General features: G+C 32.7%; 25 protein-coding genes and 1 long non-coding RNA gene across 47 annotated transcripts in view; 15 read left to right on the forward strand and 11 right to left on the reverse strand.

Annotated features, from left to right (window-relative positions):
• Positions 1-549, reverse strand: part of LOC122712806 (glucose dehydrogenase [FAD, quinone]-like) — a 2,970-nt gene extending 2,421 nt beyond the window's left edge. The window contains exon 1 of the mRNA XM_043932717.1: positions 120-549. Coding sequence (XP_043788652.1) covers positions 120-264 — 145 coding nt within the window. The 5' untranslated portion in view covers positions 265-549. The remainder of the gene's footprint in view (positions 1-119) is intronic.
• Positions 1-4,911, forward strand: part of LOC122712807 (protein farnesyltransferase subunit beta) — an 8,472-nt gene extending 3,561 nt beyond the window's left edge. Inside the window, exons 2-8 of one of the 4 annotated variants that reach the window (XM_043932718.1) lie at positions 1,810-1,888; positions 3,226-3,342; positions 3,441-3,560; positions 3,644-3,882; positions 4,009-4,309; positions 4,378-4,619; positions 4,682-4,911. In XM_043932718.1, coding sequence (XP_043788653.1) covers positions 1,810-1,888; positions 3,226-3,342; positions 3,441-3,560; positions 3,644-3,882; positions 4,009-4,309; positions 4,378-4,619; positions 4,682-4,871 — 1,288 coding nt within the window. In that variant the 3' untranslated portion in view covers positions 4,872-4,911. Of the gene's footprint in view, positions 1-1,809; positions 1,889-1,961; positions 1,987-2,020; positions 2,040-2,878; positions 2,975-3,225; positions 3,343-3,440; positions 3,561-3,643; positions 3,883-4,008; positions 4,310-4,377; positions 4,620-4,681 lie in introns of those variants that run through there. The other 3 variants (XM_043932722.1, XM_043932721.1, XM_043932720.1) reach the window with 3 other exon arrangements.
• LOC122712809 lies at positions 4,321-5,189 on the reverse strand. 2 transcript variants are annotated; one of them, XR_006346419.1, is made up of 3 exons: positions 5,131-5,189; positions 4,703-4,767; positions 4,321-4,612 (listed from the first exon to the last, which is right to left on the reverse strand). It is a non-coding gene; the product is annotated as an uncharacterized LOC122712809 (long non-coding RNA). The 2 variants fall into 2 exon arrangements; XR_006346420.1 differs by having other exon boundaries at positions 4,703-4,867; positions 5,131-5,187.
• A 104-nt stretch (positions 5,190-5,293) lies between these two features.
• Positions 5,294-6,014, forward strand: LOC122712808 (mitochondrial import inner membrane translocase subunit Tim16). The gene has a single exon (XM_043932723.1). It carries the CDS (start codon positions 5,509-5,511, stop codon positions 5,905-5,907), a length of 399 nt encoding a protein of 132 aa, XP_043788658.1. The 5' UTR covers positions 5,294-5,508; the 3' UTR covers positions 5,908-6,014.
• A 186-nt stretch (positions 6,015-6,200) lies between these two features.
• On the reverse strand, positions 6,201-9,458 carry LOC122712805 (exonuclease 3'-5' domain-containing protein 2). The gene is made up of 7 exons (XM_043932716.1): positions 8,791-9,458; positions 8,232-8,373; positions 7,853-8,152; positions 7,643-7,767; positions 7,145-7,554; positions 6,683-7,059; positions 6,201-6,576 (listed from the first exon to the last, which is right to left on the reverse strand). Exons 1-7 carry the CDS (start codon positions 9,024-9,026, stop codon positions 6,376-6,378), a joined length of 1,791 nt encoding a protein of 596 aa, XP_043788651.1. The 5' UTR covers positions 9,027-9,458; the 3' UTR covers positions 6,201-6,375.
• A 498-nt stretch (positions 9,459-9,956) lies between these two features.
• LOC122712895 (phosphatidylinositol 4-kinase type 2-alpha) lies at positions 9,957-12,854 on the forward strand. Its single transcript, XM_043932896.1, has 6 exons — positions 9,957-10,699; positions 10,791-10,909; positions 11,010-11,502; positions 11,580-11,845; positions 11,934-12,073; positions 12,172-12,854. The coding sequence occupies exons 1-6, from the start codon at positions 10,411-10,413 to the stop codon at positions 12,263-12,265; spliced, it is 1,401 nt and encodes a 466-aa protein (XP_043788831.1). The 5' UTR covers positions 9,957-10,410; the 3' UTR covers positions 12,266-12,854.
• A 64-nt stretch (positions 12,855-12,918) lies between these two features.
• On the forward strand, positions 12,919-16,707 carry LOC122712896 (stabilizer of axonemal microtubules 2-like). The gene is made up of 5 exons (XM_043932897.1): positions 12,919-13,765; positions 13,858-14,178; positions 14,293-14,542; positions 14,677-14,948; positions 15,055-16,707. Exons 1-5 carry the CDS (start codon positions 13,620-13,622, stop codon positions 15,299-15,301), a joined length of 1,236 nt encoding a protein of 411 aa, XP_043788832.1. The 5' UTR covers positions 12,919-13,619; the 3' UTR covers positions 15,302-16,707.
• Positions 16,708-17,234: 527 nt separating this feature from the next.
• LOC122712845 (signal transducer and activator of transcription 5B) lies at positions 17,235-23,476 on the reverse strand. The gene is made up of 10 exons (XM_043932793.1): positions 23,296-23,476; positions 22,557-22,710; positions 22,320-22,476; positions 21,895-22,241; positions 21,685-21,828; positions 21,132-21,600; positions 20,390-21,062; positions 20,135-20,290; positions 19,815-20,049; positions 17,235-17,794 (listed from the first exon to the last, which is right to left on the reverse strand). The coding sequence occupies exons 2-10, from the start codon at positions 22,682-22,684 to the stop codon at positions 17,629-17,631; spliced, it is 2,475 nt and encodes an 824-aa protein (XP_043788728.1). The 5' UTR covers positions 22,685-22,710; positions 23,296-23,476; the 3' UTR covers positions 17,235-17,628.
• A 311-nt stretch (positions 23,477-23,787) lies between these two features.
• On the reverse strand, positions 23,788-25,899 carry LOC122712846 (major facilitator superfamily domain-containing protein 10). Of its 3 annotated transcripts, XM_043932796.1 has the most exons (8): positions 25,884-25,899; positions 25,517-25,642; positions 25,165-25,427; positions 24,775-25,066; positions 24,484-24,704; positions 24,325-24,415; positions 24,113-24,250; positions 23,788-24,047 (listed from the first exon to the last, which is right to left on the reverse strand). In XM_043932796.1, exons 3-8 carry the CDS (start codon positions 25,411-25,413, stop codon positions 23,953-23,955), a joined length of 1,086 nt encoding a protein of 361 aa, XP_043788731.1. In that variant the 5' UTR covers positions 25,414-25,427; positions 25,517-25,642; positions 25,884-25,899; the 3' UTR covers positions 23,788-23,952. The 3 variants fall into 3 exon arrangements, with proteins under 3 accessions (XP_043788731.1, XP_043788730.1, XP_043788729.1); XM_043932795.1 differs by lacking the exon at positions 25,884-25,899 and having other exon boundaries at positions 25,604-25,751; XM_043932794.1 differs by lacking the exon at positions 25,884-25,899 and having other exon boundaries at positions 25,517-25,751.
• A 7,792-nt stretch (positions 25,900-33,691) lies between these two features.
• On the forward strand, positions 33,692-36,669 carry LOC122712969 (protein PTCD3 homolog, mitochondrial). Its single transcript, XM_043933054.1, has 10 exons — positions 33,692-33,839; positions 33,986-34,091; positions 34,183-34,389; positions 34,538-34,785; positions 34,850-34,958; positions 35,037-35,370; positions 35,438-35,649; positions 35,719-36,051; positions 36,136-36,354; positions 36,444-36,669. Exons 1-10 carry the CDS (start codon positions 33,811-33,813, stop codon positions 36,603-36,605), a joined length of 1,959 nt encoding a protein of 652 aa, XP_043788989.1. The 5' UTR covers positions 33,692-33,810; the 3' UTR covers positions 36,606-36,669.
• A 394-nt stretch (positions 36,670-37,063) lies between these two features.
• Positions 37,064-39,382, forward strand: LOC122712963. The gene is made up of 4 exons (XM_043933043.1): positions 37,064-37,584; positions 37,708-38,041; positions 38,730-38,935; positions 39,044-39,382. Exons 1-4 carry the CDS (start codon positions 37,064-37,066, stop codon positions 39,264-39,266), a joined length of 1,284 nt encoding a protein of 427 aa, XP_043788978.1. The 3' UTR covers positions 39,267-39,382.
• Positions 38,372-43,730, reverse strand: LOC122712961 (SWI/SNF complex subunit SMARCC2). 3 transcript variants are annotated; one of them, XM_043933038.1, is made up of 8 exons: positions 43,632-43,730; positions 43,255-43,476; positions 42,803-42,922; positions 42,618-42,731; positions 40,616-42,560; positions 40,212-40,510; positions 39,651-40,109; positions 38,372-38,933 (listed from the first exon to the last, which is right to left on the reverse strand). In XM_043933038.1, the coding sequence occupies exons 2-7, from the start codon at positions 43,369-43,371 to the stop codon at positions 39,654-39,656; spliced, it is 3,051 nt and encodes a 1,016-aa protein (XP_043788973.1). In that variant the 5' UTR covers positions 43,372-43,476; positions 43,632-43,730; the 3' UTR covers positions 38,372-38,933; positions 39,651-39,653. The 3 variants fall into 3 exon arrangements, with proteins under 3 accessions (XP_043788973.1, XP_043788974.1, XP_043788975.1); XM_043933039.1 differs by lacking the exon at positions 43,632-43,730 and having other exon boundaries at positions 43,255-43,372; positions 43,449-43,603; XM_043933040.1 differs by lacking the exons at positions 42,803-42,922; positions 43,255-43,476; positions 43,632-43,730 and having other exon boundaries at positions 40,616-42,556; positions 42,618-42,717.
• Positions 43,688-44,244, forward strand: LOC122712968. Its single transcript, XM_043933053.1, has one exon. It carries the CDS (start codon positions 43,790-43,792, stop codon positions 44,192-44,194), a length of 405 nt encoding a protein of 134 aa, XP_043788988.1. The 5' UTR covers positions 43,688-43,789; the 3' UTR covers positions 44,195-44,244.
• A 62-nt stretch (positions 44,245-44,306) lies between these two features.
• LOC122712965 (methyltransferase-like protein 25) lies at positions 44,307-46,286 on the forward strand. 4 transcript variants are annotated; one of them, XM_043933045.1, is made up of 5 exons: positions 44,307-44,933; positions 45,022-45,373; positions 45,470-45,567; positions 45,629-45,959; positions 46,070-46,286. In XM_043933045.1, exons 1-4 carry the CDS (start codon positions 44,343-44,345, stop codon positions 45,860-45,862), a joined length of 1,275 nt encoding a protein of 424 aa, XP_043788980.1. In that variant the 5' UTR covers positions 44,307-44,342; the 3' UTR covers positions 45,863-45,959; positions 46,070-46,286. The 4 variants fall into 4 exon arrangements, with proteins under 4 accessions (XP_043788980.1, XP_043788981.1, XP_043788982.1 ...); XM_043933046.1 differs by having other exon boundaries at positions 46,073-46,286; XM_043933047.1 differs by lacking the exon at positions 45,629-45,959.
• Positions 45,860-47,230, reverse strand: LOC122712967 (cell division cycle-associated protein 7-like). 2 transcript variants are annotated; one of them, XM_043933052.1, is made up of 4 exons: positions 47,073-47,230; positions 46,861-46,969; positions 46,292-46,740; positions 45,860-46,208 (listed from the first exon to the last, which is right to left on the reverse strand). In XM_043933052.1, exons 1-4 carry the CDS (start codon positions 47,130-47,132, stop codon positions 46,050-46,052), a joined length of 777 nt encoding a protein of 258 aa, XP_043788987.1. In that variant the 5' UTR covers positions 47,133-47,230; the 3' UTR covers positions 45,860-46,049. The 2 variants fall into 2 exon arrangements, with proteins under 2 accessions (XP_043788987.1, XP_043788985.1); XM_043933050.1 differs by having other exon boundaries at positions 46,292-46,969.
• A 1,934-nt stretch (positions 47,231-49,164) lies between these two features.
• On the forward strand, positions 49,165-50,845 carry LOC122712966 (ornithine aminotransferase, mitochondrial-like). The gene is made up of 4 exons (XM_043933049.1): positions 49,165-49,230; positions 49,354-49,649; positions 49,810-50,137; positions 50,207-50,845. Exons 1-4 carry the CDS (start codon positions 49,165-49,167, stop codon positions 50,798-50,800), a joined length of 1,284 nt encoding a protein of 427 aa, XP_043788984.1. The 3' UTR covers positions 50,801-50,845.
• Positions 50,846-51,882: 1,037 nt separating this feature from the next.
• LOC122712964 (ornithine aminotransferase, mitochondrial-like) lies at positions 51,883-53,691 on the forward strand. Its single transcript, XM_043933044.1, has 5 exons — positions 51,883-52,327; positions 52,407-52,711; positions 52,805-53,005; positions 53,099-53,324; positions 53,421-53,691. Exons 1-5 carry the CDS (start codon positions 51,952-51,954, stop codon positions 53,585-53,587), a joined length of 1,275 nt encoding a protein of 424 aa, XP_043788979.1. The 5' UTR covers positions 51,883-51,951; the 3' UTR covers positions 53,588-53,691.
• On the reverse strand, positions 53,536-55,883 carry LOC122712962 (zinc finger protein 91-like). The gene is made up of 4 exons (XM_043933041.1): positions 55,705-55,883; positions 55,502-55,627; positions 53,731-55,418; positions 53,536-53,651 (listed from the first exon to the last, which is right to left on the reverse strand). The coding sequence occupies exons 1-3, from the start codon at positions 55,855-55,857 to the stop codon at positions 53,754-53,756; spliced, it is 1,944 nt and encodes a 647-aa protein (XP_043788976.1). The 5' UTR covers positions 55,858-55,883; the 3' UTR covers positions 53,536-53,651; positions 53,731-53,753.
• A 3,895-nt stretch (positions 55,884-59,778) lies between these two features.
• Positions 59,779-96,727, forward strand: LOC122713065 (DE-cadherin). 3 transcript variants are annotated; one of them, XM_043933203.1, is made up of 15 exons: positions 59,779-60,280; positions 87,615-87,688; positions 87,830-87,971; positions 88,074-88,312; positions 89,128-89,316; positions 89,396-89,676; positions 89,747-90,017; positions 90,203-90,782; positions 90,862-91,043; positions 91,109-92,456; positions 92,538-92,761; positions 92,843-93,058; positions 93,320-93,659; positions 93,801-93,953; positions 94,073-96,727. In XM_043933203.1, the coding sequence occupies exons 1-15, from the start codon at positions 60,187-60,189 to the stop codon at positions 94,213-94,215; spliced, it is 4,476 nt and encodes a 1,491-aa protein (XP_043789138.1). In that variant the 5' UTR covers positions 59,779-60,186; the 3' UTR covers positions 94,216-96,727. The 3 variants fall into 3 exon arrangements, with proteins under 3 accessions (XP_043789138.1, XP_043789140.1, XP_043789139.1); XM_043933205.1 differs by lacking the exon at positions 59,779-60,280 and adding an exon at positions 69,211-69,342; XM_043933204.1 differs by lacking the exon at positions 59,779-60,280 and adding an exon at positions 71,111-71,254.
• A 142-nt stretch (positions 96,728-96,869) lies between these two features.
• Positions 96,870-97,765, forward strand: LOC122713067 (hypertrehalosaemic prohormone-like). Its single transcript, XM_043933206.1, is given in 4 exon segments — positions 96,870-96,963; positions 96,965-97,044; positions 97,154-97,370; positions 97,464-97,765. Coding segments are annotated over 4 exon segments (402 nt in total). The 5' UTR covers positions 96,870-96,903; the 3' UTR covers positions 97,509-97,765.
• A 686-nt stretch (positions 97,766-98,451) lies between these two features.
• Positions 98,452-101,142, forward strand: LOC122712818 (stAR-related lipid transfer protein 7, mitochondrial-like). Of its 3 annotated transcripts, XM_043932741.1 has the most exons (7): positions 98,452-99,122; positions 99,227-99,381; positions 99,458-99,741; positions 99,834-99,961; positions 100,226-100,365; positions 100,449-100,754; positions 100,851-101,142. In XM_043932741.1, exons 1-7 carry the CDS (start codon positions 98,728-98,730, stop codon positions 100,859-100,861), a joined length of 1,419 nt encoding a protein of 472 aa, XP_043788676.1. In that variant the 5' UTR covers positions 98,452-98,727; the 3' UTR covers positions 100,862-101,142. The 3 variants fall into 3 exon arrangements, with proteins under 3 accessions (XP_043788676.1, XP_043788674.1, XP_043788675.1); XM_043932739.1 differs by having other exon boundaries at positions 100,449-101,142; XM_043932740.1 differs by having other exon boundaries at positions 99,473-99,741; positions 100,449-101,142.
• Positions 101,143-101,277: 135 nt separating this feature from the next.
• Positions 101,278-103,311, reverse strand: LOC122712819 (DNA-directed primase/polymerase protein-like). The gene is made up of 3 exons (XM_043932742.1): positions 102,884-103,311; positions 102,026-102,816; positions 101,278-101,946 (listed from the first exon to the last, which is right to left on the reverse strand). The coding sequence occupies exons 1-3, from the start codon at positions 103,208-103,210 to the stop codon at positions 101,739-101,741; spliced, it is 1,326 nt and encodes a 441-aa protein (XP_043788677.1). The 5' UTR covers positions 103,211-103,311; the 3' UTR covers positions 101,278-101,738.
• Positions 103,312-104,218: 907 nt separating this feature from the next.
• Positions 104,219-121,690, forward strand: LOC122712947 (atrial natriuretic peptide receptor 1-like). 5 transcript variants are annotated; one of them, XM_043933004.1, is made up of 25 exons: positions 104,219-104,310; positions 104,386-105,177; positions 105,291-105,461; positions 105,534-105,708; positions 105,848-106,056; positions 110,021-110,416; positions 110,835-110,949; positions 111,221-111,555; positions 111,729-111,820; positions 111,921-112,059; positions 113,459-113,540; positions 113,865-114,000; positions 114,540-114,617; positions 114,792-114,869; positions 115,009-115,113; positions 115,590-115,836; positions 116,149-116,307; positions 119,290-119,366; positions 119,435-119,526; positions 119,600-119,749; positions 119,837-120,029; positions 120,116-120,290; positions 120,401-120,499; positions 120,572-120,663; positions 120,741-121,690. In XM_043933004.1, exons 2-25 carry the CDS (start codon positions 104,961-104,963, stop codon positions 121,482-121,484), a joined length of 4,356 nt encoding a protein of 1,451 aa, XP_043788939.1. In that variant the 5' UTR covers positions 104,219-104,310; positions 104,386-104,960; the 3' UTR covers positions 121,485-121,690. The 5 variants fall into 5 exon arrangements, with proteins under 5 accessions (XP_043788939.1, XP_043788940.1, XP_043788938.1 ...); XM_043933005.1 differs by lacking the exon at positions 104,219-104,310 and having other exon boundaries at positions 104,359-104,558; positions 104,670-105,177; XM_043933003.1 differs by lacking the exon at positions 104,219-104,310 and having other exon boundaries at positions 104,359-105,177.
• A 1,366-nt stretch (positions 121,691-123,056) lies between these two features.
• Positions 123,057-125,137, reverse strand: LOC122712948 (proclotting enzyme-like). Its single transcript, XM_043933009.1, has 6 exons — positions 124,959-125,137; positions 124,446-124,596; positions 124,281-124,375; positions 123,946-124,207; positions 123,445-123,850; positions 123,057-123,340 (listed from the first exon to the last, which is right to left on the reverse strand). The coding sequence occupies exons 1-6, from the start codon at positions 125,056-125,058 to the stop codon at positions 123,179-123,181; spliced, it is 1,176 nt and encodes a 391-aa protein (XP_043788944.1). The 5' UTR covers positions 125,059-125,137; the 3' UTR covers positions 123,057-123,178.
• Positions 125,138-126,829: 1,692 nt separating this feature from the next.
• On the reverse strand, positions 126,830-128,065 carry LOC122712923. 2 transcript variants are annotated; one of them, XM_043932952.1, is made up of 3 exons: positions 127,760-128,065; positions 127,439-127,608; positions 126,830-127,215 (listed from the first exon to the last, which is right to left on the reverse strand). In XM_043932952.1, the coding sequence occupies exons 1-3, from the start codon at positions 127,819-127,821 to the stop codon at positions 126,947-126,949; spliced, it is 501 nt and encodes a 166-aa protein (XP_043788887.1). In that variant the 5' UTR covers positions 127,822-128,065; the 3' UTR covers positions 126,830-126,946. The 2 variants fall into 2 exon arrangements, with proteins under 2 accessions (XP_043788887.1, XP_043788889.1); XM_043932954.1 differs by having other exon boundaries at positions 127,439-127,605; positions 127,760-128,063.
• Positions 128,066-129,994: 1,929 nt separating this feature from the next.
• Positions 129,995-133,066, forward strand: part of LOC122713009 (semaphorin-5A) — a 20,104-nt gene continuing 17,032 nt past the window's right edge. The window contains exon 1 of the mRNA XM_043933126.1: positions 129,995-130,320. The gene's annotated coding sequence lies outside the window, so the exon portion shown is untranslated. The remainder of the gene's footprint in view (positions 130,321-133,066) is intronic.

Consider the following 133,066-nt stretch of genomic DNA (forward strand, 5'->3'; position numbering starts at 1 on the left):
ATAGAAGAATATTTTTATCTTTTATAATATTTCAAACAAATTTATTTTTATATATGTATATAATTATATTCTTAAAATATATTAACATATAATTTATTAACATATATATATGAACGTACCAACGATAAAATCATATAATTGGAAATCATTAATATCATTAAAAAGCCACTGCTTACAAATGTCAAAAAGATATATAAAATTAAGATAATTAGAAAATATAAATACAATTAAGGTGATGATTGTAAAGTGTAGAAACATGAACATTGTAATAGTCTAATAAAAATTAAGGTTAAGAATAGAACAAAAATTTTTTTCGATACGATAACTTTTCGATGTATAATTTCGAAAAAATGAAATAAATGAACCATTACAAAAAAAGCATAAAAACATAAAAAATTACGAAAATATACATAAACATATTATTGATTAATATTTATTTCGTTGTTATTGGAATGTAATGTAATCAAACATCGATAAGAATTACAAGTATAAATGAAATATTATGTATATATTATTATTATACAAAGATATTTAGAATATCAATTAAATATATTTCATCATTTTTCTATCGAAATTACAATCTGTCTATATATTTTTATATTTTATATATAAACTATAATTTATATATAAATTTTCTATATTACAAATAAATTACTTTTTACAAGGATGCATATATTTTCAGATATTTTTATTAAAAATATTAATAATTCGAATATATATTTATAATAATAAGGAAATATAATACATACATTTTTATAATTATATACATTTGCATGTATCTGTAAATAATTTTGGAATAATATTTTTCATGGAATTTTTTTTGTAAGTCTTTTGTTTTCCTTTCCCATTTTAAGCCATTGTTCTTGCAACTTATTATTTTGTTCTTTGGTACGATAATATCTAAAAAAAAATAAAAATTATTATCTAAAATTAAAGAAAAATTGCTTTCTTTCCAAGTTTGCTTCTTTCTACTTACTGACGATATTCTGTACGTGCAATTGTCATTAATAATGTCATTACATTACATGTACCCTCAATATCATATACTGGAACTAAATGGGAAACTTCCAACACATTTCCTGATTCTTCCATCTTCAAAGTTCCATATACTTTAAAAACATCATGTTTTTGCTTAAAAAAGAATTTTTTTATAATATAAAATAATGAGATAATATATTATTATTATGCTATAAAAATAAGAACAAATAAAAGACAAATAATGCTAAAAAATAAAAGTGATTTACCCATATTGCGTAATAAGCATTATTCGAATCTTTAATATATATATCATTAACATTTAAGTTCTTGAAATTAATAGAAAATTGAGATTTATTTCCAGGTGTTAAAGATTGAAGCATAGCATATGCTTCAGTTTTTGGAATAAGTTTTCCTAAAGTTTGTATTGTTTTAACTCCATTTTTTTCATGATCTTCTAAAGAAAGATATTTGAAAATATTTTCCACTAGTATAGGAACATATGGAATATTATTATGAAACAAATTATTTCGTGTGGCTAAAGAAATTTTCCAATCTTTACATTGATATGATTCACTCATCTTGAATTATGTGTTATTCTTTAAAAGTAATACTACACTAAAAATGCTAACTTTTACATTTACATAAATTTCACCATCAATTATTTCTAAAATTAATTTTTGCATTCAAATATTAGAAAATATAAAAAAATTTTTGCAATTACTGATATCCTAAAATAAAGTTTGAATTTAATGTAATTATGTGAAAAAATATAAAAATATATTTAATATAAAACTTTTAACTTAATTCAATTTATTTATTTTTGTGTTACAGAAATTTGAAAGTTATTCAAGACAGGATATTCCATATCAGGATATACCATATTTTGCGAGATTATCATCCAAGATATATTGTAATTATATAGCCTAAAAACAAATATAAGGAAAGCAAATAATGAGAAGGACAAAGATAAAATAAAAATAGTAGAATCAATAGTATTTCTAGAATATTGTAAATATATAATGTTATAAACATACAAACAAAATAGGCAAGGATGGCAACAAGTAAATAGTAGAAAAAAAACTAAAATAAGTAAAAATTGATTTTTAATGTTTTCTTAATGCTTATCTTTTGAATATCAAAGATATCTTTTCAAAAATAAACAAAACAAAATAAAGTAAGAATTAGAAATCAATGTCATCTCGTAAATTTATTTTGAAGAAATATTTATTCAAAAGAGATGGCGTGGACAGTTAATTCTTCCTTTGTTTCTATTCTTTTTTTGCAATTTGTTTCTTTATATTATATGTATATTTATATATATATATATTTTGTTTTATTTATAATACTTTTTAAATAGCACTGATTTCACAATTTTTATTATAACTCTTTTTCTTATTATTTATTTCTTTTATCTATATTTATTCTGCAAAATTTATGCATTCAAAAAACAGTTTTGATATTTAATTAAAACTATATAAATTGAGAAACTATTAATTTAGAAAATTATTAAATATAATTAAATATCTTCTAATAGTTTTTAGATATAAATGATTTAATATTTATAAATTTATAAAAAAAAAATACAATACATTAATGTATCAAAATATACAAAGTTCTACTTAAGAAAAATAATTTGTCTATCATATGATCTATTTATAAAAATATAAATAATATCAGAATATTCCCTTAAAATCATTTTGAACTTTTATCTGAAACTTAAATATATGTAATATATATAATATATAATATATAAATATTAACATAAATTAAGATAATAATGCCACATAAGACAATTTGTATATAAAATAGGTATGATATATAGAAATGTACAACAAATTGCAGAGGGCGTAAGAAACACTGTTTTTTTTCGAGGTCGGTATTTCAGAACATGGAACATAAAATCTCATAAAATAACATGTCTATTCTGTACCTCATCTGTGCCTATTTGTGGTATTAGTTAATGTCAAAGAAATTTTAACCTTCTTCTCATCTTCAAGTAATTATTATATATTCAACATGAAAGTGATATAGTTATTATAATAATTTGAAAAAATTTTATTTAAAACTTAAAATTTCATTCAAGAAGCGAAATTTTATTATTTAAATGATGATAAAAGACGTCTTTTTTATTATTTTCTCTTTTAAAATTTTTTAGTGCAATTCCCATTTTTTTATATTTATTCTTAAATTTTAATACAACATTTATTTCTTTTAATTGTTAATGCAATATATCCACGTGTTTAATAGATTATGTGGAATTCAATGATTAATGAACGTGATGAACCACACATTAGAACTTATGCAGAAATATTAAAACAAAAACAGGATGATGAAGGATATCAAACTACAAGTTCAATACGACAGGTATATTTTTATGTATATTATATTTAGTAACTTAATTATTTATTAAATATGTCTTTTTTTATTTATTATTAATATTTTTTTAAATGTTTTGATTATAGGATCGTGTTGAAAATGATATATTGAAATTATATAAATTAAACAATGAACCTCTTTTAGCAAGACAGAAACATATTCAATTTTTAAAAAAATCTTTATTTCAACTTAGTGAAGCTTATCAGGTAAAAATAAATTTTTAATTATGTTTATTAATAATTTATTGTATTTAAAATATTATTATAATATAGTATATACTGTTTTTTAGTGTTTAGATTCTAGTAGACCATGGTTGTGTTATTGGAGTCTACATTCTCTTCAAATTTTAGGAGAACGTTTAGAATATGATGAATATTCTAAAATTATTAGTTTTTTAGCCAAATGTCAATCACCAGAAGGAGGTTTTGGAGGAGGTCCAGGACAGCATCCTCATTTAGCCTCTACATATGCAGCAATAAATGCATTATGCACTATTGGTACACCTCAAGCTTATCAAGTAATTAATAGGTATATATATTAATAGGTATATATATATATATGCTATGAAAAAAATAAATATAATTTTTAAAATTGTATTTCAAAAGATTTCCTTTTAAGAATATTATTTATATAATCTTATATATTTGATTTTAGAAAAGGACTTAAACAGTTTTTATCATCCTTACATGGAGAAGATGGTTCTTTTAGTTTGCATAAAGATGGAGAAACGGATATAAGAGGAATATATTGTGCTCTTTCTGTAGCAAAACTAACAAATGTATATACTCCTGAAATATTTAAAGAAAGTGAAAGTTGGATAGCTAAATGTCAAACATGGGAAGGTGGTTTTGGTGGTTCTCCTGGCATGGAAGCTCATGGAGGATATGGATTTTGTGGATTAGCAGCACTAGTGCTTCTTGGGAAACCTCATTTCTGTTGTTTGAAATCATTTTTGGTATTCAATTATTATTATAATAAATATTATATTAAAGAGTTCCACTATTTATATATATTTATTTTCAGAGATGGATAGTAAATAAACAAATGCGCTTAGAAGGTGGATTCCAAGGACGCACAGAGAAGTTAGTAGATGGTTGTTATTCATTCTGGCAAGGTGGAGCTTTTCCATTAATTCATACAATTTTAACTATGGAAAACAAAGTGTTCAATTCCGCATATTGGTTGTTTAATCAAGAGGCCTTACAAGAATATTTATTAATTTGCTGTCAACATCCTTATGGTAGTCTTGTGGACAAGCCTGGAAAGTATGAGACCTTAATATTAATGTCATCATAAAAGCTTTTATAAATTGTTATAATTATTTCAGAAGTCAAGATGTATATCATACATGTTATGCACTTAGTGGATTGTCAATTGCACAAAATTCTCCATGGCCATTGATTATTGGATCATCTAACATAAATTTAGTAAAAATAATTCATCCTTTGTATAATTTAGAAGATTCTTGTGCAGTTAATGCATTAAAATATTTTAATACACTGCCTATACCTGACTGAACATATATTTAATGTTTAAAATATATAAATAAAATAAAAATGCTTTTATTTCATAGAAAGAAGTTTAAAGACAGATTCTACTTTACTTCACATTAAAATTGACCAAAATCTAAATATAAAATTATTAAATGATAATTAATAATTTTTAATAATAATTATGAATTATTGAATTAATATTTGTTTAATTATAATATTAATTAATATTTAATAAGTATTATTTTTTATGAATATTGTTTTAATTCTAACCTAATATACTTACTAGAAATCTTCTATAAAAATAGATAATATCATATGAAATTTTTGATAAATAAGATATAATAAAAATTTTTATGACACAATTATAAATATGATTCTTTGAATCAAAAACTTAATTTATATATAAATAATGATTAATGTATGTACGTATAGTAAATATATATATGAGCGATGTGTTCTGAAATGGTGCAATACAAGTGCAAAACGTGTAAGAAATAAGTTATTAAGGAAACTATTGTAAAATTTGAAAACAATAGTATATATATTTGAATATCATAAAAACAAATTTTGTCTGATATAAATATTTTGTAAAAGATAAATTATAAAGAAAAAATTGTATCTAAAATTATTTTGACAATTATTTTCAATAAGAAAAGAGGTTATGGCAAAACACTTAGTACAAATAATAATAATGGGAACGCAAGTCGTGTTTAGAGCATTCGCACGAGCATTGCGAGAAGAAATTGCGGCAAGTCAAGCAGCTGCACGTAAAACAGGCGGTGGGACACGAGGTGCTCAACATGCTGCAACAAATTATAAAACTGGTATTTCTTTAGAAGAAGCATTACAGATTTTAAATGTTGAACGAGTGGACCAAATAGAAGCCATTGAACGTAACTATAAACATCTCATGGAAGTTAATGACAGATCAAAAGGTGGTTCATTTTATATTCAATCAAAAATTGTACGTGCTAAAGAACGCATTGATGAAGAAATAAAAAATGTGAAAGTTCCTCCTCCGAATAGAAACTCCGAACAAAACGCGTCAAGACGACTTTAACTTATTTTTATGTAGTCTAAATTTAATTGATATAACTTTGAAGTCTGTATATATGCTTGTAATGATATTTTAATTGCAAATAAAATATAAAAATATAAAATAATAAATAATAATCGGGTATTTTCACAAAATCTAACTTATAATAATTAAAATTTATATTCTATAATTAGTTAAAATATATTGAAAAAGATGGAAGCATTATTTACAGTTTCTTTTTTATAAATTACAAATTTTTTTTTTTATAAGTTAATGTATTTGTATAAATTTCAATCAATTGGGTAGAAAATGAAAAACATTATTTCTTATGTATATCTGTATATATCTGTACATATCTAAATATATAAATAATATGTATATGCACATGTATATAAATATATGCACATAAAAGATATACAGATTTATGTAGCAGTCTTTTAATACAAGTACTCGCTCATATACGAGTCCTCTTATATACACAATATATAAAATTCAGTATGCCAAACCAGCTACCTTTGCATCTTTTGGCTCAATTCTGTTCTGAGATTGACGAATAGTTAATCTTTCTTGATTATGACGAACAGACCATAAATTTGGTAGATATTTTGGCTTCATTGTCAAAAGAAAGTGTTCTCTCCACATACGCTCCAATTCTACTAATCCCCCTTCCCTTTTTTGGAAATATTGAACTACCTGCAAAATAAATTTAATATACTACATTATTATACAATATACATAATATACATTAATATACTAAAAAAACTTTACAAATATTTGATTCATTATTTATTCATAATACCTTTAAGCCATGAGGTTGGCATTTAAATTGATCATAATTAGGCAATGAAATTATAACATTTTTTAATTCTTTATTTAATGCATCAAGTAAACTTGGTGTAACTTGTTGTCCATTTGTACATTCCGAAATATAGTGTTCTAAATCTTTGCGTCGTGCATCAGGTAAAGTTGTTCTCTCTTTCAGTGCTTTAACAGCAGAATGTAATTTTCTATAATTATTTACATGTTTATTACGTATATGTGTTAATGGACCAGCTAAAGGAGCATCGCACATATCTGCTAACTTTCTTCTGAGCTGCAGATCATGACAATTACTTATTTCATGACAGGATGGACATAATAATAATATATCATGAGATTGATGAGCTTTCATCACCACTAAAAAATTGTATTGATTTGTAAATTTGTTAATATTCTATTCTATTATAAATAAATCAAATTAAATTTTAAACATACAACTCACATGGAAAATATTTACGATATTCTCGAGGTACAACATTTTTTCTAATGAATTTATTTGAAGTTCCACAAACTACACATTGATTAATTTTAACTTGTGTATAATATTGTCCAACTTCTCCCAAAGCACGTCCAGAAGGTTCAAATTTCAATCTTACAGTAAATGGTTCGTTTTCAATTATTTCTCCTAATCCTTTTGTAACATACCATTCTGCTTTCTTACGATCACATGTACATAATATTTCTCCATCAGGTGCTTGTAAATAACAATTATGATATAATGGTTTGTTTCTTGTAGGTATATTATTTTTACGTACAATGTTTTTTGTCTTTAAATCTTTAGTAATCTTATCAAAATAATTATTTTCAATATTTTTTTGATTAACTGTTACATGTGCTTGTTGAGTTCTGAATCTAAAATATAAGATATAAGTTTGAAACAAACTTTTCTATTAATATATTAATAATATTAATAATAATAATAATCAAAAATAAATATTACCTTGTATCAATTACATCATTAGGTAAACAATAAAATTGCATATTTAAATTTCTATTACATATATTTTTTATATAATTTAATAAGTTTTCCCACAAAGAGTATTTTTCTTTTATTTTTTGCATGATCTATAAAATATAAAATAATTTAGCATGGATATTATATATATATTTCTCATAATAAAATTTTTTCAAATTATAGATTATATTTTACTTGGTCATAAATAAGAACAGATGCAAGTGCATCACAAGCAGCATATGCTACTTGTTCGTCAGTAAGAGTGCCAGCATTCCAGTTGCTACACCTTACTTTTATTAATTTATCCATTTCCAAACCTAAATATTGCAAACTCATTGCAGCTAAACTTTTTGGACTTGGTAAATTTACACGTTCTGCTAATGTCCTTAAATCAAGTGTATTGCAAACTTTACAACCATAATCTGCTATAATTTTTTGACCATCTTCATATGAAGCAACTCCTACCTTAAGAATACGTTTATTAGCTAGCAGCTCCTAAGAGAATTTGTTGTATTATTAATTTAATATAACAATTAATTTATATATTAATTTAAATTTATCAAATATTACATACTTCTAATTTTTGAGGAATATATCCTATTTTCCCAATACGGAAAAGACCACACACTCCATTAAATGTAGCAAGTTGAAGTAAAGAAACAGGCCCTTCATTTACCCATTCACAATCAAAACCCAATACATCATTAGATAAGTTGCTTTAACAAAAAAATATTTAATGATAAAAAAATTAAAATAAAATTGCTAATAATATATTTTTATATTTTTCATATATTGTTATTTATAGTTTTAGAAAATTTTAATCATATATATATTAGAATTATTAATTTAAAATTCATTCAGTATAAAAAATAAATATATAAAATTAATATATATTTATTAATAATTTCTTAAATAAATGAAACTTATTTAAATAATAAATAGTAACTGAAAAAAAAATATATATATATGTATATATTTCAATATAACTAATATAATTTCCTAAAAGTTCATAATTAGATATACAACAAAAAAAATGTAAACACATAACAGTACTATAGACTTAGTACATATTGGATGGGGATATTGATAAGAAAATAATTGTATAACTTATAATTTATAATTATAAAACTTACCAGTGAATACGCTGAATGGCATAATCACATTTCTCTGGAGTATCAGCCAAAATAATTTTATCTAATGTAATTTTAAGATCTTTCTTTTTCTGATCATGTTGTTTATAGCTCTTATTCTTTATACGTTGACAAAGGTGTTTAACACTTTGAAAAACATTCTTGTGATATTTAGAGGCCAAAAGTACAAGGCCCACAGTTACACATACAAGAAACATTTTGCTTTTTACAGGATGCATTAATTGCAATGATAAATTCTTATTTTTAACACAATTAGAATTAAAACTTTTTATATACAATTTATTTTCTGTTTTTTACTACTTAAATATATACATGTACACATATATATATACATGTATGTATGTATATATGTGTATATATACATATATTTTTTTCTCATTTAAAATATAGATATTTACATTGATAATTAATAATTAAATACATTAAATAAATAAATTAATTAAACTTAACGTTATGTTGAATTATTAGAGTTAGAAATCGATCATGACAACCGATATTTGAAAAGCAATAGAGATAAAAAGTTCCAAGAAATGAATGATCGAATTACTAAATTATTCAAAATATTTAAAGAATCACACAAAAGGTACATCACGATCGTAATTAAAAAAAATAAGTTAACCAAATGCGATTTGAAGAGAATCCGTAGCTACTGAAGCAACGACGCGAACACCAAGTATGTGATCAAATATTACATATGACTATGATTATTGAAACGTTATCTTCCTTGTTTGTATTTCAATAGGATGTTCTTTATGCTGATTGGTTGGTATATAATTTTTCACATAATTTTGTAATAAATATTTTAATTGCATGAACATTATTTTTTAATATTATTTATTATATACGTTACAAATAGAATTATATTTTTTTAGAAATTATATTATATTTCTGAAAATTTACAATATTTTGTTTTTTTAAATATTTTCAAATTTTCAAAATATAATTTTATTATATACATATATAAATAAAATGTTATTATATGAAAAATATAATAGTTATTAAAAATTACATGTTTATTTTATAATTATTTATTATGTTTGATGTTTATTATGATTTGAAGTAAAACTATATAAGATACAATTATATCCCTCTATTCATACACATTTTGTGGACAAATTTATAAGAGTATTAATGGCGCATAAAATAATTATATGTATTATATAGTTAAATATGCATTTTTTACATAAATGGAAAACTATAATTATGTGTACATATCTATAAGCACAGGAAATAGTATAAAAAAAATTAAGTATGGCGTTAATCCTATCAGCTGATATCGTCTGCTGGAATGATGAACCATAGTTATTAATTAGTTATACAGTGTTCTTTTAAGCATCGTAAACATACACTCTCAATCCATGGCTATTCTCATAAATTAATAAATTTACAATAATTCAAAGTTATTTTAATGACGCAATGATTGCTTTAGACTTTAGATTTTTAATGGTGAAAATATTTGCTAAATACGAATTTGATCGTTTGCATCATTGACAGGTGGAATAAGAATATGGGAAAATAGACAAAATTATTTGTGCAAACAAATTTTTAAGCGATTGAATATTAAAGGAATCTGCCAAATATTGTTATGCAGATTCGATTGTAATGAGTGACTCCGAACAACGGCAATTACACGTGCCTTATCGAGAATATCATAGTCAGAATAATACTAATACTTCTGTCTTAGTAGAAACTGACGCACTGGTAGATCTTTCAATCACATCTAATAATTGTTTATCAGTAAACGATTGTTCAGAATTAATACCAGACGTTGAATTTGTTCCCAATCTGAGCAACGAACAAACTATAGCCATTGATTCCCCTGGAATTGACCGGGAGAGCCAGCCTCTCCTTGGTCGGCTGGAACTTGATGTCACCTTCAATCGCTTTCCTGGTTTGTAATTTATTTAAATATATATTATAAAAAAATATTATATAATTTTTTTTTATGTTTAATTACATCAATTGTGCATTATATTTTTTAGATGATCCACAATTTTCTGAATTAGTATGGCAGGCAGAATTGGCAATAGATAATGGAATCTTTCCAGAAAGAATATATCAGGGTTCTAGTGGCAGTTATTTTGTAAAAAATCCTACAGGGGTAAGGTATAATATTTTACATTTAAAAATTAAAATTTTATGTAATAAAGTAGATTGTTTAAACTAATTATGTATTAATAACAGTTTATTTTATTTTATAGAGAATAATAGGTGTTTTTAAACCAAAAGATGAAGAACCATATGGAAGATTAAATCCAAAATGGACAAAATGGATGCACAAGCTTTGTTGTCCTTGTTGCTTTGGGAGAAGTTGTTTAATTCCAAATCAAGGATATCTCAGCGAGGCGGGTGCAAGTTTAGTTGACCGTAAATTAGGTTTGGGCATAGTACCAAACACTAGAGTAGTTAAACTTGTCAGTAAAACATTTAACTACCCACGCTTAGACCGTCAAAAAGCCCGTATGAAGCAAGCAATTATGGACCAGTTTCCAACAGTGGGATCTCACTTCAATCGTATTGGTTTGCCGCCGAAAGTTGGTTCTTTTCAAGTTTTTGTAGATGGTTACAAGGATGCTGATTATTGGTTAAGGCGATGGGAAAACGAACCTCTATCACCTCGACTTAGTAGAGAATTTCAACTTCAATTTGAACGCTTAGTTATTTTGGACTATATAATTAGGAATACTGATAGAAGTAATTAATATTCATAAGATAATTTTAACTTTTACATAGAGAGTTATACGGAATCGTTAAATACAATCTTTTTAAAGGCAATGAAAATTGGTTAATTAAATACGATAACAGTAAGGGAAAAAATGGAATGGAACAAAGTGAAGTAAAAATAGCCGCTATAGACAATGGTTTGGCTTTTCCTTTTAAACATCCTGATTCTTGGCGTGCATATCCTTATCATTGGGCATGGTTAAGTCAAGCAAAACAACCATTTAGCGATATAACACGAGAGCTTGTGTTACCACAACTCTCGGATCAAAATTTTGTACAAGATCTTTGTGACGATTTGTATCAATTATTTAAAGTAAGTTGTATAAATTAAGATTACTTTATGTTGATAGACAATTGATTAGAATTTGACTAATTTGAATAAGAAATATTTATTTTTATAGCAAGATAAAGGTTTCGATCGACATCATTTTGATAAACAAATGAGCGTAATGCGTGGACAGATTTTGAATTTACAACAAGCTTTAAAGGATGCTAAAAGTCCCGTACAATTGGTTCAAATGCCTGCTGTGATCGTTGAAAAGTATTTATATATATTAATTATTTATAAATTATCAAAAAATTGTGAAGGCATACACATTCTCCGATTTAAAATGTAATTTTATCAATACTATTTTATAGGGCTAAGGGAAATGGAGCACCAAGACTATTCTCGTTCTCCGACACATTTACACAGCGCTTCCAGAACAAAAGTCCTTTCTTCTCTTGGTGTTAGGAAGATCCTTCTTCTTAAATGCTTGAAAAACAGCATTAGCTCTCTGTGTTAACTGAAAAGAACTCTTCGGTGCCTCACAGATATACATCTTATTATTTGTTCTGTATTTCTTAATTTTATTACGCATTACTACCTCTTTTTTCAATGCTAATTTCTAATCTACAGTCTACGTTAGATTTATGTTTAATTTATCTTATGTCTATAGCATTTTCTTTTAATTCGACTATATTAATTCAAACCATAGTATGATTATATTGTATACAGTAAATATATATAATTGTTAAAACATATTTTTCGATATGCTTCGTATATGGAAATGTGAAAAAAAAGATAAACGAATATAGGCAGTATTTTACAACCACGCATATAAATGACATCCCCTTAAAATGAAACGTGGACAATTAAACATAATCGCATTGTATGTTTCTTATGTCTTCCATGTATCATTGTTTTGAGAATACATCGATTTACATGCATTTTCGTTAGATGCTATCAAAAAGAAACATCTATCCAATCTTGAAAATTAACTGTGATCTAAAATAGTGAAAAGATATTCTTATTATTTAAAATAAAACATTCTACATATTCATATTATATTTTTAATCGATACGTACAATATAAGGAAATAAATTTTCTATTAGTAGCTAAGACAAAAATTTCTATTGAAATTATTATCAGTTAAATCATTTATCATTATCGGTTTGCAAATAACAAATTCTCTTATCATAACATATCATATCTTAAAATATTTAAATATATATTCGATTATTGACATAATCGATTTTATCATTGATTTTATTTTGTTTTCATTAAAATAATCGATTTAATACTAACTTCGAAGCATGGTTCGCTAAATTATGTGTTTTTTACTGAAGTTGCAAGATGTGACGTAGGGGTTGACGTTTGCAACAATCTTATCATTTTATATTATTGTATTTTATATGTTACATATCTTTTGAGAGATTTATTAATCGGAAACATAAATCTCTATCTTGTTGATTAAAAAACGAAAAAAATAAGGAAATTATTATTATGTGAAATAATATCAAATACAAAATGGAAGTAATCGAGATTAATACGAAAAAGCAACTTCGAACACCAAGATGCGAGAAATCAGAATGTCCATGTGATATAAAAGTAAAGAAATCTGCTAATTTTTCTATTATTGAAATGATAAAATCGATTATTATATAATTTTATCATTAATATTATGCGTATTTAGTGTAAAAGAAGATATGTTCAACCATCACGAACAAAGTCATTCGCCCCCGTAAGAACGTATCATCCACCTTCAAAGCTATTTGAAACTAATACAACGTATCATTTGTCATATTTAAACGTGGATGATGCGGAAATGCGACGCAGCCGATCTCAACCCATCCGACCCAAACCTGCTCTCGTTAAATCCGATGCTCGTTTTCTCGCTGAAACAACTAATCAATTAAGTTACAAACTTATTGAAGCTGTGCCTAAAACAAAACCAATTTTACCCAAACATAGGTAACAGATTCAGAAAACTATGTCAAATCGAATTAAAAAAAATTTCTTAATTTTCAATAGTTTTAACGATGAAATTATTTCTTCGATATTAGACCGATGATTGGAACTGGTCCAATGGATTCTGTTACAACGGTTCGTCAAGATTACCCACGTAAATATGTAGAGAAACAAGAACTTATAGTGCCATGCGGGAATATTCGTTTGAGTAGAGGCAAATTGGAGGATAGTACCACAGCAAAACTTTCTTATATGGATCCAGGATCCACTGAACCAACGGTTAATTTTAAACCGATATCGGTTTATTGTCCACCTAGTGAACCAATTTTTGACGATACCACGCATAAATTAAGTTATCAGCCTGTTCCTATTCAAGAAAGAGATATATATTCTTGGCAACAAAAACCTACTTACAAGTATATATCATTTTATAAAAAACTTCTTATTCGTATCTTCAATTTACAATAGACAATTATTATTAATTATTATTATTATTTAATTACATTAAACAATTCACGAAATGTTTATAGACCTCCAGACATTGCGATGTGTGCAAAAACAACGTATTCTGAAAGTTATTTGAAAAACGAAGAGTCATGCATAGAAAAACCTATAGTGCCCTGTCCTGCCAATGTATTTCCTTATGGCGGTGAATTTCATGATAAAACTATTTACAAAGAAAGCTATTTGGAATCGACCATTGATCGCGTGGAACCGATTATTCCTTGCAACGCTATCACAAGAGCTGACGGCAAGATATCGGCAGACACAACGAGCAAAGTACATTTACAACGACGTTCAGCACTTTCCATTAACTTCTTCCTTTTCATTCTGCAATTATTATTTTTCTATTTTTAATTTTTCTTATTTTAATTTTTATTTATATTTTTTTTTTACTTTGATTTATCAATTAGTTAAGTTACCAACCACTTCAAGCCGAGAAACGTTCCCCGATATTACCTCGAAGTAGAAAGATGTTAGGTGAGGGCCCGATGCGATCTGACACTACCAGCCGTTGTGATTTCGTGGAAAAGTCAACGCTACGACCTGATCTTATTGTTCCGTGCGATAATCTTCGAAGCGCTGATACACCGATCGATGATAGAACTACGACGAAATTATCGTACGCGAAACCAGGCCCGGTAGAATTAGTTCAGAGTTTTAAACCTGTCATTCAATACAAAAGGTACATTAGCAATGTCCTTTATTGACCAACAATATATATTGCAACACATTGTATTACGATTCTTCGAATTAAATAAGCATTTTTTTTTTACGCTGTTATCTTTTAGGTTTGCTGAAAAGGTTGAATATGATACTATAAACAAACTATCCTATCAACCTTGGACCCCTCTTCCTAAAGAATTTATACCTTGGGCATCTAAGGATAAATATCAACGGCCTACGGATCCAATGTGTACAGATACTATTTATCAAGTTAGTTATCCTGCACCTGGATACTACGAAGATACATGTATACCTGAATGCGATTGCTTACACAAAGATGATAATCTGTTGGCCGAGGATTGTTCAAAATAAGTAAAATATTAGCAATCTTATTAGATCATGAAACTTTTGTATAACTTTTTTGTTACAAGTTTATGTTATTTATTTCTATCTTATAATATTTATAATAAATATTTAGAGAAAAAGTATTTAATTGTCAAAATTTAAACCGAAACATGATTTAGGAATCGAATTAAAAACCTATTTTATTCTATACGAACATATCTTATATATTTTACATTTATATAATAATTATTGTGTAGATGAATAAAGATAATAATAACGTATATCTTTTACAAACAGTAAGATTGTTCTCGATAATAAAATAAACTCTAATTTTTAGATAAAAGATAATAGACAATAGATTTGAATAATGAACAATGTTAACGTTACAATTAGAAGTTTACTTATCTTTACATACATTCATACATACACATGTACGTACACACACGCATATACATAGTCAGGTACATGCATGCATTCATACATACATAAATTCGTACATACATGAATCCATACGCGGTTACACACACATATATAATATATATATATATATTATATAATATTTATATTATATATAGTTAATATAATGAGGATAACGATGCCTTCAAATCTATCCAAAATGAAATCTAATGTACGTCGATGGTTTATATACGCGCAACAATTAATTTTCAATAGATTACATAAATTACAGGGGAGGGTATACAATTATTAGAAAACAAATAACATATATATTTTTAATTAGCGATAAGAATTTCTTATGTTTATAAATCTAATATATAATATTTACCGAAAATTTTATTTCGATAATTGGAAAATACATATTTTTTTTTTTTCGTCGCATTAAAAATATTACGCATCAAATAGATTTCATTCTTTCAAATATCTTTAAATAAGTAACGTTTAAATATACAAAATGTTTAAACGGTAGAAAATACATCATTTCTTTATCAAATCGAACGATGAGTGAAACGAAGAAAAAAATATTCATACCAAAAATATGCAACTTGTCTTAAGAGTTTGTTAAAAAATATAACAAGCAGAAATTCGAAGATTTTAAGGCACATATTTAGGTCACACGAATTGCATGTTATATATATATTCTATATTAACGTTGCACAACCCCCCTTTCTCATTTCGATATTCTAGATTATTGGTAAATTAAAATTCTAATTTTTTGTAAATTCTCTATTTACATAACTGGACGCGAAAATGATTGTCTGTATTTATATATTCTATGCGATTATTATAACAATTCTACTCTCCGTTGACATCTAGATCTCATCATTACTCACTCATCATTTTCTCCTTCATATCTTGTTTTTTAATAAATAACCAAAAATTTTGCTAAGCTATTATATAATTACAAGTAATTATTAGAAACAAAAAGGAGAGCACAATATTTATTTAATGTTTTTACGTTTCTAAAAGAAATATCATTATCTTATAAAAAAATATAATTTTTAAAATTGTAGACTATGCAACAATCAAAGTTAATATACTATATTTTTTTTGTATATTATATTTGCATTATTACTATAATAGAATATTATAATGATATTTTTTTTCAAATAAAATCTAAATAATAAAACAAGATCAATTTTTTCAATAATATGTATCAAATATTCGATTTGTTCAATTTCATTTAACTAAATACTTAAACATTAAATGACATTATTATTATATAATAAATATTTTATCCAAACTAAAAGTAATCAATTTATAAAGCGACACATGAATTATTCATAATACATATAAATGCTATCGATTGCTATCATTCGTTTGTAAAATTAAATGATTAAATAGCTTTTATAAAAGTTATTTTCATTTACATTGTATATACAGAATGGAACAAATAATTGAAATTATTTCAATTATTCTATAAATAATGATTTTAATTAAAAAAATAAACTTTTTCATATATTTCCTTCATAGATAAGGAAATTTATTTATAAAAAAATTAATGAATATATATTAATATTATAATATTAAAATAATATTCCCTTAGAAAACATTCAATTCTTATATGAAATATTTTTCATTAAAATCATTATTTGCAAAATAATCGAAACGATTCCAGTTACGTGTTTCACTCTGTACATATATCTATATTGCACACAATGAAAGAAGATATGTCAGATTTTTTTTTTTTTTTAGAAGCGAATATAATTAATAGATATAAAAGATAATATATTCAAGACAACAAAAACATTTTTACATCCCTCCCCTATAAAAAGAACAATAATAATAATAACAAATTACAATGTTGAATGATGTATGATTGAAAAAATGATTTAAAGTGAAAAACGAAGACAATTAATAGAAATTTAGACACAAAAAATGATCGCGCCTAAACATACCTATTGCGGTTTAGTGTTGTACGTTTGTATGAATTCGTTGAAGCTAAAATGATCCAAGTTGAGATTTTCCTCGATCGAAGGCAGCTCAGCATGGCCCATCAGCTCCACATAGTCCATGTCCGAATTTGTTCGCCCAACACTTGACTGGCCAAGGCCCGGAGCGTAGCTACCACAAATTAAAACACAACTCCAATCACTGGCATAATAATGAACAAAAGACTCGTAAATATATTATACATGGTACGAAACCAATTCAATCTAGCTTTGTTCTTTCCTGTTCTCCTTTTTCCTCTTCTTTTAATTTTAATATTTTAAAGTATTTAATTTGTTGCTCGAATCTTTCAGAAGAGTTTATCCATCTGTTTCGAAACGAAACGTGTGACCGATTAGCCGGATAGCCGGTACAACACGGCAAAGGAAATACGAACAACCACAAAAAATCCCCAACCTAATTGAAATTGATCGGTCACTTAAGAGTCATCTGCGATGCTTCTAGTTTATTACAAAAAAAAAATACAATCTATTTAGATGATTTTTTTAAAAATTCTAGCCTTGGTCTCGTAATAATTTCATAATAATGATTAAATATATTCGATTGCCAGTACTAAAATTATAATTATCATGTGATTGGAGTTGTGTTTATTTTTTCAGCAGTTCAGCATTTAAACATTTGATTTTCCGTTGTTGTGGTTGTACCGGCTTGCTCCAGGCCTATGCCTTCGATTTTTTAAAAATTTCTTACTATATATTCTTTTTGCATATTTGTAACACTTTTATTTTCTTTCGTATAAATTTAGTATATATAAATAAATGCATACGTGCGTACACATACACTCACACACACATACACATACATCACGTGCAGTGTATATATGTATATATTCATTATGTGTTTGTGTGTGTTCATACATATGTGAATGTGTACGCGTATGCATGTGTAAGAATACATATTTGCATCAATTTTTGATTTTTATTTTTATAATGCCATGGATAAGCCGTTTCTCTTTAGACAGAGATAGATAGACAGAGACAGACAGACAGACAGCAGAGAGAGAGAGAGAGAGAGAGAGAGAGAGTATAAAATTTGGCAGTCTGAGAAGAACGCATGAATTATTATTTTTTAATTCGTTTTTCTTTATATCCATTATTAATGCTACAAAAATCATGTATATATTGTATGATAAAAACAATGAAAACATGAAAAAAATATCAAAAATCAATATTCGAAAGTCCATGAATCTACTTTATCTACATTATCCGTTGGACGGATTTCATTGTAATTTGCTTTACAAGCAATTTTATAAAATTTGAAATATTACTCAACTGTATTAAGTATCGCATAATTAGAACGAATATGAAATATTCCATTTATCAATTATTCCGTAAAAAACATATTTATGTTTTTTTCAAATCGTATAAAATTTTTTTGCAATGAACGTTGGAAATTTCATAACGGCAGTATTGAATTATATTAAGCTTTCTAATAATATCACTTAATACTAAACATATGCTTATTGATAAAAAGTTATAATATTGATAGAGTAACATGAAGATTAATTTCAAGCAAAATAAAAAAAAACTATATCTTTTATCAAAATTCTTCATGTACTCAATATTTTTTAGTATACAATTTTTTAAATCATGAATTATATTATTTATGTTTCAATACGGTACAATAATAATATAAAAATTTCAAAAATTTCATTAATTCATAAATTCAAAAAAATTTATAAAATGTGAAACTACAGTATCACTGTAAATTATAGCACTTGTTACATATATTTATACTAATCATTCACAAAAAGAGAACATAAAAAAACAATACTGAGATTCATCTGCACAAATAGAACATAAAAGACATGCAAAGTATATTATGTAATTATAGGAATGTCTGTTTTTTTTTTTTTGCAAATTCATCATTCGTTTATTTTTATTAATAAAACTTTAAATATTCAAACATAAACTTTATATATTATTATATATTATTGGCAAATAGTACACGTAATAATTATATAATATTGTAAAAATAATTATTTCAATCACCGGAAATGATATGTTATAAAATAAAAAATTACAACATTATACGAAAGTCAAAAAAGAATCTTTGCATATCTTATATTTAAATTTCTATGGCAGCTTATATTAATAAAAAAGAGATGATGATATTTTAAATCCAGGGGACTGACCTGGAAGCCACTGATGGAGTATCACGAGTTACAGAAGGATCCGGACTGTGCGCTTGAAACATAGTAGATGGTGTTGCAGGATAACTACTACCAGGGCCACTTTGACCACTACTTCCTACTCCAACTACAGAAGAGTGTGACGGTGTTTGTCCACCGACACCAGGCCCACCCCATCCAGGTACGTGTGTTACCAAAAATGGTTTTACATATCCATTCGTTGATGTTGATTGATTTTCTAAGAAAACATATTTGACATAATTTCAATTCAAAATATCACATGAATAAACAAAAGAAAATAAAAATATTAGGAATAAAATTACCTGTAAACGGAGTATAATACTTAGAAAATGCTTGATCCTTTGATATATCAGGGTAAAGATAAAGTAAATGTTGTAAATCAAATACACGATCAGCTAAACTCCGAATGGCGAAATCTTTACTTGTGAATGGTTGTAACATAAAAACTTCTGTCTGATCTATAAATTGTTTAATAAAATAAAAATAATTAAATCAGATACAAAAAAAACTATAATAATGAATCTAATATGAAAAAATAAAATGTATAAACCATTTACCTCCAACCCAAGCAATAGTAACACCCCCAAGTTCAGAATCTGAAAAACGCATTAGGAATGTTCCTGATGCACAATTTGCCAACATTTCTTCTGCTTGTCTTTTTCTTACAAATCCTAATATATAACCATCGACCCATGGGTTTTTTAAATGTTCTCTAGTTAATTTCATCACAGCATAAAACCATTCCCAGAATGTGAAATTTCTTTCTGGTAATGGCTCTTTGCAAAACTGTGCCCAACTCAAAAGTAAACTAGAATAATCTTGTCCGCTTGCATTTCCACCGCGAAATGCTTTTTCTGCGAGAAATCGTAGATTATCTTCTGTTAATGCACGACCTGTCGCAGATTTAAATTTAACATTTAATGCTTCAGCTACTTGACCCCATGGAACTTTATCAGGTACTGCAAATGGCACTCTTCCAGGTTCAGCAAATGCATTATCCCATGTAACTGTAGCCCACGCATGTGGTTCTTGATTTCCATGAACAATAACTACGACAGGTAAACTTAATGTCCAGACTGCAAATACCAATTCACCTCCTCCAACGCTAAATTGTGATTGAAAGAGAAGCGAAAATTTTTCATCCATTACAGATTCTGTCCCTTTTTTTTCTGCTCTTTTGATTTTTTTTAGCTGCATATTACGGAAGCTTACAGAAAGTTGTCTTGTTGCCTAAAAAGCAAAATTATTTTTTAATATTTTCAATAGAAATAATAATTTTAATTATTTTTGTTTTCTTACTTGATGATACTCCATTGTGCCTGTATTATTTAAAATTTCCCCACTGGCTTCACCATTTTTTGCCATTTTATCACTTTTCAATAAAGCATTTGCTTGAGCTTCACTAATGATGCTCACTTTGACTTGTGGAGGAGTCATATGAACATTCAATTTTCCACCAACAAGTAAACGTACTGTACTTGTAAAGCGAGTATTGGTTTTCATTACTTGTGGTGGTTGTTTTTCTATGATAAATGTACTCGTAACTAATGAACTAAGAAGTTGTGTAATTTGAGAATTTAAAGTAGGAAGAATATCTTGCATTCCTGGTGGTTCAAGTGCAAATTTTTGTTTTAAACGTTCTGCTTCTTTAATTTGTTGTCGATTTAGCCAAATTAATTCAGCTAAACTTTCACACCACTCTTGTATAGAATCCAAATTATTGTTAAATGGTGCACCATTTCCTCCTAATTGTTGATCTCTTTTCCATCTAAAAAATATAAAATAAATATTTCATCTTTAAAAATCATGCTGTCAATTATTTAAAAAAGAAAAAAAAATGAATAATTTTTACCGAATAAGTTCATCATCTAAAACTCTAGATTGCAAGCTATTTAATCTAGTAATGGTGTCTTTCAATTTGTCAGCTAATGTTAATCGTAATTGCATTAAGCCTGCTACTTTATGGTTCAATAATTGTTCTTGTTGTTCCTTTTGCCTATAAGAATATTTTCAGTTTTCAAAAAAATTATTGAATCAAAATTATTAAAAATATTTAAATTACCTTCTAATTTTTTTCTCCATATCTAAATTTTGTTGATTTTGTGGTTGTGTTGCAAAATGTTGAAGATGAGCATTTAACTTAGTACATTCATGATAACTAATAGCAAATGCTTCTTGTTCTTGCTCCATTTTTCGTAAATCTTCTCCAGTTTCTTGGGTTCTACGTCGCAAAGATTCGACATGCTGAGCTATTTCAGCAACAGCATCACTAATCAATCCTACTTTTCCTCCTGCCATATTCATTAAAGTACCTCCAACATTTTCAACTTGTGCTACTAATTTCATTTCTGTTCCTAGACAATGTCTAATTATTCTAAATAAAGCTGCTGGATTATGAGTATATCTTTGCTACATTAAACAAAGAAAGAATAATATAAATATATTATATATATTTTAAATAAATTACTAATTTTATTTATAACTTACACGAAAATTTTTGGCAGCTTCCATTAATTTTAATTTTGTTAAAAACATATCATCTGTATTTAATGAAGCTGCTTTAGTTTCTAATTCTTGTATTAAAGATCTAACAAGAGTAGCTATATATTGTTCATATTGTGGATTATCAGGTTCTATATCAGTCCTATAACAAAATATTTTTAATAATTATAACTTAAACTTAATAACTCAATAAATTAATATTCATCAAGATAAATATTTTACCACATTTTTTCTTCTATCCAAGAAGATAAAAAATGACGGACTTCTATTGGAAAATGTTCTCCATATACTGAACGTACTTGTTGTAATGCATCCTGTGGTAATTGTTGTGCTTTTGCCCACAATGACATTTTGATTTTAATTATAAATCCTTTACCTTAAACATAATCATATTTTTCAATAATTGATATTTATATTTTCATTAATGTATATAATATGAAAATGTTCAAATTTAAAAATAATACAACCACAATTTAACATTTTTTATTATAAATTCTACTTTCTTATATTTGTATATTTATATTTAATAAATAAAAATATATTTATTAAAAATTTTTAATTATATTTTTTGTAAAACATATGAATTAATATCATTAAACTAAAATATATGATGATATATCATTACATGATATTTGTTTATTTAGATGATATCATTAGGTATCATTATCATGCTTACTTTAAAAATGGATATGTATATATTTAAGAAACTTAAATAAGAGAAATTATAAACATGTATTTAATATTATATTGAAACAATATTATATTTAATATAATAGATGATACTATTTAAATAAATGAAATAAAATGATTTTATCGATTACTTGAATCTTAATTAAATTCAATAGATGAGGAATATATCATAAAAATTTAGAAATGAATGTGACGTATTGCAATAACGCGTAAATAGATAAGCGGGAGGGGTAAGGAAAAGTTATTCACTTTAAGAATTCGTTGTACTCACCTGCTCACTAGTCCGAAGACAGAAGCAATTAGGATTTGTATATTTTTATTATTTATTTTTTCTTATTTGAATCAATCTATTAAGAATCTAACCTTTGGACTGATCAAACTCGGTCTACCGCGCAATAATTGTAAACGTAATGATTGCGGGACCGGTCGCACGCGCGAATCGCGTCAATAATTCTCCCCCTTTCGTGTTACTCACATCAGCGCGGACGACGACAGAGTGCCGCGAACAAGAAATTCCGAGAATTTCTTACCGTAAATGGCGTGTATGTCATGTGATCAAGAAAGCACGCATGCGCAAAAGCATAAATTTTCCAGGGATGTAACAAGTAAAAAAAATATTATGATTCGAATAATTTTTATTATGAATATATTTATTTTAATTACATTTTTTTTAATTTATTACACAAATAATTATACTTACAACTATATTATTAACTAATTTAAAGATAGCTATTGAATAGAGAAGGATAGAATGCATAATGAAAGATAATTTGAATATCAAAATATATAATTATATAATACTTTTCATATATAATACATAATTGCACAAAAAATTCTTTTTTTATAAGATATTTATATAATACAATTTATAAAATATATAAAAATACTGTAAAAATATAAATATGCAATACTTAAACAAATGTTTATATTAAAATGATTTCATCATCTGAAGAATTACAGGTGGAAGTATAAGAAATATAGCACCTATAAGATATGTTGCTTTACTACCAATGCACCAAAAAGCTGAAATAAACATTTTTATTTCAAAGTTACTTATTAAATTAAATGATTGTATAATTTATTTTTACCTGAAGAAGCTACAATAGGTCCACAAGCTCGTGCTAATGCTCCAAGAGAACGAAAAACACCTGTTATTGCACCTTTTTGATAATCAGGACCAATATGTGTTACAAGAGTCATCATACAAGTAACAACCATAGCAGTAGCTATAATATATGTAAAAATACAGAAACTTTTTTTATAATCAAAGATAAATTTCATAGATTTCTAATACCCTTACAAATTGCAAACAGACATAATCCAATTGACAATGTTAATATATCATTTGCTAAACCTATACAAATAAATGCTGGAATAATCAACCATAAACCCTAAAAATTTGTACAATGAAATCAAAAATAAAAATACAATTTTTATTCTAAATATTTGAATTATTTACCAATTCTGCAATAGATTTTGTTTTATTAGATGGAATTGTTCGTATCCAACTTCCTTGTAAGATTGCCATAATTAATCCAATTCCCAAAAACATCCATCCTTGTTGCATGCTCGTAAATTTAAATAAATAATGAGTTAAGAAAGTTAAAGTAAATTCCAAGCCACTATATATAAACAAATATATGAAATATGCACAACCCAGTGTTTTTAAATTTTTTTTGTCTGAAATAATATACATATAATTTTTATTAATTTCTAAAATTTATAATATATATATTTATAATAATTTTACCTTGTAAACTTAAACCAGATACTCCATTAAATTGGAATAAATCTATAGGATTAATGTAAGTAATAATTCCAGATATTCCAGATATAAGATTACTGCTTCTATACTTCTGTGGTAAAGATTCTTTTAAATAGTAAACAATAAAACACAAATCGCTTGTTGCTAAAAAAAAAGCAAATACAGCAGGTATTATATACCATGCTTCTTTTTTATTATCACTAAAAGTCCATGCAAAAAATGCTCCAATCATTGGGCCTACTACAAAACCTATAGAAAAAGCTATACCAATAAGTGCCTGAAAATAAAAAATATTAACTTACTTATTCATTAATTATGTTCATTTATCTTGAATGTTCAATGCTTTTTCTTTATGTTTATTTTAATAAACTTTACCATTGCTTTTCCTCTTGTTTTTGGAGAGGTAACATCACTAATAATAGCCATTGATAAATTAATATTTCCTTTACTAATACCTCCAATAAATCTTGCTAATACAAATATAGCAAAATTACAAGAAAATGCCCATAACAGATAAGACAAAGCAATTCCTATTAAACAACATATCATCAATGGTTTTCTTCCATATATATCTGATAATGCTCCCACTATTGGAGAACTTAAAAATTGTAAAAAGGAATACATAGAACCAAGGAAACCTATAGCAAAATTATATGTTAATTTAATATAATATAAATTAACATATTAATAACTTAACTAAAAAAGTAAAAGAATAAAAATTATTAACCTCCATAAAGCACTGTATTGATCTTATCAGGAGCATCAAAAAATTTTCTTGTATTTTGTACATAATATAAAATTTTAAAATATATACCTTGATTTTTTTCTATTTCTTTATAATAATCTAATAAAGCTGGTAATAATGGTAATATCATAGTAAATGCCAGAAGATCCAACAGTAAAGAAACAAATACTACTTGAACAGTATTATCTTTTATTTTAGCCATTATTTAATGTATTACAATTATATAATTTTAATGTATTACAAATAATGTAGTAAAAATATTTGTTGTAAAAATTTAAAATAATACTGTAATTTAAAATACAAACTATATGATTCACTTATATCAAGTGAACCATTAATTAAACAATACCTTATAATTTATTTCTATTAATTCATTGTATAATTAATATTTAAATAATTTCACTTTGATATTTCATACAATAATCTTCGTATTATAAATTGGTTCTTTTAAAAACATAAAATTTGACTTAACTATTACATTTTCTATTCGTGTCATCGTAAAAACTTTGAGGAATTAATTCTAACAAGTGAAAGGATTTTGACCTATTTACTTTTTTATATATCATTTTAATAATTCCTTACCGACTGCTCGTACAATCAATAAGAAAGAAATCTGTTTTATTACTTGAATAATGAATTCATGAATGTTTCCTATTCTATATTCTATATTATTCTATATTAAAATAAATTATATAAGAATTAGTAAAGTATAAAAATATTTATAATAATTAACTAGTTGTATATACAAAGTTACTTGCAAAAAATATTTACAACTTTTGTATACAAAAGAATAATTATAAAAATTTCTTTTTCTTATAATCAATGTAATAAATAATTTTCGTAATGATTTATAGCCATTATTTTATTTAAAATAAAGTCAATAGAAGTTAATTATTTATAATAATATCTCCAACTTCTCTTTAATTTGTAAAAATATTTGTGAATAAAAAAAAAATGAAATAAATTTTATTAAATGTTAGTTAAAATATATTACATTTGCATGGATAATAAATATTATATTCATCAAATCATGACTAATCAATACTTTGTTTTTATTTGTCAGTGAAGCGAAAAATGGCACAACAGACGCACCCAGAAACATTATGTATGTTCAACTTCCGGTTGTTATAGACGACATAAAGTATTCGTATACACGAACACGTTTGAATTCATCCACGGATTCACTTCCCTGATGCGAACAAAGATCTTTTGAAACTCGTCTCAAAGTATAACGTCGCTTGGAACGGTCGTTTGTTAACACAATATATTATTATGTATATATATTCATATAAAAATTTTTTTTATTAAATGATTATAAAAGGAATAATCTATTTTATTCTTATTTTTAAATTAAAATCATTATTTACATTAATATAAATATAAATAAATATAACAATTTTTATGATAAATAATATTAAGAATATATTAAAATATTAAAATAAAAATATAATTAAGAATATATTAAAATATATCATTAAATTATATGTTAATTTAGATATATTATATATTTTATACATATATAATATGTAATATATATAAGCAATTAATATTGAGATATAATTTGAAAAAATTATCAAAAATTATATTTTTATATTGATAAAATTTTAGGAATAGTTTGAAACTACGCATAGAACAGGTGGTCTGGAAAGCAGCAGTGTTATAATGAAAATTTAAGCAAGGGATTCAACGCTTGCCATCTGGGCTCTACGGTGTGAAACACATGCTGCACATCGATGCCATTTTCTGGCATGTGTCGATATGCTTCAAAACTTGTCTTATTTAATCTTTAGAGAGCCAACAAATGAAATATTATAAACTATTTGATTATTAAATTCATTGGAAAAACTAATACACACACATACACATATATATATGCATAAGTAATATGTCTTACACAAAGTTTTTGTCAAGGCTTAACTATTATAGTGGTTTTCCGGTCTTTAAAGTTTAAGATAAGATAACAGAAATAATATATTATAATTTAGTATTTTTTCAACATTAAATAAAAGAAATGATATTTATAGCTTAATATTATAAAAAGTAAAATGTATCCTTCATTACCTATATATCATCGATGTATCCTATCAATCCATATCAAAATTAAATTATATAGATATAATATAGATAATAAATTTCTATTAATATTTTCTCAAATTTTATAATGATATATAACAAATAAAATTAATATAAAATATAATAAATAATAAAAAATAAAATAAATTTTCAAGAAAAATTTAAAGCATTGATAACTATCACATCAGTTCATTTCAATGAGAGCAGGTATGCAAACAGACAAAAGAGCTGAACTTAAAATCCTATGGGGAGTTTCGTGGAGAATGAAGAAGAAAAAGGAAGAAGAGAAAAAATAAGTATAACAAGGAAAGCAGATGGAAAAATGCCTCTGTAGAGAAAATCGACAATTTTGTAAGGAACGTAGCTATCGTGAACGCATAGTGGAAATTCTTTGAACAATGAGAACAAAGAAAATTTTCGGGTACCGCGGCGGTCTACGTACCGGCTGTGTGGCAAGCTGCATCGTATGCTGTTACATACCGTAGAAAACCCTACTGCTGTGTAGGTATTATGAACTAAGTGTACGAGCCTTTCGAAATCAGCAGCCATCGTATATACCATAAACACGAGTAGACCCTCTCTCCCATGGATTATAAATCCTCGCTCTGGTATTAAAGGGAAGACCGTCAACCCCCAATACAACGAGAAGAAGCGTTTGCTAGAAGGTATATTGAAAACGGGATTTGAATGCTGCGATGTCGCAGTTTGAAGGGTGAGAAAAAAGAAACCAACTGAAATGAACGAAGGACACAGGTAGATAGGAGGGGAAAGAGGAAAGAATGAGAAAAGGGGGGAGCAGCGAATGTTCGGACAAAAATAAGGAAAGAAAGGGAAAAGGAAAGGATTAGCGAAAAAGGACGGAACAACATGGTAGAAATAAGGAGAACAGAAGAGTACCGTATGCGTTCGACCCGTGTGCATCTATATAGAGTGTATAGTACCAACATAGGAATAAGGATATGTAAGCGCGCGTGCCCGCGCAACCGACAGCAGATGCGCTCGCAGCGGCAGCTGTCCTCCTACAAGTGGTTCTCAATCACTTTCAGTCTTCAATTCTTTTTCTTTTTTCGGATATCAATGCATGTCACTCATCAATAAAAGAATATCATTAAAGTAATATCTTATTTGAAAACTTATAATAATTTGATTAAACAATTATAATATCAAACTATATAAAATCAAATATACTGTGCAATTTTTATGAAAATATTTGATTTTCATATTTATTTTATGAATCTTTATATATATATATATATGTATATATAAATATAATATATTGTATATAATATATTTTTTGAAATCATTTATATCAGAATAATAAATATTAAATGTAATTTAATTTATTAAAAAAAAAATATCGAGCTTGTCAACATGTCAAAAATTCAAAAAATTTTATGCTTATTTTTGCATTTATATATTTATTTATTTATATATTATAAACTTAAATTTTAAATAATAAAATTTTATTGAATGTATACATAATAATAATAAAATTTTGTTGAATGTACACATAATAATAATAAACAATTATATTTTTTTAGAAAATAAAGATATCTAACTATTTATCTAACTACTATATTTAAGATTATATGTAGATCATATTCAATTCAATGTTTTATATTTAAAAATTTCTAATTTTTATTTTTTATTTTTTAAAATATACATATATATATATAATGAAAATAAATAATGTTTCAAATAAATAATAACTTATTTTTATCATAAGTCAAACTATAACCGATTTAAACCGATATTTCTAATATGAATTTGAAAATTGTCGTTACATAAATCGTTAGTCTTGTTGTTATAAGATCCGACCGACCCTTTTTTTTCCCATTGGACATTTACCTAACAAAAAGATAGAACAAGAATCATATACGTCACGAACTTGACAGGTAGAGCAAAATTCAGGACAGCTGATATAATTTTGGCGGGCTTTACCGATAGATCTGTAGAGTATCACAAAGTAATACAAGAAGAACAAAGAAGAAACATAAGTTAGAAAGAAAAGATAGCCGCACATATAAATAGGCGAAAGAGATGGATTACAAGAAAGTAGAAAAAGGATGATGGAAAGGAAAAGAAAGAGAAAAAGAGATAGTGAACAAAAGAAGAAAAGGGGAGGAACTTGAAAGAATTGAAGGTAGAAGCTAACGGAAAAAGATAGACAATAAAAAGAGATCGAGAAAAGGACACGAAGAAAAAAAAGAGGAAAGCTTTAAAGTTGGTTGTTGCTGGTGTTCCTGCTTCGTTGCTGTTAAATAAGAATAAGCCCCCACCATCGGCCCTAAGGGGTACCTATATAGTTGGGGGCTTTCATGTACTTGGGACCCAAAAGGAATAAAGAGAGGAGACACCTGGTCACGGGCAGCAGTTTGTTGGGAACTCTCTGGGTAGGATGTCACGTCTTTCGTGCTTCTCTTCGCTTATTTTTTCGAAAAACAAGTTTAACGAAAGAAGTTTTAAAAGTTTATCATTATTATTGTAATCATTATTATTATCGTCGTCATCATCGTTGTGATCGTCATTATAATCGATATATTGTATATCGTGATATATATACATCTTGACGTAGTGCAGTGGACGAAAAACGCGGATCGTTTGATTTGTTATATTGATTTTATAACATTTACATCATATTCTTCAATTAGATGAAATACACGATGTAGAATGGGATAGGTTAAACGAAGAATAAGGAAGAAAGAAGATAACCATGGCGTGGAATATTAGCAACCGGTGAAAGACGTCATTTGCTTTGATTTGGGGGTTAGGATACCGGTAACGTGCTTTGTCGAAATGTGTATTTATTCACTACAATATTGTGATGTTCATAGAATATCAATATAACTTTTGTTTATTTCCGTTTTTTAATATTATGTTTTCAAACATGATCAAGATTGAGGACACGAATCGTTGAAAATTGTATGTATGTGTTAAAAACCATTTAATCGAATGTGTGTCATAGGTATGTGCGCGAAAATTGATTGAAAAATTTATAAGACATTCTGTAAAATAATATTTTAATTTAAATTAAAGTGTTATTTATATAATATTTGACATTAAATTATGAAATTTATAATTATCAATCATATCAAATTGTATCTATATGTAAAATTTGTGTACAAAGTAGTAGTGAACTTGAATTCGTGTATAAAATAATATTAGCACACGACAAATCACAATTTAAAAGAAACAAAATCAATAAAAATATTCAATTTTATAAAAATCATAAAATATTTAATATAAACAAATTAAAATGAATAAAAATCTCTTCGATTTGGAAATAAATTATTTGAAGACCTAGTCGAAGAGATCAACACTTGAAAACACGTGTTTACACAAACAAAATTAGATATAAGTTTTTATTTTTAATAATTATATGAAAGTTATAATTTCGTAGAATCTTCAATGAGAATTCATAAAATCTCATAAAATTTCTTAAATGAAGAGAAAAGAAATCTATTATTTTGCATGGAAGATAGGCCGAGATTTGTGACAATGTTTCGTGATGATGAAATCTTCAATATTGCACTTGTCCCGGCCTATCGGAATGCATTATATTTCATCGATAGAAGAGAAACTACAATACTACCGAAGAACAAAGGATAATCCAGAAGATAATATTAATTACTTTAACTGAATTTGTCGAAGATACTGGCAGGTTGGGATCTGGGCATTATTTGTTGCAAGGTTAGATCAAATTGCACTCGTCCCGGCCTGCTAGATCTAATCGACCTATCATCTGTTGCGTTTCTAATATCGAAACAATATATTTTTAAATTTATTATTTCATTGAAATATATTATTTGAAAATATATTATTATAGAAATATATTATTTATTTAATGTATATCAATATCTATTTTTCGAAATAGAAAAGAAAAAATATTAAAAAAATAACGAGAATTAAAAAGAATATTTTTTACAATGTATTCATACAATTATACATATAGAATAAAAATATTAAATTTATTATTAAGTATTATTAAATATTATTAAATATATTATTAAATATTATTTTATATATTTCATATATATTTTATATATTGTCTTAAATATATGTATATATTTGTAGAAAAAAATATAAATACAAATTGAAAAAATAAAGTATATATTTAAAAGAAAAGAAAAACAAACAAATTTCTATTATTATTTTATTATTTTATTATTAAATTTATCATCCCAAACTTAATATCACAAAAATTAGCAATTTTTGTTTAAATTTTTATCAAAATAAATAATTTTTTAAAAATTAATTTCAAAATATTTAATATATGTAAAATTAAATTATATATTTAAAATTAAAACGATATAACGAATAAATATTTACATATTTATATTAAAACCATTTTTTCAATGAAATTTTAAATTATCTTGTATCTATCTTTTAAAGTATTTTAAACTATAATTTTTAAATAGTTTTATTAGATAATATAAAATTTTAAAGATGTTTAAAAATTTATTCTTTAAATAATAATTGTAAATATGAAAAAACAATTTTTCTTTTTCATTTTTGAGTTTATTGCAATCTATAATAAAATGGAAGAAATAGTTATTGTTTAGAGTCTTAATATTTTTTCAGAGTACAATACAAATATAAATGATGTTTATTGTTGCATAAATATTTGTGCTGAAATACTATTCAATTTTTTTTGTTATATCAATAAAAAAAAAAGAATTACTTGAAAAGAGAAGATGGAAAAAACGAAAAAAGACTAGGGATTAAGTTACGTTCGATCGAATAGGAAAACATAATGAAACTAGTAAAATCAATATCGCTTTTCTTGTTGATCAGTGAAACATGAATTTTATTTTTCATTCATATCCTTCAAGTAGAAGACGTGGTGCAAGCATCCCCTTTTAAGAGTCTCACGGTTTGAAATAAAACACCTGGCTTCTTCCCTATGTGAGCACTATATAGTATACATACATACGTACAATTATATGTTAGCACATTTACGCGCACGCATGTTCTCACGGCAGAGGACTGCTTCTCTTCGTGGACTGGTTTTGGCTTCCTTATAAACTTTATTCAATTCTTTGTAATATGCCAAAGGGTATACTTCAATATATGTATATATATATATATATATATATATATATATATATATACACGCATACATACATCTACTATTCATATGCTAAACAATAAATGTGTTGAAAGAAATGAATCTCTATCTTATAGATGGCTGTGCAGCTGCCATATTCATCTATTATATATATATATATATAAGTCTAAGTATAAATCCAATGGCAAAGAATTTTTTAATTATAAGATCAGAAACAAATGATTCATTGAATCATTTTAATAAAAAGAGCTTATATATATCTTTTTTAAGGATATATTTCTTTAATACTATAATTTATTGCAATATTAATTTTACGATCAATTATAAATTACGATCAATTCTTTGTTAATAAAACATCGTTTAATTATAATTTTGTCAACATTTAAATAATAGCATAAATTTCCCTATTTTTTATCGAAGGTTTTTTCAGAAAGTTTTTTACATGTATATTTTTTAAAATGTTTTAAACGGAAGAAAATAAATGATCAACCATTTTATTTAATATATATATAAATATTTAATATTATTTTATATATTATATTTATTTAATTAATTTAATAAAAAAATTTATAATTATAAATTATTACATATGTACATTTTAGATTTTGATTTTATTTTCTAAAAAAAATAAAAAGAAAAATATATAATTGTGATTAATTTTTTTTGCTTTACATTTTTTTCAATTTTGAATTCATTCCGATTTATCAAATATTTACTGAAATATCTATAAATTAAATAATAAAAAAGAAATAATATGATATAATATTGAAAATTTTATTTAATATATGTCATTGAATGAAATGCAAATTTATAAAATTATAAAAATTGTTCCACGAAAATTTAATTGTTGTAATATATTTTTATACATATAGTTAATTGATATTTGTTTTTGTGAATAGAAAAATTAAAATTATAGAAAATCTACTTAAGATAGATATGAGAAAATGTAAACTTTGTATAGTATATGTATATATGTACTTTTTGTGAAAGAATTTTCTCTTAGGTTAATACATATATTGTCTGTACAGAATTATATAGACAAATATATATTAGAATTTTTATTTTCAATAATATTTTAAAAAATATTTAAATATAAAAATTTAATATTATAAACAGTATTTAAAAAATATTTATTATGAATCACTTCAAATGTATTTTAGATAGGTTAGTTGTATTTAGTACAATAGTTTAAAAGAAAATTTATTTAATTTAAATGATTCAGGGATCGTATATAAAGAGTTTATAAAGAGTATATATCATTATATATCTTTTCTTCTTTTTGACATTTTTTTAAAATAATTTTTTCATAGGACTTCACGATGTGAGTTAAGAAGATTACAATCTTCATTGTCAGTATCAAAATCTAAAATTCAAATACCTCGTAGAATAAAACGTGATCCTACTGATATTTTACATGTAAGTATACTAAAATTTTTCTAGCATAGAAAAGATTTGTACTATTTTAGATTATATTTATTCAATTTCACTATTTTTTATTTTTTTAAAGGCTCTTGAGAACACTATACCTAAAGATTCTAGTATGCATATAATGAAAAATTATATGTATCATGATGATCCTTATTTACTTCCAGTGAAAAAATTGGATTATCGTACTTATGCATTATCATATGAATCAGGTAAAAAAACTGCAAAGTGGATTCATAAAGAACATAGTGATTTATTTCCAAAACATCTTTCAAATCCAGAAATTAAGGTAAATTTTATTTGTTATAGTAATAATTTATCATAACATGTTATTATATTTTTATATATATTTCATTATACATATATATATAATGATAAAGAATATATTTTTCATTATATATTTTTTAAATATAAATAATTTTTAATATGCACTTTAGGCATTTAAACCACTTCCAAAGTATACTGATAAAAGTCAAGTATCAGAAGAAATATTATTACATGCTATATCTCAATGTATGATATCTGATGCTTTACATATCTATAAGTTATTAGATACTAATGTTTCTAATGGAACAAAACAAGCACTTTTAGAATTATTGTGTTTTTATAACAACGAAAGATATGTAATTAACAATTTGTTTTTTGAACATTGGTTTTCTTCATCCAAAGAAAAGTATATGTGGCAGTAAGTGTTAAAAAAAAGAATTAATTTTATATTTGACATTATTTTCAATAGTTTCACATTTCAGATATAAATTAGAAATTAATGAATTATATAATTTCTTAATAACTCAAAATGATTCAACAGCAGCAGCTGCTCATAATATTATGATATGTGGTTTAACAAAATATTCAAGAGTAAATCAATTTTAATTCTTATAATAAATTCTTATATCTTTATTAAAAATTTAATATATTTTTAATTTATATTTTTAGTTAGATGAAGCTTGGCTATTATATAAAAAATGCAAAGAAAAAGATATTCCATTAAATCTTACTACTTGGAATTATGTAATAATATTATTTGAAAAAATTTTTAGTAAAAAAGAAGTAAAAATGGATTATTTGTATGACATTCTTACATCAATGAATCAGAAAAAAATTAAACCAAATATTCAAACATTAAATTCTATTCTTAAAGTGATTATTACATTAAAAATAGAAAATCTTAAAGATAATATAAAATATTTACTTTTAGAATTCAAAAATATGAACATAAAATTTTCATTAGCGACATATTATTATATTATACAAGGATTTATAAATTACGGTAACTATATATTATTTATAATTTATTTGTTTTAATTTTTTATTTATAAAATTATATTTTCTTACAGATGACAATTCATATAATTCATATAATAATTTTATAGAAATTTTACGTACAATAAAAAATAAAAGATTTACCATTCAAGATCCAATGGATAATAAATTTTTTAAACATACTATGTATTTAGCTCTTAAGCATAATAATAAAGAAGCTGGTAATATGATCCATGAACTTCTTCTTACAGGAGATAATTATAAATTTATTCCTACATCAATAATAGTACGTTTTATTTAAGGATTTTATAACACATTCAATATTTTATTTTTATATATATTTTTTTTCATTTAGGAAAATGATTATTATAATGCATATATATTGTTATTATTATCAACAAGCACAATTGACGAATTCTTTGAGTCTTATGAAAAACTTGTTCCAAATGAATATGTGCCAACAAAACAACTTTTGATAGATATAATAAATGAATTAAAATTCTGTGATCCACATGTTTTAAAAAAACATATACCGAGATTATGGTCAGACATAAATACCTACTGTCGTATAGATCTTTCACTAAAACTTATTTTAATACGTTTAATGAAAATGAATATTTTATCAGTTGATTCATCTTTAAGAACAATTTTTATAAATGCAGCATGGGATTGTTGGAATGAAATAAAGGTTAAGAGCACTTATTTATTCATATTGAATCTAATGTTTAAAAAAAAAGTACAATAACAATAATAAAAAATTTGATATTTACAGAAAGAAATTATGACAAAAGGAAAAACAAGTAATATAATTGGAACTACCATGATAGCTAATATAGCAATAATATTATTACACTGTGATTTTGTGAAAGAAAGCATCGAAGTTCTGACATATATTAACAAATCAGATTTATTTATTTCAATAATGAACGAAAATCAAATAAATGAATTATTTGATGAATATATTTCAAAACAATGTATTAAAGGATGTTTTGTACGTATAATATTTATATTATATTAATTCTTTTTTTTCAAATTTAAAATCAAAAACATTTACACAATTTAAGACATTCTTTTTTATAGCTTGTTCTTGATTACTCTGTAAACTCAGGATTTTCGAATATCAATCAAATGGTTATGAAATTGCATAATCTTCCAGAATTTACGAACGTTGATCGTGACAAATTGATTAATTTAGTGGGAGAGGAAGTTTTACATATATTGGATATAAAACAATTAAATTAATCACGATTATGTATAAAAAGAGAAAATATTTATAACATTATTTACTTAACGATATTTTTTTTTGTCTCTACAATTAAATCAAAATACCATTATATAAAACTTATAATTTTTATTATCATTTCTTTATTAAATTTCTGTTGTATATATAAAAATTTCAATCAATTTGTCATTCAAAGAATTGAAATTACATGCATGATTGGTATGTATTAATGTCCTTGCCCCCCTAGGGTACTTACGATTAATAAATTAATGTATGTATGAGATAGTGGGAGGTACTATTCTCTCGTCCCTCAAATGCTTATTTCCTGCATCGGGTAGCTTAACATCGTAACTCATTCGTTCACATATAAAAGCTAAAACGTTCTGATATTTATTGATTCAAGAATCTTATAATTATATGAAATTTTTCTTTTAAACTTTTTTATTGTCTTTAAAATTTTGTCTTTAAAAACAGAATAATGGATGAGAAAGAACATATACATTTTACATTAGAATCTGTGCGTAAATTGATAATGAAAGATGAACCTAATGTGGAAATTACTAGTTTGGAAGAAGAATTTGGTTCAGGAAGAGGTGATAACTATACATCCATGTTATATCGTATTCGAGCAAAAGGTCGAAAACAGATAAAAAATAATGAATGGATCAATTATGAATGTGCAATAATTTACAAAGTTTTACCGCAATCAAGAGAACATCGTGAAGCTTTTAAAAGTGAACTACTATTTCAAAACGAAGTAGCATTTTATACACATGTATGGCCTACATTAAATAAGTTACAAACAAATGATAGAAAAGTTTTTAACGGCGTTGCAAAAATATATGCAGCACAAATTGATTTTATCGCTATGGAAGATTTACGAGAAAGAGGTTTTAAAATGGCAGATAGAAGAAAAGGACTGCAACTTGAGCATTTGAAACGAACATTGAAAGCTTTAGCAGGTTTTCATGCACTGAGTTTAACTCTTAAAGAAACAAGGTAAATCTAATAATAATTTCTTTTTCTTTTTTTTCCTATTTTTTCTATTTTTTTTATTTTTATATTGTATTATTATATCTATGTATATGTTTATATATTAATATATATCTATGGATACATAAGGCCAGAGGAATTTGCAAGACTCACAGATCCAAGTGAAGGTAAAGGTATCCAAGAAGCACTTTTTCGAACAGAAAATGAAAATTGGTATCGTCAATACTATCAAGTTGCTGCTAAGAATGCTATCAGAATGGTGTCTGATGGTCTTCCTTCTCATATGGAATCCAAAAGAATCGAAATAATGGAAAAATTACGAGCATTTCTTAATGATGATGTATTTTTTCGCACTATGAGCGAATTAGTTGCTATGCAAGGGCCCCTTACCGTTTTTTGTCATGGTGATTGTTGGACTAATAATATTTTATTTAAAGACGATTTGACTAAATCAAACGAGGAAGTAAGTATTATATATAAATAATATTTATTATCATTTAGTAGTAAAGTAAAAAAAAAGAAAAAAAAAATAAAAATATTTTTTTTATGTATATCATTATATTAAAATATAAAGTATTTGTTGAGCGTGCATGTTATTTAATTTTATATTATATAAAAAAAACCAAGAAATAATGTTTCTTAGTATAATTTTATTATTTATTAATTATTTATTAATTTTAAGATATTCAGCATATTATGATTTTTCTATTTTTTATTATATGTCTTGTACAAGTATTATTTTAATAATATTAAAGAAAAACATTCTTGTAATTCATAAAATTTCTGTCAAAATAAAAGTTGTTCATATTTAATAAGTCATTTAGTTTTATTCAGTTTTCAAGTATTATGCATACTTGATAGTATTAAATAAATTATGTTTTCTTATCATGAAATAGGATATTTTTATAGATTCTATTCCCATATTGATTAAAATTTATTGAAATAAAAAAGAAAAAAATAGACATAAGTATAGTGTAAAAATATATATCTTATCATTTTTTACTTCATTTGCGAAGTAAAAGTAATACGAATATGAATATTAAGATATATCAAATTTCAATTATGTTAACTTAGGGAATAGAAATTGGAAATATTACAATGTAATTGGATCAAATCTTAAATTAATTATGATTAACATTATGACTTTACAGGTTGTCTATTTAATTGATTTTCAACTAACTCGAGTTGGTTCACTTGCCCTTGATCTTGCGAATTTGTTGTACTGTTGTGCAAGTGGAGAAATTAGACGAGCGCACATGACACAACTTCTTCAACATTATCATTTCCATCTAATGTCTTCATTACATACACTTAATCCAAAACAGCCACCAAAAGATCCATCTGTGATGTGGGAACTGTAAGTAATATTGCAATATGTTCGTAGAAAGAAGAAAAAAAATGTAATTGAAAAATTTGTTAAACGAATATTTTTAAAGCACTTTTAATCTTACTATTCATGGTATAGATTAAATGAAGAAATGCGACGATGTGGCCGATTTGGCGTAGGTCTCGCATTGGATATTTTACCAATTAGTACATGCGAAAGTGAAGAAGCTCCAGATTTGTATGAAAAATCAAAAACCAATAAAGGAAAGGAAAATACACGAGCACCACCACGAGAAGGAGCTGAATGTGCTCGACTTATGACTGATTTAGTTTTGGAGCTTGTGCATAATCATGCTTTATAGATTGAATTATAAAAAATCTTTATAAATACTATTTTAGAAAATACCTTTGTTATGTTATTATAAAGTAAATTAATTTTAATGTAATGTACTGTTTAATATAATGATATTAATTAATATAATAATATTTACGCGTATTAAAAATTATATAAATTTCGATAAAAATTTGGCATTATATAATGCAAAATTTCGTCCAAAATATCTAATTATATTAAATAAAAATAAATAAAACAAACATTATTCAATATTGTAAAAATACTTAGTATTACAAATTTTACTCATATTTTTTTCTACGTATATTTTCATATCATATGCTTTATCAATATCTACATTTCGTTATTATTATCTTAATTAATAACTATAATTTATGAATATAATATAACTCACAATTTATGCTTGTTGTGGAGGTGTATGTGATGGTGGTTGTTGGGCTGATGCTTGAGGGCTCGGTGGTTGTTGTTGTTGTTGTTGTTGTTGTTGCGCAGTAGGTTGCCATGCAGGATGTTGATTTTGTTGTTGTTGTTGTTGCTCTTGAGCTAAACGCTGATGTGCTTGTTGTCTAGCTCTAAATTCGGCTGCTTTTAATTGTTCCAAATGAAACTGTTGTCTTTCAGTAATAAGTTGTTGTCGTTGATATTCAAGACCTTCACGTTCTCGTTCCATCGTCGTTTCCAATTCTTCAAAATGACGTAATTTAATTTCTAATTTCTTCATTTGTGTTTCAACAAGCAGCGCCACCAAAGCTTTAATTTTACGTTCTTCTACAGCTGCCAAATGTTTTGCTTTAACGGCAGCTGCTGCTAATGCTGCTGCAGCTGCAGATTGAAGCTGAGCATCTCGCACCACCTATATGATAATGAAAAAAAAAAATAAATGAATGAAATAAATGAAAATATATTTTATATTATAGAAATATTTAACAAATATGAAAATAAAATAATTATTCACCTTATCTCTCTTTTCTTTTGCTTCCATAGTTTCAGCATCCATGCTTGATTTTGCATCTTCTTCGGTTTCTTTCAATTCGTCTTCCTTTTTTGTTATGTCCAATTGACTTTGATCTATTTCAGGTTCTTTAGGCTTTTCTTGTTCTTCCTTTTTCATTTCCATAGAAGCTGTTGTTGCCGAATGTGGAGATGTAACTGTAGCGCCTGTAGTTGAAGGTGGTGCTGTATCATCAGGAGGTTCGGGTGGTCCAGTCCCAGCTATACCTGATTGTGCTAATCCTGCAGCTGGATCAAACTTACCTAAATAATTCGAAAATAATTAATATAACAAAACTTCATTTTATTTCAATTATTAATAGAAAATTATAAAAAATTTATAAGAAAATTACGAAGAAGATTAATTACCATCAGAATTAGCACTAGCTTGAACATTTCTTAAATGTTGATCTAATAAAGCAGCTGGTACTTGATCTTTAATAGCTGCAAATTCTTCCATAGCAGCTTTGGCTGCACTTGCAGCAACTCTAGGATCAACGACTGAAGCCAAAAATGCCACAGTACTCATAACTGGATTGCCAGCTTTAGAAAATGGTACTGGTTGATAAGCTAATGGACCCAAACCCTCTGGTCCACTTTCTTCTAAATAAGGATCTTCTATAGGAAGTCGTAGAAAATGCAAGATACATTCATCCTGTGTTCTCGAACCAACATGTTCACAGACTTTATTCCAATCATCTTTGTGTAATTCTAATCCTTCTAATAGCAAAAGTGTTTCTTGTTCTGTCCAATCACGAGTAGCACCGGCAGCTTGTTTGTTCTTCAAAACTGCCGGTTTTCTCGAATACTGATCAATTTTTAGCCCAAAATTTGCCATCACTCCAGCTGAAGTTTTCTCTTCTGTTCCCAAACCGGATGATTTCTTTTCTAAATCAAGTAATGTTTTTGCGGCTGAAGGTTGTGGTGTTTTCGGAGGATTCGGATTAACTGGAGCTAAACCTGATGGAGTATCTGATAATACATGGAAATGTGATGTTGGAGGTGGACCCATGGGTGTTGGTCTTGATTCTGCATCCACTTGGTAATTAATAAGTCCCCACTGTTCCAAAAATGCATGTACACGCATGATTGCGCATACATCTCCTGCTAAATTACGCCTACAAGCAGTCGATGTAATATATTCTGTAGGATTTAATCTATAGGTATCGATCATAAAATTTCTGTATGCAAGATAAATTTCTGGCGTTTTAGATTTATTTTTACCATTAAAAAATTCAGATAAAGCTCTTTTTTCAATAGTATGAATCGAATTATAATCAAACCAAGCAGAATAACTAGGAACAACAATATGATGTGTTTGTTCAGTGACATTATCTTCTGGTTCATCTCCTTTACTCCCTTCTCCTCTTTCTTTACTTGCATCTCGTTCTTCTCTATCTTGAGTACTTTGAGAACTTCCTTTATCTCCTTCCATAGGTTCATCCAAATCCGCCATATTACCAGATTTAAGTGGTTGAAGTTCATTATCTTGTTTCTTACTACCTGTTGTCGTTAAAGTATTGCCACTTGTTGGAATATTACCTTGACCAGTCACCGGCGGATTCGTAGGAGTAGCAACTACTTCTACAATTCGAGGTTCTGCTGGTGGATCTTCCATTCCTTGAGTGAGATCGTCTTCTTCTTCTCCACCACCGCGAGATTTCTTCGGAGTCGCAAGTGATGATGAAGATGAAGTTTGAACACCTGATGGTGCTCTTGCGCTTTTACGTTTTCCTGGTTTCGGTGATGGACTAGGAGATCGTTTTCTTTTTGGTTTTTTCGCTGAAGGGGGAGGATGAGACGGTTGAGCCATTAAATCTTCTACCGAAAGTCGGTATTTATGTATTTTCTTTTGACCATTTTCATCTATTTCATAGTCTTCTTCGTTCATCCACTCGTTATATTGATCTAAATCTAATGCCCATGTTGCGGCTACTTTGTATACTGATTTCATGTTTGTATTTGTAAGTGTACCTTCTGGAAAGTCCCAAGGAAGATCTAATGTAGTCCAAGAATCGTAACTATCGGGAAAATAGTACCAATGAAGAAGAACAGATCTTTCTCGTCTCATACAAGGTCGTGCGTATTCTTCTTCCATAGGATCAACTGGAGGATAAATTATGTGTGTAGCATCTGTCTCATTTTCAGAAATACTACCTTGATGTCGACGAACTGCTTCTTTCACTTTTGCAGCTGTTGATTTATCTACATCAGGTCTCACATATACACTTGGTATAATCATACATCGATTCTGTACCAAAGCTCTTTCAGCAGCCATTAACATTTCTACTGTTCTATCCATACGAGATCCTGACTAAAAAAAATATTTTTGTGTATTATTGTTAAATTATATTTATAATATCATACTTACTTTTCCAACAGGGAAGTCAAATCGACGCCATCCTTGTTCTTGTTTAAAACGATATGCAGTAGCAAGAATATGACATAAACCACCTCCTGGTTTAAAATCTAAGAAACATTTCATCTAGAAAGTTTATAAATAATTTAATTATTTTTTAAAATAATATTTAATTGCATAAATCAATAAATACATACAGGAAGTCTTGTCATTGGTGGTTTTGAAACATTTTTTCCTAAATTATCTTCTTGAAATTGCAATAATTGCACTATCAATGTAGCTAAACTTTTATTAGTTGGAGGATCCGTTTGGACATACTAAATATTATAAAAAATAAAAAATATTATATGAAGAAAATATTTTAAATTATTAAAATATAACATATTATACATTTTTTATACATACATTATATTGAATAAAATTGAATTAATTATATGAGTATCATATAAGAGTATATATATTATTTATGTAGTTTTATATATATAAAAAAAAAGATAAAATAAATTATTCTTTGCAGTAAGTTAAAAATAAATGAAATTATAAAATTTTTTAAGAAATAGATAAAAACTAATTCATATTAAGAAATGCTAACATATTATACAAACTAATAAATTAATTGTATTATTGGACGCCGGGCATTTAGATATACCTTTTTGCAGTTTTTCAAAAGCCACTGTTTAACCGCATCAAGTTGTGTAAGAATTTCCTGGGACTCAAAAAATTTTGTATTGGGTCCACCGTCCTTTTTAGGTCCTAACGCGAGCATCCTTTACAAAATTAGCTTTAAAAATTATTGGATATGATACAAGAAAGAACACCGCGTTTCTTGCAAACATGACACACCTCTGAAGTTGCTTCGAGCCATATTATTCTAATATAAAAATATTTTGATTTAATCGTAAATTTTTTTCTTCTAAAGAATTTAAAAATCTTTTATAACTTATAAATAAGTATTTTCTAATAAAAAAACAAAAACATATTTTTATTTTTCATATATAACCTTAACTGATAATATTTACTGCTAACCACGAATGAAGCAGATAGTGGTTTCTCAATTGGCAAACATGATTTTAAATACGATGACTCGAAATTATTTGATAATCTAACTTCCTTACTATTTCTTCACAGTACTAATTATATTATAGGTTATAAATCGAATAAGATTGTTATTATATTGAATAATTATGTCTGATAAAGAAGATATTGATATTAATAAAAAGTTCGAAGATTTATTATTTGCCGAAGAAAATGCCCAATACATAGGTTACAAAGAAGGTTTTGAGGTTGGCAAAAAGCAGTTGGTAAATGGATTTCATTTTGGATATCACAAAGCTAGTTTGTTGGGTGCGCAATTAGGATATTATAGCGGTATTTTGGAACAATATTTAAGTGCAAATAAATGTAATTTAGAGAAAGGTGTTTGGATTGCAAAAGAACTTTTACAAGATATTTATAATTTTCCTAAATACAATGATGAGACAATAGATATATCAAAAACTATAGATAATATTAAATTTAAATATGCCAAGTTTTGTGCATTAACAAAAATATATGCGCCATATCCAGAAACAGATAAACTTGATTTTTAATTATGCAGAATTATGATTGAATAAATATAAAATCAAATAATATTCTTTAATATTTTGATTTTTTTATTATTTTTATAAATAATAAAATAAAATATATCATTTCTAAGAAAATTTATACAATATTGCATTAAATTAAATGTAATATTACATGTATACATGTATACATATAGTTATGTATGATAAACATTTTGATAAAATTTTATATTTTATTAATACTTATCAAAAATTAATAAATTGTCATATAGTTGATTTTATTACTGAAAATTTATGGATGACATGTTTACCAGAAACATTAAGATTAGAATTAGAAAAGAGTGAATTGAATTGGATTACTTGGGCAGAAAATGACAATTTTCCTATGCTAAATAATTTTATAAAGTTAGCAAAATCTTTATCTTTGCAGTCATGTTCTATAGAAATAAATTCAGAAGATTTTGCAAACACTTTACCTTATATTAATAATTCAAATAAATGTATATATAAAAATATTAAGATAGAATTTATAAATGCAAAGAAATTACATGAAGTTGTATCCCTTGGAAACATTATTGGGGAAATTGCAGCAAAAACAAATAATTTAGTAATAGATGCTGGTGCTGGCAAAGCATATTTATCAACATTTTTAGCAGAAAATCATAAAGTACCTGTACTTGCAATAGATTCTTCACAATTATGTAGCAATGGAGCAATCTGTAGGCAAAAAAAATTACAAAAGAAGTTGATGCTTTCTCCAATGCTGGTATTAATAATATTTAAATATACATTCAATTTTCGTGAAAAAGCAATATTTTACATATAAATTATAGATAAATTATATTTTGTTTTAGATACGTTATGTAGTTGAAGAAATAAATGATAATACTGATTATATAAAAATGATAAAACAAAATTTTTGTGATTGGAATATAAATAAAAATCTTATATTAACTGGTTTACATACTTGTGGTTCTCTTACTGATTCAATTATTAGAACATTTTTAAATACAAAAGATATTAATATTTTGTGTATAGTGCCTTGTTGTTATCATTTGACAAATGAAACATTTAATAAAAAGATTAGTTTTTCTAAAAATGCTAGGATGTTAGCTCAACAATCTGTTGAAAGAACTATAAAGAATGAATTTGTACCTTCATCATTATTCTACAGAGCAATTTTACAAGTGATTTTTCATTCCTTAGGTATATTTATTTTTATATTAATTTATACATATATTATACATTATACATTATTATTCTTTTTTTATATAGTACACTTCACTTTTCTTTTTTTAATAGGTATTTATAATGCTAAAGTAGGCCGTGGAGGACCTTTACATGATTTTCCAACTTATGCTTTGTGGGCATTCTCAAAAATTGAAATAGATTTAGAGAAGGTAATAAAATTTTTATATAGTAGATGAATATTTTTTTTAAATAGAATTCTTATATCTTTAGATACCATCACGAGAAAAATTAACGGATACATTTCAATTTTATGCACATTTAATGAAAAAGTTTAACATATTCCAAATGTTGAGAATACACATTGGTCTTGTATTAGAGGCAGCTATCATGTTGGATAGAATGATATTTTTACAAAAGAGCAATCAATGTTCTAAATTTGCGATATTACGTTTATTTGATCCTATGTTATCTCCAAGACGTTATGGTATCATTGCAGTAAAATAATAATGAAAAAGAAGATTTAAGAATGAAGGAACAAACAATGTCAATATAGGAAGAATAATTTTAATATACTTATAAAAAATTTTCATATACAATATGAGTAATTTAAATGTTATATATTTCCTAATAAAAAATATTTATTAAGAGTGAATTTTATTATCTTCTAGATGTAAATTTCTTAGTAATGAAGTTAAGTGTCATTGATTTCAGCAGATTGAAGATAATCCATAACAGACGAATATCCTTCTTCTTGTGCCAGAGGAGCTAAAATTCCAGTAGGAGGTAAACCATTTCTTGTTCTACATATACTGCAATTACATAAACCGCGACAAGGTGGACAAGCCCAATTCTGTAAATTTTTTGCAATAAAATAATTATTGAAAAGTAATAATTATAGAAATAAATATATGCATATAAAAATATAAAACATACAGGATCCTTCAATGCGTCAATGGCATTTTCACCATATCGTCCTTTTAAACAAGGTCCGCAAAATTGACCTCTTAGTCCAACACATTCTCCTGAACGACATACTGTTTTTGTATCCAATGTTTTCTGTCTACATTGATGACAACAAGTTCCATTTATTTTACAATATTGTTTTGAAGAACTTTTTTCCGCAATATTATTTAACATTTCATCCGTAATTTCATCAACGGATGGTATGTTATCAGGATCGTATGGACTTTTATTTACATTATAAACTCGTTTTTTAGTTATGTCATACGAATCATCACTATTATATTGTTCTTCCTCTTCGTCTACATCACAAACTCCTATCTTCATTAAATCAATTGATCGTTGAAAAGGTTTTGCCCATGGAAATAAAACTTGCAATTTAGGTTTATTGTTTCTGGATTTAATTAAATCTTCCTCATATTCTGAAATATTGTGTTTAATTTGATTCCTTGTTCTACTTCTGGTGTTATATCTCTTACGAAATTCAAGTTTTACATTCTTAATTCTAACAGTATTATCAATAGAATTAGAAATAGTTTTACGTCTTTTTTTAGGTGGTTCATTCTCTGAATTTTCTACATCTTTATATTTTTTATCCAATTCTTTTACTTCGTCTTTTTGTTTTTTAAGATCTTTAAAGAACTCTGCAAACTATTTTGTTAAATATTAGCATGATTAGTTATATATGATATAGTTGATTATATAGTTGATTAGTTATAGGTTAGAAATTTAAATTATATACAAAAGTACTTACGACGGCATTTCTTTCGGCTATATTTCTTTTGCGTAATTCATCATAATCATTTTCACTCATGTTAAAAATTTAATTGATAAATCAATTTTTCACACGGAGTAAATATGTACATTTAAAATATTAGAAACGAATAAAATTTGTTTGAATCGTATCACCGATGTCTCGAACTTTTATGGCGTGTTAACAAATTTGGCGGGAAAAATTAGTTGGTAATTTATATAGATTATTATAATATAAATATAATTATTATAATATAAATATAATTTTGAGAAAAATCATAGATATATTTTCAATTATTTATTAGTTCATATTTATTAGAGAATCACTGAATTATTTTAAGACGAAAATTATAAATTTATAAATATTTATAAATTTTAAGATAATTTTTTTTATATAAAGAGATTAGAGATTGTAATAATTAAAATATAATATTTTTATAATACTTTGATAATATTTTTATATTTTTTATATTTTTATATTTTTATATTTAATATTAAATTATAAAATTTATATATAAACGTGTTTTTTATTTATTATTATGTAATTGAAACTGAAATATAGGAAAGAACGTAAATATGTTCAGTATACGATTTATTATGATTCATTCAATATTTCGACAAATCTAAATGATACAATAATTAATTAATAATTAAAAAATGTTTCAAAAAATTATTTGATATATTATTATATAACATTAATAATATTTCTATGAATATATAGAAATTATATGAAAGTCAATTTTAATATTTTAAATAGAATTATATAATTTTTATTGTACTTATCAGTATAGTTTATATTTTAAAAAAGTACTATTTATTTATATTGAAAAATTTTTAGTTTGAAAAATATTGAAGTTAAATAAAATTTACCATATGAAAACCAAGAAACATGCGAAGCCATATTATTTATGCTCTTCTTTCATATAAAAAATTTTTTCATATGAAGTTCAAGTTATAATATCTTGTTAATTTTTAATATCTTATCAATATACATATTACTTTGTGTTTATTATACAGAATGTGAATATTTATCGTTTTGAAATATATAAGAGAAGAATAATCATAGATAGAAATTATATTCACATCGTAAAATCTATTATGAATTATAATTTATTTGATATAAATAATTATTAGCAATGAATTTTTTTTTTTAATATTTTATAATATACCATAGTATAATTAAAAAATTTTAAAACTGTTTTGTATTGGAATAAATCGAGGTTACTGAATGTACTTGATATAACATCTATCTACTTATCATATTTATTTTCAAATACAAATAACCTGGAATTTTGGACTCAAATAAACGAGTAACTTTCACTGTTGATAAGCTGATATAACAATCGTTTTTTTTATCTTCAATATGAAAAGTGTATGTGACGTAACATACATATATATATATATGAATGAATAGAATAAGAGTAAAGAGTAAGATTATTAATCATGTATGATGTATCTATGTATACATCATATCATATCGTACTTTTTATTTGACACCTGTTGAAAAAATCTAATATGAAATAATTTTTAGAAGAGTGAAAAGAATAGAAAAAAAATTGATTCAGATAAAGATAGATTCTAGAGAAAAGAAAGAAAAATAGTTTCGAATAATCGATTATCGGTATATCGATTATTGGTAACATAGATTTCATTAATACAATCGATCACCGGTTTTCACAAAGATAAGGTCTATCTATATAATTCAAACAAATGTGAAGCATCGTATTGATGATAGTCTGTTTTCTTACATCGATAACACAATACAATCGTGATAATTTTTCTAGTAAATATTAATATTCTTTTTGATAATGTTATTTTTTCTAAATTCTTATGTATTCAAAGGAAAAAAAAAATATATAGATTTGGAACCAATTTCTCAAGTAGATAGGAATCATAATATACATGAATCCGTATCTATTGTCGGATAATACATTGATATATTGCGAGCACACGAGTTCAATGTTGCCCCATATTAATTTGCAATAATGACCTAATATTAAATTGAATTTTGGAAATAACGATTTAATTTTAATCATTTATTATAGCCAAATAAATTTTTTTATCTCTGAAAAGGGAAGCGCATGTACGGAAAAATGATATATAGAAAAATTAATACGATATCTAAAAAGAAGAAATATCTTTTCAATTTACTATATCAGGTAATAAAAATTATTGAATCTGATAAATAAACCGTAAATTATGATAACGATTGCGTAATTACGAAAAAAAAGCAAAATAATTTTCTATCGAGTACATTATCTATACTTGAATTCTGATCATAGGGTCATCGAACTTTAACATCGAAACAAGTTTTCGAACGCGAATTAAAATATGGCGCTCATAATTATGATCCAATTCCTATCGCTTTATGCAGAGGGGAAGGACCTTTTGTGTGGGACGTTGAGGGGAAGCGTTATTATGATTTTTTAAGCGGTTTCTCTGCAGTTAATCAAGGTCACTGTCATCTAAGAATTTACAAAGCTTTGACAAATCAAGCGAAACTCTTAACATTATGTTCAAGAGCACTTTATTCAAACACATTGGGAGAATTAGAAGAATACATTACAAAAATTTTTGGGTAAATGAAAATCTCTGTTAATATTCCAGTTAATATTACCAGTTATTCCAATTATTCTCGCATGTTTACACGCGATATCTTTCAAGATTCGAGTAGATTTAGGAGTAATCTATTCTTGAAATTCGAAAATATATAATTAAATCAAGTATCAAATTTTTAGATATGATAAATGGCTTCCTATGAACACGGGATTGGAGGGTGGTGAAACAGCTTGTAAGTTGGCACGAAGATGGGGTTATGATCGCAAAGGTATACCACATTATAAGGCGAAAATTGTTTTCCCAGAAGGTAATTTTTGGGGAAGAACAATGAACTCGATATCTTCTGGCTCGAATCCGACTTCTTTCCGTGGATTCGGTCCTTTTATGCCTTTCGAAATCGTTCCATTTAACAATCTCTCGAGTCTTCAAAAAACTTTAACAGATCCTAATGTTTGCGCTTTTATGGTAGAACCTATTCAAGGAGAAGCTGGTGTTATCATACCAAAGGTATACAAATATCATGATTGTATGTACTTGTAATCATTATAATAAAATTTTGCGTATTTATTTCATAAGGATGGATATTTAAGAGGAATTAGAGAATTATGTACAAGATATAACGTGTTGTGGATAGCTGACGAAGTGCAAACTGGTTTAGGCAGAACAGGGAAAATGTTAGCTGTGGATTATGAAAATGTGAAACCGGACATTTTGATTTTGGGTAAATCTCTGTCAGGTGGTTTCTATCCAATATCGGGTATATTGGCCAATGATTCTGTGATGTTGACTATAAAGTCTGGAGAACACGGTTCGACTTTTAGTGGCAATCCTTTAGCGAGCAAAATCGCTATTGAAGCGCTTCGTGTGATTTTAGATGAGAAATTAGCAGAAAATGCTGATAAACTTGGAAATATTGTCAGATCTGAACTTAAGAAACTTCCAACAAACGTGGTTAATGAAGTTCGTGGAAAAGGTCTACTTAACGGTATAGTTATCAATGATAAAATTGATATTGTAAACGTATGTTTAAAATTAAAAGATGAAGGTTTAATCGCGAAACCGACACAGAATCACGTAATCAGATTAATGCCTCCGCTGGTTATAACTGAATCGCAAATACGAGAATCTATGGATATTATTTCCCGAGTTATTAATCAATTCTCTAAATGATACGCATATACATATAAGTATACGTTTTAAATTTATGTATATATTTAGTAAATAATTATATATATGTTTTAAATTTTAATAAATCTTGTTGATGAACATTATTAAGTTACATTTTATCTTTTTCTTTTTTTCCTTCAAACCTGTTTCATCATACAAATACGTGGATCTTTGTGAAAATTGATCAAATTCAGACAACACGAGACGAAATTGAAATCAAATTGAATTAGAAACAGGTTTAAAGAGAAAAATATCGTTAAAAGCTGTTGAAGTTATTATCTACCATATGCATATTGAAGACTGAAAAATTGCTTGATTATAAATTACATACGTGTTATTAATAGCTTCGTATGATACGATTTTATCCTGTATTCTGTAATTGTTTATTCAGACGTTTGTCAGATGTCTTAAACTTGTAATCACATTATAAATAGACAAAAAGTTAAAAATTTAAATAATGAGAATCATTTCGTTTAATATGCATCATATATAATGATTTTTTATTATCAAATATTGAAAAAAAACTATTCACTTAAAAAGAACAAAGAATCGATAAATAAAAATAGAAACGAAAAAAAAAATATTTTATATTTGATAATTTCTTTCGATATTGATAATATTACTTTAATTTTCTTTTTAAATTTTAAAAAAGATCAATGATATTTTTACTAGTAGTAGAAAATTATTTTATTATTAAATAATCTTGAATTCGTTTAAACTTCATAATTAACTTTATTCTATTATAATAGCATAAATTACGATTATAAGTTTTGTTTTCATCGTTTTATATTCTTGTGAAAAAAATAATAAAACAAATAAAAAAGATAAATGATATTCGTATTGTTTCAGATCAGATTATTATGATATAATTGTTTGCAATTTTTCGTTTGGTTTAATATGTTGGTGCTGTAATAAACAATGTCCCCCGCTATTTTATTATCAGATACGAGATTCTTCAGCTATATCACTTGGCACTTATTTTAAATCCAAGAGACAATATCAAATTATATCTTGTATAGATAACAAGTATACAATTCCCCTACTTTTTCTCTTCAAACCTTGATATAAATGCAAGATGGACTTCGAAATTGAATGCAGTGAGAATAGAATCTCTATCTTAACGAGTCTTTACGAATCATTCGAATATTGTCAAAATGAACTCGACTATGAGATTACGAATCTTCGGTTTAACCAAAGAAGTGAACTTTAAAAGATCTTTGAATACGCAAGAGTTGATCGAACGTGACAATAAATATGGCGGTGTACATTTCAAACCACTTCCAGTAGTTCTCACTAAAGGTGAAGGTGTCCATTTGTGGGATGTCGAAGGAAAACGGTATCTCGATTTTCTGGCAGGTTTTTCAACTGTTAGTCAAGGTCACTGTCATCCACGCTTGGTAAAAATAATGAAAGAACAAGTGGAAAAGCTTACTCATACATCCAGAGCTTTTTATTCGGAACCTCATGGTGCATTAGGAGAATATTTGACCAAACTTTTAGGATGGGATAGATTTTTGCCGATGAATACCGGTATGAAATAAAAAAGAAAACATTAATAACAAAAAAAAAGATAAAAAAGATGAAAATATACGGATTTATATTTTTACAGGAGTTGAAGCAGGTGATACCGCTATCAAAGTGGCTAGACGTTGGGCTTACAGAGTTAAAAAGATACCTACGGATCAGGCAACCGTTGTCTTTGCGAAAGGCAATTTTTGGGGTCGTTCAATAGCTGCGTTGTCCGCATCCACAGATCCAAATTGTTACACCGATTTTGGACCTTACGTTCCTCGTTTTGATAAAGTGCCGTACAATGACCTCGACGCTTTAGAGAAAAAATTCCAGCAGGATCAAACAGTTTGTGCGTTTATGATGGAACCAATTCAAGGAGAAGCGGGCGTCGTAATACCTGATGTAAGTTATTTTCATATTTTATGAAACTTGTATATATGTATACATATATATAAAATAATAAAAGTTTTTCAAAATATTATTATTATTTATTAGGATGGTTATTTGAAAGGTGTACGAAAATTGTGCACTAAATACAATATATTATGGATCGCAGACGAAATTCAAACTGGTTTGTGTAGAACGGGTAAACGATTAGCAGTAGATCATGAAAATGAACGACCAGATATTCTCATATTGGGAAAAGCATTGTCTGGAGGAATGTATCCTGTTTCTGGTATTTTAGCGGATGATCATGTAAGAATAATCATGTATCGATATAATTATTATAAATATATTAATCTAACTGAAAATAAAAATTTTTAATTTTATTTATTTCGATTATTTTAGATAATGTTATGCTTGGAAACTGGCACTCACGGTAGTACATTCGGTGGAAGTCCACTTGGTAATAGAGTGGCCGTAGAGGCAGTTAAAATTTTGGAAGAAGAAAATCTTGCAGAAAATGCGAAAAAACTTGGTGAAATTGTTCGTAAAACATTAGAAAAACTTCCGAAAGATATAGCGACAGAATTTCGAGGTCGTGGTTTGTTGGGTGGCTTGGTAATTAACAAAGGTATTTAATAATCTATATATTTATAAATCTATATATTTAAAATAACATATATCATATATCTATTTCACTATTTTCTTTTTCGAATATATTTTACAGATTTTGCTAAAGGCTGGGATATTTGTTTGAAATTGAAAGAAGCAGGTTTATTAACGAGACCCGCTCATGGACAAATATTAAGGATATCACCTCCGCTCGTAATCACAAAAGAACAACTTGAAGAAGGTCTCGATATAATGACTACCGTCCTTAGAAATTATAAATGAACTTACCTTTATTTTTGTTAAAATATCAAACTTCTTAAAACTTTAAAAATTCTTATTCGAAAATCTATGAAGAAAATTAACGATTAAAAGGTTATAAAAGTATATTTATGTAGAATTATATATTTGTAAAATGATATACATACATATAAGTCATATTTACATGTAATTACCCGTGAGAATCGTGTCTTTTCAAATGTCTCGTAAGACTAAATGCTTGTGAAAACAATTGATTACATTGATGACATTTGTATGATTTTGCACCATTGTGTAAAATCAAATGTCTCTTCAAATGATTAGCTAATTTAAATCGTTTTCCACACAATCGACATTGATGTTGCCTAACAGTTGTATGGGAAGCCTCGTGATTTTTCAAGTGACTCGACTGTGAGAAATGCTTCCCACATATTTTGCATTCAAAAGGTTTTATCTTTGTGTGAATTCTTATGTGTTCCGCGAGGTTACCTTTCTGAACGAAACATTTATTGCAATATTCACACTTATGAGGTCTCGTCGTTTTGTGCGTTCGTAAATGAATCTTTAAATTGTAATTACGACTAAATGTTTTATCACATATTTCACATCGCATCAAATCTTTGCCAGTATGAAGCCGCTCGTGAGCTTTAAGATTTTTCAATAGACGGAATCTCTTCTTGCAACTGACACATTCAAAAGTTTTGTTTTCTTCGATTCTCATATCGCTATTGCTACTCTGTTTATGTGTTTTTAAGTGTTCCTGTAAATAAGATGGATAAGAAAATATTTTATCACATATTTTACATGGATGTACATTAATTTTCGTGTGTAATCGCATATGCGCGTTTAATTTGCTCTTTGACGAATATCCTTTCTCGCAATTAGAACATTTGAAAGGTTGCTGACCAGAATGCGATAATTGATGCGTTAACAATTTCGATTTTTGTGAAAAATATTTAGAGCATATTTCGCATTTGTATTTTTTTATCTGTATATGTTGTAAATTTTCTGAATGTTGCTCGTTTTCGATTTGTTGTTTATTATAATTCAAATTCGAAGAACATGATTGATATCTATTGATATTCTCCCTGTTGTCGATGCGCTCGAGACTTTTCGCAAATTTTATCGTACGATAATCAGTTATGTTATAACTTTCCGAATCAGATATTGCGGCATTTCGTATCCGTTGCGGGCTACCCTCTCGAACCTCGTCTCCTAAATCTATATTTTCGGGAAAACCCAAATTTTGCATTTCGTTGTTATCATTCGTTGCAGATCTATGATAAGATAAATTCTGAATAGAATTTCCAACAGAATTAATCGATCTTTCGTAACTTAAATTTTGTGGAATTTGATTAGAATTTTCACAGATATCTATATTTTCATTATCACAGGGTACTTCTATGTTCTCCGAGTTGTGAGTGATACTGTGACTCATTAATTGAGTTCTATTGGTAAATGTGCGATTACATAAGGAACAGTGTAGAGCACACGCTGCACGACTAGGGTTTTCTCCATTTATTGGAATCATTTGCATCATATTTGACCTAATCAATGGAGATGATTGTGTATGCTGAAGATTTTCATTAGTTAAACAATTGGTACTCAGATGACCAAAGTTAAAATTTAAATATGAATTTTGCGATTCTACTATATGCATATGTTGCATAGGTATATCGTCTTGAACAAAGGGCAAATGTGATCTACTATGAGCACAGAATTCTTGATAATTTGTATATATTGCTCCACAGTCTATACATTTCAAAGTCTTATGAGAATTTTGAATAGATGTAAAATTTTGATTATGTTGATATAATTTATAACTAGATACTGTTGCATATGAAGTCAAACCAGAAACCTACAAATATTCATAATATATTTGTATTTCAAAAATAAAAATTTCTTTTTAAAACTCAATGATACATATACATATATTATTACCTTTAAAAGGGCTTGTCTTAATGCTCTATCTGCTGCTCGACATTGTTCTCTATATAATAAAGCAGATTCTGCTCTTGTTACACAACGATTACACATTTTTTCTGGAAGACCATCTCCCTGCCAAACCTGATAAAATATAAATTTTAATGATAAAAAAAAATTCTTATGAAAAAAATTATGAATTCGACAAAAATATTTGTTACTTCGAGACATGAAAGAGATCGTAATTTCGCAGCAAGGGATGATTCAGCCGGTCCCACGAATAAACAAACCATTTTGTCACCATCCTCTCTTAAACATGTACGGCATAATTTACCGATGTTTTCGCTGTCAATTTCTTTCGTAACGATAAACATTGTTATAATCTGACAAGTAACCTCAAAAGTTGACACAAAACTGTCTCAATTGATAGGTTAACATTTTGTTTTGATTTACAAGTTGCGCCATCTTTTTGCTGATTCAACAATAGATCATAGATGTCGCTAAGCAATCAAATTTGTTTTCATTAGATTTCTTTATAATAAATATTACTAATAATAGATGTCGTTAAACGATCAAAATTATCAGTTTCCTTTTATTTAGTTTTTTTCGATTTTCATCTGATCCATTTTGCGATTATCTTACGAAGTGCGAATTTTAAATTGATGCAATTTGGAAAATATAGATATTGGTTACAAAAGAAAAAGGAAATAAAAACGAAAGAAAACAAAATAATAAAAATAATAAATATAACATGAAGATAGAATTTTTTAATAAAGTTTATTTATTTTATAAAATTTATATTATTTATTTACAATCAATACAAGAAATAAATAATAAATATGCAGATAAAAAGATAAACATATATACATACGATAATGTAATTGCATGGAAACTCAAGTAGACAGTCGTCTAAAAAGTTAATAGAAAAGAAAATGACGTACAATCGATCATACACACTATGTACAATTTCCATTCAAAACTGTCTAAAACGATCAATGAAATATATCGATAGTGAATGCACAACTAGTAAACTATATTCAACATTGTCGTTGTCGGAAATCTAATATTTCATTTTTATATTTATTCATCGTAAAGCTATGTATGTTTTATAAAATAAAAGAATTTTTATAGATTAATCATAATCTGTTATTTGCGCTCATAAAAAATTCTTTTAATGAATTTGCTGATTTTAATTACATTATATCTTTGCAAAATAATGTTGTCATGAAAAAGTACATTAACAGATTCAACAATTAGATTCAACAGTTAGAATTGTTGCAAATATTTCTGTAATTTGCTTTCTGGATTATCCTTTCTCTCTTCCCCTTTCCCCTTCTGGGATGATTTCAATCCTCATCCATTAATTCTATCGCTAATGAAACGCGCGATTTAATTACCTATATTGGCGTGATAGAAATTCAATAAATAATATTACCATCGATAAAATATGGGCGATTAAATAAATAGCAGACTGTCGCCATGCAATATGATCAGAGAAATTTTATGATATAGTCAAACGCAACTCGACATGTAATCATCTATTTTATACTTTACTTATATATATATAAAGGTTTAATCTTTAATTTTGAATCAAATTTGAATCTGTATCTGAAATTCTTTTTTGAAAATCTGTATTATTATGAAGTAAAAAAGAAAATAAAAAAAAGAACTAGATTCGGTGAAAAAGAAACTAGATAGAAATTAAAATAAAATTAATTGATATGCTTCGTATAATTAAAGAAGTTTACGCCCATAATGGCAACAGGATTTATTAATGATTACTTTTTCTAATTCTCTATGTTTGAATTTTTTTACAAGAAATAAAATTCGAAGAGTTTTACCGAGAAACAAGTGTAATCAGATAACAAAGTATTTCGAATTGAACAAGTTTATATAGATAGATGGGAAACAGGATCTGGAATAGTCCAATTAGCAACTATAATTATAGATTCCAGAATTTCATGACAGTCGTATGTCCGAACCCGATTAATTTGAACCTTTGTGTCTTTTGTTGATCTAGTATTACAAATTATTTTATGTTTTTTTTCGTCGATTTAAAAAAATAACCTGTACAATGTGCAACCGAAGAATGTTTCATGGTATTTTATTAAAAAAAAGAAAGATTTTTTTTGTTTTAATTATAATTTCTTTGAATATATTATATTTCTTTGAATATATTTCTTTGAATAACTAACAATAAGTTTTAACATATCATGCTTGATAACATATGTATATAGTACTTATACAATATTTAATATTTTTTGATTAATCGAAGAATAATCGATATTATTAATAAATCGAACATATTAAATATTACACGAATGATCTATTAATCTTTCAAATATAAAATAGATGTATATTTTTCAAAGATTTAAAATTCTATGTTTGCATTCTCTGTGGATATGTGAATCAATATTGTCATCTATTCCGAATGTAACAATTAAATTAAATTGATTATCATCAAATTATTCTTTGATAACAGATGCGAAATATATTTCAACAAAGGTTAAGTTCTTTTTCACCTTCAAATACGTTATTCATAAGCAAAGATGTATAATTGATCGTTACACACGAATTAAATATCTATATGCGTTTGTGTAATATATTATACTTACATTAAGTTCAATTTATTTTCAGATTAGAATTGTATGTAGAATTCTCCCAGTTTATTTTATTACTCATTCGAAAAATGGCCTTTAATAGATAGATTCGAGAATGCTCTTAAAATTTCTTTAAAAATTATTTCTTGCAATCTGAAATATTGGTTGGATATTGTAAAATGTAAATAACTAACAATTAATAGATAATTTAGATTAAGAGATAATAATTATATAAATATTTATGCATTATGGAGACATTATAAAGAACAAGAAAGGAATCGAAACTTATTATTGATATTAGAACGATAATGATTCAGGCCATGATATTCTCATATTATTTAATCAAAAATAGACGATTATCTTTTTCAGATTGATATTATATAATTAATATTATTATATCATAGAAGAAAATAAATTATATTCGTGATAAGTCTGTGCTTAAATTAATTTTAAATTAATTTTAAATTAATTGTTTTCGTAATTTTATATAATATCGAAATATATATAAAATAAAAATATATAAAATAAAAATTGTCATAACTAAATGTCATATTTTTATAATAATCTGCAAAAATCAACATTGCAACTATTATCAGCATAATATATATTGCAAAAACATTAGAAAAATATCATATATGGATTATAGCAAGCTCTTCGTTAAAATTTCATTGCACAATTAATTTCATTTTTATATCTAAAATATAAGAATAATTTAAAACATAAAAAAAACAAAATTAAACATTACAATGTAAATATTTTTTGAAAAAATACAAAAATAATAAACTTTTGCAGAACTTAATGAAACCGAAATTTTTAATATATTTTCAAAAGCTTAATTTTCATTATGCTCATATTCGAAAATATTTATAACGATTTATTTATTATATTGATTTCATTTGATATTGTTTATTTTTTATCGATTTTTATCTTTGTTTCTTGTTTTATACTGTTTTATACTGCAGGATGTCTGTTGGTTGCCACGCTTGCGGCAACAGGTAGATAACCGTAGAACTATTTTACATATGACTTGTACAGTTTCTTCTACATATTCAATAATTATTGATCAATCGCATTAATTTAAGTAGAAAACAATGTGATAATTCCATGGTGTAACTGTTAAATATATTATTTTAAATAATTCTAAAAATATAATCATTTTCATCAAAAAAATGCGAAGAGCACAAAAAATAAAAAAAATAACAAAAATAGAGAAGAAAGAAAAAAAATGCAAAAGAAATAAAGAAAATAAGCATTCAGAAAGCATGAATAGATATATGTTCTTATATATATCGAATATAATTCATTATCGAAGAGCTTGTGATTTATATAATATACAATACAAATTATAAAAAAAATTATACTCTTTCCGCGAATAATTAAATTTTTCATAATAAGAATGATTTTAGGAAATAATAATTTTAATAAATATATATGAGTAGAAATGAATCATTAGATAAAATAATGGAAGAATTAAAGCCCGAGGCTCAATATATCAACTATCCGTCCCTGAAATACGATCAACAAGTAGTTAGCAAGTGGGGGAATACTGTTTGTATGCTGGTGACGGGATTGGTAATGTGGGGCTAGAGGAGCGGGGAGAACATAGAGAAGGGAAGAATAGGGTGAGGAGAGAGACGGTAGGGAGGGTAGGTATTCGGGGCAGGCGAACAGGCAAGCAAGTAAGCAAGACAGGCAAGCACGCAGGCAACGAGAAAGCACAGGGTACCGCGAACGAATCGCGCGTCCTCGCCGTTCAGTCGGGTAGGCGCGTTTCTGTGGCGTCGGTCTTTCGAGGGTAGCGTTTGATTCGTGTTGTCCTCGGTTCAAAGCGAATAGTCCTTTTAAGTGCAGTGTGTAACGGGTGTTTTATTTATCGTGTTAAGCAAAAAAATTTGAAGAAAAAGAAAAAAGAGATCATGAGAACCATGTGCACTGGTGATGATGTACTTTAACAATCGTTGAAAGTTGGTATAAGGATTGATACAAGAAAAGAAATTCAGGTGAACCTGCGAAATAATATAAGGAAAAAGAAGCAACAACGTGGTTGCTTCGGCTAGAACATCCAGCCGGGAAGAAAAGAATAACAAGGGCAAGAAAGGAAACATGTCGCGACAACTTACTAGCAACCACATTATACGGACCTGGGCGAGGCCTCAGTATTTTTTGCTGTCGTTTCTGCTTCTTTGTGGAACTCTCGGTGAGTGGATCGTGTCTTTCAAAGGCTATTATCGTGATGCTTTTCTACCTGTGTATACATGCATGTGTACTTATACGTTTGTAGTGTAGTACTCGCGTGTGCGAGAGAATGAGAACGATGCGTATGTTTATAACGTTTTGTTCTGCCGCGCATGCGCGATTGTTCGTAGTACGTCGACGAGGCCAACCATACAACGATGGTGGGGTAAAGTGGGGCCTTAGGCCGCGTTCATAAGTATAGTCTCGAAAGATTTTCCAACACTATAAATCGAATGTAATTTATCATACAAAAATTTTTTTGTTTTTTCTTTTTCTTTTTCTTTTTCTTTTTCTTTCAATTATTAATTTGCTAATATATCGATTAATAATTTCGAAACATAAAACAAAAATTGATTGAATATATTTAGATATATATATATTTGTATTTCGTATATTTTTTTAATTCCTTAAATGTATTAGTAAATTCAGTCAACGAAGAAACACTTGAGAATCCGATAAAATGGTCATTGGTTTGCATTGGTCACACAGACTATGTCTTCTTTCTACTTTCGTAACGCAAAACCAGTAGCGGCGCTCTGTTTTTCTTGGTAGGAGATATCGGATAGCAAGATATCGTGTCGTGCGATACGAAATGCGTACCCTGAGAAAATCGAGAGAACGAAGTTACATTCGAAGTAATATTTCCATAGAGAGGTGTTTGACCAGAAAGTACCTTTAACTATAAAAATTTTCTTACATATTCATTTCTTTTTTTTCTTTCAATTTAATTAATGGATTATGATTATTAATAGATGAATATTATTTGTTTTAAGAAATATATTATAATTTAAAAATTAATCATTTAATAAATTGAATAGTTGCGATAAATAAGAGAAGATACAATTTAAAGGGAAAAACAGTTTTGAATTCAAATTCGTATCGATATTATTGCATATCTTATATAAATATATAAAGTGGAGAAATATAATTGAAAAAAAGAAGAAATAAAACAGAATGAAAATCCTTTTTGTCGATGATCGACAGATTAAGAAGAACACGTTATTTTTTTAGATTTAATTGAGGTGAATTTCGTTTAGATATAAATGTGGAATTGCAATCAGGGTCGCGTTCCATTTCGCCGAGTCGGCCGCATAAGGATTCGGTTTGAGGAGAGATTCGAGAGAGGCCTTCGAGGAACCTTACTCGGCGTAATCTTAAACCACTGGCAACCGATTTCAAAGTGCTCTCTTGGTACATTCCTCGGATTTTTCCCTCCCTTACTCTTTCTTCCCCTCTTAACTTCCTCTCGTTCTCCTTCCCCTTTCGTCAATTCCCTTCTTCTCCTCCCCCACACTTTCTCATTCTAACGTTTCTGTTCTTTTCTTTCTCACTAAGAATGCAGCTTTAGCTGTGCAACAGAACATCAGCATCGTCGCGCGAGTTACGCAGTATGGCTTCTCTTTTCTTTTTTTTCTCTTTCCTTTTTTCTTCTTGCTTTTCGAGATTTTCAAATACTTTTGTGGATCGCAAACCAATGTAAACAAATTGATTCGAATCATGTAAAATGTCGACTCGGCAATCGACTCGTAGATCACTGATGCACTATTGATATAAATTATTTATATATACATGATTTTCGTATTTTTATTGTTTGAAACATGGGTTTCTATTTATTTTTGCGTTTATTTATATATATATTTGTTTTTTCATACAATTCTATTTTCATTTATTATTATTATTATTATTATTATTATTATTATTATTATTATTATTATTATTATGATTATCATTATCGTTATTATGATTGCAATTCTGTCGAAACAATATAATTTTCATTTGAAAAAAGTATATATACAAAAAATTTATTATTATATATGTATATATTCCATCGAATCTTGTTTATTTTCTTCCCAAGGAAGTCTACGTAAAAAGGAGTATTTCGAAGAACGTAGTTTCCTTATTTTGTTTTCATAGGAATCTTTTGAAATGGGTCAATATTATATAACAAAAAGCTTGCGTTCAACTATCGCTCCTTTATAAGCTTGTCTGATAAATTAAATGAATTTTGAATATATTGTGTATTTGTATCGTTGCTTAGAAATTCATTGAAAATTAACGATCTTCAAAAGGAAAAGAAAAGAAGCGAGATATTCAGCAATATATATTGGCAAAGAATTTGACTCAACATATGATTCGATTTTTCCAGCAGTGAGTCTACCGGTGACAATCTGTCGTGCATCAGGATTATATTTCTAAAGATTTCTTTGTCCTAAAGAATGATCCGATTACTTAAATTGGACGATTCCGTTTTCGGTCGCCAAATACATAAGAGGATCTAGACTTTTTGGAAATATATAGAGTGAACGAAAAACGAAGGATGAAAGGAAAATAAGTTGGAAGGACGTGGAACGTGATTGACGAAGAAAAGACCGGTGCGCCGTGTGGCATACGAGGAACAATAAAGATATAGAGAGGAACAAGGAGGTTCGTAAGAGATAGAAAGAAGCAGGATCATGGTTAGAAGGAAAGAGAGAGAATCGGGAGGACAAAGAGCGATGGTGTCGGGGTCGCCGGCCGTTTACTCGTAGGTGTGCACAGCTTGTACAAAGACCCAACGTGCTTAAACGATCATCCTTTGCAGCTTTTCGATGAATCTTTGAATCATGAATTTACAAGGAATTTTGTTGTTAAATGATTTCCGCATCTTATTTTTCTTATTCTATTCGATATATTCTATATTATAGAAAATTATTTGATAATAAAAATTACTTGGAACAATCGTTAATCGAACTAAATATCAACCGTTCTTCGATATAAAGTATCGATATAAAATCTGCGATAAAATTGAAACAAATCATTGAAGTTTATTTCATTTTATCGTCATTTCAGTTAAAAAATTTATGTGAAACGATATTTGATGATAGCTAAAGTAAAGAAAAAGTAAAGAAAAGATTCGAAAAATTCGTAGATTCGGTATCGGAGTTTCGAACAGTTTCTCGAAAAGTTTCGTTTCCTATTTCATCGTTTTACTCTTCGTCATTCTTCAAACTTTCTTTCTGATGCGTCTTCTCCATTTGAGTGTCGATCCAACAAGTCTTGAGGCATAATATGCTTGAAAATGGCGGGCCACGCCGCGTTGCTTTACAGAGATGAGGATAAATGTTCGTTACTAATCGATATATCGACAATTTGATCTTATTTTTTTTCCTATTTACATTGCAATTAATCGAGGATCGATTAATTTCATAGAATAGAATAAAATGGTAGAATACAAAAGAACGATCGTAGCGAGAAGATTATATTAATTCACGCGTCACCCGATATTATTATTGGCGAATTTATTCTAATTGGGTGGATTTAGCGGTATGGGCTATCATGTTTAGAATCGTGGTGGCGACCGTCCGTCAGGACCGTTCTAAAATGATGCTGACGTCCATTCGCGAAGCGAAATACATTTGCATTTGAAAATCGGGCATCGACTGACAGTTGTCCGTGATGAGCGTGATTCGTGACACGCGCATGCAAGCAAGATGTGATTCGCGTGCAGATTTTCGGGCCGCGTGCCTCGTTTCCATTCCTCGTTTCAATGATCGATCCTCTTCAGTTTCTCGTCTTCAGTTTATCGATGGAACAATACTATATCTCCATTATCATACGTCTGATTTTTCTCTCGCTTCTCCTCTCCACGAAGCAAAGAAAAGTTGGAAAAGAAAAGAATATATTAAATCCACTCGCGAACCAATATTCTACACTCGTAAATTCATTTCGATCGATACGAGCTTATCGATATTACACGTATAGTTGGATAATCGATCCCTATTTGCGAGATAACTAAAGCTGCGATAGCGATAAATAGCTAAGTTACGATTAAAATCGCGAATTTTTTTTTTTTTTTCGATTTAGATTTATCTTGGAAAATTGTCTTCAACAAAATTTTGTTTTCATTATCAATTGTTTTTCCATCACTCAAATATTAATTCCTAATAAAATTATCTTTTTTTCCATTATTTATTATTATTGTTAGCGAGAAAAGAAAATAAAAAGTCGCAAAAAAAAAAAAAAAAATTGATCGCGTTGACTCGACTTACCTTCTATCGGTTCCTTCTATCGTAAAGAATTTCCGTTCGATTAAGTTCGAAGTTACGATGGGCCGATCCGAGAAACTTGTAAAATAAATAGTTGGCAATGACGTGGAATCACCTCATTTCTTTTTTCCGATGCACGTTTCAGAAATTTGTCTAAGGAAATGCATATCGAATGATTTCGATTAAAATCACAAAGCGACTATTTACAAATTCGAGTTACTTTTATCGAAACGTTACTTTTACTATACTCTGCGACAAATTACAATTCGAAAAGCGTTACATCGTCGCATTATATCTCCCTTTCTTTCGAAATTCTGGAAAAAATTACGAATCAGAAAAATAGATAATTCGTTTATTATTTTTAATTTTTCTATATCATAATTGTAGTGACTAGATATCGACCATATACGGGTGACGATTGAGTGAGTGTATGCTGCATCGGTATTGAACGTGTCAAGCATCGTAATTCTGGCTAACGTTTTCGTGTCGTGTCTAGAGCGCTGCATCAGGTTCCTCTCTGCTTACAATTAGTAGATCCATTACTTGGCTCGCTTAGATGACCTTTTGTATTCTGGCATAGCAAGTTTTCCGTGATATATTGTATAACCCTGTATCTTGCGTTTAATGAGTAGGAAAACCAAATTCCAGTTGCTAATTTATCGTATCAGAAAGTACATCTAGCGGCATCTTATTATGTAGCTTATTAGTTTAGCCACGAGTTGGTAGTCGTAAATATAAAAGGAGGGTAAAAGTTTCGTAACGAGCAAGAAAAAAAATTGCAACGAGATAAGAAAGTTTTTTTTTTTTTTTACATGAAAACACTCCTAGATTTGAAGAGTGCTTTGTGCTTTTAATACGATCTCTCTTCTGTTTCGAATTTTGTGCTCGCTTTCAAATCACACAGATTAATCGCGATTAAAAAAGATGAAAAACATTGGATTCGCATTATACCAAAAGCGGTAGATTCCCAATATCAAGAACGTTGCACTCGCTATAACGTAACGATTCGCCGTCGTATTCGATGAGGCCCACTCGACGTTCTCGTCTTACTCGACGCCTAACCATGAATATCGCTTGCCTATGCAGAATTCCCACGTCTTATGCTCTTGCGCTTCCTCTTGTTCGTTTTTAACTTCTTGCTCTCTTTTTTCTCTCCTTTTCTTTTGAGGCCGTTTAAAAAATTTAAATCTTTTTTATCACGAGATATCATCTTCATTTTGTGATACATAAGATAATAAATAGCGTAATAAAAAAGCTTTAATGTGTAATAAATACATTGTAGATTGCAAAAAGGAAAGTATTTTGAATGTTACTTGTTATCGTATTTTTGATAGGTTCACTCAAAACCAAACGAAATAAATCTAAACGAAATAAAAAAGGGCATCGACGTTTGACTGTTGATGATGTTATGAATAGATTGATGAAAGCAGATTTAGAAAATGGCGAGCACCACTACGTCCTACTCGAAGTACGCTATATATTGTATATTGGTGCGTTCGAAAGTAAACGGAAGGTCAGCTCGCGGTGACGTAGATTCGTAGTACGCTCGCGGACCAAGTGGGCATCATGTAGTACTCTGTCAAGTCAAAGAACAGAGAGAACGGTGCAACTAGAAATGTAAGGTGACGCGGCCGAAGTGAACGGCGAGCAACGTTGCCACTATCTTTCTCCTTCTCCTATCGCCTTACACACGCGCCCTCCAATTTTTCTTCGTCCATTTGCACGCTCTTCTATCGTCTTTGATTCCTCTTATTTTATTTCAACTAGTTTCAAAGCTCGTCTGTATTATTTCGATTATTTTCGTATTATCTTTGTACATATACAGAAATCGAGCGTGCATCGTTTCCACGTGTTTACCACTGATGGTTTATTCCGTTCGTCCCCGTGAACCATTTCACGTTCGTTCGAAAGACGTTCGTTGAGAACGAACGAGTGCTGGCAACAGCGGAGAGAATTATACGGTTCTCTACGAAGAAGGCACGTTTGTATCGCGCGGATAGTAAGTGTCGCATGCAGAGAGAAGAAGAAAAGAAGGAGATGATGAAAAAGCCGGTTGTACAGGATATGCGGTTACCGTAGAATGCAACTCGCTTGGGATGAAATCTTCACGGGCGAATTTATCCGTTGTTTTATATGTGTCAGCAAGTGAGAAGGATTCCCCCTTTTCTCGTATTTTCGCTTCCGACGAATCAATATTTACGCGTTACCCCTCGAATAAGTCGAAATCGAGCATCGGACTTAAATGAATTATCGTTCGGAAGCGAACCCTCCTTGGACTCGAATTATCGATCGAGTAAAAAAAAAATTCCCTAGTATGTACCGATCTTGATATCGTTTCGTTGTGAAACATATTTTGATGAAACATTAAAAAGCAAATGATGCGTACGTTTTTCTTCGATAAAATATTGAATACATCTCACAAATAACCGTGATAACATTGCTTTGATTCGTCTTTCTCATACGCTTAGTTCTTGCTTCGAGACTATTATTCCGGTCGATCATTTATACAAAGCGAAAGGGACGATTATAAAGTGTTATAGTATGATGTTCGTGAGCATTTTGAAGCGTGTCGCGCTTTTCGAGGTCTCGTTTCTTTTCGACAGTCAAGGCGAACGAATTTCCTGTCCCGGATGAAAGACCCTCTCGATTACACGATGACTAATCCAGGAAGGCGAACACGATTCATCGATGCGTTTGAAATTGCTCTTGTCGCTGATGATGGCGCCATCGCGTTTGCGTCATCATTCGATTTCCGTGGAAAAACCGCGAGCTATATTTTGTGATATCATTTAAAAAGAAATAATCTATTCGTCGAAAACGATGTGAATCCTATCTAACATTGTCTGATAATATATACAATAATGTATATAGTGAATTAATTTCAAACGATTTGAATTATATTATACAATAAATAAATGCTTTTTATCAATCAAATAAAATATCATATTGCATATATCAAACCTCGAGTGTGTAAAGATTAAAAGTATACAAGATGTGTGGCAAATAGAAGCTATAAAAATTCCAAATAAGATTCGTGTTGGCGACAGGATACGCAAGTTATTTTTCTCGCGTTTTCCAAGCAATTTTAAAAAAGAGAGAAGATAGGATTTAGCGGGTGGAAAAGACATCGAATTTTTTTTATCGTCGATTTCGCTATAACATTTTCACATCGTAACGACAGTTAATAGGTATCACGAATTTTTTCAAACTTACATTTGTTTCTCTTGATCAAATGGAATTTTTCCAATTTTTGTTTCTTCTCTCTCTCTCTCTCTCTCTCTTCATCATATGAGCATTGTTATTGAAGTAAACTTGTTTTGAATCGAAAGCTATTCCAGCTTTTTAAAAAAATATAAAAATGTCACGATTAAAAAAAAAAAAAAAAAAACGGTTGAAATCTTACTGCAATTTCGTATCGTGGAAGAAATAATTTTTTGGTCGTCGCATCGGCGCTTTTTTTTCTCCTATTTGGTCGCGAGCGTGCAAACTCACGCCGGTATCATTGTTCGTTTCTCCAAATGTTTCTGTTCGTACGTGCAAGCACGTATCTCGTGTTTAGAACGTAGACGTGGCTCGCACCTCTAACGAACTTGCTCCGTGGCTATTCAATATTTTCTCTGGCACTTTTTAATGCGACGTTCCTCCAAGCTTAAATCTCCTCTCTTATTTCTTTCGGTTTACTTACTACTGTAGTTTGCAACTCGTTGTACGAATAAAATCCAAGAAAAAAGAAGGGGAGATTGGTTAAAAAGGAAGGTTACGATACGGAAGGATTTAATCTCCGAGAGCTATTTAAAGTGGATGGAAAAAAGGAACAGGCGTCGGATTATTTTTAGATGTCTCGTCTAAAATAAGTATTTGTGAAGGAGGAAGGAACCAGATGTCCATTCAGTTACACTGATGCGTATATGTGAATGTACGTAGAATAAAGGAGGGAAAGATTGGATAAAGAAAGGTAAATTAAATAAACCGTTCGTTAAATATATCTCTTTGATATACGTGCACGTTGACGAAGAATGTCGTCCAAGAATGTTGAAAAAAAAATCGGAGCATCGTTGGCCTTCTGATCTGCGCACACGGTACAGTGAAGAAGAGTATAATTTGGCCATAAGAGTATAAAGAGTGGCCCTTTCCAAGTGGCTACAAGCTTTCTCTTTTTTACAATCCAGTAGTAACGGTAGCCGTTCATTTGCAGTTCGAAGCTCTATATTTCTTAACACATGTCTTTGCTCGAGATGCTAATGGTAAATCGATATTCGTGGCAACGGTTTCAACTAACAATCGTGTATAGACATGTCCGACTCGCGATCAAGGTAGGGAGAAAAGCAAGATAGAGTTCCGTTAGATATTCGATTATTGCTCGCTAACCGATCCGGTAAAATACTTTCTCGAACATTATCGGTTCAACGGCTGCGTTTCTGTTTCCTATATGTAGAAATGTTTCACCATCATCATCGAGAGTTTCGCGCGTTATCACTGATCACGATGTTCGTAGAAAGATAGTCTCGTTAATTTCTAAAGTTTATCGGATTTTACCAGATAATTTATCAAGTATTTGGATTCACATGTCATGTAATCTATATGTCTTGATAATAGATTTATTATTATTATTATCATTTATCTCTAAATAAATAAGATATATTCAACATTTCTTGAAACTTCTTAAGACATATTCTTATGTGAATGTACGAGTATTCGAATTTCAGGTGGAAACATCGAAATTTCGTATTATTTAATGTTCGGGATATTCGACTTCGCGATCCAAGCCGATCCGACCCGATTCGTTCCGAAGTGATCCGAATCAACCCGATCTAATCCGAAACTCGAGTATAACCATAATTTCGGATATTTGCGCATCCTTATAGTTTTCTACATATAGTGTCAGAGAATAATCGAACGTAATTTAACCAAAAATATGCCAATGTTGCATAATTTTCATTATTGAGCATCGTATTCATAGGTATTTATTACGTTGAGCGTCGTAAATCTTCCAAATCAGGTAATATTATTCAATCTTTATCATATTTCGAGTTCACCTATAAAATAAACCGTCTTCATTCTTATCTATCGGCCCGTTATTCGTGGTTCGGTCGATTCCACCGTTATTTATTAATAGATTACTCGGATATAGCTTTACCATGTACACCGAAGCGCGTGCATTCGTGAAAGATAGACATACGTCGGATAACGAAACGTATAGCGAGAGCAATATCAGATGCGTAATAGATCGATTCGTGGAAGTTAGCTTCGGAGGTTGACTCACGCTTGGTATACTCGCGTAGTATACCTGCGGCGGGCCGATGACGTCACCGACATTCTTGTCGGTCTTGTCACGCGTACGATCGTTAAGCTCTTGTACGAGTTCCTTCTCTGGCCTCTCTCGAGTACTATGCATACGGATTCTCGAATGCGCCTCGATGCTCGCGCTGCTGCTCCATCATTCTCCGTCCGAACGAATAAAGAAAATGAACCTCTTCCCACCTGTCTTTCGTTCGCTCGACGTTTCCATGCGAAACGAGGGGCATAGATTATCGACTTTAAGCGACTTCTCATCCCGCGAAAATCTCCTCCTCTCCGTTCGAAAGAATCGATCCGGATAACAAATGAAATGGAGATAGAGATAAAGCAATCCGAACGAAACCACTTTGGTTACAGAGACATCTAAACCAGACATTTTTATTTTTTAACGAGGAATAAGAGAAAATCGAAAATCGACGACGATTTCTCATTTCCGAACGATTTTTACTTGAAAATTTATCGAGAATCCGAGAATCGTCTAAAATATCCTCGAATTCGTTTGTCCAAAAATAAAAAAAAAAAACAGTCGAAGGTTATGCATTCTGTCGATTCAGTAACGGATATCGATCGTCAAACAGAGCCCTCGTATCGCGTTAAAATACTGCCTGAAAAAACATTCGCTTCGCATCACGTCAACGTCACCGACGTTTTCCACCGATCGTTTATCGGGGCTTAATCGCGTTAGCGTCGAGCGATCAAGATCGAACAATCGATAGTAATACATGAGAGTAAAGAAAAATCGTGAGCGGATGTGTTTGTGCACGCGCTTGTGGCGTGCATCAAGTTCGAGCGATGAGAAATGAAAAGTCGAGGGAAGTGTGTATCACTCGAGTATCCTACTCGCGATTCCTACAAGGGGAGTTGTTACGCTTAATTGTCCCTTGGTCCCTTGCCGCAACGTGAGAACGAAGAGTACAAAGGGCTTGGGGCATTTGTTCGTGAGAAACGCATCGTTCGATGCATCGCTTTTGTTGGCTTCGAGCCGTGTACTGCTACTCGCCGTAGCCATCCTTATTGGTGACCTCATTAATATCGCCCAGAGATTATATCCAATTCTCAAACTTGTAATCGAAAAGAGTACATTTTTTTTATCGATTAGAACGATTCCTTTTTTTTGGCGCGAGATTTTAAGGGAAAAGAAGGATTTTAAATCGCAAAAAAAGAAAAAAAAATAGCTAAAATTCCTAGCTTCAAAAAATTTTTCGTATTTTTCTTCATTGTTATAAATCGTAAGAAAAATCGAGATAGTATACATGAACGAACACAGAGAAGATATACGAGGGAGGGGGGTGACTAGTAGCAGAGCAACGTAACGAGGTAAAGTAATGGAGATTGGTGTGGACCGTGAGCTCGAGCAAAAGGGGTTGGCCGTTTCTCCAGTGTCTAGTAGCTGTCGCGCTCGCGCTATCTAAGACGCGACGGAAACCGCGACTGCTCTCGCCATAGCTAGCCAACGTTGGCTGCCGACTCATTAACCTAAGTAGCTAGCGGAGAAGAGGAGGGAGTGGAAGAGGTAGCAACCAACAGTCAGCTCCACTGTTGGAGGAACATGGGTGGACGTGGAGCTGACGCGATCACCGGAAACCGGAGCCTAGGCCATTGTGAATCGCGAGGTAACTCCATTATCTTGAGAACAGTTTCTCCAGAGTCTAGACTAAGAGTCGCACGCGTTGCACTTTGCCTTGCCACGCGTCCACATCGATCAATTTACCCATTTCCGCTCGAATCGACGACCCCGAGACGGTCCCTTCGATATGTCACTATCGAAACGAAACGCGTATTTCACGAAAACGTGTAGATTTCATCGTTACGCCTTAGCGCGTCGAGCAATTCCCCCTCCTCTGTCCTTAATTGAATTTCATTCAATCCGTTTTCCAATTGCCACCCGCTCCCGTTTTTACATATTACTTTCTTTGTTTACCGAGGGAATTCGTCACTTGCCGTTATTCCTTCCGTTATCACGTTACTGTCTCACCGTTTCAATTCCGTTCGAATCCTTGTCTGGATCAGCAACACTCTTTCATTGCAATTTTTCACAGATGCACTACTGTGAATATTATATAAATCTTTTTTTAGAAAACGTTCGCATTGATAATTTGCGAAGCAAATGATAAACGCTCTGCTTTAAATATTTATATTCTATCCTTTATCGTGCATCGTATTTATTCTCTACTTAAAATATCTTATCTCGTATTTTTTCATTTCGAAGATACGTGTTGCGATATTTGAAGTTCACATGCTTTTCGTTTCGAATAAAGTTAGAAAAACTTTCAAACTCGTTCAAACTTTGACAGATTTTGAAACAGTTTAATTTATTTATCGTAAGAAAAACGGTATCGAAAAAGTGATAAAGCTTTGGATTTCTCGGACGTTTCGAAATGTTAGTTAAGTTATTTGAACCAAGGAGGGCAGCACTAGCGAACACGTTAGTGTTTTTCATTGCTAAGAATTCAAGTAATAATTTCGTTTCTCATTTTCTCGAACGAGTTTAACGGTAAAGTTGTCGATTTTAAAAGGAAGAAAATAAATACTATTGGTTTTTTCGATATCGTGATCTCGAAAGCAGCGAGGTCACGGGAACAGTGACGGGTGAACGAGCACAGCTGATCGCGTGGTTGGTGTCGGTGACATGGTGAACACGAATCCGGTGTCGTATCGTGTGTGCGTCTCAATCGTGGACGTCGTCTATTCCCCTTCGATTCAGTATAAATAAATGACTACTTATGACTATTTTTCCGTCGTGTTCTAATTTTTCACGAGTCGTTCGACGAGCGTTCGAGCTTTATCGCAAACATTAATTATGTTTCGTTTGTAATGGTAATCATTGTATGTTTTTAGAAGAGGGTTGTGCGTAGTTGAACGGAGGCAACGAACGCGCGATAATTGTGTATACACCGTCGTTTTGATTTCAAGGAGGACGCGAGATTTCCAACTAACCGAGTGTGCTCTTGCGTTTCTTTAATTGGATCCGTCTTAGTCTGGATTTCTTTCGTTTTTACGGAAAAGCAATCTCCAAGATCGTTTTTCCGCAGATAAAATGAAAAATTCATTTTTGAAAAATATTTTTATTTTTGCGAGGATTAATAAATGCCTATCTATCTGCGTTATCGATCTATTACGAGCGATAATTCGTGATATGCATTGCGACAGTTTAGTAAAAAAAACGAGCAGTTAAAAATATACATATCAGAGCAAACGACGATGACGGAATGTCACGAGGATGGAAATGTCGTTTCTTTCCGTTTTGAATCAAGGACGCCCTTTCTTGCCATTTAACTGGGATATAGTTCTGATTTTATTCCTGTAATTTCTACGTTTTCGATTAAACTTTGAGGAAGGGGAGCAGCCAACTCACAAACCATACATACTCTCTTCCCCTCACTTTGATCTTTCCGTTCGAACAATCCATCCCCGATGCATTGCCGAAAATAACGCGGGTCTATGTTTTTCTCCCTACGTGAACACGGGGCTGAAAGCTATTAAGCACAGCTGTTGCGCGATAACCGAAACACAATGCATTTTGAACCGTGTTCTCTCTTTTTCATTCTATTCTTTTTTTTTTTTAGCCGCGTTTAGCTTCTTATGAATTTACAGTATTTATTCGTTAGAAGTTCACAACTCGGAACCAAGCACGAATATGTATCCGTTAAAGACACGAAACTCGAGCCGTTTAGTTTTTTCTAGCAACCACGCGACAGTCAGAGAATGACAAGTTGCGAAAGACGAAGAGGGATTGAGAGCCCAAGCATTTGAAGAAGTGGGGATTTCTCGAAGTGGTGGGGATGACTCTCGATATACCGCAAGAAACGTCCGAGCATATAACGAATAAATACCGTGTATATTCTTTCGCATCGATCTTTTGCTCTTCGATTCGAATTGAACGAATTTTGAGCAACAACGGTGCATTACTATGTCTAAAAATATCTTTCGCGTGCGAAGGTGGTTCGATAGCTCCTTTTCTTCCTATATTACACGCATCCGTGCAAAGCACCGCGATATATCCGACCACGTTTTCGTGCGCTAAAATTTTTCTCGCCATTATCGATTTGGTTGTTTCTTGAAAGTACGGTAGAAATACGGTTTTCGGTCAGTCGTTGAACGCGTTAATTTAATTAACGTGCAAAGAGCATGAATGACGGATGATTCTTTGGTGAATAGGACAAACACCCGATAGATCGGTGCCTGGGGGAGAGAGATAAGTTCCGTGTGATCCCTGGCCCCTTTTGATATCTGGTCGATGTTGAAATAGCGGAGAGAAAAAGCAATAGATTGGTATATAGCCGACAAAAGCAACACGGGCAGCCGACAGACACGGGAGGCGCTCTGATGCAGGGGCTGGTGCAGGGACAAGGGATTCGAGCAATAGAACAAAGTGGATTCTTGGTCTATGAATCATCGGTGCATCGAGAGGTGCGTGCGCGCACGCGTATACGCATGATCGCCGGGCAAGCGCGAGAACCGAACACCCAGCTGTACTTTCATTCTTCGTATCTTTTTCTCCCTCCCTGTTTCTCTCCTCTTCTGCCCCATCATTGACTGTCTAATTGAATCCGAAGAAGCCGAATGCGCGGAATAAAGCTCGAAGCTCCCTCTCGTTTCCCTTCAACGAGGGTAAACGACGATGCTCGAACTTTGTGTGGGGAGAGAAGGGCAAAACTCCCTTCCGCACAAGTCACGTTTCTCGCGTACTCTTAGGAAAAGAAAAGGCAAGAAACAAGGGAATGTTGCTCGATTCCTATCGACCGGATCTTTCTTTTTCTTCTTCTGTATATAATTTCTTTGCGTTGTTTTCTTTATACCAAACCATATTTGAACTGTGGCAAGGAAACTATATATACTATATATATAACAATGCTCGTTTCTATTTTCATTTTTTGAAAATAGCACTGGATAAAAATTTGTATCGAATAAGATAAATGGAAAAAATTACCGGATAAATTGTTCGTATTTAAAAAATCTCTGAGAACGCTAAAAGCAGAGAATTACCATGTTTCGAAACTTCAAAACCATTTGAAGTTTCGCGTCGATTGAATGACCGCCGAGAGGGAAAAGTGGCTTGTTCGCGAATTATCTCGAGTCAACGAGAAGAGATCACGCCCCGTTGTTTTCTCGTGACGCGTAAACGAGCAACGTGCCATGAACCTCGCGAGTCACCGGCGAGTTACCCTAGGCGTTTTGCCGCCGTCGCCACCGATCTTGCCCCCGCCCTGTTCGTTCCCCTCGCTCGGCGCCAGCTAAAAATAAACCCACCTCGATCCTCTTCTCTCTTCTTTCTTCTCCGGCTTCGTTTCGTTCTTCCTCCTTTTTTTTTCAGCTTGTCTCAAAGCATCGTGCGTATAATACGCGTAACCGTCTTCCGTTTCCGGCTAAACAATATACTCAAAGGGGGAAAAGTGCAGTGTGAAATTAGCCACGAAATGAGATTTTGCAAAGTAGAATAAAAATAGTTAAAGATGGACAAATTTTTTTTATTAATTTAAATAAATAAAATAATAATAACAATAATAGTGTTAATAATAAATTCTTTACACGTACGAAAGTGTATACATTGTGTATCTTCAATATAACTATGGATAAAATGATATCTTATTAATATTTTAGTTACCTAACCTCAAATTTGACTATTTTTATATTTTTGCCTCACTGACCGATGCTTTTGTGTACAGTTGATTTATTCACAATCGATTCGCTTCGTGAATATTTATAGTCTATTTATATCATAAATTACTTCTAATTTCGCGGTAATGGTTGTGCTAGATTCGTTTGGCGAGTTGGATCGACATCATCAAAAATGAATTAGCACGCGAAATTAACATTACGTAAAAAATTCCTCATTTTCCATATAATACATCTATACGTATACAAAATACTTGAAAATAATTCGTAATATAAACCTACCAACGCACAAAATCACTTCATTAGTCGAATCGAGTCGAATCGAATCGAGTCGAATCGAATCGAATCGAATCGAATCGTGTCGCGAGATCGTAGCTTTCAGGCAGACGCTACGAAGTAAGGTTAGATCTGTCGTTTTTCCTCTGTTTATACTCGGTAAACCGGTCGCGGTTATATGGTTGGGTTCGCAGCCGGTTTTTTATTTTACAACCGTACGTAGCATAGTTATCGGGTATCGTTACGAGCGCCACGTTATGCCGTCCGATCAAACTTTACGTTTATTACGACGCGATATGTTCGAATAAAAGCAGCCTCGGTCCGAAGTTTTTTCTTGATCGCGAAAGAATTCGCAACGGGCCTTCGACCCATTTCAAACGCTCGTTTCATAATCATCGGTTAGTTTTGGGAACCCTGCTGCGTCTTTCCTCGTCGTGATCGATCGTCCCAGGTAAACGAGGCCGTCTATCGCCGCCGGTTCGAAGTCGCCCCGTGACCACCGCTAACCCGTGTGTCTCACGCTTCATTATTTTCGTTTCGCTTTTCTTTAAGCTTCAAGTATCAACCGTTCGACAACCTTAGTGCAAAAGTGACGGGAAATTAACTGGAAAGCGATGCTCGTGGTTATGTACGATGCGATTGACGTAACGGGAACGCAACATTGGTTCGAGGCAAGGTTGCTTTGGGTCGATCGATCCTGCGATCGGTGTGTGTATTCTCGCGCGATATATTCCCTCGCGACCACGCCAACTGTGCATTATCAACTCTGCATTAGAACCGGCCGCCACTGTTGCGACGCGTTCCAGTCCTAGTAAAAGAACGATTAACGCTCGCTTCGGCTGCTGGCACGTTGCACGCCAATCACGCGTTATCTTTTTCCCCTATCTTCGCGAAACACTTGTTCCGCAGATCGGAAAGATTCTTTTTCTCTCACGTTGCAACCTTTGACCGAGAATACGACCCAGTTAGAAGGATCGATCGCCGGACGCTCCTCGTCCCTTATTTTCGAGTGCCAAACGTATTTCGTGATCAACGAGTTGCGTTTATGGTTGATCGAATAGCCGATTGGAAATTAATGCCAAAGGTTAAAATTGATGGTTTTTTTTTTTTTTTTTCACTTTGATCGTTCGTTAAAGAACACGTCGAAATAAAATACGGGTTATCGACCGCGTAATAAATTTCTTTCAATCAATTCGAACGCTAGGTTATTATTGTTATTATCATTATATATTGCAAATTTATTTCGTAATGTTGAATCTAAATAATAAGAAAATCTTCGATTGGAATTATTTTATTTTTTGTTTCGAGCGGTACATTGTCGCGACTCTACGTTTGACTAGCGATGCACGTAACGAGATACGTTTGCCAGAGGCCGATTTCAAAATATGGAATAGATTCGAAATTCGCTAGACACGCAATTTCTCCCGTCAACTTACGATAATTTATGCCCGTGAAAATTCCCACGAGTATCTAGACTCGTTGCCATCGGACCGGGACGACGACCGATACGCATCACCTGCCCGTGAAAAATCGGCTATTAAACGGAAATACGATTTCTCTCTCGATTCACGTGATTCGTTCGCAAACGCTTTCACCAGAGAAGCATAGCGAGTAACCTTCAAAGGGAGCTATATAGTGGTTTTTCATCGATACAGCGAGAGTGATTTGCAAGCTTGGAAGGCAAGGGTGGCAACGGGAAGCACAGGAATTTAATTTCGACAAATGTTCCAATAGCTTCAGGGGAGAGACTGCGAGGCGAGGAATAGAACAGTCGGCGGAGCAAAAGTATTCTAACTAACGAAAAATAATCTTCGTATATCGATATGAATACAAGAAAGAAAACATAAAAATTCAGTAATAAATTGTACGAGTCAATGAACTTGTTACGAGGAATAGAATAGTCGGCGGAGCAAAAGTATTCTAACTAACGAAAAATAATCTTCGATATAAATACATAAGAAAGAAAACATAAAAATTCAGTAATAAATTGTACGAGTCAATGAACTTGTTACGTCCCATTATTGGTCGTCGTTTGATCTTGTAAATTTAGTTATGTCGAGTACTTGGATGACGAAACGTTTTTACCGACTCAGAAAAAGAAAAGCTGGTCGCCGCGCAGCACTGTACTATAGTTGGCCAAATAACTACCCGCATGTTGTATCTGCAGTATATCGCGCAGTCGGTTTTAACGAAGCTTTGCAGACGCAAAACTTGTCGACGTTCATCCAAAAGGATGCCTATGTTATATCGCAAACTCTGTAACTTTGTCGTGCGTACAATTATAGCGCGACAATTATGAGGATAACGTTGTTCGTTTGCGATGTTCGGCGCGTCTAGTACTCCGATACGATCACGTTTCGCTTTACCAACTGTATCGGTAAAGAGCTCTCTTCTGGAAAGTGGGGGAAGGAGCGATTAGCAATACGTTGCCAATGGCGGAAAGAAGTTGAGATGAATTCTAGGAAACGAGTAAGTAGAAATTAGGACGACCCTTCGTCTGCCATTCAATTCGTGCTTAACGATATTCGTAATACAATACGCGACGGTTCTTTCGAGAAAAAGAAGGATCGTAGAGGGGGTAAGTAAGGAGGTACAGGGGGATTGGTTCTTTCTCATTCTCTTTAGCTCTTTCTTTCTTTCTTTCTTTCTTTCGCGTTCTTCTTTCGTTCTCTCGTTTAAAACCGTGAAATCCATACCGAATCTAGACTTCAATTTTCTATCTAATACGTAATATTATACGTATATATAAATTGTAAATTCTACGTCGCGAATTTTTTTTTCTTTCATCTTCGAAACGAAAATCAACGAACAAACGAACAAACGTTTGAAATGACGATAATTTTATTTCGTAAATGAGAGAATTACGTTGTTTTGCGTTGTCGATCGGATTTGTCGGTTACGAAGATTAAATCTAAATGCGACGATACGTGTGCGACGGTACATATCGTGTCACGCTGCGCGTACCACCTATGAAACGGAACAAAATTCCATTTCCATTTTGCGACAAAGATTCGTTCCGGAATATCGCGATCTCGTAAACCGACCACGCGCGCGTACCGCGTACAACATTGCACCCATAATTCAAAGAGATGCCGAACGATAAACTCCCTTTTTCCGACTCAGAGTCCTTTCCTATATGCACGTATGTACGTGTGACTTTTGCTCGCCAATGCTCCATCGAATATAAATTGTCTCGTTTTTTACTATTTGTTCCGTCTCTCCGGAATATATATTATGAACGAACCAAAAAAATAAAAAAAAATAAAAAAAGGAAAAAAAACTAACCATGTTATGTCTGGCATTTCTCGTATATACATACTATTGGAACATGAGCTTGGAGGTGTATAATGCAGAATGACGCGAATGCGACGCTGGTCGTCGCGACGCGTTGCGTCACGACCTTTGTAACAGGCGTACGCTATGCAAATGGAATCAATTTGCGAGTCAGTGGGCGTCGCCGGTTCGTGAATAGGATATAACCGACCACACGACCACTATCCTTCGAATTTGGCCTCGTGCCCCATGATTCTCGTCCTATCGCGCGGCTTCGAGAAACGAGGGTGTTATAGCGAGGATATTCTGACGATACACTCTGTTTTACCGACGAAACTTTTCGCTGATCGTGCGGGACCGATTCTTGCCGATGACGTTCGGGTTTTTTCGGCAACTTTCGTCGAGACATAGTCGTTAAAAATCGACGCTATTCGTTACCCATTGTCGGTAATAATTCTAACTTGCAATAAACAAGCGTAAATTAAAGATGGAATCGGATATTCATTTTCATCGTGCGCTTTATTTTATCGTTATGACCTTTCATAAATTTACGATTATTTCTGTCTACTACAAAGGGGGGAAAGAGAGGGAAGGTTGAGAAATGTCGGGAAATAATAACGGCGGTAGGGTGGTGCGATTTAATATCGTAACACGAACTGTAACACGTTGTTACTCCCCGCAGAATCTCGATTCGGCTTTCGTTCGCGAGCACGACGAGGGGGAAGAACCCCTGCTGTTTCCCGTGGGGTGTTCTCGCCATCAGTTCGTTCAAATACAAGCCAGTTCCACTCCAGCAGCGGAGGAGATGCACGCGCAACCCTCTTCCCTTCGTGCCCTGCCCCCTGCCCCCTTCTCCTCCCCCTCCCCCCTCGATACATGCGCCACCGATAATCCCATCTGCTTTTCCTTCCACAGGATGCGTCCCGTCTCCCTCGATTGAGATCGAAAATTCGCGCATGGAGGAGACTATCTCGCCAAACACCTTTACCCGCCCGCCCTAGTTGCGGAACCGACGAAAAACAATTTCAATCTGGCCAAGTAGAAAGTTTCACCGATGCGCGCTTTACCGCGACTCCACGAACTCGTTTCGTTTCGTTCCGTTTTCTTCCCTTTTCTTTCGTTATCTCCTTATACTTTATTGTTTCCCACCACAACGAGAAATTGCCACGAGTACTCGAACTTTCAAACTCGAGCAATCCGCTTCCTTTCCCACGGTTTGCATCTATTAACGCCTCGCGTCGTCCTGATTTTTCTTTTTCCATACAAGTGGCGGTTGCGGCCACTTTTCCTTAATCTTTGGCGCAAGAATTGGCAAGGAACCGCTCCCGATTTGGGGCGGATACGGTATTTGCGTGGAGTGAAAGGAGCCGCGGCAGAATCTTGGCCCGCGTAGGGAATACGTATCGGGAAATTGGTCGGAATTGCGATATTGTAGCGGAAATTGCGCGGTGCATTGGCGCGCGAGCCTCGATCCGTATACGCCACCGGTATAAAAGTCGGCCAATTCTAGGTTGTCACCGATCGATCGCGTGATTAGGATTTCGAAATTAAAGGCGTCCTCTGAAAAAAGAAAAAAACGGATAGCTATCGCTCGCTCGTCGTTGGTGAGCTACGTGGTTCTTTTTTTTTTTTTTTTTTTTTTGCCTTACTCCATATATTCGTCAAAAAAATGTATATCGTTCTCTTTGGATATATATATTCATGCGATACATTAATTCGAAAGAGATGGAAAATCAATTATAAAATTTCCAAAAGGCGATTATAATATTGGGATTTTCGTTGTTAACAAGAATTGAGATTTCGAGAGGGTTGCCTGCACCCATGTGCTCATGCAATGTTAACCGCATGGCATATGGCCAGATACCTTTGTATCCGGGTTTTATACTTGCGAACGAGAACGGTTGGAAAAGTAGAGAGGACCGTGTAACGCTGCTCTGTAATTATTCGCCAACTCTCGGTCGGACGCGTGACCGTCCTGTTATTCGGTGTCGCCTTTCGTCTACCGCACTACCACACCGTCACTACCGGCCACATGTATTTTCATCCTCGTCTTTTCTTCGACTTGTGCGAATTCGAGAGGAAAAAAAAAGAAAGAAAAAATTTTCTTCCATCCACGGCCGAGTCATTACCCGTCCGATTACGATCGAAATTATCGTTTTATTACTAGCCATCGTTTAGACGCGAATGACGCATCCACACTAGTGTTCTAGCCATCAGTAGACCCAATATTATTCTTACCAACGGTCGCTTCTTATTAACGGAAGGTAAGAAATTGTTGAACTGAAAAGGTGGACGTAATCGTTAAAATAAAAAGAAAGAAAGAAAGAAAGGAAACAGTTTTCGATAACTCGTCGTTTATAGTTTAATCTCGGTGGCTAAAAGTCACGTAGCATCTCGTTCCAATGAGAGGGACAACGTGTCCTCTTGGTTCTCAAACGGGAATGGGAAAAAGTAATACAATATGCAACGAGCGACGGTAAAAACTTGATGAAAATGTTAACTCGAACGTGGGTTGGCGATCTTGGTTGGCCAGCAGCGAAAAATACAAAAGGAATGCGCTATGCCGCGTTATTAAACCTTTGTTGCAAACCATTTACCTTTTCTTTTCTCCCCGTTGACAAGGATTAAACTGTCGTTTCGCTACGTGCCCGCGTTTTTTTCGATCTAACTCGTCCTCTCTCTCTCTCTCGCTCGTTTCGTCTGTTTCTCTCTGTTTTCGTGATCGCATCCCACTCTGACTAGATACGTGCAATGATCGAGTCGGTCGAGTGTTGGCGCGTATTCCTACGCGATATTCCTCGATTCGCCGGATTAACCGCAATTCCGTTGCGTCGCGGCTTTAACGAGTCGGGGAATTTCAACGAAGCTAGCGAAGATGTTACGCTCTATTAGCAAGATCGCGCCACGACCCTTTAATCTCCTCGCTCGCGTTTTTGCCCGCGTTCTCTTTACGCCGCCGCGTAATATTGTGTACAAAGGGTGCTCGAAAAGTTTATCTCTCGACGAAAGTCTTGGAAGAAATTTTAACCCAGTATCTTTATATTATTAACTAGCATTTCATTATGATTATCGAGTCAGAAGGCAATCCTTTCAAACGGATCATCTTTTCTTTCGTGATTATATGAAAAATCTTTATAAATATATATATCTTTTAAAATCGGTTATCATTAAAATTCCAATAAAATCTATCACCGCGAGCAAAAGTTCAAAGTTCGCGAGATATCGAATTTTTTTGTACCACACCTTGCATTCACCTCGCGATATTCATTACGATTATGCAAAATCGTAGTGGGCGATCGTTGCTCTAAGGATCATCCTGAAATATTCGAGCGGCGGCAAGAGAGCGGATTAAACGTTGGCACCGTCCACGATTCAGGCTTCCTCCTCGATGGACGGACAAACGGCCGATCTTTTTCTTTCCTCGGAAAAAAAGAAAAGATCTGTCGGATATTTATTTCGATAAGAACGATCGAACGATGTCACCTTCGATGTATTAGATCCAATCTCTCTCTCTCTCTCTCTCTCTCTCTCTCTCTCTCTCTCTCTCTCTCTCTCTCTCGGATACGTATGTGTTCGGCAGCCGCGATAGGAAAGGGCAACGGGATAAAGAATCTAAGCTACTTAACGCGAGTTAAATCCACATGGTAATCCCTCGGCCGGTGAATCCGAATGGAGAGGGTTCGTTGGCCGTAAACTGGGTGAAATCGGAGGAAAATCGGCGGGGTGGTTCGGCGGCGGGCGGAGGATGTCGCGCCGTGACTCTTCGAGTCAGCCGGAAGAAAAGGGTGTGTATCCTCCACTCCGTTGGAGGATTAGTGGATGGAGGGTAGGCGCGGTCCTTCTAACGACCGAACGGAACGCGATCATCCTATATATATATATTAGGGACACGCGACGTTTGAATGAAAAAAAATTACCTTGGGATGAAGCGCTTTTAACTTCTAACCGGAAGTCGTAGACTCGAGGAAGCCAAGATCTCTTTCGAATAGAGCTCTTAACGTTGCTCTATGCCTACTTAAATAATAATAAATTGAATAATTTAGATCAAGATCTAAATATAAAATTCGGAGGATTTCAATCTTTTTTTTTAATTCGAATTTAGAAAAATTCGAATTAATAAAGAAATCTTGGTATTTAAGGAATCAGAAGGAGAGAAATTTCGAGAAATTTCGAAGCATTCTCATTTCGAACAAGAAATATAAGTTATAATAAACACGGGGATAGAAGCAACATTCTATTAATTCTCCAGAAGGAGTGAAGATATCTTCACAACTTCGATGTTCGGATACTAAAAAAAGTAAAAAAAAAGTTTAACGGAAAAAGAGAGCTCGGTTTGGTCCGTTGACGCTTTATCGGTAACGATAAAAAACATTGCTCCGTGAAAAAGGTTCGTTGTTCGCTATCGTTCTTATTTCGATTTCTCTCCAGGTGCCCCCCGGATTCGTTCCTCTTCTGGAAAAGGTAAATGGCGGATATTTCTTTGACGTAACGAGTAGTTTACGCGAACTGACGTTAGATCTCATAGCGGAATCGCGGTGAAATATTGTTGTTGGCAAAGTTTCTCACCTCTACGTCTCATTTCCCGTAATATTTCTCGACTGAAAGTTCACCGTTCATCGAGTTTCTGCAATTTCTACTACTGCCTCTGCTGGTAAATACCGCGTGAAACTGGTACATATTGTTATTGCGGGGACAGTTTCGAAAAATTTTTCGATTCGAGATAAGATCGAGCGGAAATATCGATCCTTCGAAAACCGTCGTTCGATTGGTTGGTCTCGTTCGATTGGCCAAAGCTATTTGCCCAACGAAGAGTCGGAATATGGTGTCACGAGAATATTATCGCGGCGATTGTGCGTGTACATATAGCAAATCAACGACAAAAGCTGTGTAAAGCTGACTAAGGCGCTACGGGGAAAAGTCACGTTTCGATTTCGATAATGGAAATTGCTTTCGATCGATTCACCGTGCCAGCCAACACCGTTGCGTCAATAGCGAAGATCCACGAAATTGGAAATCGTCTAGAACGTTCCTCTTAAAATATTCTTTTCGCGAATTGTTGTCTGGTTTGAACGAATCCATTTTTACAGCGTTCCGAGGGCAAGAACGTGATGAAATGTGAGCCGTGACGGGACAACAGAATAAAGGACAGAATAAAGGACGTCGGGCTGCTTTATAAAAATACGAAAACGATCGATATTATAAAAATTTCGTTTGTATTGGTCCAAATTAATTGAATTCTTGAAAATTTTCTTTAATTTAATCAAATATTATTTATATCTAATTCAATCACATATAAAATTGTAAAAACTCGATATTTCGATATGTCAAATAGAAGAATCGTTCGGAATAAATTGATTATATTTTTAAAGAAATTCGTAATTTTCGAATTTTTTTTCGAGAACGAAAAATTGTTCGAATAACTAACCTTTGGTGAGTTTTGCTTTGAAGTTTGGCTTTAATAGTTTCAATTTCAATGTCAAGTTTCTTGAATTGAAATAATCGAAACGAAGCTTACGATACAAAGGATGAATCGAAATGGGCAAACGATGCGATATTATTCGGTTCCATTCGGATTGTTTCGGAATGACTCGGGCGTTGAATCGAGTAACTACTCGGTCGATAAACGAATCGATCGTGCGTCGCACGAGCGATGCGTCCGTGTTCCCAAAGTGATCCGCGATGGAATCGAATGAAACCGTTATCGACGTCGAGCTAAAACTGGCTGTCACGACAATGGAGGCTCTTTGATGCATTTGTTCGCCTTTGAACGCGTTCGATATCGTTCAATAGGGTGCGTCTGCGCGCGCCTCACGCACGATAATCCACGGATACGACCTCACGAAACACCAGATAATTAGCAGTTTCGCGGTATGGAAATCGCTCTACGAGCGCGGTTGAATCGAATCGTTACGATCGATCGAATTGCTCTCGCGCATAGTTCACTCGCGATTCTATCGAAATTCTCTATCGAAAGAATTAGTTCGAAAAGAAATGGACAGGAGAAAGATGAAAACTTGCAAACGACGTCGTTGAATGGCCGTTTCTTTCGGCAACAGGTGTCCCATTTTTCTCAATTCCCGATTGGGTTGCACATTTTTGGCTGCGAGTTCAATATCGCGATGTCGTTTTTCGTTATCATTGCGTCGTTCGTAAAGCTGAACGCTTTGTCTGGGAAATCTATCGTATTTTTTTTTTTTATGCTTTCATCCATCTATCCGTTTGACGATTGACAACCTGTCAAGAGAGCATCATCCGATTTTACGAAATAATTTTAAAAATCGTGTATTTGATTTTTTCTTTTCTCTTTCAAATAATTGAAAACAAAAGTAGCAACAAATATTTGTTTATTTATGAGCGAAGCTCCATGACATCGAAAGCAAATATAAAAAATGAAAAAAAGACGGATCAAATTTAACAAGTTGCTAGGTAATCGAGTAATCGATCATTCGATTTAAAATTTTGAACAAACAGTTTCGAATTAATATCGTCGCCGAGTTGTTTCGACGTTATATCGAGCACGTTTCTTTTTCCTCCATCCCCGTCGATGCAAATAAAAAAAAAAAAAAAAAAACAGATACGCGCGTCACATTTTTCCAAAAGCCTCGTCCTATGTATTTTGCGTTTTCGTTTCCATTCGTGTTTCGCCTCGAAAACGAATAGGGTCGCGTCGAGACCGCGTTTGGTTAATGAAAATTTAATCGACAAGCACGATGATCGGTAGTACACTCCGTTAATCTAGAAAATGAAATCATCGACGGACTATAGCTCGTACCGCGCTTCGGTAATTATCCTAATAGAAAATGCATTCGCGGTAGAACCGGTTGTCGAGCTTCGGGTCCATCCCGAATAACCACGATCTTTGCCGAACAATCGTGGTATTTCTTATCGTGGATAAAACGGAAGAAAGGTGGGCAGCGAGATAATCGGAAGTCGCCGGATCGATTCGAAGCAATTAAACTTCCTTGCTTGATTTCGTTTCGATGCGTTGTTCCACCAACGGGAAAATCAGGGAACTGGAAAATTGAAAAATCTCGGTGATCGATGACAAACTCTCTCTCTCTCTCTCTCTCTCTCTCTCTCTCTCTCTCTCTCTCTCTCTCTCTCCTCTTTCTAACTATTTCGTTCTCTTTTCTTCGCAGTAAGCATATAACAGTTCATTTTTTATTAACGATGTTAACTCGAACCAACATTTTCTCAGTTAATTCGAGTTGGAAAACGGTTATACTCTCCAAGATCGTAGATTGCATCGGGCATCGGCGTCCTCGTTCCTCTCGGTTATCGCGACATTCGAAAGACGCGACCGATTACGTGCTTCGAGCGTATCTTGCGCTCGATGGAGGCGGACTGGTAATTGAATCAAGTACTTGCATTATAACGCGCAAAATCAGGAGGCGTTTGAAACGGTGCGATTTCGAGTACTCGAGAACGGCCTCGACGGGGGTCTCGTCGTCCTCCTTGAACAACGCTCGCTTGATGATCGTTCGTTACGAAGGAAACGCTTTAATTTTACAAACTGTCATGCGTCATGGATCGATAATTAATCGAACCACGAACGAAAGTGCGGGCCGCGAACGAGAACTCGATCGAAATCTAGGTTAGAGCGTAGAGGAAAAGGGTTATCGAGACAGGTTAGCACGATGCTTATAGAGTATCGTGACCCATTACATTATGCTCGTTAATTAAAATTTTTTATCTAGCGTTACGTCGAAAACGTACATGAAAAGTTTTTGTTATTATTATTATTTTTTTTTTTTCAATGATATCATTGAATGGTAAAGACACTTGATTTTAATTTTTTTAAAAGCAAAGTATCTTTTAATTTTACTCGAAAATTGAATTGAAATTTTGAAACTTGAAACTTGTTTCAATATATAATGGTAAAAAAAATAAAAAAAGTACCAGATAGAGCCACTTTAATCGAGGTCAAACTTCGATCTGTGCTAAAGTTGTATGTAATATGTATGAAATTTTACTTCACTCTTTTTCTCTCTCTTTTTTTTATTTTTCATTTTTTATTTTTTCTACTACTAACCAAATTGAAAAATAAAACTTCATTTCATAACGTGGATCGTGTAATTTCGATAAATGATTTTCAATATCCCTTGGAATCTGTTTGTTGCTCGAAATTCGAAAATCTATTGGGCCGTGAAATCAAAGGCTTGAAAACGAAAAATTGGGAGGAAAACGCTTTATCAGATTCTCGCAGAATCCATTATTTGCCTTCGTTCGGTTTTCGCTTTTATCAACGACAATTCGAAAAGGATTTTGATCGTAAATCCCTTTTCGATGGCTTCGACGAAAAAGTATTTAACGTGATTTCGCGAAAGTGGTAGCGATAAAGTCATGTTCCTCTACTAGTTGCGAAAAACAAAAACAAGAAAAAAAATAAAAAAAGAAGGAGAGAAAATTGCAAAAGATCGATATGATAAGAGTGCAAACTTGAAATAATTATTAGACGAATTTTGAGGGAAGGCACGATTCAATTTCCACGCCCAGTTTTTTTCCCTCCATTATTTATTCCTCTCCCTTTTATACCTGATGGCCGAAGTGGCGCGTGTTATCGCGTAAAATCGAAAGCTTTTACGAGTGCCGTGTTTCCAGTCTTCTGCTGCAACAGGAGCGAGGGAGGGGAGGGGGGAGAGGTAGCGGCGCGCGCATACACACACGTCTGGCAAACAGTCGAAATAACGCGCGTTGTTCTCGATTCTCGCGAGAGGAGGAATTCTTCTCCGCGCGTGTCTAATCCACCGGGAAGAGAGATTCCAACGAATTTTCTATTTACCCGTTCCCCCCCATTCCATGTTTCAGCCGACGCGACCAGATTAAGGCATTCGAGACACCTGGATTTAAGATCTCAATTCTCCAACGACGAAGAATTTGCGGTGAGTGCATTTCGATTACTCCGCTTCATTCGATTTATCATCTCTTTTTCTTCCTTCTTCTTCCTTTTATCTCCGTGTAAAAAGAGAAGGGAATGGAGAAGGGAATCACGTATTTCGTTCGTTGTTTTCCCCCCTCCACAGATGCAGCAAGATGAAAATCACAATCACAAGCCTGTGTTTTCGAATTGTTCGAATTACGCGCCAGTTGTGAAGGAGGAGGAACCGGTGGGCACAGTTGTGATCCAAGTACACGCTAAGGACAGGGACAATCCGGACAACGGAGGTTTTTAATTATTTATCATTTATTTATATACTCAACGGAGGAATAAAATTAAAAAAAATCGAATTAGAGTGCGTGTTAATAATATATGTGCTCTTCTCGCAGGTACCATCACTTACAGTTTCGTGACCGCTCCGGGTGAGAAGTTGAAATTCGAGATCAACAATAGGACCGGATTGATCAGGACGACGCAGGTGTTGGATAGGGATGAACCAGCTCGTGAAAAGGAGGCCTACCTGACCGTTCTCGCGACCGACAATGGAAGACCGCAACTCGACGATGTGTGCACGTTCAAAGTCACCATCGAGGACGTGAACGACAATTCCCCTGTTTTTGACAAAGTGGTACGCGCCTAACTCGTTCACAAGAGAACAAATGTAATTTAATTCAAGCCCTTTTATGGGTCAATCGATTCGTCCATACACACATTGTACATGCATCATTATCGTCACCATTTGTCGTGGCCTTTCTTCACCCACGAAAATCATCGCGTGCCTTTTTTTCAACTTTCATATATATATATATATATGAAATATACATACATGGTTTTTAAGGACCAATCGAATCTCCCGTAACTTCATTGTATTTTTTTTATTCCATCAATTAACGCAGCAGCGTATCTTCTCTCTTATGCTTTATACGATACGATTGTGCTACACTAACCATCTCTTGCTTCGATTTCTTTCTTTTTCTTTTTTTTTTTCTCAAACCCAGGTCTTTCGTGGATACGTATGGAAGGTTGGTCTTGAATTTTCCCGGTGTATACATGTGTATATTTCGATGTTTTGTTTCTTTTTTTTTCTCTCTCTTATTGCTACATTTCTTCTTCTTCTTCTTCTTTTTTTTTTTTTCACTTGGGAATGCGAATGAGTATCCTGTGTTCTTTTGTTGACGCGGTGGATTATTAACGCTTGAGCGTTTCGAACGTTAGTTAAGCGATCGTTGGAGATCTTAACCCGTCCGTATCGCGGCTTGTTTCATCGAGTTTCGATTTTTTTTTTTTTCATCTCTGGACGCATGCACACGTATGTTTAGAGAGTTTGCTTAGAGTGATACAGAGAGAAAAGAGGATGATGGGAAGGGAGGTAGAGATGAATTTTAAGAGAACTCGAATTCGAAGCGCGATTCTTTGTTCCCGGTGTTCGTCCTCGAAACGTAGGCGTACACCGAATCAGTGCCGCAAGACTTGCCCCTTAGCCGAGAGGTTATGAGGGTGTCCGCAACGGACATCGACGACGGCAACAACTCCGTCGTGTATTACAGCCTTTCGCCTAAGAAGCCCGAGGACGGTGTATACTTTCGAATAGATCGCAACACGGGTGTGATATTTCTCAACAAAACCATCGACGTGAGTACAATGAAAAACTATTGAAAACTGTTCCCGACGTGCTGAAGAGCTGGTCGATAATTTTGTCCAATCTTTGCAGAAAGTTCCGGATTACAAGTTCAGCATGACCGCGACTGCCCAGGATCAGGGAGAGAATCCGAAGTCGAACGTGATCGATCTGGATATACGAGTGGTGGAGTCGCACAAGAAAGCACCGGTATTTTTGCCGAGGCCTGCCGAGCCAATTCGATTGCAGGAAAATTTCAGCGACTTCGATGCGAGTATCGTGCAATTAAAAGCTGTGTTGAACAGCGGCGATAAACTTCTGTTCGAGCTGGTTCCAGGTACAACGGAGCAAACGAATAAAGGGAATACTTTCAGGTAAACAGTTTTCTCTCGACCGTCGAGTTACACGCCACGTTCGTTCATTCATTTCCTATTACGTTTACAGATTGGAATCGAACAAGGACGTAGCCGATATAAAGCTCTCTCAACACCTCGACTACGAGAGCAACACGCAGTACACGTTGATCGTGCGGGTGCAGAATAAGTATCAGTTGGCCGCTGAGACAACGGTCGTTATAGAAGTGTTAGACGTCAACGACAATATACCGGTCTTTCGTGAGATGAAGAAGGGGAGCGTGCTCGAGAACGAACCTCCAGGAGTTCCTGTGATGCAAGTGCGCGCCATAGACGCGGACGGGACTTCAGCTCACAATCAGGTTCCACGCAAATCGTCCATTTTTCCCTCTTCTCGTTATTCATTTCTCTAAAGTAGTAGAATATAGTGTTCTATATTCTACTACTAATCATCCATTTTTCCCTCTTCTCATTATTCATTTCTCCAAAGTAGAGTGTTCTATATTTAATTAATTAATATTTAATTAATTTTGTAATTTTTTTTTAGGTTACGTACGAGCTGGACAACTTCAGAGATCTGTTCGCCATCGACAAGTACACCGGCAACATTACCACGTTGACCACGTTTGACAGAGAAGACGAGGATACGTATAACGTGAAGGTTATCGCGGTGGACAATTCACCCAGCGCCCTTTTCAAGACTGGAGAGCATAACAAGGGTCAGCAGGTGTTCAGGATCGAGATCGCGGATAAAAACGACAATGCCCCTCACTTTACGCAAGCTGTATACACCGCGAATTCGATCCTCGAGAATGCAAACATAAACGAGGCTGTCACAGAGGTGAAGGCTCTCGATTCCGACACTGCCAGTCCGGTGACATACAGTATTATATTCGGCAACACCGACGATAGTTTTTATATCGAAGACACAACTGGTAAGATTCGCGTGAAGAAACCTTTGGATTACGAGAAAATCACGGAGTACAACTTAACCGTTAGAGCGTTCGACGGGTTGTACAACGACACCGCGCAGGTAAAGATTTTCATAGAGAACGTGAACGATAATCCTCCAGTTTTCGAAGACTTCAACAAGAATCCTACTATAGAGGAGGAAAAACTGGTTGAAGGTGAGCGAAATTTTCAAGTATTATTTAATGATAAAGAATCACTTGTGATTGAATAAATTACTTCTTCGCCTCGTTGCAGGTTGCATCACCACCGTGGTCGCTTACGATCCCGATATCACGGACAGAAATGCTGATCAGCATATTGCTTACGCTATTGTAAAAGAGGATCAGCAACCTCTGATCGGTATCGATAAATCTGGCTGTATAACGTTGAAGAAACCTCTCGATCGCGATCCGCCTTTAGGATATCCCATGTGGACGGTAAATTTTCTTTCCCCTCCCGCTTGACAAAAGTGACGAATGAGGACACTGCGATACGCTTTCAGGTGATCGTGATGGCTCGAGATGAGGATGGATCCCCGACTGCGTTACGAGAACTGGTAATGGTGAATATCACGTTGATCGATATAAACGACAACGCACCGTTCCTCGATATGCCATATCCGGTGGTTTGGGACGAGAACAAGCCTCCCGGAAAGATAACGGAACTGAAAGCTCGGGATTGGGACTCGGAAGAGAACGGCCCACCTTTTCACTTCCAAATCGACAAGAATACCGCCGACGACGAGATTCAGGCGAAATTCGCTATTCGAGACGCCGACTTGTTTGCACGGGTCGAGTTTAATCGAGAAGAACGAAAGAGTTACGATATCCCGATCGCTATCACGGATAGCGGTACACCACCGATGACGGAAACGTCGACTTTAACCGTGATAATAGGGGATGAGAACGATAATCCGATGTCGGAAGGCTCGAGCTCGATATTCGTTTATAATTACAAGGGCGAAGCGCCGAAAACGGAGATCGGCCGAGTGTACGTGAATGATCCGGATGACTGGGATTTGCCTGATAAACATTTTGCCTGGGCCTCGACCCATGAAGGATTTTTGTTGAATCAAAACACCGGCATGATCACGCTTCTCCCGGGTATCTCGAACGACACGTTTGTTCTCAAGTTCATAGTGACCGAACACAGTACGTATATTCCGCGGCATCAAGTGAACGCATACGTGAACGTCACTGTGAAAGAATTGCCCGAGGAAGCGGTGGAGAGGTCGGGCTCGGTGCGTTTCTTTGGAATGACCGCGCATGATTTTGTCGCGCCCGATGAAGAAAGCGGTATAAGCAAAAAGGAAATATTTCAAGAAAGAATCGCCGACATGCTTAACACTTCGGTGGAGAACGTGGACGTGTTCACGGTGCTTCACTCGCCGCATCACAATAACGAGAGCTTGTTAGACGTGCGCTTCTCGGCACACGGCAGTCCCTATTACGCTCCCGAGAAATTGAACACGATTTTGGCCCAACATGCGAAAGAAATTGAGCGAGAGCTAAAGACCGATATTCTTCTTGTGAATATTGACGAGTGTCTGTTCGAGAAACAGTATTGTAACAATAGTTGTCGTAGCTATCTGAATGCCAGTACAGTACCATATCCAGTTTATACGAATACGAGTACATTCGTTGGCGTAAGAGCGATCGTAGATCCACAGTGCACTTGTCACGTGTACGAACCAATAGTTTGTCTGAATGGAGGCACGCCATTGGCTGACCGATGCGAGTGCCCTCCTGGTCTTGAGGGACCAAGATGCGAGCTTCTCGGCATTGGATTTCACGGAGATGGCTGGGCCGTAATGCCACCGCCTGGTCAAGCTTGCGACGACTCTCATCTGGGTTGGTAAATTGTTTCCTCTTCGCGCTTTGTTATTTATTTTAATATCTTGTGTTCATCATGTGAATTCGTTTCTATTTCAGGTCTCGAGATAACGCCTCATATGGACAACGGTCTTGTGTTTTATTTTGGTCCTATGACATATAGCCCGAAGATGAAAATTCAAGACTTTATGGCTTTGGAACTACAACAAGGATATGCTGTTCTTTACATGGATTATGGAACTGGCACTGTACGACTCGATCAACGGCATATTAAACTCACTGATGGCAAAAGCCATAAGATAGATATTTATTTTACGAAAAATGTAAATACTTCCTATTTTTTATTATTATCCTGTTATTGTTTTATCAATTCTTTTTTAAAATCTATTTTTTATGTGTTCTAGGCGATTGAGATGAAGGTAGACAATTGCGGAATTTCAGCTTGCATTAGTTTAACCCCACCGCAAGGACCAAACGAGCTCTTGAATGTCAATAGCCCAATGCAAATCGGTGGAACTTTAACTAATCTTGCACAACTAGCCTCGCAATTAGGATGGGATTTTAAACCTACTAATAAGGGATTCGTTGGATGTATACGCAACATGACTTTCAATGGAAATGTAATGTCTTATAAAAAAAAATGATTAAAAAATAGCCAAATTTTGAGTTTAAAATATAATTAATATTTTGCATTAAAATTTTTACATTTTATGCATTTATTTTAAAGTTTTATTTATTTTTTTTTTTTTATTTAATTTTTATTTAGAAAAATTAATATTTTAAGCTACTCTAAATTTGGAGATTTTTGATCATTCTCGTTTTTCCAAAATATTCTTTGAGTCTATTAAATTGTTCTTACTTATCGATTTTACATATTTCAGACATATAACTTAGGAATGCCATCATTATCTAGAAATGCGGATCCTGGTTGCGACCACGGAATGGCAAAGGCCGTTTCCTTCGGAATCGACACCAATTTTCTTGTTGCAATTTTAGTTTGCATCGCGATTTTGTTGATATTGTTGCTAGCAGTAGTAGTACACAGACGGAAAACTGATGATCTTTACAAGGATATGGACGACATAAGAGAGAACATAATCAATTATGAGGATGAAGGAGGCGGTGAGGTAGATACAGGTTACGATTTAAACGTTCTTCGAACGATTTACGATGCTCCGCCTATCGATTCAAAAATACCACCGGTTGGCATGAAAACAAGAGGTAAGATATCAGTGAATTCGATATATATATTCGTATAATATATATTTAATAAGAATGAAAAGAATAACTGTTTAAAAAAGAAAATATATAAAAATAAAAAATAGAATATGTTCACGTTCGTATTTTCTTCTTAATTTCAAGGGTCTGACGAAGTACCAGACATTTGCGGTTTCTTAGATGGCAAGAAAGAAAGCTGTGACAAAGATCCCGATACAAACCCATTCGACGATGTCAGGCATTATGCTTATGAAGGCGAAGGCAATTCAGAGGGTTCCTTATCATCTTTGGCTTCTTGTATGTATATAAATATATATATATATTATACATCATATTATGATCATCAATATAATATATATATTATACATCATATTATGATCATCGATAATCATTATTTTCAATGTTTCTTCTTGCAGGCACTGACGATGGAGATCTCAAGTTTAATTATTTATCGAATTTTGGACCGAGATTCCGAAAATTAGCCGACATGTATGGAGAGGAACCTAGCGATGAGGAAAGTGACGGTGTCGGAGAACGAGAAAGCGAGAGTTGGTGTTGAGACTTACATCGAACTTTAACTCGAACCGTTCATATCAATTGATTCAGCTAGTTTCAGCTCTTTGACGAAGCTGTATCACTTCGTCATTTCGTGTACTTAATTCGGATTCGAGAATGTTGATCTGATGTTCTCTGCTCCCGATACAAGGACACAGTGCTGATTCGTGACAATGATGGCCACATATTATTTAGACATAATCGAACCATCGTATCTTCTTCCTTTATTTTCTTTTTTTTTATTTGTTAAATTTTTTTTCTATTTTTTTCTTTTATTGGAGCAGATCGCTCTCAACTTACAACATGTAGAAAACAAAATTTGCTTGGTGTTTTTGAAGACTTATTGTACGATAACTTGCAACACTGTGAGAGATAATGAATATGATTTTAGATACACACCGAGTTGTAACGAGAGCTTAAGAAAATAGGAAACAAAGATGATAATATTCTTTCTTGTTGACGCCAAAAGAAAGAAAGAAAAAATAATGGCAATGAAAATCAATGCATCAGTGAGGATGACTATCGCGAATATTTATTCGCGTTGCATCATGACGATGGACACGCGCAATTTGTTCATTGCAACTGTTATTCCGTGCGTGCATTCCACTAGTAATGAACGAAACAATTTTCAGTGTAAAACAATCGCGAAGATCTCTTTTTTCAGAGAACGAAAATGCATAAGAACTCGTAATTTCTTTAAGCAATCATTCAAGTTACGAGGTCTGGACTTATTTTTTTATACATATGTAATAGGAACGAATAAATATATATATATATATGTATGTATGTATGTATGTGTGTGCGCGCGTATATATGTGTGTATGTATGTATGTCTGAATGCATATCTGCCTATGTTCATGAGAATATTGTGAACAGAAGTACGTAAAGTATCGACGAAAAATGAAACGAATGAAATGTAACGATACTTGAAAAAAAAAAAAAACGAAGGACGAGAAAAAGACGAAACAAAGATAGCGAGAGTAATGTTGCTCTGCTATATGTATATTTAACTTATAGACTATTTTATTAACCGGTTAATTAACGTGCGCGCGAATGCGATGAGAAATCGTGTATGCGAAATTTTATATGCGAATACACGTATAAATAAATATCGAATATATGCTGTGCGCGTGTATGTAAGCCAACTTAATTGGTATAGAATGACGTGTGCGTGCGATACATGTTCTAAAACATGAATGTTCGAAACATAAAATCGACAAAATCAGCGAGAAGAGAGCCGAGTGCCATATCGTGCATCCAATGACCAAGATCTATCCACCGAATAATCGTACTCGAATATAATATGGTCGCAATGTTATCGGCGGCAAACGATTCACAAAGTAAGATTGTTTGTCATTCTCTTCTTTTCGATTGTTGACAAATACGTATTTGATTGTCACATCTCTCGTCATTTATTTCGTTTCATTCGCGAAAGCAACTTTTCATGCGTGCGCGCGCTTACGAATATTTCTATGTATATATATATATATAAAAATATATATATATATGTGTGTGTATATATATATATATATCCGTGTACCTATGTAGGCGTTCGCGCACGTACGTACACGTATATATGTGATAATAATTTGTAAGCTTTTTTTACGATAAATCAACCGCGATATGTATATGTATAATAATAATGATAGTAACAACAACAATAATTAAAAAAGGTACACAAATCGTATCGATAGTGGAATTGGAATAGGTATGCATGTGTCTTGGATTTGCGCTTCCCGAGTCGGCTCAGTGCAACCTTGAAAAATTTTACGTGTAATTTATACGATAAGATAGAATGCAGCTTATATGAAAGCGTGTGATCTCAAGGATCCGTAAGGATAAGTTCTTACGTATCATATCATGAATGGATGCTATTTAGAGGATTTTTTGCCATCGAACAATTATAATTATAATTCGAAAGAAACATTTTGTCGGAATATTAAAATATGCATCAATGAACGTGGACTGTGTTAAAGGGAAAGATGGGCGCGGTTTTTTTTAACGATACACTCCATCTCAGTACAAAGAACGCCTCCGTCGACGAGCGGTAAATAAGAAATGCGATTTATCGACGCAGTGTTATCGAATTAAATGGCGAAATTTAGTTCGATTTCATATGAAACTTATTTATCCTATATCGGCGATATTTATTCGCTTATACATTAATATTACGTTATTATACTCAAACACTGCCCTTATGTACAACTAAAGAAAAAACAAAGAGGGAAAAGAAAAGTAAAAATACGATTTTGTTCCGCAACCGACACGAATCATGAATAGATGTTTTAGCCAGAGGTAAACGCATATACAAGCTTATTATAAATTATAAGTAAGATTCGCGAGACCAAAACGGTTATTCGCGCGACCTATTTGACATGTGATAGTTGATCGCAAGATATACACGCAGCACATCTTCTTTACTCGCGAAATCCATCTATCGTCGTCGGAGATACATGTAACTTCGTGTTCTTCTTTCTTTTGTAGCAATAATAAAAGACGATGACATTGAAAGAAAATTATAAATCGGAAATTTCCCAAATCATTGAACACCAGTTAATTAATGAAATTTGTATCAGGCTTCATAGTGACGTTTATTGAACGAGAAAGAAACCTTTGAATCGTTTGATTGCGACATGCTACCTTTGAAAATCTATCCTTCGACATCAAGCGAAGAAAACTTCTTGAGAAGGGGATGCCGATAACCTATAAAACGAGCTTCGGTCTCGTTATCCTGTCACATGTGTTCACGTTGCACGCACATCGAGTATCAAATACGAGGACAACTTTTACGAATCGCGTTGCTTGTTTTATTCGCGATTCTAATTGACGACATGTAAGTGATTGTTATATATACACGTGATCGATCATGCTTTATTGATTCTTATGTATCTCGATCTTTAATTTCTCTATACTATATGTTTCGTTTTTGCTAAATTTCATAGGCATCGTAAGCTTCGACTGGGTTTTTTTGTTTTCTCGATTATATTGCTACTATGTTTGATTTTGAATACTGGAGTTGAAGCTCAATTGAATTTTTCGACTGGTTGGGGAAAAAGAAGTCAAAGGATCGGAGTTGTCGAATGGGGTGTTAGAACCGAGTGTGCTACACAAGCTAAACCTTCAGTGGAACAATTGCTAAGTGTTTACCATTTGATACAGGTATGTCTCTCAATTTGTCTCTTACACTCTCAATAGATTGAGTGAGAAAAAAAAACAATTATTGACCAAAAGTGGTTTGTATTTAATTTACAGATAGAAGCGCGAAAAATGTTGGATTGTCGGAAATTGAATGAGTGAATTTGAGAGTTATTCGATTAATATTAGAGGAAACATCGTAGATTAAACATTGGATTGTTTGAGAAAATCGTTCGAATTGTACGATTTTAACAATCATTGGCTGATTTGTTTGAAAGCATCGGATAACTTATTGGCTTCACATATCCGGTTCTAACAAACGAAGAATTGCTTGAAATGTTTTCAATCGCACGAATGTGCCTTATAAAATTATCGATACGAATGATAATATAATAATAATAAAGGAGAAATATAATTTCTTTTTGTCTTCTATATTATCTTCCTTTAATCATTTATTTATTAAATTCGATTTTTTATATTATATTAAGTCGGTCAATCAAATAATCAATCAAATACTATCAATCGATATGCTTTTATAGCATTTTTATCATTATTTGGTAGATTTGCATACATTTTGCACCATAAACAATTTATTTATTTGTAAAAGAAATGATAACGAAATGATTATTTTTTTTTTATATTAGAATCGATAGTTATCAAACTATCGAAAATATGAATTACTATTTTTTTAATAATTGTGTTCTAAATGCATTTAATTGAAAGTTGATTACAAAGTGACACAGGTAAGTAAAAATCGATTTGTTCAGAGAAATTTATTATTATATATCAAATAATGAATATTGTTAAGATTTTATAATTTATTTTTTTATTTTAAATTCAAAAAATTATTTATAAAATTTTATCTGTAATTTAATAATTTATCAATTTATCTGTAATTTTTTATCTATTACAAATGTTTTTAAAATTAATTACATATGAATTATAATAACTTGATCAAATGAGAGTTAATATATCGAACACTTTTTAAATCGATTAATTGTAATCGATTTTTTATACATTCGATATATTCAAGTGTTAGATATCGATATATTCATGAATCTAAATACATCAGTATTATATGATTCTGAGTAGCAACACAATAATATTATCATGTTTTACAACTTTCACAAGTAATTTCTAGTTCTTTTTTAAATAAAAATACGATGAATACGTTATCGTAACATTTATCGAAATCAATATAAAGAATAATGTCTCTTGATTAATTTTGTAACAATTATAACTTTAAGCAGCTTAAAATAACCTATAAAACATTTCCCCGAGATAATTCAAGTTTACAGAAAAAAAGAAACAATAACCAGCGTCTTTTTATTTTACTTGAAAAAACTTCTTCAAGGATTATCAAATAAAAGCAAAACTAACGATGTATGTGATGCAATATTCCGGCTTATTATCAAAGCAGTTAAGTACGAATTACATTCGAAACGGAACCAGGTTAGCTTCTTTCGGACAATACAAAAATTATGGAAGATTTCTTCAGTATCGCGATAGAGTAGCATTTTGGTTGAAAGAACAACGTGTTCAAGTAACCAAAGCTTGTGCAAGGCAATTTGAATTTATTGCTGCACAACGTATTAGGAGGAGTTTGCAAATATTTCATTTATATACACGAATATGGGATGAAGTAGCGCTTAAAGAATTTATAAAAAGTTGGAAGCGTCGTACATTAAAAAATGCTAAACATTTTCTAACGAGTAGTATCGGTGTAACGATGTATAATTGGGATCGTGAAAGAATAACTGAAGAAGAATTAAATAGGTAAAGTTATTTTTATATTTCTTTTTAAAGATTAAAATTTGCCAGAATATTTTTATTACATTGATTATTTTGTTCATTTATATTTTACGCCTTCTTCTTATTAGTTGTACACAGGAAATTGAAGGAATTTATAAATTAAAAGATACTACGGTTATTTGTCAAAAATGTAACCAAAGAATTCTCATAGATAATCCACAACCAGGAATAAACTATTGTACATGTTATGGTGAAAAATTTAGTGCCACTTCCAATGTAGATCGTACGTAAATATTTTCTTTTTTGATTGATTCTTATTGTTTTTGTAATGAACATATTTATATATAACTAACATATAGCTATTTTGATTTCAGCGGACGGTTGGAGACCATATATAGAACGACAAGATATGCTTATTTGGAGAAGAGAAGAACCAAATTTTGGAGGATTATTTTCATATAAAGTTTATGGTACATTTTCGGATGTTACGGCCGAAGATTTTCTGCATACTCAGATAGATCTTGAATATCGAAAAAAATGGGATGTAACTGCTCGAGAATTACAAGTTATAGATACTGATCCATCATTACAAAAATCTGATAACAATGGTATTGATATTATATATTGGGAAACAATATGGCCGGTATGTTATAATCCATATATAACATAAAGATTATTTATACCAATTTAATTTTATTATTTATTATATATATTGTATATTTATTGCAATTTTAGAGATTATTTATGAACAGAGACTATGTATATCAACGACGATGGGTTATTGATAAAGAAAAACAGTTAATCATAATTATAAGTAAAGTAACGGAACATCCCAATGTGCCTAATAAACCTGGAATATACAGGTATCCTAAGTCCTTTTGAGAATTTTTTCTCATTCTTATACAACATGAAATTTATTCATTATATATATAAATAAGTAAATATATATATTTATTATGTGTGTGTGTGTATGTGTGTACATGCATTTTTGCATTATATATATTGAATTAGTCAATTAGCATTTTTTTAATTTATATTCCATTATGTAAAAATACTTGAATTGTAAACTAAATGAAAAAGTAGGAAGAGAACTTTAAAAGAACTTTCTGTTAACATTATTCAAATAGAGTCACAACATATTGGTCATATATGGTGATAAGACCTTATACAGAAATTCATCAACCAGGTATTGAATTTGGCTTAACTTATTTTGATGATCCTGGTGTAAATGTTCCATCTACGATTACTTCATGGGTCACAATGACAGGTATATCTTATATATTTTTATAAAAAATTATATAAAAAAGATTTTTTTTAATATGTATAACTTTATATTTATATATATTTTAGGATTGCCAGATTTTCTACTTCGTATGAGACATGCATCGAAAAATTATCAAAATTATAAGCTTTCAAAAGATGCAAATATTTCTACTGCTAATCGTATTTTTGCAAACGATGATATTTCTGAGCATAGTGTGGATGATGAACAAAGTGATAAAGAAAGTGAAGTACTGGATGCTAGAGATACACAGGAAACTGATCTTATTGAGGAAATCGAAACTTTAACATTTGCAGAAATGGAACAAAGTGATACATGTGATGTGAGTGACATGAGTGATGAAGATATAGATATAGAAGACTCAACCGACGAAGGCAGGGGTTTATTACGTTATTTTTTTCTTACAAAACTATTTGTTTGACCAATAATTGCAATATATTTGAAATAATGATATTGGTTTTGACCAATAGAAAGTCTTTAACATGATGTTGTACGAGCAGAGTGGTAATGTAATCCGTGATCACGATACAAAGATACAGGTAGAAATGGATATATTGGATCACCGGCGTTACATCAGCGATGATATCATACATGAAATATACAATTTCGATGAAATCAGCATGAAGAATTTTTAAAAATAATATTTTATTTTTATGATATTCTGTAGGATAACAAATGAGACTGATTATATTTGTAATTAGTTTCTTTTACACTATTTATTGTATCATAAAAAGGGACACATGTGAAAAAACGTTCAATTATAAAAAATTGTCAGGTAAACAGATGGAATTTATACAAACTTTTTGCTACATGTCCATAACACAACCAAAATGCCATGTTGTATCTATGTACATTCAGGGTAGTGCAAATATAAATAATTGCATAGAATATGAAAAATTAATTTTCTACACGCACATATATTCAAATTTCTTATATACAATTACAATATATATATATATATGTCTGTGTACATGAATTGATCTATTTTGACTATTTATAAAAATTGTAAATAATCTGTGTAATGTAATATATATCTTAATATAATACACATAATAATCTATATAATGATTATAAAATATTTGCAATATTAGACATGATATTGCATAATTGTTTTGCATTTATACTGTACTATATATATTTTACATTTGCAAATAGTTTGAAAGCATGAAAATGTTTTATATTCTAACATTACAATATTTGTATCAATTTCAAAAAAAAATATCATAGAAAGAAAGATGTATATTATATACCTGATTGTACAATAACTTTGTTCCTATTTATGTGTTGTTTCCATTTAATGATATTGTCTTTCAGATGTCTCTACCTCAATAAAAACTTTTGATATCAAAAAGACTATGCTATGCTATATTCTCTATAGCAGAAGTCAAAAATGTATCACCTTCTTCATCAATTTGAAAACAAATTTCTTCTGGTAATTGTTTTGGTTTAGATTTAAAACCAAAACAATCTTGATCATGACATTTTTGATAAATTGTTTTATTTTTTAAGTTTACAACCCAAAATATATTATTACTTTTATGCCATCTGTCAATATTTTCACAATACCTATTAACAAAAAAAAAATAATGCTAATTCTATTACTAGTTTTATAATTTTATTATTATATATAAAAAATTATATATACCTATATCCCAAAATTTCATATATCAATATTTTTACATCTTCAAAATATTTACATAGACGTATTTTTCCAGGATATATCATACTGTGAATATATTTATCCAACATTGGATATTTTGAGCAGACATTATTTTTTTCTTCATAATTATATTGGTGTACTTCTTCTTTGAAACATTTTGTATTTACAGTACCATTTTGTAAATATTCTAATAATATTAAATCTTTTTTCATAACAAAATAAGATATTAAAGAATCTAAAAATATGTTTAATTCTTTGTCATTGGTTGTATTGAATGGAATATATTGACAATCATTGGCCATTTTTAGATTTGATTGTTTTCCCCATTTAGTAGATTTATATATTCTAAAATGTCTATTTTTAGTATAAACTGAGGTATCAATAAATAATTTTTTGCCTGTTTTCGTTTTAACAATCAATCGTTCAACTAGCGATCTATCGAAACAACTTAAAATATTATGTTCTTTTTCCTTAAATGTAATATAATGCAATATATCATTACATACTGATTTTACTAATTTACCGACATGGTAATTATCTTTAAAAGCTATATTTTTAACATTAAATATAACGTGTCTGCTGAATTTTTCGTTAGTACTTGAATCTAAATTAATTACATTATATCTATTGCAAGGTACACGCCAATGTTCAAGTAGATACGCACAAAAAATATCGATTAACATATTTGTCATAAAAGGACCATTTTTTTCCGAATTTATTTCGATCGAATATTCTAAGTCCAAATATAATCGGCAAGGATAATTTTCAGGAATTACCTGGATTAAATTTATTGCATTATTTCTACGTATAGTTTCTCTAAATACACAATGAAACATACATTACCTCATAAGAGCATCGCCTTTCTTCTGATCGATCCTTGTAATACCACCAATATATTTCAGGATGAGCCACTACGAATTTACGACAACCATTGTCTTTCTGATAAACAAAAGTACAAAGCATATCATAATCATTACTTTCTTTTGAAGCCATATTAAGTGCATCTACTTGTTTTTTAAATTCCATCCAAAACATAGATGGTTTTAAAATGCTCAATGGCATTTTTGAAGATTTTTTCAGTAATTCATTATTAGATTTTCGTTTTTCAATATCCTGTAATTTTTTAATCGTTTCGATGTTGTAAAATTTATTCGTATTGATAACGCTCATATTTAATTTCTTGTTGAAAACTTGAATAAACAAAATTTAACCTAAGTATCGAATAATACATTGTTTTGCCATAAAATATATTCATGAACTAGGCAATTTAAGTGAGATGAAACCACATATAATTTTTCGGAACGTGTCTATTTGTACGTTACTGAGAAAGCAAATAAATTATTATATATTTTTAAGGAAGATTTCAAAACTTTTTTAGAGATTATTAAATTCTATGATTATCAGATATTAATAAAATTAATAAAAAATTAATTTTATATAAATTTGTATTTTTTTTATATTTTTTTTCAAAATAATACAATTACAATACGACTTAAATTCATGAAAATTGTACTTAAAATATTTGAAATATATATTGAGATATTTATTATTTTAACTGTAGAATAAGAATATGAGTATTACTTAGAATTTAAATCCATAGCATTCAAAATATCGAGAAATAAATGTTTTCTGAACAATTCGTATATCAATTCATCGATCAGAATCGAATTGATTGGAATCGAAGAGTTTTCTCTTTTTAATAAATACATCGTTTGTATGAATTCATTATTATTTATAATAATAAGTTTATAAAATTTATAAAAAAAAGATATAAAATGATTTTTTTGTTAAGGATTTTTTTAAATTGAAATTGAAATTTTTATTTTTATCTTTTTATTTGCAGCATTTTCAAAGATTAATTAAATATTTAAAAATTAAGAGATTTGGATTAGTTTTCAATATATATTATATATACATCATGCACAATGTGGAGTTAATCAGAATGCTATCAGAATAATGAATTACTATAAGATTCGACGATATGATATAAAATAAAAAAACTAATTAACAAATAAAAAAAATATGATATGTAAGTACAAAAATGCAGATTTTTTAACATGATGTCTAAATCCATGGTTCTTTTTCAAGATAAGAGTGATAAAAGAATGAATATTTGATGGAGATGTATCCGCCTAAAACGAATGACATTAAGTAATTAATCAAAGTTGTCGAAGAAAATGTGAGAAGAGGTGAGCGAATAGCTTTCGATAGCTATTATCAATCGACGCGATAGAAAATCAGCGATAACACGACACGAGTGAGAACGAGAAGTGGGTGTTTGCGACTGGCTAATGCGATTTAAGATCATCGAACGGAATTGTCAGTAGTTTTCTTTTCGTTCTTAGGAACTTGTTTCGAATTCTCGGATCGAAGTCTCGCGCCACTTCACCGCCAAAGTGAAACAAAAGGGTGCAATAGTAACGCGAGCCGCCAAATTCACTTTCGCAGCAATTGCTTTTACTCCGATCGATGAAACTGGAAATTTGGATCGGACCGTATCATTTCCGATGATCTTATAGTAAGTGCGGAAAGATTCGTGACACTTATTCGAAATATTTAAACAGGAAAAGTTTGAAAATAATTAGAGAGTGAATAATTAGAAAAATAAATCGCATCGCGATTTCTTCAGGATTGAAATGCTTCGAATCGTCGAGTTGTCCGGATAATTGGCTCATCCTGATCGACGGCGTAACGATCGAAAAAAGAAACTAGAGGGCGGAGATTCACGAAGAAAAGGATGGACTCGAAAAGGGGAATCGTTGGTCGTATAATTCGGCCCAGTAGCGAAACAGTGATGAACGAGGTTTCGTCGTTTTCGTTCAAGTGTTCGGAATAGTACAACGATCTCGTTCAAAAAAAGAAAAGTATACGAAACGTGAATAAAGGAAGAAGAGTCGTATAGAGAAACGTTCACACATACATGGGTATCAATTGGATCATCGCATTGACGATCGCCTGGCTAACGTGTCCGGTGAATGGGAAAATGACTTGTCGTGAGGTACAACTGGCTCGTGAGTGCGAAGCTCTTTGTAAAAAAAATCGTCACGGTGGCATTTCCTGTGAATTGAGAGTAGCTCTCCTCTTACCAGCCGATCCAAGCTTTGATATAGCGTTGCCGAAAGTTCTTCCGGTTCTCGGTAAGTTTTCCTCGTCATTATATTTTTTTACAAGTAAAATATTTTTTATAAACATAGTAATAGTAGCAATAATACTCATTGTCTCAGAGACTTGTCATTGGTTCAATTTATAGATTTGGCCGTCTATGAAGCCAAATTACGAGGTCTTTTACCTTCTTGGTTGAAATTAAAGTTTCTTTCGCAAGACGATCATTGCGATGCAACATACGCCCAAATTGGCGCGATCGATAGCTTCTCGAATTGCGTACATTTGTTCCTCGGCCCTGCTTGCGATTATTGCGTAGGTAAGTATTGTATACCGCGGATCTATCAACAGTTTCATATGTTCAAAAGGAAGTACGATTTTTTTAATTCAGCGGCCGTTGGCAGAGTGGTAAAATTTTTTGGCGCGCCGTTAATTACTACCGGTGGATTCACCTTCGATTTTACGCAAAAGAAAACAGAATGCAAGGACGAGTACTTTATGACAACCCGAGTTGGAAATTTGGCCTTCAGAGATCTCGCCAATTTTTTCATCGCTTTGATGAATCGGTAAATGGGAGAAGAATTAGCTGGCGAATCAGCTGGAGAATCAGCTGGGGAGCTATCAGTTAGAGAGAATCACTTTGAAACCGATTCACACAAGCTTTTGCGTTAGCTTCAGCTTCGGTAATTTGTAACGTTACCGCAGATACGAGTGGCGGAAGGTGCATCTGGTCTACGCGACTAACGGACAGAGTCAGCTCGCCGGCAGACATACTTGTCAGCTAATGATGAAGTCCATGGTAGAATTTATCAAGAAGCAGCCAAACTTTACGTTCGGCACGTTCGATGTCGAAACTACCGTTCCTAAAGATTATCCGGAGGCGTTGCAAAATCACGTGGGCAATTGGTACGGTGGTAAGTTAGTCAAGCATTTTCTCTCTTTTTACCGACTTGACGAGAGTCTCTGATTCTAACCTCTCTGAGTGTAACCGTCGCTGTTAAGTATCAACATATGTATTGAAACATACATCATCTTTTGACACGTTTCGCGTATCATCGGCCAATATTGTAAACGTTTATGCAAATGCGTTTCCACGAATGATCATTGGAGTACCAATACGAGATATATCTCTGTCGAAATTTCACCGTTGCTTCTGATCTTTCCGATGCATGTGAATAAACACGATACGTAGATTTTAGACGAAATCGTACGAGAAACAGATGCAACGAGAAAAGATGCATATCACGTTTCCGTGTATACCTACACAGTAAGCCAGATAAAAACATAATTGAACGCGCACTTTTTATCTTGACGCTTCGACTTTGAGCATACTTTTTATCATGGTAACTGAACGGGGCTGTTACATCGACGAATCAACATCGTTAAAAGGAAACGATTTTAGCGGATATATCTTGCATATAACAATGAGTCATGGTAATTTAATGATAAAACGCTTTTGTACTTTGCATATTAACGCAAATAACATTTTTACCGACACATCTTGTCGTTATTGTTCTATCGTTTGTTCGGTCATTGTCGCGATTTCATTTCTCATCATTTTCATATTTTCTTCGCGTTCAATCGAGAAAATGAGGAAAATAGAATTACGATCATCGATTTCATTATTCGTATCAATAACCGAAGTTGATGTTATCACATTGTTTCCTGAGCGTGTTATCACAACACCTTATCATCAGTGAGACATAGTATTTCTATTATTGCTCTGTTACGGTACGATATGAGATGGACGCGTCACAACATCTATATTTAAACATTTTCTTAACAAATAACATAAAAAAAAACATACACGCGATTGATATCCATTCAAAGTGTTACAAGGCTTCTTCGATCGATCTTTCTTATCCTAGTCAATGTTCTCTTTTCACCGTTTGCCAGTTAATCATGATACATGAGTTTCTAAATTTTATATTTAAACGATAACTCGCCCTAATAATCTCGTTGCTTCTGTCGATAAGGGATATACCTTTTGTCGATAATGCAAATCATTTTTCTTTCTTTCGTCGATAAGTTATATTCATTCTTATTTATTCAAATCAAAATAGAAGAACAGATTGCAAAAAAGAATAGATTTTGCAGCGATTATGATATAATAACGATACGATTATAAAATAAAATTCGTAAAATATGAAACATTAATATCGTATGAAAGAATGAGAGAACGAACGGGACAAGGACGCATGCGTTCTTGACCTTCTCCTACCTATCTTCGATGGAATCGGCGCAGCAAGGTGTAGCGCGGACTTCTATCCTTGGTGCGTGGTTTCCATCAGAGGGGTGAAGCGGAAAATGAGAGAAGGACAGAAAGGGAGAACTGTGAAAGAGAAAAAGAAACAGAACGATCGTTCAGCATCGGTGGAGGCGCGATTCAGAGTAAAGCGGGAGGGCTTTGGAGATTAGCTCAGTTTCATTCGTGGGTCCAAGCTCGCTCGTCTGCAAATTTTCTTTCTCTTTGAAAGAAATCACACTGTGTATTTTTAATTGTGATGTCGATGCGTGACACGTATTCGGGAAAAAAAGAAAGAAAAATCAGAAGAGATCGTGTGTATGCGTGCACACGCGTGTTGTGTATTTGTCCGTGAGAAAGAAAGAAGAAAGAAGCGGAAATTTTAATTCTTTAATCGGATACATTTTTCATTAGAATTCGTTTCATCATGGCTAAAGATTCGCGCGCAAACTTTTCTATTATACAGTCGAATTTCTCATGCGCGCGCAATCATCGCACTACGCATAGTAAAGTATATCATCGTATCGATAGATTTCGATTCGCGATTATGTATCGATTATCATCGATTAATTGATTCTCGATACGTAACGACAGAAAATCATTGTAACTATCGATACTTGCAACATAAGGATTTTAAAACGGTTAATAAGAAGCGAATATGGAACGTTTGAGTCAGAAAAAAATAAAAATGGACGAAAATAAGTTTCAAAGAGACACCGCTCGTCGAGGAATGATCGGATACGAACGAAAGTAATCGGATTCGAATGTCCGTGAGCGATCGATCAAAGCGGAAACGAGATGCAAAAGCGCGGAAGCGATTTATCGGTGCAGTTGATTTTGTTCCTGACAACGATGTTTGCGAGTGTAAATAATATCGTAATCGAACAACGCGCGAACGAGTGTATTGAAACACGGTTATCATTCAAAACAGAGGTGAAACTGGCAGTGATAGCGCCGGCCGATTTTCATCACGAACAAAGCTTGCCGCGGATACTGCCAGCTGTTCTACTCGCAGTTAAGGCAATTAGCTCTGCGAGAGGACTGTTACCAGGGTGGAATATCACGGTTGATTATCGAAATTCGCGATGCTCCAGCACGTACGGCCCATTGGCCGCATTCGAGTTCTACATCAACCGGACGGCAGGTCATTCGTCCTTAATATTTCTCTCTTTTCTTGATTTTTTTATATCGGCCAATTCGATTTCAATTTTCGATAAATTTTCTTAATAAAATTTCTAAATAATAAATAATTACCGATCGATTCCCTTATCGCTAATTCTATAATTAGAATTGTTTACGAGTGTTTTCTTGTTCGTCATTTCTTTTTTGTTTTATCGCGGAAGTCGTTATCGAATTACATCAAAAGATTTATAGTTACGATTCGAATTGTGCCAACCGACGGAGATCGATCTTATGGATCTTTCAGTTTTATTGTTTCAATTTAAGAACGAAAATTCGGTTAATAAACATTTCAATGATGTGCTGTTTGGATTCATTCGTAAGCAAATCGTAGAATTAAAAATTATCAGATTGATATCATATTCTTTGTGCTCGTCCATTTTTCATCGATTATTGGACCGTCTCTCGTTCGAGTTTTATGCTCGCTTTTTCCTTTCCTTTTTTCCCTCTCTGTCACGAGATCGTTACATATCTCCTCAATTCCGTTTAATTGCTTCTCTACTGGTACAAGATCATTGTCTCTGTCCCCTCTTTCTTTTTTTTTTTTTTTTTTGGTCCACCGCCAATTAACCGAATCGTCGTCTTTTTCGCGATAACCATCGAGGCTGAATCCTTCTCTCAGTCAAACGAATATTAACGGTGTCTTTTCCTCTATCCAACTATTCTTCATATCGCGCGTTAAGCTGTGTTTACGTGACGAGAAGCAGTAAAGCAGTCTCGATTGAACACGCGGGAATCATCAGCAATGACCGTTTTTCTTTTCACACACGACACACGTGTATACGCGAATATATTTCAATTCCATCTTCTCAAACGCGCTAACTGAAATTTTCTATATTCGAAGTAAATTCTCGGTTCATTGTATCGATCGAATGAAAAGATCTTTACGAGGAATATTCTTTTTTCTTTTTAACGCTAATCGCATTATGGGTCGCATTCTCTCATCGCATAAATTTTTCAACACTATAATTTATTTCATGACTCTTCGCGCGTATTGTATCGTATCTTTTCTCCCAGTTTTCTTTCGAACATTTCTTAATCCAACAAATGTAATGCGCGTGCTTCGACTTACAATTTCTGCAATTTCTCTCGTTTCATTTCTTTGCGATTCTCACGTATTTTTCGCATAATAATATTAATGTAATATAGAAACAATAATAAGTGACAATATTATTAACAATATTATAACAGTAATTATTCGTCTTCGATACTAATCCGAACCCACCCGATTTCTTCCGAACTCATCCGATTAGTTACGAACTCATCCGATTTTCAAAGTTGGCCCGACTTTTTCCGTACTCGCCCGATTCTTCCCGAACTCACCCGAAGTATCGAAATACACCCTCGTATCCCTTATGAACTTCGATTCTTAGTAATTATCGAGGCTAATAACTAGCCGGAACAGTAAGGAGAGTTTTAAACGCGTTTGAACGAAAATTTTATAATTTGTTCAGATGCTTTCTTCGGCCCTGTATGCGACTACGTGATAGCACCTGTGGCCCGATACGCCGGTATATGGGGTATCCCCGTGTTGACCGCAGGTGCTCAGGCCGAAGCGTTCCGTTACAAGAGCGAACATTATCCAACGTTGACCAGAATGATGGGTTCTCATCGGCTGGTAGGCGAGGCGCTCAGACATATCTTGGAGCGATTCGGATGGAAAATCGCCGGTCTGCTTTATCACAATCACGCGATGGCCAGCAGCCGTGGCAATTCGGAATGCCACTTTACTTTGGGCGCTGTTTTCACGGCCCTCGGTCAAACGTCGGTTCACAAAAGTTTCAACCAGGAAACGACCACTGTCCAAGATTATCGAGATTTGCTCACTTTTCTCGCGAAATCCGCCAGAAGTAAGTTCAGATTAGATAAGATTTAGATTTCCNCCCCCCCCCCCCGATTTATTCCCAAAGGATTCGTTAAATGCGAATATCGCAAGTTGGGAATATTTATATCGCGTATAGGAGACAGCCTTATTCTCCTCAGTCTAACTGTTCCAAAAAATTCGATTCTCTCGCAACAGCGATAAAATTCTTGAAATTTAACATGTAGATCATGGCCAGAACTTAACGAATTTTTAACAGTGTCGTCAATTTTGTTGTTCGAGAAAATGGCACAGTCGAATATATATATATATATATGTATATCTTTTTATTCGATGCGGGAAAGTACGACGCGACGGTTAAAATTGGCAGAGAGTCTCGTCTCGCGGAATAAACGGAAACGCAGATAGAAAGATAAACAGGTTTTTTTTTTTCTCCTTCGTTTCAGTCGTGGTGATGTGTGCCAATTCGACGACCATCAGAGAGATACTTTTGGCCGCGGAACAGCTTGGAATGGTCGATTCCGGGGAATACGTGTTCTTTTCCATAGAACTCTCGTCCAGGTAACGTGTGAAACGTGCGAAGCTTGGTTTCGACCACCTTCCTCGGAGCCATTAAATTTCGACCACAAACCGCACGGCTTCGAATTCACGTTGCGCGTTAAACCGTCGATTCGCTCCTTTGAAAAAATTATTGAAAATGGATAAATTTTCGAATTAAAATTAATTTTACGAATATATATATTTATATATTTACGAATATATTTATATACGTTTCGAGTATAGATTTTGACTTCTGATTCAAGAAATTGTCATTCGTGTTTCGTTGTTTCAGCGATAACAACTCGAAGGAGCCATGGAGGGTGGAGGGCGACACGGTGGAAAGGAACGAAAAAGCGCGGAAAGCTTATCAAGCACTGTTAACGGTCACCGCTCGAACCCCCGACAACATCGAATATTTGAATTTTTCGCGAGAGGTGAAAGCGCTCGCGCAAACAAGATACAATTTCACTTTTGGGAGCAACTCGGTCTCGACTTTCGTGACCGCGTTTTACGATGCGGTCATACTTTACGCCCTCGCGCTTAAAGAGAGCTTACCGGAACATCCTGACAGAATAAATCTGGACGGCGGTGACCTCACACGGAGAATGTGGGGTAGAAGTTTCAAAGGTGTGGCGTCTTATTTCTCCCTTTTAATCCAGTTGGAATATTCCTTCAGAAAAATTCTAATTAAACTCCGCCGTTTTGTAATCATTCCATCTATTTATCTATCTATCTATCTATCTATCTATCTATCATCAGCTCGAGTCCTCGAGCCGCAAGATCGATTGTTTTGATTGCAGGTATAACCGGAGACGTGAACATCGACGAGAATGGGGATCGAATAGCGGATTACTCCCTTCTCGACATGAATCCAGAAACGTCGAAATTCGAGGTAAAATAAATATTCGATTATCCATATATATATATATATATCTTTGATTACACGTATATTAAATATATATACACATTGTGTATATACATATTGAGTGTAGATCGTCGCCAATTACTACGGTGCCAATAAGACATTGCAATACGTAGCTGGGAAAAGGATTCATTGGTCGGGTGGCCGATCAAAACCACCACCTGATACACCCACTTGCGGTTTCGACGGCTCCTTGTGCCCTGATAATAGTAAGTCCTTCCAAATTGAAAATCCTGTATACAAGGATTAATGATATAATCCTTCTGATTTGTCATCTTTTCATTCAAATACTCTCTCCATAAAAAGATGCGAGTCCATTTTTTTTAATTTTAACTGGTGACTTGAATTAATGCCGTAACTCCAGCCAGGTCACTCTCCGCCACCATTTGGATTGATATGGCAAATATTATTATAATATATTATAGTAATTATATATTAGAGTATATTATATATATTATATATATATTATTATATATAGTATTATTATAATATATATATATATATATTATAATAATTTTAACCCTTTGCTCTCCAATGGTGACTCTCAGTCACCACTCGAATTAATGCCATAATTCCAGCGATCATTCTCCAGCACCATTTGGATTATTATAATATAGCAATTATATATATTATATATATAATATATATATATTATATATATTATTATATATAGTATTATTATAATATATATATATATATTATAATAATTTTAACCCTTTGCTCTCCAATGGTGACTCTCAATCACCACTCGAATTAATGCCGTAATTCCAGTGATCATTCTCCAGCACCATTTGGATTATTATAATGTAGCAATTATATATATTATATATATAATATATATATTATATATATTATAGTATTATTATAATATATATATTATAATAATTTTAACCCTTTGCTCTCCAACGACTCTCGGTCACCACTTGACTTAATATCGTAATTCCAGCGATGACTCTCCGGCACCATTTGGATTGATGCGGCAAATATTATTATAATATATTATAGTAATTATATATTATAGTATATTATATATATTATATATATTATAGTGTATTATATACAGTATTATTATAATATATAATATAATAATTTTAACCCTTTGCTCTCCAACGGTCACCACTCGAGTAATGCCGTAATTCCAGCGATCATTTTCCAGCACTATTTGGATTATTATAATATAGTAATTATATATATTATATATATATTATATTGCATATAATATATATATAATATATGTATATTATATATATTATAGTATTATTATAATATATATATTATAATAATTTTAATCCTTTGCTCTCCAACGGTGACTCTCGGTCACCACTTGAGTTAACGTCACTTGCGATAACTTGACCGGCGACAATATTTATTTATGTTTGATTTTTTAGAATATCGCTTCATAAATAGGTTCCTAACCTCTTTACGTATAATCTTATGAGGTGTAATCTTATCTTATGAGTAATTATCTTATGGTAATCTTATGAGGCCATCAAGCGCACCAAACGCGCGGGTGTCTGAGTCTGGAGTTGCTGGTTCGAGCGAAACAGATCTGAAGTACAAAGGGTTAATAATAATTTATATTCATCACGGTGTTTTCTTTTGTTTCAGCTCTTCCAGGATACGCGATTCTCTCGATGGTCTTGAGCTCTATCGTCGTCTTTCTCTTCGTCGGCTCGGTGTTCATATACAGGTAAGGGGTAGCAAGATATAATCGATAATAGCTTGCCTATCTCTCGATCAAGAAACAGGGATTGGCCTCCATTTCTTCTCTTCCCCGACTTTTCTCCGTCTCTCTCTCTCTCTCTCTTCTCCTTTTCCTTACCACATATTAATCCTATTAATTTCAAGATTCGTAGATACAGTGCGAATTAAAGGGGAGGTTAGGCGAGCTAGTTTAAGCATTCGCCGACGAATATCGAACGGGTGAAAACGGATTTCCATGCAAATCCGTCCTCCATCTTGAATTCTTTTCAACACGTGGAAAAAACATTCTTTCTTTCTTTCCTGTTTCCAGGCACTTTAAGCTCGAGGCGGAAATAGCTTCTATGACGTGGAAGGTGCACTGGAACGATATCATCTTCGTGCCGAACGCGAAAACCCGAGGCTCCATGTTTTCCTTGATCGCGAACAAGATGCGTGGTAGTCAACTGGTGAATGAGAAATATTATACCTCCACTTTGTGAATATGAAAGTTTAAAAAAAAAGAATGCTCTCAACCTGAGTGCATCGTCGATGAGCGCCTCGATGATTACCAATTAATTCAACTTTTGCAAACTCTCTCGCATACAATTCGTTTTTCTTCCCCTCTTTCTTTTTTTTTTTCCTTCTTTTCAAATAAGTAAAAATATGATTAAAAAATTGGCTCGAAATTATAAAATTTCGTTGGAATTATTTGAAAAGAGAAGAGAGAAAAAAATGGGAAAACGAGTATAATATATATGCTTTTACACGTGGAAAATTGTATTGAATTTTTGGAAGAATTTTAAAAAGAAAATATGTGTGTATACATATTGTAAAGGGAAGCGGATAAAATGCTCGGTCGAATATTTCTTTTATCTTTATGCCATTTTTGGATCGCGTAAATGAGATCGTGTGAAAAATATTTTACGATATATTTACACGATGCGATTTCTTAGACTTAGGGGAGAAGGCGTTCGAAATTCGAATCAAAAAACTTCTTTTCTTTCAGACCATATACTCGGACGAAAATATTAGTATGCCAGGTGAAATAGACAGAAACGTCTACATTCCAACCGGAATTTACAAGGTTCGACCTTACTGATGGTAAAACGACGTGTCTCTAAATTTACCTTACTTCGCGTGTTATTTCCTTTCTTTCTCTCTTTCTATTGCCTTCCTTCCTTCTCGCTCGCGGATCGTAATTAACGAAAATTAACGTTTTTTCATAATACATACACGTACGTAATGCAATTCGCCGCAGAACTCTACAGTGGCCATAAAACTTATACTGAGGAAAAAGGTGGAAATCTCACGGCCTTTGTTGCTGGAATTGAAACGGGTGAGTTTTTCTTTAAATTTTCGATTTAAAAACGTTCTATCGAACGAGGGAAAAAAGTTAGAGTTAGAGTTTATCGATTCAAGAAAAAAACGTAGATATTAAATTTATTCTCAATTTTATTTCCCTTTTGCGCGCGCAGATGAAGGATCTTCAACACGATCACCTAGTCCGATTTTACGGTGCTTGCATCGAACCACCGTACTGTTGCCTTTTGACCGAGTACTGCCCGAAAGGATCTCTCCAGGTTGGTCGATAAATTTTCATTACAATACGTCCCTCTTAAATCCGTTCTAATTTCCTTCTCGCGAAACTCGTATGTACTGTAATACACTTGTAACGAGGGGATGCACACGAAGAGAATGTAACAAAGCTGTTGATACGCGCGGAACAAAAGTTAGCCCCTAATAGCAGCTAGCCGTTAATACACGTATACGTGTACGTACACCTATCTCACGGTCCGCGGTGAGTGAGTGAGTGAGTATGAGTGAGAGAGAGAGGGAGAGAGAGAGAGAGAGAGATGGGATTAACTTTGACCGAGGTCGATGTGTGACCGCCGCGTCCGCGGCATGCATTCGTTATCGAGCTCGATTAAAAATTTAATCGAATTCTCGAGATTAAAGTTTTTTTCGCTTCTTCCCTCTTAATATCCATCCATACACTCCACGATGAGAATAAATTTCAATACGACATTTAATGCGATTTTATTCCCCTCGAAAACAGGATATATTGGAAAACGAGCAGATCAAATTGGATCGGGTGTTCCGTGGATCGTTGATCCACGATATCGTGCGAGGGATGGTGTATCTTCACGCGTCCGAGGTGAAGAGTCATGGAAATCTGAAATCGTCCAACTGCGTGGTCGATTCACGCTTCGTCCTCAAGATCGCCGACTTTGGATTGCACGAGTTGAGGAGGCCTGCTTACTGCGGGGCGGAAGTCGACAAGAACAATTACGCGTTTTGGAGGGGTGAGCGAGTACAGTTTTGTATAGTCGAATTCATTTAGTTGGGGAAGAGATAAATCGAGAGGGAAAGGGATAAAGCAGGTGGGTAAAGAGAGTCGCGTTCAAAGGAACCGGGTCAAATGACTGATCCGTGTCCACGTTCCATTGATTGTGCTTGTCAACCACACCTTTGCCTCTTTTTCGTTCCCTCTGTGCACACTGGCTGGTTGCTCAGCTGTATATACATGTATATATATTTTTCAAACACGTCTGTACATTATCGTACATAGTGAATGTAGCAAGGATCGCGACCTTAAAATATTCTTGTTTGAACAGGGCAGCTGTGGACGGCACCGGAATTATTGCGAATGGAAAGGCGGCCACCCGAGGGCACCCAGAAGGGCGATGTGTACAGTTTCGCTATAATCGTTCACGAGATCGTGGTACGCCAGGGGCCATTTTACTTGGGCGAAGATTACGACTTTTCCCCGCAAGGTAAGTCGCTTGCTTCGCATCTCTTATATATATTCAATATATTCAAGTACTCTCGCGTGGTACGTACTTGCACACACACATATATATTCCTTCTTACTTACTTTTACTAACCGAGTTAGCTACTAGAAAAAAAGAAAAAAAAAAGAAAAAGAACAGAATCAACCGACCGATCGAGCGAACGATCGGTAAGGCAGTTTCTAAGAGTAGTAGTTTCGTATCGACCGCGATGCGACACGTCGCGTTGGTGGTGGTCGGGTGGGTACAACGGGAGAAACGATGAAAACGAAACGAAACGAAACGGGGGGCGGGCGGCTCGTAGGAGAAGGGAAAATGGTTGGTTGGCGCGTAGTTATGACGCCTGGTCAGATCAATCGGTAACGAAGTTTACGAGCATTCGCAACCTCAGTTTTCGCGGACGCCAGGATCGATGAAAGGATGGAACGTGCCACAAGTAGGCTGGGAACGTTTCGAGACCGGGGTTGAAAGCTCAGTCGAAGCTTTCACGCGTCCTGGAACGTACCACGGCCTTCGCCACGCGCGTGCTTCCTCGTCGCTTCTCCGTTTTCCTCCTCCCTTTCTCCCGAGTCCACGTTAACCACGTTCTCTCTCTTTCTCTCTCTCTCTCTCTCTCTCTCTCTCTCTCTACCTATCTCTCTCTCTATCTCTCTCTTTCTTTCCCACTCTCTTCCACTCTCGTTTCGATCTTTGTTTTTCTCGTATATGGATACGAAAAGGAGGATCGTGTGCGACGACGACACGTGAAATTCGAGAGAGACACGATAGATTCTGTGGTACGGCGAACCGTGGGGTCAGGACCTCGGTTAAGTCGGTCTGACCACCACCATGGTTTAATTAACCGTATCAACCCTTCGAAGAAGGACGCGTGTTCGTGTGTGCGTATGCCTGTGTGTGGCGCGCGCGCGCGCGCGCTCGTGTGCCTTTCTGCGTGGCTGCGTGCCTCGATTGTTTGCGTGTCTGCTGCTGCGTGGCTGCATGCCTGCGCTTCCGACTACGCGCTTGTGTTTACCAATCGCTCGACCGTTCCATTTACGCGGCCCGATTTTCCTTTTTGCTCGATATTCGACTCTTGCATCCCCCTTCTTGCCTCCCTTCCACAACACTCTCTTCCCCCTCCCGCCCTTGTTGTGACTCTCTCTCTCCCTCTCTATTTCTCCTCCCTCTCCCCCTCTGCCTGTCTCTCTCTCTCTCTCGTCTACTCATCTCTCTCTCCCCCAGTGCCCGCTTTTTCGAACCCAATTACCCTGATTTCGTATCCAGTGATCCGACGATTAATTGATTACTTCGTACGGAACGAAAACTATAAACGGGATATAACTCGGTGTTAGCTGGGGGGGGAGGGGGGGATTATTCGTTTTCATTAGCGTGAAGCGAGAATATTAGATCGTATCAAATATTTTTTTTGCTCTTTCTCTCTCTTTTGTAAAACGATTACGATAAAACGATTAATAACGAAACGTTGAAACGATCGATTTTTCTTCTGTATTTTCTATGTGAAACTCGTTTACGATATTTCGTCGGACACGAAAACAATGGGTTGCGTAAAAGCGAGAAAGTAATATCGGTTTTATTCATCGCCAGAGTATTCTTTTTTGCGCGATTTCCGATGGAATTTGTTCGAAAAGGGATGGGAAATAAGTCGTAAATAAAAAAAAAAAAAGAAGATCGTTCGTAATACGATAGAAATAATCGCGTGTCGTTCTCGATCATTCGATATTGATCATAATTTAAATTAATTAAACATTGAAGCAGAATTTAATCTTTACATCTTTCTTTTTCATGTTTCATATCACCGCGTGTATGGATAGCGAGAACGAAGAAGAAAACGTGAGGAGGAAATGTGTGGCGAGAGAGAGAGAGAGAGAGAAAGAAAGTATGAAATTTTGAATGATGGATAGAAATGAACATTGAAGCAGAATTTAATCTTTACACCTTTTTTTTTCATGTTTCATATCACGATAAACCGCGTGTATGGATAGCGAGAACGAAGAAGAAAATGTGAGGAGGAAATGTGTGGAGAGAGAGAGAGAGAGAGAGAGAGAAGAAAGGAAGTGTGGAATTTTGAATGATGGATAGAAATATATGGTGGTGATCGGGATAGATAGAGAAAAGAGGAGAGGAAATGGCGGAGAGAAGCAATACGTCGAGCACGAGTAGTTTAACTTTGCCTACGATGCCGGGCGCAAGTCCCGACGGCGGGGCCAGTCCTCGAAGGGCGGTCAGCCCCTTGCTCGAAGTCCGTAGGCCCCATTGCACCCTCAACTGCGAAACTTGCAACGCCTTCTTGGAGGATTTGTACAGGCATAGTAGGTCACTCTTCTTCTTCAAAGAAGAATTATTTCTCCCAATTTTCTTCCAATCATCGTTTCTTTTTTTATAAATTACAAATTAATTCTCTCGCAATTCGAATTTCAATCAGAGTTGGGCGTTAAAAAAATTAGAGAAAGTAACTAGTTAAAAATTTCGAATAAAAGTTTACTTTACGTAATCATTTATTAAAATGCTCGAATAATCTAGTAGATATTGTAATTGATTTAGTTTAGCTTTTCATACAACCGTTTGTCAACTGCACTTTGTTTGCGATTATTATTATGCTTTGAATAAATTACCGAAGTAAGTTTAATCAATAACAATCATCTAAACTCTAAGATTCGTCAAAAAAATAATAACACAGACATCGTGAAATTAAGCTATTTTCCACTCACGAGAGAATCACCATGTATATCTCGCAACCTTGTATAGACACCTTTCTTCGAGCGAAGCAATCTATCGTCGTTCGACCAGGCAAGACTCGTTTCACTGAACGGTAGTAGTAAGACGAACGATCGAACCGACGCGCCGTACAATACACGTTTCTCGCTATATCTTTCCTGGTTATAATCGTATAAACGTGATGTCGCGCGATAATGAAATAGAGGAGAACTTTCTTATGTAGCTTATATATATATATCTCTCTTGTTTCAGAAATAGTGGAAGGAGTGAAAAGAGGAGGTGGTTCTCCGTTGAGACCCGCGATCGACGATGCTGCGGTCGAGGAAGAGGTAATTTCTCGCAATTTCGAGAGCGTTTAATTTCTAGCTATATATAACTAAACCTACGCCTCTTGCAGGTGGCCACCTTGATGAGGAAATGTTGGGCGCAAGACGCCGCAGACAGACCAGATTTTCCCGCGCTCAAGCAGACCATAAGGAAAATTAACAAGTGAGTTCTTGTGTTTCACGAGTTGTTGTCCATCTCTCGACTTTTATCATAATCCTCTATGTATTCATTTCAGAGATTACGAGAGCAGCAACATTCTCGATAATCTGCTCTCTCGTATGGAGCAGTACGCGACGAATTTAGAAACGTTGGTGGAGGAACGTACAGCGGATTATCTGGAGGAGAAACGCAAATGCGAGGAACTCTTGTATCAGTTGTTACCAAAGTAAATGAAGGATAATCGTTATTTCGCGACTTATCTTCAAGAAAAAAGATATATTTGTCGAGTACAATTTTTTTTTTTCTTTTTTAGGTCTGTCGCATCCCAGTTGATAATTGGACAGAGCGTGATAGCCGAAACTTACGATCAAGTCACCATCTACTTCAGCGATATCGTAGGATTTACGAAACTCTCGGCCGAGAGTACACCACTTCAAGTGGTGGATTTATTGAACGATCTTTACACGTGTTTCGACTCTATCATAGAAAATTTTGATGTTTATAAAGTAACGTTGCTTTCAAACGAGCATCGTCTCTTCTCGAGCAAATTTGTAAATATATATATATATATATATATATTTATTTTTCTTAGGTGGAGACGATAGGCGACGCTTACATGGTGGTGTCAGGATTACCGGTGAGGAATGGAACGAATCATGCCAGGGAAATCGCGAAGATGAGTTTAGCGTTAAGGGACACCGTGATGACGTTTAGAATACGTCACAGGCCAAACGAGCAACTGAAACTTCGAATTGGAATGCATTCCGGTAAAAATGTCTCGACAATCTTTTTCACTTATATCTCTTATTTCTCCTTGCGTCGCAAGTAAAACAATGAATCGCGTAAACGTATTTAAAAGACTGTATCATTATTTCAGGGCCTTGCGTGGCTGGTGTCGTTGGTCTGAAGATGCCCAGGTATTGTTTATTCGGGGACACTGTGAACACCGCATCCAGGATGGAAAGTAATGGAGAAGGTAATGCCAGTATGGTTTATTTCTTCAAACGTTTCCTCTTAAGAATATGTATTATATTTTTACCATTTGCAGCTCTAAAGATCCACGTCAGCCCAAAGACGAAAGAAATTCTAGATACCTTTGGGACGTTTGAACTCGTTTGTAGAGGCGAGGTTACTTTGAAGGTTAAAAATTTTATCATCTACTATTCATTCTATATCCATGCTTCTTTTTATTACAAAATTTTCTGTTTTATTTATAGGGTAAAGGTACGATGACCACCTACTGGTTGATCGGTGAAAAACCAATGAATAGGAATGTTCAAGAAACAATCACCGTGTCCTCGGTGATGACAACAGTAACATCCATGACAACGACGAGCAATCAAGTGTCGATCGAGCAACCACGATCTCACGAGGATCGTGGAAGCGTAGCTGCGTATCAACCGGTGCAATCGAAAACGCACGAGGTTCAATCGACGACAAACAAACAGAATTGTCAAGAACAAAATCATCGGGCGGCGCAAAAGGGGGTTCAAGAGCAGCAAAGAACGCAGTCGAGTCAGCAGAAAGGTCAAGAGTATCGGGAACAACAGGTTGGAGGACAAGGCGGGAGTCCGGAATTGCAGAATCGCGGCAAGGGAGGCAGTGGTAGCAAGGATAGAAGTGGTGGCGATGGTGGCCGCGGTGGTGGGAAGGAAGATGGTGGAGGTGGAGGTGGAGGTGGAAATAGAGATTGGAACGACGGTAACAAGGACGAGAGCAAGGTGGAGAGACAAGGTGGAGAGACATTTACCAAGGGAAACGGTTTAACGAGTCGTGTACGTACGATAAGCAACGGTTCGTCCGCTTCACCGTCTCGTAATCATTCTCTCGGTTCGACATCGTCGACCAATCTTTCACAGGGGCGACGGCCCTATCAAGCTAGCGAAAGCGTGGCGAATCACACGGAAAGCGGTTCGAGCGCACCCCTCCTTGTACCCACGACACCCCCCTCGAGAGTTTAGTTCCTTTCCTTCGTTCTTTTATTCTCGCCACACACATACACACCTTGCGATCTTCCGAATAAATCATCCTCGATATACGTGTATCATCATGTAGAGTAGCAGCTGATTAACTTTCGGATCGGTAACTATCCGATCGAAATTTGGGTCCACACGTTCGAAAGAATTTCTTTCGAAGTAAAAAAAAAAAAAAAAAAAAAAAAAAAAAATGAGCGTTACGGGAACACGATCGTTATTTATTGTATCGAAGGAAGGAGGGACCAACGTGCACCTCGAAGGAGAAGGTAGATAATTCTGCCCTCGCGGTAGATAAGTTCCTAGGGTCGAAGGTTTGTCTCTCTCTCCCTTCCTCTCAGCCATCCTTTCATTCTTCTTCTTTCTCTATCTCTCTCTGTCTCTCTCTCTCTTTCTCTTTCTATAGGTATTCGTCTCGTATTTCGACGGATAACGCCAATACTTTCCAAGGATCGATGCTTTTTAATAAAAAAAAAAAAAAAATTCATCGAAATCCGAGAAGAGAGACGTGTAAAGTAAAATTTAACGCGCGCAGGAATCGATTGAAAAGCGTGGAAGCGTGCAATACGAGAATATTAATTTTAATAAAGCTATTAAAGAGTTTGGAAAGTCGGGAAAAATCGATCGAATATTTTGTCTTCCTCCTCGTTCTATTTGCAGCATATAGTAATTGAGCGCTATTCATTTTCGTGATTCGATCGAAACGTGTTCTATCGAGAAATGAAAGTTATCTGAAATAAATTTCAAAGATAAGCGATCGAACAGAAATGTAAAAAAAATAGTAAATTTTTGCGCGTTCCCATGTTGGTAAAAGATATGTACATACATATATATATCTATACAAGGTAATCATGTTAAAAGAGGCTAGCTAATTATCTTCTATAGTACCATTCATATACTGAGGAATGTATTTTAAACAAAATCCGTGATTTTAAAAATTCCGAAGAAACATCTTTGGAATTCGACATTAACACATATTCGTCCATTGATAAGCATTTAAATTTCGTTTGTAATATTTTTTTATCGCGTCGAAGATAATCAGGCAACCTGTTTTAACTTGTGATACCCCGTACGTTAGATTCTCACGCATGAGTTATACATAAGTGCGCACATACACACACACACACACACACACACACACACACACACACACACACACACACACACACATTCACGCAAAGTTAAAGTTTTACACTGTATGTATCTGCGGTGTACAAAGAAAAAGAGAGGCTGGACCTCGTTCGAAAGTCACAATTGCGAAACACAATGGAAATTCAATCGAAGAATCTTCGAAATCTGCTTATTGGTTATGCGGAAAAACTAACGCGTAACGTAGTCGTGCACACGCGCCCGTTTCTTGTTTATATGCGCGTTCACGCTGTGAAAGGAATGAAAGTATACAAAATACATTAGCGCAACGTCAAGCAACGTCGAATTTCTCTCTATTCGTGTCAATCTCCTTTTTTGAACAGATGTAACAGTTGATTATTCGAGGAAAATAAAGTTTCTTCGTTTCCACGTATTTCTTCCACTGAAATCGGTGGATAAAATCGAATCTTTAATTTTTTAACTTACTTTTAATATATTTTTAAACGAGAATGATATAATTGTCGTAAAGCGTTAATTTACATTTACTATATTTACGATTTTAAACGCAATCATTGGAAGAGAGATGTTCAAACTTAGAACACAGCATTCTTGAGTATCCAATCGAGATAGAAATTGACCCGCGTATATATTCCAGGAACTCCTCGATTTCCACACCCGATTCCCCAAGACACTATCCCGATGTTCACCCATCTACTGTTTTCAAGTTGATGCAATAACGGCCCACCCGAATCACCCTGTGCGATGGAAAAAAAAGAACGAAAATAACCTCATTAAAACAAATACTCGAGAGACTCGCGTCTTTCGTGATCTTTTGTACCGACAATCGATATTTTTTTACCTGACAAGAATCGCCTCCACCTTCGTAAGAACCGGCGCAGATAGTCGTGTTGGGAATTCGTTGGACGAAACTTCGCGTGCATCTGTCTCGTGGCCATACCGGTACACCGACCTCCATCAAAACCGTGCTCGCTGGCCCCCCGTAATATCGAGTACCCCACCCCGTCACGATCGCGCTTTCGTTCTCGAACGATTGACCGATAGGTGGCAGGCACACCGGCCAGATGTAACTGTCGAAAATGGTCGGTCGGTGCATCTTGATCACAGCTATATCGTTCTCGTACGTGGCCGTATCGAAATCCGGATGGATACTAATTTCAACGATGGAGAAATCCAAAGCTCTCGTCTCCTCCGTCGACTCGAAATCGTATTCGCCGAGTCTCACTCTTACGTCTCGAGGTTTCAAACTTTTTATTTTTTTGAAGAAACGAAGAAAGAAAAGACAATTTTTAAATTTTAAATCGAAAAAGTGTAAGATTATATCAGGTTTGTTGAATTTTACCCATCGACGCAATGAGCCGCGGTTAAAACGTGTCTATCCGTGATGAGGACACCACCGCAGTATTGAGACTTGTCTTTTTTGAGGAGAGCCACCATCCAGGGCCACTCTGTCGGATCGGCCGGCCTACCACCGGCTAATCTGCTCCGACTTTTTAATGTTGTTCCGCATCCTCTCGACACTTGCGGATTTCGAGACGAGCTCGACGCGCCCTCTTCTTCCGTCGACCAAACGATTCTGCTTTCGTTTCGTTTTTCCTTGTCCACTATAATCGCAATCACATGTAAGTAATATATATAGTATATGTAAGTCAAATTAATCGAATTGTGTCTTCGTACCCGCAATTAACGGAAGAACTTTGGCGAAACTTTGATCCTCCGTATCCTTTTTGTACATTCCGTTCCAACGATTCGAGCAACAAATGCCCATGTATCTGTTTGAATTTAATTTAACGAGATTTGAATGTTGAGAAAAATTTGGATCATAAGTTTGTTCAAACTTACGCATTTCCTATCGTGCATGAGTGAATCACAGCGAGCGTAAAATTTGAATCGTACTCGTGATAAAAACATCGTCTCAAATAATCGCAACTCCCTGTCTCGTTGTTTAATCCGGTACACGAGTCGTCTGATTCTTTTCCTCGAACGAAATTTTCTGAAGTTATTAATATAAATGAAAAGATACGAGATAGCGACCGGATGATGTTGGCAATAGATAGGAATATATCGGTAGTCATTGCTTCCGTTTGAAAACGAAATACAATTATTTCGCTCAACATCGATGTAAAAAAAAATTTTTAACGCAGATCTGTGTCGCGTTATGAAAAGTGGCACGTTTGTCTTAAAATAATATGTTTCATTTTCGAGAAAGAAAAATAAATTTCATTTTTTCGTTATCTGAATAATAGTAGGATATTTCGTCTTTTCCATGAGAATTAATTTATTTCATCGAATGAAAATGAAAAAATGAAGAATGTTATATACGAACAATATTAAGAAACGAATAGAATCACTTACCTGTTGCGTGTCTGTTTTCAGTGGAACATAGAACGAACGATACGGCGTAAAAAATAAAAAGATATAATGTTGATGGTATTATTTTTCTTTTGATCTGCATCTTTGAGCAAATTAATCACAAGAAAGAACAATGGTGAATCACGGAATGAAGAAAACAGCGGAAACGAATCGTGAGCGCTCATTTATAAGCGTGCGCTGTTGCAATATGCAAGCCGTTGTACACAGTCGCTTTTCGTTTTGCTGATATTAAGGCGCTAATATCGTGAAACCGATTCATTGATTCATATTGGAGTATGTGTAAGAATGCGTTTATATTTTTACACATTGTTATGTATTATATACAATATTGTATTTCTATATATGGTACATATATTTTTTTGTATTTTATTTTGTCATGCGATATTATTGATTTAGAATGAAATAAGACGACAGCGTGATGGAATAAGAGAAAGTATAATTAAATGTAAGAATGATCATTTATCTTTGAAATAAAAATTAAAAATATGATCTATTTATAAAATTTAAATATAATATATCTTAGTTACCTTTTATTATTATTTTATATGGCATTAAATGTTTTTCAATTATTTTTTTAATTCTAAAAATACTTATCATTAGCATATTTACCAATAATTATTTTTTGCTTCGATATTATTAATATTATAATGATTATATTAATATTATAGACAAAAAAAACAATAAAGTTAATGAAATATTTGCGCCATCTTTTGAATTTTTTTGATTAAAACTAAACAAGGAAAACAAATAGTAAGAGAAGGACAGAGATAGGGTAAAATTATTGAAATCAGCGCCATCTTCAGTGTGCCGCAAATGAAACTCAATACACAAGGATAACAAATAATACGAGAAGGATAGAAATAAAATAAGAATTCATCATTAGCGTCATCTCTCGATTATCGTACACACTTTTCAGGTTAGGTAACATAGAATAAGAATTAAAAACTAGCGCCGTAATGTTAGCGCTAACTCTGAATTCTTACTCTACATTATCCACCTTATGAAGAGGTATCTTCAATTTTCGAGAGATGGCACTGATGGGCAATTCCTATCATATCTCTATCCTTCTCTAATTATTTTCCGTCCTTGTATATTGAGTTTCATTTGCGGCACTCTGAAGATGGCGCTGATTTCAATATTTTTATATTATCTCTATCCTTCTCATCCTATTTGCTTTCCTTGTCTATCCTTGCAATATTCATGCGCTGAAACGGCGGCAATATTCGATTAACTTTATTGCTCTTCTTGCCTAACCCATTAATTAAAAATCTTAATAGAGTCTATTCAATACATTTTTTATATGTCGTTAATATTCCAACAAGTTAATATCCCAATCGAATATAAATATCTGAAGCGTATGTGCTTTGGCTTGAAGAGAAAAATTAGCATTGAAGCTTTTTTTCCATTTTGCAAATTAGTACTCTCATACATAAATCTTAATCGATCTTCACAATTCACCGATGGGATCGTGAAAAATGTTTTATGGCAAATGGAAAGTGTGCGAATGGCAATAAGTTTGGCGGGGGTAAAAAGAAAGAGATAGGAAAATGAAAGAGGAGGGCAAAGATAGAAGGGATTTGGCATGGCAGAAACAGGAGGAACGCGTTGAAAGAGAAGGCGAGAAGAGCTTGAAATCGAGGACAAGCCAGGGGCATTTCCATTTAAGGTACCCCGTGTGGAATCTCTCGTTCCTCTCTCGGCGCCACTTTAACACATATATATATATATATATTCGCGAAACGTTTATCATTCACGTAACACATTTTTCGCGAGGAAAAAGCTCTCGTATAAAAAACAATTTTAAGCAAGATTCGGACCGTGAACATTTTCGTGCGACAAAATTTCTCAAAAACTTGATTATTCACTCATTTATTGTCGTTTACATATGTGGAAATAAAATATTAGATAGATAAATGATTATTGTTAAATATAAGATATAAGTAATAACATCATTTTTTCCTTGGCATCTTTTATGCAGTATCGTTTAACGGAACAGGTTTAGCTGAGGGATCCTTTAAATTCAACGTATAGCCGTGCATCTTTGAAGTATTAGTAATGGGGTCATAAATTCTTTCAATATGTTGAAGAGTGTCGCCTATAATTTTGTCCGTGCTTTCACGGATATAAGGTTTTCCATCGGAAGTACGACCGGATTGAACGATCTTAGTTCCATCATTATTCGATATGACGACACTGTTTCCTCCAATCATTTGGATCATAGAATTATTAGAATTATTATCTGAAAAAAATGACGTCATCCAATTTCGAAAAACGCAAAATGATTACGTATAGTTATTATTAGAAAAAAACGTTCGATTGCCTTGAAAAATAGATAGAGAGAAAGAGAGAATGGATCTCTCGGTTGATAGTGAAAGGAACGTTTGCATTGGTAAAATAAGGTTAATAATTTCCAGATAATGAGTCGAAAAGAAATTGAAAAAATTTAACACCGAATCGCATACCTAGATTTTCCGTCAATCGATGAACTTGTTCCAAATTTCTTTGCACCGTGTTATGTATTCGTTGTTGCAGCTGGTGCATATTTTGTTGTAAATTCCTGTTCAACGCATTGATATTCTCGTTCAGATCTCTCAACCAATTCGTTCCCATGTACACTTGTCCGTCAGAGCTGCTGCCAATCGAAATGCGCATTAGTACAAATTTGCGTTGGTACTACTGGTCCAGCTATATCTCACACGCACAAAAAGAATGAGGGAGAAAGCCGGCTTTCGTAAATGCATCGCGATCAGTAAGCCGTGAAACCGGCCTGTCAATCGACTAACCTGCACAACATTGCTCCAACGAGTATCACGACACTGATGCTGGCAACGATTGGTCCTCTCATCCTAGTTTCTATTTTTCTTCTCTTTTCTTCTCTTCGTTTCTCTCTTTTCCTCTTGCTTTCTCAATTAATTTTTTTCATACGATATACACAATATGCGAATAATGTTTTACTTACACGCGGTGAACGTGAGAATCAAGAAAATAAGATTACTCGAATAGTTATATGAAACGCGAAGTATTAACCTTTCTTTCCCCCTTCAAAGTTCTATCCATGTCGTGTATTACGTTCGAACCATTACCTTTCCTTAGCTGTGTGCGATGCGTCATCGACGGATAGCAGTGCGCACGAGTACATCACTCATTAGATATATGTATATCAATGGCGTATGCCGCTTAAATTGAAACCTAATCTATATTCTGTTACTTCCATAATTGCATAACGCTTATCTCATCCAATCCAAACTTCCGATAGACGACATTGGTGATGCTGTGATTCTAAGAATCGATCCATCGAAAAAAAATATGATACACTCGAATCGTGCTTCTTCGAATCGCGAGACGATTCTCTCGATTTCAAAATTTTTTCATCTATTTTTTCAATTCGCGTGCCAATGAAAAAGCTAATTATATTTTCGTTCGAGTCAGATAAAAAGTCACGAGGTTATTATTCATGATAATGAACTTGACACGATGCAAAAAAACGAGAAAATCTAACGATGTGAAAACTGCAAATATTAAGATTAATAAACAACGCAATAAACGATGAGAAAATGGTTACGATTAAAAGAAAGAGGATTGTTATTTTTATTTTATTATTTAATCGGCATTGACAGTTACAATCATTAAGAGGTTAGCATAATAGATTTCGAACCATTATCTACATATACATTTCTACTTATTCTTTCAGATATTAATTATAAAAAAAAAAAAAATGGAAAAAAATAAAAAACGATGCCACTCTTAATTCCTCGATCTTGTATAACATAACTTTGATACTCAAAACAGAACTAGAGATTCTATGTTGACGGAAGAAAGGTGTATTGAAAAAGAAAAAAAAGGTTGGCTACATTTGGGGGAGGATAGAACGCAGAGACGACATCGAAGAGGGGGGATGGGGGTATGGTTGACCCATGGGGCAGAAACTGGTTTCGGATTCGGATTACGCGCCCGTCCCAAAACCGTTCTCGCATATACATACGCTCTAGGCTACGACGCATCGACCCCCCACGCGACCACTCCTACGGTAAATGCGGTTCTTCCATCCTCCCGACCTTGAACTCTCTCTTCTTCGTTTCTTTCCTTTCCTCTAGGCAGTGCGCTCCCCTCCGATTCCCTCTTCTCTTTTTACTCTTACATATACAATTGCGTGATGGTTCTTTGCATCTCTTCAAACGCTTTTGTTTTTCCTCTCTGTTTCACTTTTTTAATCGTGACAAACGAACACTTTTCAATATTTCATCTAAAATCTATTTGGAATTCGAAAACACGAATCTTCGAAATTCATATCCAATTTTATATTTTTAAAGTATTCTTTTTTTTCTTGTCATTTTATGCTCCTATATCACCCGCAATAATGTGCAGCAGGTATATGTATAACAGGTAGCAAAGGAATCGAATCGTAAAAGTGTAATGCTTCAGTTCCTTCCTCTCTCTACTCGGTCCCCTTCGTAATCCCATCAGCTCGATGAACCGACCGATCTCGAAACGAGAGCGAGAAAGAAGGAGAAAGTCAGAGAAGGAGGGAGAGAAAACTCGACCGAGCCGCTTGGTCGGTAAGATGATCGACCTTGGACGATTTGGCCTTCGAATAGGGGGCTGGTCGTCCTTTGTCGAGGACGAGATCTTCGAGATGAGAACGGCTGGATATATACAAATGCGTTTCTCTCGCCCGATTGTTCGTATTCGATGAATACTACCCATACAAGGCGAGTAAGGCGAAGATAAACAACATTTCGAGATCTTTCTGGTCAGTTTCGAGATAAAGTCGATCGACTTTTTACGAGTGATCAAGAGCTTGATACAACGAGAAGAGATCTTCGATCGATCAAGTCGAAAGAAATACGACGAGTCGTTCATCGGCCATCTAGGGAGAATCGTGGAAAACAGCAAAGTGGTTTTTCCACACCGGGGGCCGTGTGTATACGTATACGCGTATGAGATCGAGACTCGACGAGCAACCAAGTAAATAGTGGGGAGGTCGTACGACGAACGGTGGTTCAGTGTTCTCGCGGCATTCGAGACGCATGGATGGAACGTGATGTGAGGTTAGCTCGAACCTAACTTGATACACGAACTGAATATCATGCTGTTCTTTCTTTTTAACAAATCTTTTACAATCTAAAATTGTGAATCGATTGTCAAGAAAACGTGTCTCGAACGTGAATATTGAAATCGGAGATCTAAAACGTGAAATTGTGTGTTACGAGATCGGACTTTTTTCTCGATAATCTGGAGCTCGTAAAAGTGAGCCACGGGACAGTATATAATGCGAAGGAAAGAAAGGAAAGAAATGTTTAAAAAATTCATGGATACGTGATCAATTGATCTTCCCTTGAAATCCGTAAGTACTTATTCACATACATATATATATCTTTTATAACATTCACTTTATAAGCGACGCTAATATCATTTGTAGCATATTAATCGTTCCGGTTAGCGGCTTATTTATTCGATTCGTCTCTTCGATATTACTTTTATCGTCGATCATCTTGCCTTTGTGTATGATATAACACTTTGGAACCTACAGTTGTAGACGCGGGCTATTGGTACTCGGATTCTCTTTATATTTACATCGTGTATTATTTTTAAACGGACTAGGATTAAGGGCTGAAAACAGTTTAGATCACGTGAACGAATTCGGATTCAAAGAGAATCAAACGTTGTTTGAAAAATAATCGAATCTAAAAAAAGAAACGGAAAGAGGGGAGAAAAAGGGAAAATAATGGCGGGGCTAAAACTCCAAAGAAATTCGTATGTGTCGTGCGCTCAAGGGAGCATCTACGGTATGAATTATTTATCAAACCGTGTGCTTTTTTTTATTTTCCATTACGAGAGCGATCGTGAAACAAAAAAAAAAAAGGATAAAAGAGGGACACTTTTGTTCGATTCTTCTCGATATTAGCAGGACATTCAATATGCGTTATACGTACATATTATTTTATCAAACTTTTGTCTCGATCATTCGCACAAGTGGAAGATACAAAAACCAGCAAGAGTAAAGTTTCCATCTCATTTGTTTCGAGGAAAAAAGAAAAACAAGAAGAATCGAGTATTGGCCTGCACTTTGGTTTAATAGATTTCAAGTAATCAATCGTGATCGCGTTGAAGGCAGCTTCTCGAGTCGATTGATTTCTTTTTCGAAGGCGTAGAAACAGAGAAGTAGTTTACGAGAAACTTGAACGATTCGTTGCATCTCTCGTCACGCATTCCCCATGAAACGCACGCGAGTCGTGTCGTTTCGTTTCTCTTGGTCACGTACGGCGCTTCGTGGTCCTCGTTTCGAACGATGTTTTGTCCTGGCTCGCCTACCAACGACCACCTCTCTCTCTCGATAATTTGACGGAATAATTCTGAAACAGCCATTTCCGACGCCGCGCATTCGTCCAAGACGGTGTACGATGGCAGAAATACAATCAGGAAGGACCTGGCACTATATCTAGCATTTATGCGAGTTAATGGTAACAGTAGATAAAATTCATGCTATGGAAACATCCTCTTCGAAGAAAACGTCATTTAATCGTGTAATTAGTTTACAGCGGAAATTATACGCCTACATGTGATTCATAAATTAATATATATACATATATGTTATTATTATTGTATCGATAATAGTTCGCAGTGGTTTTCAACCTGCGAGTCGCGTACAACAAAATCGCCAAGTAATTATTTTTCAAGTAATTATTTTTTAGTCAATGACTTTTGTCAACTGATTTATTTTAACGTAATTATATCGCAATATACTACAGCAATAAATCGATATCAATCTTTTTAATCTTATTAATCTTTTTAATATTCTTTATCTTACGTAACAATAGAAGATTACAAAAGAGGATTGCGACTCAAAAAGAGATTAAAAAATTGCTGTATTAGACAAATTTCAGTTCTCGATATTATCTATCTCATCGAAAGAGATGGGAATTATTTCTTAAGCATCGAGAAAGGATAAAGTTTCGAAGATACATATCGGTGAAGCGGAGCAGAGATGCGGGCAAGAATCTTCGTATTCTCACTCGCTATGGATGGCCAAACGGATTGAAACACCCTCTCCTTTTCTCGTGGTCCGAAACAACGATCCGTATAAGGAGATCTGGCCTACTACCTCTCTCCTTCGTTCTCTGCCGATCTTTCGGTCCATCGGTTTGCTCGACCACACGTTATATTTTTGCAAGCGACAATTTACGTATTTCCATTTAATTCCTATTCGCTGTCCTATTTCGATGTACGTCGTTATGCATGCAAACTTGGTAACGGAGGTCTCTGCGTTCCTCGTACGCGCGAAATCGCACTTTCTCGCCTGCGGCAAGGCAGCCCTCACGTTACCACTGTGCAAGTCTATGTAAATCGATTAGCTTTGACCATCGAACATACCTTCCATAACTTACACTCACAAAACAATATGATATCGAAATTCTAAAGAAAAGCGCGAATTATCTGATCAGTGGTTCTTAACCTGTAGATTCACGAATTGAAAGAATTGTCTCTTCGGTTTAAATTAAATCGATAATTTAAATCTTGATATTCATCTATCTTTCATAGAACTATATCTTTTAATTTTTTTTCAATTTGAATATCAAAAAAAAAAAAGGAGAATCATGATTCCAAAAAAAGATCGAAAACTTGATCTTTTTCGATTTGCCTTTTCATTACACGTGCGAAGAGGAGGAAGAGAGAAAGACCAGACACAGCAGCAGCAACAGCAGCAGCAAAAGAGCCGGACGATCGTCGAAGAGGAGTGGTTGCTTGAATGCCCTCTTTGTCGAGATTTACTACGCGAGCCTTCTTCCTTCCACGAAGAAAGAAGAAAAATTTTTCTTTCCTTGGGTAAACGAGACGTTCACGGATTCTTCTACACGGTTATCTATCGCGATAACCGCTCGTACGCGACCTTTCAAAAAATTCACCCTTATCGGTCCGTTCGGCCTCTCGATCGTAGATCTCCCCTCCGATAACTCGTCACTCGATTCGTCACACGACAGATCTCACGTAGACCGTATAAATCGTGTAAATCATTCTGGGTGTGTCTCATTCGATAATCTGTTTATCCTGAACTTGGCAACTTATAAAATATATATATATATATATATATA

The sequence above is a fragment of the Apis laboriosa genome, unplaced genomic scaffold (genome assembly GCF_014066325.1).
Source record: "Apis laboriosa isolate Shangri-la unplaced genomic scaffold, ASM1406632v1 scaffold21_cov150, whole genome shotgun sequence".
Classification (NCBI taxonomy): Eukaryota; Metazoa; Arthropoda; class Insecta; order Hymenoptera; family Apidae; genus Apis; species Apis laboriosa.

Bases quoted from the DNA above. Each gene is read 5' to 3' on its own strand.
- LOC122712808 (XM_043932723.1), top strand. From the start codon at position 5,509: ATGGCAAAACACTTAGTACAAATAATAATAATGGGAACGCAAGTCGTG.
- LOC122712805 (XM_043932716.1), bottom strand. From the start codon at position 9,026: ATGCATCCTGTAAAAAGCAAAATGTTTCTTGTATGTGTAACTGTGGGC. The intron at 8,374-8,790 runs GTAAGTTTTATA...TTTTTGTTAAAG, and splicing joins GCCATTCAGCGTATTCACTG to CAACTTATCTAATGATGTAT. The intron at 8,153-8,231 runs GTATGTAATATT...AAATTCTCTTAG, and splicing joins ATATTCCTCAAAAATTAGAA to GAGCTGCTAGCTAATAAACG.
- LOC122712895 (XM_043932896.1), top strand. From the start codon at position 10,411: ATGAGTGACTCCGAACAACGGCAATTACACGTGCCTTATCGAGAATAT. The intron at 10,700-10,790 runs GTTTGTAATTTA...TATATTTTTTAG, and splicing joins CACCTTCAATCGCTTTCCTG to ATGATCCACAATTTTCTGAA. The intron at 11,503-11,579 runs GTAATTAATATT...ATCTTTTTAAAG, and splicing joins AATTAGGAATACTGATAGAA to GCAATGAAAATTGGTTAATT.
- LOC122712896 (XM_043932897.1), top strand. From the start codon at position 13,620: ATGCGACGCAGCCGATCTCAACCCATCCGACCCAAACCTGCTCTCGTT. The intron at 13,766-13,857 runs GTAACAGATTCA...CTTCGATATTAG, and splicing joins CCAATTTTACCCAAACATAG to ACCGATGATTGGAACTGGTC. The intron at 14,179-14,292 runs GTATATATCATT...AAATGTTTATAG, and splicing joins CAACAAAAACCTACTTACAA to ACCTCCAGACATTGCGATGT.
- LOC122712845 (XM_043932793.1), bottom strand. From the start codon at position 22,684: ATGTCATTGTGGGCAAAAGCACAACAATTACCACAGGATGCATTACAA. The intron at 22,477-22,556 runs GTAAAATATTTA...ATTTTGTTATAG, and splicing joins TGGATAGAAGAAAAAATGTG to GACTGATATAGAACCTGATA. The intron at 20,291-20,389 runs GTAAATGGTTTA...AACAATTTATAG, and splicing joins TACTATTGCTTGGGTTGGAG to ATCAGACAGAAGTTTTTATG.
- LOC122712846 (XM_043932794.1), bottom strand. From the start codon at position 25,736: ATGGCTAAAATAAAAGATAATACTGTTCAAGTAGTATTTGTTTCTTTA. The intron at 25,067-25,164 runs GTAAAGTTTATT...TTTTATTTTCAG, and splicing joins AAACAAGAGGAAAAGCAATG to GCACTTATTGGTATAGCTTT. The intron at 24,048-24,112 runs GTAAAAATAAAT...TGTTTATTTCAG, and splicing joins ACCTATTGTAGCTTCTTCAG to CTTTTTGGTGCATTGGTAGT.
- LOC122712969 (XM_043933054.1), top strand. From the start codon at position 33,811: ATGAATCACTTCAAATGTATTTTAGATAG. The intron at 34,786-34,849 runs GTAAGTGTTAAA...TTCACATTTCAG, and splicing joins AAAGAAAAGTATATGTGGCA to ATATAAATTAGAAATTAATG. The intron at 35,371-35,437 runs GTAACTATATAT...ATTTTCTTACAG, and splicing joins ACAAGGATTTATAAATTACG to ATGACAATTCATATAATTCA.
- LOC122712963 (XM_043933043.1), top strand. From the start codon at position 37,064: ATGGATGAGAAAGAACATATACATTTTACATTAGAATCTGTGCGTAAA. The intron at 37,585-37,707 runs GTAAATCTAATA...TGGATACATAAG, and splicing joins TTAACTCTTAAAGAAACAAG to GCCAGAGGAATTTGCAAGAC. The intron at 38,042-38,729 runs GTAAGTATTATA...ATGACTTTACAG, and splicing joins TGACTAAATCAAACGAGGAA to GTTGTCTATTTAATTGATTT.
- LOC122712961 (XM_043933038.1), bottom strand. From the start codon at position 43,371: ATGCTCGCGTTAGGACCTAAAAAGGACGGTGGACCCAATACAAAATTT. The intron at 42,923-43,254 runs GTATATCTAAAT...TATAATATTTAG, and splicing joins TTTTGAAAAACTGCAAAAAG to TATGTCCAAACGGATCCTCC. The intron at 42,561-42,617 runs GTAAGTATGATA...TATTTTTTTTAG, and splicing joins TTGACTTCCCTGTTGGAAAA to TCAGGATCTCGTATGGATAG.
- LOC122712968 (XM_043933053.1), top strand. From the start codon at position 43,790: ATGTCTGATAAAGAAGATATTGATATTAATAAAAAGTTCGAAGATTTA.
- LOC122712965 (XM_043933045.1), top strand. From the start codon at position 44,343: ATGTATACATGTATACATATAGTTATGTATGATAAACATTTTGATAAA. The intron at 45,374-45,469 runs GTATATTTATTT...TTTTTTTAATAG, and splicing joins AGTGATTTTTCATTCCTTAG to GTATTTATAATGCTAAAGTA. The intron at 45,568-45,628 runs GTAATAAAATTT...TTATATCTTTAG, and splicing joins TTGAAATAGATTTAGAGAAG to ATACCATCACGAGAAAAATT.
- LOC122712967 (XM_043933050.1), bottom strand. From the start codon at position 47,132: ATGAGTGAAAATGATTATGATGAATTACGCAAAAGAAATATAGCCGAA. The intron at 46,970-47,072 runs GTAAGTACTTTT...TTAACAAAATAG, and splicing joins TAGCCGAAAGAAATGCCGTC to TTTGCAGAGTTCTTTAAAGA. The intron at 46,209-46,291 runs GTATGTTTTATA...AAAAATTTACAG, and splicing joins TTGACGCATTGAAGGATCCT to AATTGGGCTTGTCCACCTTG.
- LOC122712966 (XM_043933049.1), top strand. From the start codon at position 49,165: ATGATATATAGAAAAATTAATACGATATCTAAAAAGAAGAAATATCTT. The intron at 49,231-49,353 runs GTAATAAAAATT...TTCTGATCATAG, and splicing joins TTTTCAATTTACTATATCAG to GGTCATCGAACTTTAACATC. The intron at 50,138-50,206 runs GTATACAAATAT...TTATTTCATAAG, and splicing joins CTGGTGTTATCATACCAAAG to GATGGATATTTAAGAGGAAT.
- LOC122712964 (XM_043933044.1), top strand. From the start codon at position 51,952: ATGAACTCGACTATGAGATTACGAATCTTCGGTTTAACCAAAGAAGTG. The intron at 52,328-52,406 runs GTATGAAATAAA...ATATTTTTACAG, and splicing joins ATTTTTGCCGATGAATACCG to GAGTTGAAGCAGGTGATACC. The intron at 53,006-53,098 runs GTAAGAATAATC...CGATTATTTTAG, and splicing joins GTATTTTAGCGGATGATCAT to ATAATGTTATGCTTGGAAAC.
- LOC122712962 (XM_043933041.1), bottom strand. From the start codon at position 55,857: ATGTTTATCGTTACGAAAGAAATTGACAGCGAAAACATCGGTAAATTA. The intron at 55,628-55,704 runs GTAACAAATATT...ATATTTTATCAG, and splicing joins GATCTCTTTCATGTCTCGAA to GTTTGGCAGGGAGATGGTCT. The intron at 55,419-55,501 runs GTAATAATATAT...GAATATTTGTAG, and splicing joins TAAGACAAGCCCTTTTAAAG to GTTTCTGGTTTGACTTCATA.
- LOC122713065 (XM_043933203.1), top strand. From the start codon at position 60,187: ATGTCGCGACAACTTACTAGCAACCACATTATACGGACCTGGGCGAGG. The intron at 60,281-87,614 runs GTGAGTGGATCG...TCCATGTTTCAG, and splicing joins GCTTCTTTGTGGAACTCTCG to CCGACGCGACCAGATTAAGG. The intron at 87,972-88,073 runs GTTTTTAATTAT...CTCTTCTCGCAG, and splicing joins GGACAATCCGGACAACGGAG to GTACCATCACTTACAGTTTC.
- LOC122712818 (XM_043932739.1), top strand. From the start codon at position 98,728: ATGTATGTGATGCAATATTCCGGCTTATTATCAAAGCAGTTAAGTACG. The intron at 99,123-99,226 runs GTAAAGTTATTT...TCTTCTTATTAG, and splicing joins ACTGAAGAAGAATTAAATAG to TTGTACACAGGAAATTGAAG. The intron at 100,366-100,448 runs GTATATCTTATA...TATATATTTTAG, and splicing joins TTCATGGGTCACAATGACAG to GATTGCCAGATTTTCTACTT.
- LOC122712819 (XM_043932742.1), bottom strand. From the start codon at position 103,210: ATGAGCGTTATCAATACGAATAAATTTTACAACATCGAAACGATTAAA. The intron at 102,817-102,883 runs GTAATGTATGTT...AATTTAATCCAG, and splicing joins AAAGGCGATGCTCTTATGAG to GTAATTCCTGAAAATTATCC. The intron at 101,947-102,025 runs GTATATATAATT...TTTTGTTAATAG, and splicing joins TATGAAATTTTGGGATATAG to GTATTGTGAAAATATTGACA.
- LOC122712947 (XM_043933004.1), top strand. From the start codon at position 104,961: ATGGGTATCAATTGGATCATCGCATTGACGATCGCCTGGCTAACGTGT. The intron at 120,030-120,115 runs GTAACGTTGCTT...TATTTTTCTTAG, and splicing joins AAAATTTTGATGTTTATAAA to GTGGAGACGATAGGCGACGC. The intron at 120,500-120,571 runs GTAATGCCAGTA...TACCATTTGCAG, and splicing joins GATGGAAAGTAATGGAGAAG to CTCTAAAGATCCACGTCAGC.
- LOC122712948 (XM_043933009.1), bottom strand. From the start codon at position 125,058: ATGCAGATCAAAAGAAAAATAATACCATCAACATTATATCTTTTTATT. The intron at 124,376-124,445 runs GTAAGTTTGAAC...AAATTCAAACAG, and splicing joins TCATGCACGATAGGAAATGC to ATACATGGGCATTTGTTGCT. The intron at 124,208-124,280 runs GTACGAAGACAC...TTGCGATTATAG, and splicing joins AGTTCTTCCGTTAATTGCGG to TGGACAAGGAAAAACGAAAC.
- LOC122712923 (XM_043932952.1), bottom strand. From the start codon at position 127,821: ATGAGAGGACCAATCGTTGCCAGCATCAGTGTCGTGATACTCGTTGGA. The intron at 127,609-127,759 runs GTTAGTCGATTG...TTCGATTGGCAG, and splicing joins GTTGGAGCAATGTTGTGCAG to CAGCTCTGACGGACAAGTGT. The intron at 127,216-127,438 runs GTATGCGATTCG...CATTTTTTTCAG, and splicing joins TCGATTGACGGAAAATCTAG to ATAATAATTCTAATAATTCT.